This window comes from Numenius arquata, chromosome 1 (genome assembly GCF_964106895.1).
Source record: "Numenius arquata chromosome 1, bNumArq3.hap1.1, whole genome shotgun sequence".
Lineage (NCBI taxonomy): Eukaryota > Metazoa > Chordata > Aves > Charadriiformes > Scolopacidae > Numenius > Numenius arquata.
In genome coordinates, this window is record NC_133576.1 from 47,232,428 (window position 1) to 47,376,606 (window position 144,179).

At 38.1% G+C, this 144,179-nt stretch overlaps 1 protein-coding gene across 1 annotated transcript; it reads right to left on the reverse strand.

The window, feature by feature from the left end:
- Positions 1-3,988: 3,988 nt before the first annotated feature.
- Positions 3,989-107,506, reverse strand: USP9X (ubiquitin specific peptidase 9 X-linked). Its single transcript, XM_074152990.1, has 45 exons — positions 106,775-107,506; positions 81,121-81,374; positions 79,065-79,210; positions 78,682-78,761; positions 72,500-72,612; positions 71,522-71,740; positions 70,225-70,340; positions 69,723-69,974; positions 69,508-69,646; positions 67,085-67,237; positions 63,022-63,126; positions 61,340-61,546; positions 60,276-60,412; positions 55,687-55,820; positions 50,954-51,041; positions 48,995-49,337; positions 47,753-47,848; positions 45,944-46,155; positions 44,026-44,266; positions 43,675-43,824; positions 43,453-43,573; positions 42,855-42,985; positions 42,327-42,605; positions 41,548-41,673; positions 38,935-39,060; positions 35,437-35,603; positions 29,433-29,541; positions 28,696-28,842; positions 28,429-28,575; positions 27,434-27,641; positions 24,904-25,124; positions 24,322-24,512; positions 23,701-23,874; positions 21,434-21,575; positions 20,508-21,258; positions 19,873-19,996; positions 18,373-18,598; positions 17,143-17,272; positions 14,149-14,334; positions 12,209-12,429; positions 11,057-11,145; positions 8,481-8,637; positions 7,920-8,132; positions 7,386-7,481; positions 3,989-5,909 (listed from the first exon to the last, which is right to left on the reverse strand). The coding sequence occupies exons 2-45, from the start codon at positions 81,214-81,216 to the stop codon at positions 5,775-5,777; spliced, it is 7,644 nt and encodes a 2,547-aa protein (XP_074009091.1). The 5' UTR covers positions 81,217-81,374; positions 106,775-107,506; the 3' UTR covers positions 3,989-5,774.
- Between the last annotated feature and the right edge of the window lie 36,673 nt (positions 107,507-144,179).

The following is a 144,179-nucleotide window of genomic DNA, read 5'->3' on the forward strand; positions in this document are numbered from 1 at the left end:
TCACAGCAAGTGAAGGGATTTGATTTCAAGAAAATACAGAAATATTAAATAGAAAGTGATCCTGGCAATCCAGAGTGAGAAACTTGGCGAGAAAGAATGGTAAGAAATGATGAACAGAAATTTAGAAGTGATGGACAAGAACTGAGCAGCATTTCACTAAATAAAGCTACAAAAAAAAAAAAAAAAAAAAAAAAAGGCCAACACTTTAAAAAGCTGCATCCACGGAGGTATCGTTACAGAAAAGCAACATAACTGCTCGCTTAATGGCTCAGGTGAAACCACACTTGGAAAGCATTCATCCAGCTCCGGTCATTGTATGGAAACAGAAACAGCACATCAAGACAATGTGCATTAGGGAACTGGCTTATACGGGGAAAACAAACATTTATGGATTTTGCTCTGGTAAGGAGTAAAGGGGATGCAACGGCAAACGCATCAGGAAGCTGCACACTGTGGAGCTGGCAACGCTCAGGGCAACATCAACCAAGTTACTGGAATAGCAGTTATAAATTAAGAATAAAAATTAACATCATCAGATACTTTAAATAGTGTACAGAGAGAGAGAGGGAGGGAATGATCTTATTTTCCTGCACTGGATTTTTTTTATGGTTAGATTTTGGATGAATTAATAAAACCCATTTAATTTTTTTCCCTCCTGTTTTCATTATTCATTGTTAAAAACAGACATTTGCAAATTGTTTTGACCACTGAAGACTGACACTGTTGTTTCAGAATTGTGCTGATGTAATTAAGGCTCTATCAAATTCTCCTACAGAAACAGCCTGTAGGTCCGTTTTACTACCAAAAAGTGACTTTAAGGAATTCTAAAGCTAAAAAGTAGAGTTGGGTATTTAAAATCTGCTGCAAAGTTAGCCCTTATTTAGGAGAGCGTTTTTCTCCTTCAGAAACTGGTTCTCCTCTTCTTTTTCATTTCATTATCTGCAAACAAGCAAGGTAGCTGTCTTCTGTGCCACCTCCTGACTTAACTGCATTGATCCCTGCAACACATGACCAACTTCAACCCTTATGGTGCTGGAATCAACAGGACTCACACAAATGTCATTGAAACCCATGGATCCTCCCCAGCTTGCACTGGAAAAATCAGCTTACAGGATGAGGATCTCAGAATTTAATGCTGGAATCTATGCCAACACGCTTCTGCAAAGAGCCTACTTGTGAACAGACGCTACAGGGGCAGGGGGGAACACTTTGCTCTTGTAAAAAAAGGACAGAAGAATGGCTATTTGACATTCTGACACAGTCCAAGAAAAAATTTTATACCTTAGAAATAAAAGGACATTTAAAGTACAAACCTTAAGAAGCTACATAGTGTAAAAAGTGACAGTGCTCAGACTGGGTTAAAGCCCTTCTAGTGCAGTAGAGCTGTCTAGTCCGTAACGGAGGGCAAGTCCCAGCATAAATGAATGTATTAATACGACAATCCCCAAAGACCGATAAGAAGGAAGGTGTAACGAACACGCCGGAGCAGTATGGAAGGCATACACAGGGCGTGTTGCTTGTGCTGCTGCTGCACAGCCGTCTTTACTGCACTAGTGTAGACCCACTGTAGCTGCAAGCCAGAAAGAAAATGCACTGAGCTTTCAAGAGCTGTCTGCTGCCATCTTCCTCACGAGACCACTTGCAAGAGGAACAGAAATCGTGCAGAAGGACGTAGCTGGGTTTCTTTCACCTTGCTTTCTGTTTATTATAGTTCCACCGTGCAGCATGCAGTATTTACGAGACGGCTCCTACTTCTCTCCCTAAGAAGCCTCTTTTGCTTTGCTCTAGATAGAAAGGCAGGTGGAGACTTTATTCCCATGACCTCATGGCTGTGAGAAAAGTGGTCTCATGAACATGATGGAGAGCACAGGAAGTAAGAAGACAGGGAGCCAAAATTACTGTTGTCCCGATTACACTGCACTGGAGCAGGGACACAAACAGGAAACTCCCACACCTGTCTTAAGGAATGTGAGGTCAGCAGCCGCATCTCACCCTCCCCAAAATTAAGGTGTGTATCTTTGCTTTTGATGTGGATTTGCAAATGTGGACTAACAAGGTTTACCTAAGATATTTAAACGTTTAATTGGTTACTCTGCAAACTTCCTAACACGCCACTTCTTCCTCTAATTTATATTAGCTAGTCTTTAACTTACATTTGAAGTTAAATTCATTGCATTGAAAGCCTCACTGCAAAGCCTCGTAACTAAAACCCATGCCAACAAAAACATTGAGCCATTTTGCCTTGACATTACTTTATCAGCCTATTCATTTCTGGCAAAAGACTCGGAGGTAGACAAAATTTATTGAAACCAAAAATGAAGTAAATTGCTACAGCAGCCAATTTTTGCCCATTTAGCTTTGGCAGAATGGCTAATCTCGTTCTCTGCTGGAACTTAAGAAATATATAGGAAGTTTTGGAACCGTACGTGCTTTTTCATGATACATATGCTAAAACACACAAGCTAGGCACAACAAAGTGGCTGAGAAGGCATAATAGCAATTACCATACCACATTTTTCTCACATGGTCTAAAGTAAAGTTTCACTCAGAAAAAAAAAAAAAAAAAGAAATGTCATTGTGGAATTTCATTTCTTTCTGGCTCAATTTCAGCAAGATACACTAGATTTAAAAACAGAGAACTTAAATTTTCAGAGCTGGTAGTTCACAGGGAAATAATCTCAAAAATTCCAAGTCTAGCTGAGTCCTTTTCTGCTTGTGCATCACCACAAAATCAGGTTCTGCACGGCAAATTCAGCTTGGACTGAACCCGGTGCAATCTCATTGCTATCAAGGGGATAACACAGGTGTAGGTGACCAGCTTTGTGACCCAAACACTACATTTACTGATACACAAACAGTAGCCAAATTCCTTTAATATATGGCTGGTCTTTTAACACTAACAGTACCAAGTGTTAAAAGGTTATTTTAGTTACTAAACAACCACAATCCAAATGTACAAGAGGGAGAAATTCTGCTTAGTAAGGTTATGGATTTCCCCATAGGTCAAACTATACATTAACCACCGTATAACATCAACCTATGAATGTTCAGTTTCTATGTATATGATGTTCCATTGTCAGGAACATGAGTAATTGCTTTACTATTTACTGGCTCATTTTATGGAAGACCAGATATTCCCTAGTAACTGTTCTAAACAGAAAACAGGACTGAAAGCAGTGATGGGGGAATTAAATCTTTAGGCACTTTGAGGACTACTATTTTAAAGTGTGCCATCAACAATGAGGTACTGTGTATCGCCTGAAAATGACCACTGCCAAAACGCCGCGATGGTAACATGCGTATGAAACTTTTTGCTTGTACAATATATCTTAAGTACAATTCAAAATCGTTTTGCCCAGAGTGAAGAAAACATCGCACCTTTTACTGTAGCTATCCGTTTAAAAACAGCAGCTGCAACAAACAATACAGGCTACCCTGCTTCAAAGTCACAAAGATGCACAACATTCTCGATTTGCCACCTGAAAAACAAGTGCCGCTGCAGTCGCTCCCAGTTCAGGGCAGAGGTGTGTACGACTGAAGAGAGTCACAGGCTTAAAGTGTCACAGATCGGACATGTCTCTACAATCATTGCACTATTAAAAGCAAACACATTTGGCAAGGCTGAACTATGTTTTACCTACGTAGTAAAAAATACATAATCATCACCTCTGAGATAGCTTGTTCAACAATTACTGGTCCAAATAAACATGAACAAATTCAGCTTGAGTACTCAGGGTAGAATTTTTGAGTTAAAACCTCCAACAAGTGCTCCCAAACGTAAATGGCAACACTTTGTCCAAATTTACTAACTTCAGGTAAAACGGCATTACTAAAAAACTATGAAAAAATCTGAATTAACTTGAGCACTAGGGAAAACATGGAAGCATAGAAGTGATCATCGCTACACAGCGTATTCAAAAACCTTCCCTGTCCCTTCCTTGTTACACTAAATGCATAAGAATGCACTTGCGACTGAATTTTCCTTGTTCATTTCAAAACTACAGACCTTTAATTTGATAAGCAGCTTTGTTGCTATCAACTCATTTGTAAAAAACACCATCAAGCTTGTGCTCATTAAATATATATATGTATATATAAAAACATACAAAAAGTACAAGATAAATCACATTAAGAAACTTTTACAGTGTAATTGTCCTGATTATTTTATTCTTAAGGGCCAATTTTTTTTTTTGTGCACAGAATCTCAATGTGACTGTTGTTCCAGAATTCAGCATAGTGCCACTGCACAGAATTCACCTTTCTGTGCAGTCCAATAAAAAAAAAAACCAACCCCAAAAACAACACACACCACAGGACAAAACATTCTTCTTAAATCAAATTCTATTTGTGAATTCAGCAAAATAATTTCTATAAAATAAAACAGCAAAATATTTAAATAGTATAGGGTGGGCTGTATCTGTTTTGCAGGGGTATTTGGTTTTTAGACAGGTTCCAAAAAAATTACACACATTCAAGTTACCAATTTTCATTTAAATACAGTATTTACTGATGCGTTTCTTGAAGTCTTTAAACAAATGTTTATTCTGGAATAGAGATACCTCAGAATTGTATTTGACTAACCAGTAGTTTCTTTTATAATTAAACCCTGCTTTTAATGTTAAGATTTCCTGTATAATGGATAAAGAGCTAAGACAATTCTCGCTTTCAAGTAGAACTGTGAACGAGCAGAAAACCAGCAAGTTAACTTGGTGCAGTGGCACTCACAAGTACTGTGTGATTTTGTTGACTTCCACTTCACTGGGATGCAGTAGAAGGAAAGTGTTAGAAGTTTATCTAATAAGCTCTACCAAAGAAACAAAACAAGCACACCAAATACAGTCTATTATGCTCCAGGCATCCTGGCATAGCAAATTTTTGCATATTTGTTTTAAATCTTTTAAATTCCTATTACTGAAAACTAAGTGTTCTTTATCCCACCCAGAGACAGAACTGTCGAACATCAGATGTGAGGAACATATGTGAAACTGAAAACCACTTCTTTGTCACATTTTCCCTCCCCATTTTATAGTCTAGGTGTAAGAAGAAAAAGTTCTGAGCAATACAGTTGTCACATTGGGACAACTGCAGTCACGGTTTTTTTCCCCCCTCGTTGGCTACACTAACTTGGTGTGAAGCCATGCTAAATGTTACAGCATAACTATAGCTTCAAAGTGATTAACCTAATACCAGAATGAAAAAGGCAATGAAAAAAGATCTAGAAACAATGTTACATCACCAATTTTCCACATCAACCAAATAATTAAAAGGTTACCAGCCATTACGTTGCTCATAGTAAAATCGACTCCAGTGGCAAAGAATTAACATGAAACTATTTTTGTGGTTGACATGGATAGGCTTTTTCGTAAAGGAGTTGATCCGACTGCCATGAGGCAGGCAACACTGGTTGCAGAGCGCAGCAGATATATCAAGAAATTATTTTTTTGTTTTTGTAGATCTGTGAGTCTCATCAAGACAAAAAAAATGTTTCTTGCTCAAGAATTAACAGTCAAACATTAATATACTATATACACCTTTGCCATTTACACATTAGCATCAGGCCATTTATTACAAAACACTATACACTTTCCACTGCAGGCGGGTTATATATTGACAGCAATTTTCTGCAGATAAGACAGTGAATAGACTCTCCACTCCATGTTGATTAGGAATAGTTTTTCTAGTTTTAAATATTAGCCAGACACAGAGAAAGGTTGGACTGTAAGGCCTGGGTGCACAGTCTTGATGGAGCAAGTTAATTGATTATGTGCATTTCACTAATCTTTTGTCTGAGGCGGGGAAACTTCTTCACTGCCTTCATAATTTTCTTGTGCTCGTTGGCCAGTTCGCTGAGGGTTGTTCATATGATGTGCTGCCGGGCCTGTATATGGCTGTCCATGCACATGGTTATTCTGCAATAGAGCATAAACATTTTAAAGGGACATTAAACTTGTGGACCATTTTCTAAGCCGTCACTTGCTTTACCCCTTTACATTCAGACTACTGAAAAGTACTGTCAAGCTCACTGAACTTCTTGCATAGGAATATCTGTATGAACACACATCACGGTTTCGTCATTACCCTGAATCACATCTTTCACTTACCTTTTTAGTCTACACAGAAGGTAAACAAACTTTCAACTTGTAAAGATAAAAGGATTAGTTAAATAGTTATCTCAGCTTTTGAATAACAAACATTTACATGCAAAGCAAAAGCAGCAAGAAAGAAAAAAAGGGAGACGAAAAGAGGCTGCCTATGTGCTGCAGACATTAAGCTGTGCACATATTTTATCAATGGATTCAACCAGCTTGAATTTTTTTCCTGAAGAAACTGAAAAAAGCATACCTGTATTTATGCAGCATACTACAATTTTTAAGAGGGAAAACTTTAATGTTACAGAACTGAATGAAATCTAGACCAGTAGCTTTCTCCAGATGCTCTGTCCCAATCTAAAGAGTCATACACGCATCTGGCAAATGAAAACATCTCATATATCTACCATTTTTCAGAGTTTAACCAACTGTGGAAAAACTAGGAATATGAGGATTATGTGTGTTAGTGAGAAATGCCATCTCTTGCAAGAAAGTGAACACGTCACACGGGTAATGGTGAGGTTACGGTACGTGTCTGAACTCAGGAGCTCAGAAAGGAGTGGGAAAATCTGCATGACTTACCAACTGCTCTGCTGACAACACCAAGTAAGGAAAGCAAGATGGAGGGAAAATGGGTTTGGGCAGGAAAGGAAATTAAATTAGCAGATTTGGAATATATAAAATGAATTGGAACAAAAAATGGCAACTAAGTGGGGGATCTACTAATTTAGTCAATTCAATAAAAAACCTGGTTATGATTTCTTTCAGATCTGGCTTTCCACCGGAACATATTAACAAAGCAGCCATATAACATGAAAACAGATTTAGATTTTATATGTACATAGGATTTAGAAATCAGTGTTCAAATAGCACAAATAATATGTAACAAAGCCATTTGCATTTTTCTGAAAGCCTTCCAATTACCCAAACTGAAATTCAGGCCTTGAGGATGGATTTTGTATTTAAAAACACGAAAGCAACTCACAAGGTATTATCAATGTCAGCAAATACGACAGAATCAAATTCAGTATGCACTAGGCTGTGATGACATCTGCCCCCCTGTTCTTTTTATGGATGATTAATCCCTCATCTGCTAACAAAATTCTCACCTGAAACTCTTCAGAACTATCTGAAACTGTTCCTCACAAAATGGAGGTGTATCTTTACCTTTACTCCTCCAAGTCTGAAACTTGGCTGTAACATGCTTCTGACTAAACGCCTATAATTTAAGTTACCATAACTGCTAAAAAAGCTAACCTGGAGCTCTGAATAAATGGTTCAACTCTGTGCTTTTACCTGTTGATACTGGGAACCAGGTGAATGGGGATACAGTGGGGCATCTTCAGGTGGAGAAGACTCATGTTCATCTGGGGCATCAGGATCATCTGGTTCCTGAAGTTTGAAAAAGCATTTAATTTACTTTGGTAAAACATACTATAATTATTCTATCCAGAACCAATCCTACATGTAAACGATTGTTTCAGACACGCTTGGAGAAAAATTCCACCCCACCGTGTCACCCATAGCCTGTACTGTACCACATAAAAATTCCCACTATCAACATATTATTGGAAAAACAGACCCATTCATAATCTACTTTAAATGGTCAATTTCAATTCTATACTGTTAATTCTTTAAGTAACAGACACCTGTAGAAACAGTAATAAAGTGGAAAAATGCACAGCAGTATGTAACTGAAGCCAACAAAAACAGAAATCCGTATTTAGAAAATGCATTTCCTCTATAATGACCAGAGACTGTTGCTATGGTTAATTATTTATAGAAGCACTTTACTCAAATTTTTTACCAGAAGTCAAATTCATTCTTTACCTCCTCTGGGCAGAGTTCACAAGCTTTTGCAAGAGTCATTCTAGCACTGTGTGATCTCTCTAGGAAGTAGCCATTTGATGTTTCATTGCTTTGTATTGGTGGAGACCAATTATTATAGGTGTACTGGGGATTGCCAGTGTATGGTCTACGCTCAAGCTCGTCTCCAAGCCATTCTACTGCCCAGGTCCATTTTCTCTTCAAATCTCCATTGCTCTGCAGAAGGAAAATTAACAACTCAGAATTATTTTCTCTATTCTTCAAAATAGAAATATTTTTCACTTCCTTCAAATTTGAAATGAAGTCTGTATTTGCAGCTGCATCACAGAATCCTGAATGCAAGTTTAAACAAGTTGCTCTCAATCCATATATATTGACCTTCCGATATAAGAAGGTTCAAATGAGTTGTACTTGGAAGTTGTAATTTCATCAAGGCGATGAAAGCTGAATAATGGCGGGGTTTTTTTTTTCAGTCTTGGTGTTTTGTTTGGATTTTTTTTTTGCTCATCCCCCCGCCTCCCAAACCAGAAAAAAAGCAGCAAGAAACAGAATGAAAGGTATCACCTGAAGGATCTGGTAGGCTACAGGACAGTTGCTGAAGAGAGCTACCATGCACTTTATACACTGGTAAGCTCTTTTCTGATAATGATTCTTAGAGCGCTGAATGGTGTCAAATAATCCATCCCTGTCATCTGGGATTCCCTTAAGTGCATTGTGAATCCTACAAAAAAAACCCAAAAACAAACCAATGCAAAACTTCAGAGTTTTAGTATTGGAATTAAGGCTTCACTTACCATCACTTCCCTTTAAAACCAGAAAACTAACTTGACACGTGACATATGTTACTTATAATATGGCAATATTTAAACTCTGAATGATATATATATAAAACATGTAAGTAAGATTAATTCTAATCATAGCCATCAACTTTAACGGGGTAATTTTTATTACTTATTTTTAAAATCTACTGCATTTACAAAATCGACCTGTTAACCCAATACATCCTTACAGAATTGTAATGATTAAATCCTCAACAGAATAGTTACTTACATCATAGTACGCTTCTCAAGGATACACTCTCTTAGATACAGTTCCTCTGAAGAGGAATGAATGGTACATATTTGTGCCTGGGAATAAGGGATTTGGGCATTCCCTGGAACTAAGCCCACTTCTTGTGACTTCTGCTCTCAAGCAAGGGCTAGAGGAATTAATTACCACTCTGAAACTGTGCAAGAACTAAGAATTGAGAAATTTTTGGCTTTAAAAACAAGTCAGAGGTGGGCTTGGAACCTACGCTGATGTCTTGAAGAGCTACACTTGCTGTAGAAAAATGAATTGCCCTCTTCCCTCATAGCCCTGGCAACAGTCAGCAAATAGACTCCAGGCAGCTGGCAACCTAGAGTCCATCTGTAACATGATGATGTGCTTTACTTTAGCTGATTTAACTTAATGGTACTTGTAACATTATTATCCCAAACTTGGCACTTGGACTTGTCAAATCAAGAGAAATTTATGATAGCAGGTTTGATGCCAAAGAACAGCAGCAGCCATCTGATAGTACAAGAACACTAGGAGCACTGAAGGACGCACATTGCCTGAGATCAGGTGATTTTTTTTTTCTAAGAGTTAGAACATACTACCATTCACTATGGTCAGTTACGCTATTTGGTGGTTTGTTTGGGTTTTTGTGAAAGGGAAGACAAAGATCATTAAAACTCTGTAATTACCACAGCAAAACCAAGAACAGGACAGAGACCAATATTTCAAGCTACGGCCAGAAGTTTCAGCAAGAAATCAGAGGATGGTAACAGCTGGTCAATTAATACCCCTCTGCTGAAGCCTAACACAATTCCAATGATCACTGCTATTCCTGAGGCTGCAATATTGAATATGAAGTGATGTACATTTCTAAGTACAGTGAAAGCCATACTATAACGTTCAACCTCCTTTACATCCCATTATTTAACATACTTTAGTACATGTGAAGTAAAATAATGTATTTTTAGGGTAGAAACACAGATGAGGAAACATGGAAATCGTAAAGTATGCCCATCCTTCAGCGTTCTGTGGATTTAAAGACATCTTGTGGAAGTGTTTGCTTATTAGGAAGAAAACATAAACAAACTGCATTATATATGCATTACATATACATTTATGTGCAAGGCTGAAAACCCTAGGTATATTCTCGTTCCCTACCTAAGCTGAATTTTCTATGAAGAAAATGAAGAATTCCTCTCAACTCCAAAGTGTTTTGGAGTGTGATTAAGTCAGAATAGTATCTTCTAAAGTAAGGTCAACGAACTGATAAAATTCTAAGAGCACAGTCTACTTCTACAGGTTAAGTACTTGAGTTCACTCCAATACCCTTATTATATACTCGAAGTATTTTAAATGTCATATGAGACATGGTTGCAAGTTATTTAGTAAATCTGATACTACCCATATTCACTTGTTATGAAACAGTGACATTTTGAAATATTGACAGGTAGCTCGTTGATTACATTTATTTTGTGTTACCTCACCTACCGCTATTATATAAAACTTCTGAGGAGTTGACTATTCTCCCAAGTAGTCAGTATTTGCAATAATTACATTTTTTTAATCTCAAGTTTCAAAAGCCTTATTTTGTAGACATATGAAAATCAGTTTTGAAACTGGGTATTTCATACATTGAAGTTAAAATTCTATTGAAATGTGATCACACAGAGAATATTTATGTATGAAATATGCTTTTCTCCCAAGTTCACATTTTATCCATGTCTTAGTATCAACTACTATGACTGATGTGCTTGTTAGTAAGATCGGGCTATCAATTAAGACCCCCCAGAACGAGGTATTTCTAAGAATCAATCTAAGCACCTCACAGTAAATACCAATGAGTTTAGCCTAAACGGCACATTCTCTGGCATGTGAAGAATCCAAATAGCAAATTTCTCAATAATAAGGAAGGTCAAGGTGAAAAATTGTAGAATACTCTCAAAAAATTGATATAAAAGTGGAAAAAATGCTTTATTTCCATGTTTTGATTTATTATATATTTTAAACAAACCTCTTGAAATGATTAGCAACAGAACCACTGGGAAAACGAGCTGTATAAAACATAATCAACTTGAATTACAAAAAGAGAGGTAAATACAAACCTGTGAGTTTGCCAAGAGTCCTCAATTAATAGGATTTGCAGAAGCAGATCCAAATAAGGTCGAAGCTCGTATGTATATGAATACGCAACCTTAAAAAGTAAAAATGCAGAGAACATAAGAAAGCATTCCTTGAAGCATGCAGATTACGTGGTGCGATACAAGAACACAATTCATTTGAAGTGAAGTTTACTGTAATTTAAAGGGTATGTCAAGATACAATGCATACATTTTTTTAAAAAAAATGTTGATTGTGACAGGGGTTTTTGGGCCTTGTGGTTTTGTTGGGTTTTTTCAAATATAGTTGATTTTGTAAGGGACAAAATGTTTCCTCAGGAGTTTCTAACACAACTGATCTGAAGCCCCAAGCATGAAATGCTGAAGATGCTACCTTAAAAAAATACCTTTATAAAAGCAAAATTACAAAAATGATATTTTTCACTGATACTTCTACTTTTAGACAGTATGGTCAAAGGTTATCTTCAAAAGTTATCCTAAAATGTAAAAACAGATAGCTAGCAAAATATCAGTAAGTGATTTTTACAACGGTTCTTTCAAGTGTCAAACCAAAGGATGTCGAAAATTTAATGTTTACATGGAAAAAAAGATGGGTGAATATAAAGATGAGCTAACAGAAGTGAGAAATTTTATTTGGAGGGGAAAAGTGTGACTAACCTTAGAGAGATTACAAAGGAAAAACAAGATAGTCCCAAAGACTCTCAAGTATGTTCTGTAGACTTGTAAAAAAGAACCTTATGAATATACTCAAAATACATACGGGGGGGTGGGGTGGGGTTGGGAAATGATTCTAACTTTCCATGCAACGTAAGCTCTTTTGGATAACGACAGAAAAGCTGAAGGAAATGCTCTTGCAATACATAAAGACCACCTCAGTCTATTTATTTTCCATCCTTAACATAGTGTTCCTAACTTGTAAAAGGTCAATTGCTTTCCTAAACTCATAAAAGGACTTCTCATAGTACTCCAATATGATGTATAGACCTAAAAGTGGAAATACTGACAGAGGACGCCACCTTAAGAGGAAGTTTATCAAGCACCTGTTCAGTATTTAATACAACATTCCTATATATAAATATAGAATCTTGCATTACACAAATTTATACTCCCATTCTTCTCCTAGCTTTTTATTTTTACCTGCCAAAGAAGTTCACTGAGGACAGTGGAAGAGAACTGAGGATTCTCCCAACAGCAGAAACGAAGCAACTTGATGGTCTCTTCAGAGTTGCTGCAATCTTCAATAATTTTCTTCACATAACTAGTTCTCACAAACAAAATGTCTGCTACGTTCTGCTGAAGTGCCATTATAGGTTGAGATAAATTAGGATCACCGTAAGGGTTGGCAAGTGGGGGATTACCTAGAAGAAACAGTTATTACCAATGAAAAGGTACTGATGTACTTTCAGTGTAGACACAACAAAATATAAATTGGTGTAACTCATCAAGAAACAATAGATGGAGAAAAACCCCAACCCCTCCCTAACAGTTGATCTTCTCCTAACAAGTTGATTTTCTTTGAATACCACTACAGTATGAAGCAACTAAGTTTTCTGATTGTGAAGCTTGACGCTTGCTGCCTGAGAGAGCTGCTTCTCCCTCTCGGATAGGATTATGCAGCTGAATCAAAGCTGAACAGCTGGATTCACATTTATGTGCAAGAAAAGAAATTACTAAGAGTTTCCTCAATGAGATCCTCTTATCTCCTGAATTTATTTGCTTCACTGCTTGTGGAACACAGCCCAAGTCTATCATATTTTAGGACACAAGGTCTATTTACTTCACTGGGCAATAGGAAAGGGTTCAGAGTCCCATCTGAATCCCTAGAGTGTAGAGAAAAGTAATAGACTCTTGAAAGGGAAAAAAAAAGTATTTAGTAAGCTTCATTTTATGTAAGGAAAGACTGCTGATTTGCTCCTGATGTTTCTAAATTCAGCAGTGTCTTTAGTTATTGTTTGAAGATGTCCGTAAGTTCAACGGAGAACTTTTCCAGCTTAATATGCTGAAGCAAAAAATAACTTTACTCTGCAAACAGTCATCATAATTAGTAGTCAGAGTACTGTTCATAAAAAGTCTTTTTGTTTACTACAATATTACGAATACAGTGAATATACAATTATTTTTCATTGGTAGATTATCTTTTAAGTGTAAACCTCAAATAATGCTCTGGAAACAAAACCAAATCAAAATTGCAAAATGGTTCTGAAGCTTATTATAGCACAGTAAAATTTTCAGTTCATTAATCTTAGTACAGCACATTCTAGCCTATTGACTTTATAGCCTGACACATCAAGCTGTAATGAGTTTGCCATTAAATAGCTTCTCTACAGATTTCTAATTAGGTTTTCTAAAATATGCTTAATAGAATGTGTACATATACAGCCTATAAAGTCCACGTAGCCCAATATTCTGTCACCATTTCTCAAAAATAACTGCACTCTATTCAACTACTGGAGATATTAATGATTTATACTGCGGTCAACCAATTTCTAGCTGATTCTTTATCTTTTATAAATTGAAGAGCTGACTTCTGCTTGTCTTGACTGAGAACAAGCACCAAATAATTTTCAAGAGCTATCTACAAAAATACTAGTGCTCTCTATTGATAAGCAGTATTATTAACAATAGCAATATTAGCTATTTCATAGCCTGCTGTAGCATTTTTCTTGTATAGATTACTTTTGTATTGGTAACATGAAAATAATCTATTTATTGCCTACTCAGAATGAAAAGATCTTTATGCAACTCTTTGCAATGATCTTAAACTATTTTAAAATCATTACTATTTTGTAATCAACAAACTACTACATTACTACTCAGTTGTTTTCCTGTATCTTTAAGGAATAAGCCAAGAAGTATAAAATACAGACCAGATTTCTGTCTTGTGCTCTTTAGTATGTTGATATAGCAAATCAGTTTTGCTTACGACGAAGAGATTTCTATCTTTAAACAAAAGTTGTTAAACATCAAAGGCAAACATTTTTCCATCTAATTCAGTTTACACATATTAGCTAAATATGCACAAAAGACATTTACTGATATATCCAATTAATCTAAGGAAAACTTAAAATTCACTATACCATTGATAGAAGACTGCATCCGTGATGACACATTGCAGCAACGGATCAGCTGTGACACAACAGTGTATAGCTTCCCCAGTTCAGCATACTGGTATTTAATTGGAGGACCTGGACCTTCATCCAGAGCCACAAGCATGAAGGTTGCGGGAACATTTAGTTTCAGAAGCTGTGTCTTCTCTGCTACACCTTTACGGGGGTGGGAAGAAACAAAAAGACCTCTTGTTTCTGGCACTGACAATACTGTTTTTCTGTTTTTTGTTTTTAAATGAAAAATAACCACTGTTTACATGACTCGCAACTTCAACTGCTAGGTTTTATTACAACCATCATTTATGCTTTCTGTGGAAAAAAATAATCAAATCAGTAAAGATGCACAAAACAATTATGTTCAGCTGAAAAATCACATTGAGAGTTATAAATGACAACGATTTCTTAACAGTGCTCATTACACTTAAGTAACTAGCATCTCTGTTAATAGCAAAGCCTCAGAGAAGTCTTTTGGACAGAGAATTATCTTTTTACTGTGAGGCCCAGGATAGGACAAACATCCCCAGTATTTCATTATTTTTATATCACATCCTAGATACATCAACTACAAAATTAAGACATTTCCAACTGTGCCATACTATGCAGTAAGTGTAAATAAGAGTGACAAAATCAACTTAAGAAAAAAAAACAAAAAATGAAATGAGAAAGCCTCCAAAAGCAACCAAAAACTCCAAACATACAGGTAGCTTCATTGCAAGAATACCTTGCACACACTACATAAGTACTTACCAGTAAATTCGATATGTTCCTTATGATCTTGTATTCTGTTTCTCAATTTGGTTAAAAGTACTAATTTTTCATACATTTCCAAGATTTTTCTTATTCTGAAATACAACTGGATCTTACCTACCATCCTTCTGATAAGAAGAAATCCAGATAGCACCTTATTAGAGCTCTTCTATAGTAGCTTTTTGATTACATTAGTTTTGTAGTTAGAACCTTTGTAGAACCGATCTCTCGCTTGCTTTCACATGAACAATATATTACTTGACCTCTCAAAATGTCTGAAAACAATCTTTTTCAGAGAACTTGATGCGTTGCAGGTATGATGTATTTTGGCCTTTGCTGAATGAACACTCTGTGTCCATACAGAAGCCTTCAGTTAACAGTAGTAAGACAAGCACAACTGCTTAATATCTCTATGTTTATCTTTGCGGGGTAGATTGTGACAATGATCAGACCCAGAAATACAATTTAGTTATGCTTTCCTGTCTGGCTTCTGAGTACTTCCCTAGTGAGAGGCTTCAACTACACTTACTTTACATAAAAGGATGAAAATACCTTGTTATAAGAGTAAGAGGGAGAGAGTATTATTCCGTTATGGAAAAATATTGTATATTGTTTAGAACCTGCCACAGAGAAAGATGCTTTGTAACTTAGGGTACCACATGTGGAAGAGAAATGGGGTAGAAGACCCTCATAACTGGGTGAAGTAAGAATGTAGATCTCTGTGACAATTCACTAGATACAAACCTGTGACTACCCTCACCAACCTAACAGTGCAAAAGGAATCCTTTATTCATTTGACTTGCATTTTATTGCAACTCTTAATTGCTCTTCAACAGGGCAAATACATAAAGCAGCAGCAGATTAACCCACCTGAGAAACAGTCTATTCAATCAATCATTAATTGATTTTCAGCATGCTGATAATGCTAAGAGAAAGAGCAATTACAGCTGCTCATCTGGAAGTGAATAGGACCGATCTCAGTTTAACTGAAAAAATTATTTTTGTTTGGAATAAGTACTTCAGATACCATCAGTATTATTTTATTCTATTCTTTGTATACAGGCTAGTGACTTTCTATGCAAAGAACCCCTACATAATCCAGAATTTAATACACGTTTTTGTGTACTTCTAAATCTGTACTTATTTCTATTTTCACAATGCTGGATACAATTAAGATCCTGAAGAAAAATGGAAGATGCTCAAAGTGCCACAGCCAGTATTTCATGAAGGTCACCACAAAACTGGTAACCGTCTCACCTCAGTTATATTACAGCATGTATATAATGGGACTTAAGTGTAGCACCTGAAAATACAGGTAGTCCCACTAGTCTTGGATTCAAAGATGCTAAAAAAATAATAATAATTAATTTGCAATCATGCTCAATCTCTAATTTAATCTTTCATCAGAAAATTTAGAACACTAGTCTTTATGAAAACAATTACTGTCTCAAGTCTGGGAGAAGTTTACTTAAGCCTTCATATATTACAAAAACACTGGCTTTTCTCACCTCTTTATCTTGGAGGAACTACAATACCTGATAAATTTATAGTGGAATTTCCTGATTCTTGCATTCTTTTACCTCATCTGATGTCTATGGTGAAAGTATTCTGGCAAGCAATGATGTCTAAGAACATATACAGGCTGAGCTATTTCCTCAGCTTCCCAGAGTCTTTAAAGGGAAGACAGATACAGAGTCAGGGTTTTGCATTCATAGCTGAACTTCAACGCTGAACTAAAGAAATTAATACCGAAAGGGCACCGTTGGAACACATAGACAAAGCATGACCATCTGTACTGATGTTTCCATAAAGGAGAATCATGCATCTCTCTCTTTTTTTATCTTCCTCAACTTCTTCAGCCTCAAACCAGTTGACAACCCCATGTGCTTCTTGGGTCTCATGACCCCCCTTCCTGCAAAGGTGCCCTAAACAAAGTATCACCTCTCTTGCCATATTTTTACCCCACACACTCTCAGAATTGCACACTCTTATTGCTCCAAGGTTCTCGTGTTCGTCTTTCACGGATGGCAGAAAGTCTAAAGCCGTCAAACAGGAGGAACACAGAAGTTCTAGAGAGCATTTATATGGCATTTGATGATAACAATCTGCCTGAGGATGAGAAACTGGATTGTCCTGCCATGACCTGTGTAACTGGTTCATTAATAAAAAAGTTTATTACAGTGCTGTCAGTAAAAGCGTATGATGTAATTTGCTTACCTAGATTGGCATACATCACAAACAGATTGAAATACTGCTGCAAATGGCGCCCATGTTCAGATACTTCCCTTCTTAGAAGATTTAGTACCGCTCTCAGTAAGTGATCACTTAAACTTAAGTTATCATACGCCTATAAAAAAGAGTTTCAATATTAGTGGTTGAACCTATCAAAACCTTATGTAGGTTATACTTTCTACCATGGCAGAAAACAGAATTGGTTAAAAGGATTCATACAAGCTCCAAAATACTAGCAGCCGGTTAGCCATCTGTATCTCGCACAAAGACATACAGGGAATAAGACTCCCATCAATAAATACCATGTAATTCCAAGAAATTACACAAGTATAGAAGCTTTTAATTGATCTTTTTCTCCAACAGCAGCTAGGCTCAGAGAAGCACATTCAGTTCCACTATGATCTTCATAGACTAAGACAGACAACCAAATCACCTCTACAGGTGTATCTCAAATACCTCATGAAACAAAGCAAGCATATGTAGCTTTAACTTAATACAAATTCTTTTGCTGGATATAGTAATGAAAATATTCTGAGAAGGCAAGTGGAACAATACAAATATAGTGTCTTACTGAAGACGTTAAAAACATGACAAAGTTAGGGCTCAAAAAGGTTGAACTTTTAAAATTTAATCCAGTCCATACAAAAACATTGCTATGACAAGTATTACACTAAGATTTTGGCTTTTTGTTTGTTTTACCTGTACAAAACTGGGTAACTCACTGTCTACTCCCATACAAAATTACAATTTTTGTCAATCCAATGTTGCAGGATACAGGGGAAGAAAACTTAGGGAAATCCTACATGTCTTCATAGTTTTTGTTAGGGATTTTGTTGTTGGGTGTGGTTTTTTGTTTGGTTTTGTGTGTGGGTTTTTTTGTTTGATTGTTCCTGTTGTTTTTTAATTCTAAATGAAAAACAAGGGTTCACTCCCCTAACAACTACTTTTATTTTGCAGATTTCACACTTCCAACTCAATTTAAAATTCTCGCTACTTAGTCTTCATGGAGATGTACAAATTAGGGGAAACTGAGTATGTCTGACAGCAGCTCTCACACAACCTGGTTGCACTAACATGATATATGTAGTGCAAAATGGACCGTACAGCTTTCCTGTCAACACTGATGCATCTACTCCAGGATTTACTTTATATTAAATGCTTATAATGAAGAAGTAAGAATAAGTTTCAAAACTTTTTCAAGAGAAAATTAAATACCTGACTGGAAGGTCCAGGAGAGGCAAAAGGTGAAGGACATGGTCCGTCTTGCAATGAAAAATGTGCAATAAATACTATAAGTTTTGCAAACGCACCCCTCACTTCAGCACTAGGGCATTCCAAAAGATACTCAGAGAAGCGGTTTGAAACATTAAAAAGGACGTTGTGTGCAAACCAAAAGCGTACATTCTTGCTGTGACGAAGAAGGATGCATAATGCATCATACCTGAAACAGAAGATGACACAACTGAGAAATTAGGACCAAATGTAGCCATTAATGACTTTTGGCAGACTTATTCTTTTGCAGAATTTGAAGAAAATACATGTTAAAGGTGATCCCTTTAACAAAATTATTTTTTGCTCACAAAATGCTTACGAACAGATAAACTGTAGTTCCTATATGATATTATCTGTTACTAGCAATCACAAATTAAAAAGATACTTCAATTAAAAACCTAATACTTAACTGTAGCATTTTACTTCCATCAACCATAAGGACAACAGGATTACATCCCCTAGCTCCCTACTACTCAATAGCTACCTAAATTGGTAGCCATCATTCCCTCTGTATTGGAACTGGGGGAGAGGGCAAGCAGTGGAGAACATGTGGGGTAGATTTCATGAGCTGCTTGTAAGACAGGTAACCAAATACGTAACCTATCAGGATTTATATTCTCATTTACAGATCTAAAAAACCACAAAACCCCGAAGAGTAAAACATCTGTTTTGGAGAGGGTCTTGTGTGAGACTGTCCTCCTTCCTGCAGCAGTATTTGAACTCCTCCTGATCTCTTAAAATAACAGGAGTAACTCTGAAAGTTCCTATTAGAGAAAAACTTGAGGTACGTATTTGTCATGTATTTACACAACTTCTTAACTAGTAGCTGGTAAACTACTGGTCATTACGAATACTAGAATTTCTCTCTACATCTACCAGTAGTAACCCACGCTCCTCTCCCCAGCACAGAATAACCTAGCTTAGTCTAAAACGCTGTAGTGCTATGAATAATATTATACTACAGATCTGAGTTACAGGCCCCATAGCAATGTATAATCTCTAAAAGATTACATACATCTTTCAGAAAAAGAATACAAATATAAACTGCAAAAATGGGTTGAAAAGAACTTTGTTTAAAACTATTCAAACCATGAAGAAATCATTCTGAATTGAAGTCAGAATACATAACCTATTAGTTTTGTGCTAGTGATAAATTCTACTCCTTCATCCTTCTAAAAGACTGACAAAAGGTAGATTTAAGCTTTGTTTGAATATGAATTTTGAAGCTGTTCAGCTCAGCAGTTTATTTTAAGGCTCAGTTTCTTTCCAGTATTTTCTGTTCAAACTTTCCCCCCTTTTCATGTGCACTTTGACCACGTATTTGGGGAAGGATCATAAATGGGACAGACCACTAACACTTTTTATTGTCATATGTATATAACTGGGATCTTTTAACAACCATCAAATTTCCAAAACTGTAATTGTTCTTAAAAGACAAGATACCAATCACTAGCAGGGCCACGGACTATTTTCTTTGTATGAAATCCTGTGGTGAAGAGAAATCTAGCAGCAAGCTGAATACTAATCATAGTTATTTCTTCTGCTTCAGGCAACAGATGATCTTGTCCTAAAGAAAAATCAAAATACTCACATGTAGACAAAGTAAAAGCAATTTACTTTCAATACTTTAACTGATTCCAGATTACTATTTTGTCTGACATTGTGTTCCAATTTTAACAGGAAACTTGATCAAAACAGCCTCTAGCTTCTCCAATGTATACTTTGAAAATGTAAGCTTTAAGACAGTAACAAATACCTGGAGGCTAGCATGTCTGATTTTTAGAAATTTGGCATCTCACCTTTGAGAACTGTCTTCAGCAGAGCAGTCCACAAACTTTATCATTTTAACATGACTTAGTACATAAGCTGAATTATAGTTGGTAGTTTATCAAAGTATTTTTTGCTAAATATTCTGGCATGTTATCACCATCAACAAAAGATATTTAACTGCAGAAGTCCAGAAAGAGTATTCAAAGCAGAATGCAGAAATTTTCACTGGCTAGACAAATTCTTGACAACACAAATCAAAAGTCTTCTTGGAAGAAATTAATCCTTTATTATTGCACTAACATACTAACCTGGAGGAGGATTTAAGTAGACACTATTACAAGTAAGCAACTTCTTTATGAACTGGAAATATTCTAGGCTGTACTGCATACGATTATGCATGAACTGCACATTCTGCTTCCGTACACTTCGTTCAATGGCTGATGGCATTTTAATCTGGTGGGGTTTAGTGGTGATTGCGAGTTCTGAAATATATTTTATCAGTTCATTGTCTTTGTCTATTGTGTCCATACGTTCATAAAAAAGAATATAAGCATTCCACCACCTCTTCTGGCGTCTATAGGACATACGCTTCATCATATGATCAAATACTTCTCCCATGTATTCTCCACCAAAGCACTGGTTTTTCATTTCTTCATCATCATCCATTTTACACTCTGTCACATCTCCGTCATCAAATTTATACCACCGATTTTTCTCACCATCTCCACCATTCCTCTGGATAATATAAGAGTAATAATGTCCACCACTGGCCTGGCCACTGTGTACAAGTACACCAACAAGCCTGTATTTCGTGCTCCCAGAGTGTTCGTTTTCTGACTGTTCATTTTGTATTATCTGATTTTCAGGATTTACATCATCTCCTTCCAATTTAGCTACACCTGCCACCGTGTAAGGCTCCATGTCCAGCTCTCGTGGAAATTCAAAATAATCATTGAACTTGATTGCACATTCCCTTTCCCAGTCATAATCAAATCGTTTCAACTGGATTGCAAGAACTGGAGGCAACTTCTTAATCAACAAGCGTTTCACTGTATCAACCTAAAAAAAAGGGACATGAACAATTACCGGCTCTTAAGTATTCATTGATCTCTCTTACCAACAAAGTCAGTAATTAAAGGAAAACTTTTTTCCCCCTGAACATGAACTAAGACTGAACTTAGTACGGCTATAACACCAGAATTGTACACAAATTTAGTAGCTAAGGAATCATTACCTTTTTGTTGCATTTTTCACAATGATATGCATTTGCACCTTCCAATAAATCTCCTTTGACGTACTGTTCCAAAGAATCAAGAAGGTTTTGGTGATTTCTTATATCTACATTCAGAGTTGTGAAGGATTCCTCACATTCGTACCTACCAATGAACAGACAGATGTAAGAGAAAGGTAGAAACGTGTTCAACTTTCATGTTTTACGGGTGCTACACAGCACCCTCCTGCAAAAGTTTTACTCAGCATTTGATGACAGATTCTGGCAAAAGGAGTTAAGCAGTAAAAAAAGAACTGAACTCTTTTTATTGCAGTCTTTCTACAATTGTATTACAGTACCCACACATTGTATTTTTTTGCTTTGCACTAACTATATCTTTTTTTTATGAACATCATAGAAATTATTTATATGTCTCAAGTTCACTGGAAAGATCATGGAAGTTGAATCTTTTGGCATGTCTTGTTTTCAAAGCAGCTTAAGTAGCTTGAGAGACTCTTGGCTAACTTAAGCCAGAGGACAAGCACAGTTAGCAAAATAGAGTACTTTTGCATTGCTGAACTTTACTGTCAGGAATTAGACTGATAAGCACAAATACTGTATCGTACTTAGAGATCGCATATGTATGGCTGGCTTTGACTTACTGTGTTCTGATATGACCTTCAAACAAATTCCTAGCAATGAACCAGCAATGCTTGAGAGATAATCAGTTAAGATATCTTGGAAACAACGTATTTTTTTATTTCTTTTTTATTTTAAGAAGCAATGAATAAATTAAAGACAGTTGCATCTATTCCAACATAACCCCGCAGAGCTTGTTTCTCTGATATGCAATCAAGCATACAAAGGGTTTTATAACAATGAATAAGTTAATATTTAGAAACACTTCAACCGAAACAGTAATATTCATTCATCTATTAAATAACTTACAAATTTAGAAAAGCTGTTAATCTGTCACACCCCAATCCAACAGTTTAACTGTTTATCATCAGTATTCTCCTCCCTAAACTACAATTAGGGTAAGATTATTATTAAGAAGTACAATTATGCAAATCCAGTAGAGTTCCAAAAAGACGTAATACTTCAGGATAGCACATAATATCAGGAATGAATGGTAACTCATGTCGCTTCACATCTGTATCTTCCATTTAATTACCCATTGAATATAAAATAAAATGAGTGCTTTCATTTTATATTTTATTTGCAATATTTCAACTTACTTCTGGTCACACATTTTTACCCATGAAACTTAAGAAGTTCCACTTATACATTCTTCTAATTCACACATGCGCACCACTGAATTTGAAAGATTACCACAATAAAATCAGTTTGTACCAGTGTTTTTCCCTGTGTTTGGATTGCTAATTGAAGGATAACACTAAATGATCAACTTCCACAATAAAGAGAATTTGCAATGACAGTGTGTGGAGAGATCTGTATCACTTAAGAATCACACATAATCTGAAAGACGTAGTGAACAGTAAGATGTTAGTGATACAAAATTTAACATAATGATAAAAAAAGCCAACTGTTGAAAAAGGACAAGTTCATTGCTAGGCCATCTTGAATCTTGCACACAATTCTAATCATCCACATCAAAAGGGATATAGAAGAAAAAATCTAGAAAAGTACTTTATGATGGTTAGTTCTATTCTTTCACTACGCATTTGCAATTAATCACCATCATCAAGCTAGTGGGCTACAGACCTATAGTCTGATTTGGTATGGGTGTTTTTTTACATATCCTATAAGAAGCTGAATTTCAGTATTCACTTTTGAAGTTAATTGAAAATACACCAGAAATCTTAAGAAAAAGATAAACTCCTTAATTACAGCTTGCACAGTGAGTATGAATGGAGTTTTACTCACTGGAATGAAAAATTTGTACTTGGGTAAGCTCTACTACACACTATGGAAGACAGAAGACAGCAACAGGTCTTGGCCAAGTCTTACAATTTTATACATTGCATTTGGTCCCTAAGTTGCTTCCACTTTTAATACGAAGATGATGTATCTTTTCCTCCCCTGATCAATACACAATGTTTCATATACAATCTGCTAAGTAGAAGAAATAATGATGAAATATTTCAAGGCACTTGAAGACAAATTAATGTTAAGGTTGTAGAAAAAAACAAAGGTAGCAAGTTCTATTATCTTTAAAGAAAAGCAAAACGACAAGCATCACAAAACCCCCAATTTTGACTCTAGTCACTTTTATACAGATACGAACACAGGTTGTTCTTCAGTAAGAAAGGAGAACCTTGAACACTTACCGATGTGGGCATCCTTGACAAATCTTCTGATCAGCAAAGGACCCTCCTAAAACTTTACTTAACATTGCTGGATGGCCCAAAGCTTTTAAAGCTTCATCTAAACTGTCCACCAAGGAATTAAAAAATTCTAAAGCATCGTGTTGTTCACGTAGATTTACAGGTTCACCCCAAAGTCTGAAAACAAAAGCACATTTCTGTCAGATATTTTTTGGTTTGATCTCCAACAATTTCTTTTCTAAAAAAAAAAATCGAGCTATTAAATCACTCTTTCTTAGTGTGCAAAACTATTTGTTGGTTTGTGATATAGTACACCAACTGTTACTCTGTCCCTGACATTTACCTACTAGTAAATAAAAACAAGCTTTTGTATACAACTTCATACTTAATTAAAAGTCTCAATATCAAGGTTAAGAACTGATAGAATTCAAAATAACCATCTTGCTATAAATTTTGGTTTATTAACAGACACACAGAATGATACAGAGGTAGCATAACAGATACAATGCTGCACAAGTTCTGCTAATTTACACTTAACTTCACTATAATTTCTTCTCCTATGGTTAGTTTTGTTGCATTTCAGTGGTCCAGTGAACAGACATCAATACCACCTTTTCTACTTACCTAAATTGTTTCCAAAACCCTCTTGGTACATAGTACTGTAGCCTGGAAGCTGCTAAATGACCAAAAATTACTTGCAGATGCCTCAGAACTCCAATATTGTACTCCTTTCTATCTTCTGTTTTACTCAGTGCTGGTTTGTCTTCATACTGATGTGGATAACCAAACACATCATCTCGCGGGTCAACATTGCTCTGAAAAGCAGAAGAAAATTTGTGCAATTAACTTTTATATGTAACTGTCTCATAGCTAGTTGTATCCCTTGTTAAATTTAACAACCTAAGGCATTTCATATTCTTATCCGAAAAAACAAGCAATATCTTTGTACGCATTAACGGAGTTCCAATGGCAGAAGTGGTGCACAGTGCTTCCAAGTACAAATCCATGAGGAAGAAGTCTGCAAACATTGCTACTTGGATCTTTTGAACTGCCTCTCTGGCAGCAAGCCTATTCAAGTAAGAAATACTATGCTATTGTCCCCACTGCTAGCAGTGGAAAGCAAAGCGATGAGCAACTTAAATGTTAGAACCTTTTCATAAAAAGGAATTCTATGTAAAGATAAGCAAGTTCGACAATTAAATTTACCTCATTGTCCTGCTTTTCATCTCCTGACATGTCATCATCTACATCACTGCCTGTGCCTTCAATTGCAAGAATCCCATTCCTGATGGCTGGAATCATGTACAGCTGCTGAATGACAGAATTCATGTAACAAGTGGCACCAGCATTTTTCAGTCCTACAAATCCCTTTGGTGGTCGAGGTCCAACAGGTGGTAGATATTCCCATTCTGTAAGCGCTTCACAAGCTAGAAGAAAACAGTAGAATGTGATTAGGAAACTATTTTGTTATAAAATAATTAGACCATAAATGTAGAACAAAAGGCAGTTGCATAGAATTAGTTATCAGTGTCACACTGCAGTTTAATAAAACAAATGTTCCACCAGAAAAATGAATTGCTAAAATTAAAACAACTTCTATGAACAGTAGTTCTAGTCTGTAATCTTAACATTACATCATTTTCTTGTATTGCATAACTAAAAAGATGGCCAGACAAAAATTCAGTCTATTTATGTATCAAACAGAAGTCTTCCCTCAATATCAGCAGTTGAATGAATCTAGAGTATATAACCAATTTATAAACCTTTCACAAATTTACAGTCTTTTTAGAATTACAGCATTTCACTTATGCTTCATTTTTCCTTGCCAGGATGGGAAAAAGGTTTAGACAATGCTATCTATATGACTCGTGATAGCTTTCTTTCTCCTGAATCTTCTCCCCTGTCTTCAGAGTACATTTACGATCACAGGTTTCCTATGCTAACGTTGTTTTGTGGTTTTTAGCACAAAAAAAAATTGATGTAAAAGAAAGTAAGAGAGCATGCATGTTTACAAGCAGGTTTTACGTGGTATATGAAACACACAGCATGCACAGTTCACACATGTGTTGTCTCTTCTGTCTAATGTACTATAGAGATCTGGCATTCTATCATGCTTATCAAATAGCTGAGTAGAAGGAAAGGACATAAAATCCTTCTAATTGTAAGCTGATAAGAAATACACTACTTCCCAATAGAAAGGGAAAAAAAAAAAATGAAGCAGGGGGGCAAGGGGAAAACTATAAAGCTGCCCTTTTCATTTGTTCATTTGAGACGGAATCAAATAGGAAGAGATTGAAAAACTAACTCAAGTGACTCGTGATATCACCAACTGGGCAAGTAGCACTGTCATTTTGAGAGACAGTGGACAATTCCCACTATGAGATACTATTTCTAGTTGCTTATAATTTTGCTAAACTGTACAAGTTTAAACATTCTGTTAAATCACAGAATGGTCCCTTCCAACCCAAACCATTAAAGATCATTTAAGTCCAACTACCCCTGCCACAGGCAGGAACACCTCCCACTAGACCAGGTTGCTCAAAGCCCCATCCAACCTGGCCTTGAACACTTCCAGGGATGGGGCATCCACAGCTTCTCTGGGCAGCCTGTTCTGTGTCTCACCAGTCTTATAGCAAAGAATTTCTTCTTTGTGTTTAATTTAAATTTACCCTCTTTCAGTTTAAAATCATTGCCCCTTGTCCTATCACTACAAGGCCCTGGTAAAAAGTCCCTCTTCATGTTTCTTATAAGCTCCCTTTATGTACTGAAAGGCCATAAAAATGTCTCCCCAGAGCCTTCTCTTCTCCAGGCTGCACAAACCCAATTCTCTCAGCCTTTCTTCCAGTATCAGCTTGAGTTTGGTGTGTCGCCCGCCTTCCCCCCTTCCCTTTTCTTTCCCTGTTAACATTACAGTCAAAATGGTTTAGCTACCCCATTTAGGGCTGCTGAAAATATTCTCCTGTTTGTTAAGGAAGTCTTACATGCTTTTTATTGATAACAAAATCTGTGTTAAGTATGTGCCTTTGGCTATCCTTGTGAAAATTAGCCCAAGCTTCATTTGATTATTGGCTTTTGAAACACTAAGATTTGTAAGTTTTTTTATGTACAGCAATTTCTATTATCTTTCTCATTCTTTAAGTGCAGAGCTGTGCTGAGACAAGGCCAAAACTGAGAGAACAAACATTTGGGAAAGGACTATGACAAGCAGAGAATAAGTACAGAGCTAAAAAGGGGGACAGGTCAGTGGGCCTGTGTCTGTGTGCAGACAATAATGACAAATTAGGTGAGCAACAAAGAGACTGGCACTGAAACTAAGCTGAAGATACCTGATGAGGTTCTGGGATTGGTTAGGCAGAGCCTGAAACGATGAGACAAAAGTAGAAGATACAAACTGAATGAGGTTCCTGGGAGCTGGTGTAGACAAAGGGGAGTAGCCAGAGGTTGGGGTAGGAAGGGTCAGACTGTGTTAAGTGACTGGGGCCAGAACTTGGATGCAACCATGTAATGCAAGTCAGCACATTTACTGCATAAAGAAGAACAAATAAAGGCTACGCTAACAAACAACTAAATTTTTGACAGCCTGATTTTGCAACATTAAAAGCAGCCACAAACAAACCAAACTAAAAAACCCAGCATCTAGTTCAGTTGATAATATAAACAAAACCTAAATATAATACATATATTAAAAAGTAGAAAATAGATAATTAAAAATATTACATACTAGTGATTGCTGTACCTATGTAATACATTTCAGTCAAGGTGTCTACTATCTGTTTGAGATTTCGGACACATCCAACTGCTAGTGCAACTAGTAGCTCAAAGCCAGCATTAATAGTAGCTGGTGAACTACAGACAGGTATGGCCTGCTCAGCAGGCAATTCTCCATTTCTCATGTATTGTAGATAAACATTGGATGCCGGAAAGATGAAATCATCTATCAATTCCTGAAAAAAAAAAAAAACCAAAAGAAAATAAATCACCTGTTGCCATAGCAATACACACTATTTTAAAACAGAGTGTTATATAAATGATTGTCTGAGAACCAGAGGAATACTTAAAAAGAGGTAAAATTGAGACCAACACCATAATGAGCTTTTAAACATAGAACAGAATAACTCCATCCTAAAGTGGTTCCCTGCACACCAACCTCCCCACTGCAAGTTAAAAATAAATCTGCATTATTATTATTGGTTGCTAAAAATTTTCTTTTGCCAAACCAGTATTATCTACAAAGCTCTTTATCAATTAGTGGTGAAAAAACCCCAAGATTGCTGCTGTATAACATCAGATGCAAAGAAAACACATCTGATTAAAGAGATGCTCAGATGTCACACATTTGTTCAAACCTTCCATAAACATTAATAGCACTAATTAAAAACATGTGGAGAAAAGACAATACAGAGGTAATGAAAGAAAGCAGTCCTGTGCAGGACTACCCTGTATCTAGTTCACTATCCTTGGGTGATGTTTGCCAAATCTTGGAACAACAGCTCACTGGTCACAGCAACTTCATACACAGTGGTTTGGAAAAATGAGAATGTTAAGTACTCTTATGAATGAAACGTGTAATTTATTTAAAAAAATATTTTTAAAGAAAACAATTAACCCCAAGTAGAAGCTTTTGCCAAACAGTTCAATTGGGACCTTTTATGGTTATAGAGTACAAGATGCAAAGCCTTTTTTTACCTACTTATAGTAAAAAGAAAAAAAACTCAAAAAACTTGAACTTACTTTAATGAGATTAGCACCTCCTTTTTCACAACCAATATGGTATTTCCTCTCAGGTGTCTGGAATGCTAGCAACTCTTTTGTTACTCCAAGGTGACCCTCTAAGATAGTTTCTTCAACACCTGTTTCCCCTGTTCTTTTTACTTCATCCTGCCATTCAAGAGAAAGTTAGGATACCCTAAATAACATACATTTCCAAGCTTAAAAATGTACTTCACAGCAAAGCAGCAAAAAGCTGATTATAAGAAATAAATTGATCCTAGAACTTACCCTAATCCTCTTAAGCCAGTCGATTTCATTATTAAGAAGAACTTCAGCATTAGGTACATTAATATTACTGTTGTAAGCATAGTTAAGAAGATGTCTTAAGAGAGTGAAGTAGTCTCCAGAATGCTTAGCTCGCTCTCTTGCGGTACTCTATGTAAACCAAAAACAAATGACATATAATTCATACACACTTCTAACTATAGTGCAACACTAACATTTTCTCCCTAAAACTGGCAGTAAATACCGAAAAAAGTAAGTATAAGATTTTTCTTCATCTTTTAGAAGTTTACAATTGTGTTTAGCTGTTAATGAATGTCTTCTGGACTATTTAAGCAGCACTTTCTATACCAAAATGGGGAACAAACAGTGAAGTAATCAAATGTTCAAGAGAACCATGAGAATGCAAAATTGAAAAGCCCTGGCAGACCCACTAAAAGACGACAATAACTGTAGGTATCTAATCTGTTCATGATTTTTACTTCAAGGTAAATTTGATTCATTGAGGATCAAATGCATATATTAAAGCTTACTGTTCACGTTCTTATCAGAAAATGCAAAAAAGTCCCTCTCCCCTTCACGTATCTCAAATTGAAACTGACTGTGCTGCTTGCCTATAGGTCAAAAGGAAATATTTTAGTGACTGCTGTTAATAGAAATTTGCCTTTTCTTGCAGATATTTTGTCTTACTACTTTTTACAGAAATTCACATTCTACTGAAGCTTTTACGTCTAAAAACTTACCCCTAGAACAGTAAACAGCAGGGTAATGAAGAAAAGGAGAGGTCTCTGTCCCATGCAACACCTGGTAGCCATTAAAAAGAATTGCTCCTGTGCCATCTGACGAACAGTTCTGGAAATCATTTAAAAGAAACATTAAATACAATCTCCCTATCTAAACAGAACATTAAAAAAAAAAAAATTAAATTTGTGCTTATCGGCTTAATTCCATTTTCTAAAACTGCACATAATGTAATAAATGGGAATACTTTAATTATTCACTGCCCGTCATATTGTTTCTCCTTGTAGTGAAATTTTAGACACATGAATTACTATTACAACACCTGTTCCACAAATTAAATATTTAAAGGTAAAAGAGAAAGAAACTTATCTGCATCTAACCACTAAACTTTTGCAACTGCCGACAAACATTGGGTAATACAACAAGCAATTTGCAACCCTAAATACATTTCTCTGTTTTTTCTAATCAAGCACCAGTTCTGCCTGAAAGTCGAAACAGGAGTACCCTAGTAAAACTGCTCTTATTTATCACTCCAGCCGTTTGTTAAGCATCTATGAAGTGATAAAAATTTATCATTAGTAAGAAATGAGAAAAGATGACGCCCTGAAAATTCAAGTGCCTAGAATTAAAGGAAAGTTTTCATCTACGAACTTAATTTAACCACTGGAATAATGTGGGAATGGGTAAGCTTAAGGAAAAAAAAAATATACTTAAGGTAAACCCTATCTTTCAAGTTGTAAGATTAATTGTCTGAGCACGGTATCTTGTAAACAGTCAGAAACAACTCGGCTTCAGTGGGGAGAAAATACAAATGCATGCTGTGGTTTATGAAAGTATGTCAATGTATAAGAAACTGAATTTTACAGTGTCTTTTTGGTGTGGCTGTCATTGTTTTCTGCCCAAGACGTCACTTGGAAAGCACACTAAAGAATACTATCTCCTCCACAGTTCTTTCATGTGCAGTTAATTGTGCTTCAAATACGTGCAAGAATGACCATGAGGCCAGAGTAAAGATGCATCTAGCGCAGCACCTCGTCTCTGGTATACACCTAGGAAAGTGCACAAGAAGATGAAAGCATGCAGTGACACTTCTCCAGAACGTTGTCTCAGTTTCTAGCCATCTGTGGTTCAGAAAGACTACCAAAAGCTGTTTCATAGCTCTCACTGGACAAATTCATCAAAGAACCCCTCAAACTATTTCCAAACTGAAGGTTTACACTGCTTAAATCTTATGCTCAAGAAGTTCTTATACAAAGAAACACTGTTCTCTATTTATTCTCCCTTTTCTACTTGTGATTTTAAAGGTCTCTGTGGTATTCTCCTCCCACCATTTATCTCTTCTCCAATATGAAGTGCCCCAAGCTATTCAGCTGTTCCTCACATGGAAGTAATTTCAGAGCTTTGATCTCCCTTGTCACCCTTCTCTGATCTTTGCAAGCACTACTATATTGCTTTGAGTTGCAAAAGAGTGTGGGGTAGAGAGTGGGTCTGTTTTGTTCTTAATAATAACTGACATTTTATGGGATTGCTGCGCTGACATTTCCATAAAACTTCTCACAGAAATTTCTTTCAAGATGCAACCCTTCAATTGCTTGGGACACATCACAGAGGCACTCCTCAGGTTAATGCACTTAAAGGCAGAATGAAATAGATAAAGGTAGTATTTTCCTAAAGTGAGAAATGTGACCAAGGAAACACATAACCTCACACTGTTATGTCTCTGAGGAGTATGCAGTATTTGAAGACAAGTATTATATTTTCATGAGGCTGTAGCAACCTAAAAGCTCTTAAGGAACCATGGGAGGGATGCAGCTGCCTACACGCAGGCATCTACTGCCACGTTAGACACGATGACAACAGCGTAGAGCTGGCAGATAGGACACGAGTTGCATGATGAACTCACGCTCACCCAGTGAAACAGCTGGAGGCTAAATGCCTCCATTAAGGCAGGCAATCTGAATCCCATCTTATTGATAGCTCCAGGATACAGATATCTGTTTAGTTAACAGAAGTCAGACTCTTCAGTGGGTACAAGTGTTATTGCTTTACACAGGCACTAAGAATTTTTTATTTATTTGGGCCACATATGTATGAGCACCAAACACTTCACAGACATCAGTGGAATACTTCTGGGTTCCAGGATCATTTAGGACTAACTGCTAGCCTCTCTACTGTTGACTAAGCCAGACTTGTATTCAGGGGTCACCACTAGAAAATCAATTACCCTGGAGAGCAATAACTGCTCTAGTATATAGTATTAAAAATTTTGCATTCTGTTTCTCAATTTAGGGGTAGCATGGTTATGCTATGAGGAAACAGCAGAAGTTCCATACAATCTCAGCCTCTGAAAGAAACAAACAAAACCCAACAATCCATCCGATCTTTTCCAGAATGATCATATTTGTGAGATCTGAACTTGATCATCTTCCTTGTCTTTTATGGTGCACCAAAAACATTTTCTCACATGCATATTTTTGCTCACATTGTTCTCTGATTGAGGACAAGAGATTAGAGAACAATAGTTGAACATGGAAGGATAGTCAGAATTCTGTCTGGTATTTGCTAAACTATCTCTGAACTGCAAACCCTAAATTTGTTTCCACATTAATTCAGAAGAGGGAACTTTTTTATAGCTTATTTCAACTTCACTGTTTTAATTTTCAAAGCGGTCTTCCAATTCTACTCATCTTTATGCTATTCTAACCATCATGTAATAATGACTAGTTGTATTCTAAATGAGATTATCACATACATCAGAAATTTTACAGGCATATGAGAAAAGAGCTCAATGGTTAGCTTCTTGTACTGACAGTATGAACCATTTTTCCACATAATAAGTTCAGCTCATTTCACATTCTGGTAGAGAAAGAAAGCAGAGATAAGGAGCTGAGCAGCAGTTCACTTAAGAACCCTGAAAAATTTTATCCCCTCTGATAAAAAAACCCCAAACAAACCCCTTCCATTAATGCTACTCTCATTTTTAAAGGGCAAAAAGCTAACATACCTGGGAAATGAAGCCACTGCTGTTCAGATTTGGGCTGACATGCCAACAGAACATGTGGAAGGAGAAGCCCCAGCTCAGGGACACATCTAGTTTCTTCCAATATTTTAGGAAGAAAAGTACAACAGTCAACTATTCATTACGCTTATCAGTATGAATAGTTGGGATTCAAATTCAGCCAAAGCTCAAATCAGCAAGAAAAGTAACCATTGGAAGAAACTGGCAAAACCGTAACAGATATTCCCATCCATAAATCAAGACTGTAGGTTTAGCTAAAAAGACCTTCTACCTCCATCACAAACTGCGTTAGATAGAACCTGCACAACGAAATTCAGAGACTAAACTGGTCAAGGCTTATGGATTTAGAAGTTCCCAGTTTGAACCAATAGTTCACTTCCTTTGTGAAATACGACCAGAACAGAAAAATCCTCACAGATCTGCAGTTTTCAAAGACTGAAAGAGTGCAAACAAGTTCTCTTTGGTGTACATTTGTCATTAGCACTATTCTGTTTGTCAAAACAGAACATTGCTATCTTGCTAGTAACTATTTAAATATTTTATATGGTGCTGCAAATGCAAAACAGACTAATTAATTTTTTGTGGCCAATTAACAGATAAATGTACTCATTCTATGGGGTTTTTGTGGTGTTTTTTTTTTTTTTAAGTAAACATTAACACAGCTGTTCTTAAAGTTGCTGCAGCGAAAAAGGTGTTACGGGCACAGCATTTTTAGAGTGGGAAGGATCACAAAATAGATTCATAGTAACAAAAGAATATCCCAGTATTTTCTTCTTTCAGTTATTCTTAATGACAAAATCCTGGCCTATTAACCCAAACCAGTAGAAGTGATAGCAAGTAAGAAACCTTTAACCCTGACACCTGATAAATGGTGGCAGAGATAAAAACAAAAGAAGAGAGCTATCTAGCTGTGATGACAGCTTTCCAGCCCACATAAAGTGACAAGAATCTCAGTTTATGATATTCAAAGCTTAAAGAAAGGTTTTAAGACCATTTCATGAGAGACATGTCACCCCAGAAGCAGACCCAGAAGTTTTAATGCTGTAATACTGCCAATAAATAAGCAGAGAGATCACACAGATTTGGCCACTATATTAGATGATAACCTTTAAGTTCTCCCAAGATGATTACTTGTGCAAACACACTTCTTATTTACAAACTAAACCTGAGAACTGCTCACTGAACTTAATATGCAAAGAAATACTTCTGTCTGCAAAGTGTTGATACCAAACTCTGTGATATATAAACAATTGCTGGTGAACACTTGAGAAATGTCACTTAAATTTCAAGTACAATGCCAGAAAGTCAGATAAGTACAGTGAAATTTATTATAAAAAAATATCACCCATTACTTACAGTGGTACAATTAAGATCATGTAAAAAAGCCACAAATTTGATAAATCTTTGGACCCACATCAAAAAAAGCAAAGGATGGGGCAGCACTAACAGTTGCCCATGCTATTCAGCTGTACTGGTACTCCAAATTTGACATGTGGCCAACATACACTTACCGTCAAAATAGTAACTTGATATCAACTGTTGACAGTTTTAAAAATAAAATTTAGTGATTTCTTACTCATCAGCCTTGAAAGTTACCAAAAATAATGAAAGACAGCTTGTTTCATTTAATGTGTAAAATTACAACATACATTTGTCAGCATGTTTTATTAAACTTATCTAATTTAAGTGATAATAACAAGCTTCAGTCGACTTGAAAATTCAACATCTTTTATCACAGGTTGCGAACTTGCTTGTGGGATAAAGCTTGCGAATAAAGCTTGTGGGATTCTGACAGTAACACTTCATGTTTTCACCAACGTGTGCAAATAGTTCACTGTAAAGAGATACTCTGATGATACTATTGATCCTTTTTTATGGTTAATATTCCTGAACTTAAGACTTTTCAACCTGTTCTAGCTAGAAAAGTAAAAAACCCAAAACATGGTGCTGAAATTCTGACCCCAACCATCTCAGAGCACCGTAATCTGACTCCATTTAAAATGTACTAAAAGGCTCAGACAACTTGACTAATTTCTGATCTCTGTCATTTCCCAAAGAAACTTTGAAATATTCATAGAACAACAGTGGTGGTATCTTACAAAACTAGAATTAAATCTTTAGTAACAGTTCAAAGCTTTAATAGCAACATACAAAACCTTTCCGCCTGGATGGCTTCTAAAATACACACCCCAATACTTCACATCACAATTTCAGATGGGGCAAAAATCACAAGACACACATCATACAGATGCATGTACCATGCAGATGCTGTCTAAGGGGAACTGTAGGAACAGCTTGGACATCACAGAAGACCCCTGAACTCTATGACAAAACAGCAAGACAACTGAACCATATTGCTCTTGACAGCTCCTGCTGGTTTTCCCTGTCTATCTGTCCTACAACAGTGCTAAGGGTTCCACCAAGATGCTGCTACTGCCCCATATGACAGCTCCAATGCGACAGCTCTACGTACAACATGCGAGTCACGCAAAGAGTCACAAGTGCACCACTCCAATGCAAGAAAACCAGAGCATTAAATCTTACCTTCTTCTTCTCCTCAAACTGCTAGCACTGTATCTTGTCTTTACTTATCAGAAAAAGTACAGCTCTTCTATACCTAAGTCACTTAAATATTCTAATGTAGTGAGTATTCACATAATTTCTGAAAAACATCAAGTACCTATTATTTTGTTCTAAACAAGTTGTTCTAAAGCCATCAGTAGCACATTATCAGGCATCCATCTGGCTTGACAATATCCTTCTTATGAGTACAAAGAAGATGTAGCTGATATAGCTACCACTTTAGAATAGGTACCCAAATTACAGAATTATATTGCTAAACAATAAATTAAGAACACTGCAGAAAAATCACTTAAATAAGAAGTCACTGCTCTGCATTTAGGCTTTATATTAATTTTGAATTGTAAACTAACATATGTGATTAAAAAAAAAAAACCAAACAAAAACAAACCGCCACCAAAACTTACTTGCTGTGACAGTGCAATAGCAAATCAATGATAAATGTCTGCCATGCCTTTTCTTTACTGAGTGCATCCAGTGCCGTTGGAATCAAAGCAAAACACAGGGTCATCACCTCCAATGCTTCACAGCAAACTTGTTCATCTTCCAAGTCTGGTTCATTTCCTGCATTTGTCTGTGAAAATAAACAAGAAAGCACAACGTGGGCCTAGAAAAAAATACTGAGAAACCCAGCTGGCTCCAAGGTATACACACTAAATACAAACAGAGACCACAAATTTGTATACTAAGTGATTATCAGTGCCAAGTATTTTATGTACTCCACTCAGATGTGATTCAAACCACTACGCAGCATGACCTGAACTTCCAGTACTGTGATTCTCAAAGGAGGATTCCAAGCATGAACTCAAGGAGCCAGAACTTAAATAGGAAGCTTGTAGGCTAAAATTACATCAGTTAGTGCTGTTGAATTTCTTTGTTGGTTTGTATTTGGGTTTTGTTTGCTTGGTTTTTTATTTTTTAAATAAGATGTTTTTCTTCACTACTAAGAACCTGGAGTTTAAAGCTTTGGAAACAGTTACTATTTAAACACGGAAAGGCTGTAATGCTGTATAACTTGCTAAGAAGTCCAGTTTTACAAAGCTTTGATATTCACAACTAATTTAAGCAAAAGCTTCTTAATACTGCTAGAATTATTCAGTACTTCACTGTTTTTCAGAAATACAAAACAGCTCCAACAAATTTCAAACATAGTTGCTGTGGTGACTTTTGAAATATGAAAACATAGTATTTCTAATTGGTACATAGGTTATTCTTTTTGAATAAAGACTTGCATCAAGTGATTTGATTTTTGTGCATTTTCCCAAAATAAACACTTTGAGAAAAAAAAAGCAAGCCCTCTCCTCCATCTAAGCCAAAATTAATTAGCTTGAAGAAGTTCTGAAGAAACTGAATGTGAGCAGGTTTCAATCTTAATTCATCAGTAATCATGGCTGCAAGTTAGCAACATTAACCAGAGGCATAAAGTAAGTATTTGTTTTATATATGGAAAGGTTATCAAGCTTAAATAGGCAGAAAGAAGGGATGGCAATGCAGAAGGGACAACTAATCGTAAACAGCAGCAGAAGAGGACAAAGTATGTCTCAGTCTGGCAACAGACACCATTTTGTCTTTGCACAACAGATAAAAATCAGAGACAGTCACTACCACTACAGCACTAGGATGTGGTAATTCTGACACATCTCAAGATACGAAAGCAAAACCAGAATGCTTTCAACAAGTTCAGGACTGAACCTGCTCTGCATTGAAGCCCTGCTTAGCAATGAAAGTTCTTTCTGCATGGGTACAGGGGTCTAGTAGAAAGGCAACATGCATTTTATACTCAGAGAAGCACTTCCCTGTACTCAGGCACCAAGAGCTGACGGGTCTGTAAAGCAGCAGGTATTTCAGATGGGTATGGGCCTTCTCTGAGCTAATAAGGAAATGGTGGTTTGACGCCACTGAAAAATCGCAGTCTTCTCCAACCACTGAAGGACTCCTATACCAGAATTTTTTCAGGTAGGAGACAGAAGACACTCCATAAAAAAATATGCTCTCAAGATAATTTATCTTGATATTGAAGTTTAATTGAATTATCCAGTTAGGTTCAGAAGCTTCTTAAAGTGCTCAGAACATTCTTTCAGAAGTCATACTTGATTGGACTACTCTGAAGTGCCTCTTAAAAAAAACATTTACCGTGACTGCCTTTCAACTTTTTAGGAATCCTGACACGTCATTCCTAATTCCACAAAATCAGTCTGCTTTTGTTCTTAAACTAAGGTTTAATGATAAATGTCTGCCTCACAGACTTAGTAAAATGCTCTTATGACCTGTGAGTTAAAAGTCTAAGGTTTAGCGGTCCAACTTAGAAAACTGAAAGCATTTTCCATAAAATACTTTTTCCTCTAAGCCAGTGTTTGCCATTCACCAATACATTCAATCTTTATAAAACTACCACAGGAGTTACTTCCTCTCATGTATAACAAAACACAATTCTCTTAAATTAAGAGCATGTCTTTTCTTGCATGGTATTCCTCTGCTTCTGCAACATTTTCCTCTCTTTTAATGTTATTTTAATGAAATGTGCCTTATTTACCCTTGTTATTATTTCTGCAATTTCTTCCTCTTTTCAGTTTCCAGTTTTTCCCTTCAATTTTTAGTTCCCTCTTGCTTAGGATAAACCAAATGCAGCTACCATTTATTACAAACATCCATGTAAGTGTCAATAAAAATAAAACCCCACAAAAAAAAAAGAACTTTGAAGGATGATTGGTAATGCACAGCTTACGCGTCACCTATTTTAAAACTTCAATTGTTTGAAAATATTTTTACAGAACTGTGCAGTTTTCACCCCAAACATGTCAGAAAAGAATGTTTAGGTATATTTTCCTTTAGATCTATTTTCTCTAGTGCACTACTGCTCTACACACAACAAATATATAGATGTAAGAGCACATCTTCATGTGCCTGGACTGTCACGCTAACTAAATCACTTTTTACGTGCAATTTATATCACCCCCCCAAAAAAACCAACCAAGAAAACCCAAACTTAATTCATCAAGTTATTCTCACAGCAACAGAAGCAGATGCCATTATACCACTACATAAGCTAAATGCAATGGTGTTGCATTTTGCTGAAGTAAATATTCTTCCTCTAATCGATCATTTAAGCAGCAGCTAATACACCAAGAAAAAAAAACTTCCCTATATATTCCTTTCCCTTTTACTCTCAGGCAAGTATTGATTGATTTTATAAGGTGAATTTTATGACTTGATTTCGTCAGGCAAACAAGTGAGGATGTTGAGAGAAGCAATTTTTTTTTTTAAATCACTGTCAAACTACAGACCGCTATTTCCTGTAACTGCAAGCAACATTCGTTAAACACAAGGTGTGTGGTAACATACTAATATATAACCCCCAATTCCAAACTGCGTAAACCACATGTGAAACCATGAAGATGGTCTACATACATATCTACATAATAAAAGGAAAAAAGCCATATAGGATTAGCAATTATTTCATTTTAACAGTGCTTCAGTGCTAATTTCGGGTATCAGTTAGCTCTTGTTTCTCATTCTAGACCACACATATGCTTTAAATCCACTCCTGTAGAATAAACCTTTTAAATTTGAAGATGAGAAAAATTATCATTGCAAAGAAGTGCTTATTTCATATTTAGATAGGGCATCTAACTGGGCTGAAAACATATTACAGCAGCTTACAGAACCGGTGCATATTTGAACTGACATCAGATTCAAGTCATAATTAAATAGCTACTAAAAAAAGGAATTTGAAAGAGAAGATTAAACTGTTGTGTGACAACTGATATATACTAGACTCAGAAATACATTGTCACTAAGATAACTACCTACAAGCTCATCACACTGTAAAAGCGTGACCTGGTTTACACTGTCCCTTTTGTAAACAAAGGAACAGTTATATAGAGAAGTTGGTTAGGAATTCTTACCTTTTCATAGATTTTACTAATTTCCTCATTTGAGCTGAAAACCAGCTGAACTGACCCACAACCTGATGCCCAAACAATTTTTTGTACTGCCCTAATAACACAGATATCAGGGATGTATTTTGAAGCCTGAAAAAAGAGAAATAAAACTAAAGATTAAAATGCAGTTGCAAATAACATTACAATGGATTCTAAATTCTCACAAATGACTTTATAGAAAGTTCAAAAGTTAAAAATTTAAAATTTAACAAAGAATTTGTCCGTAGAGAAATAAAGATGTATCTTGAAAAGTATTCGTACTTCACTTACATAGTGTTTCAGTTTTTAATAGATAGTAGCATGTATTTTAGATATATTACAGAATCTTATATCACAATGTTACAAGTACCAGGAATTACAAGGAAGTGAACATTTTTGATAAATAAGCAGCAACTCTCCGATTCTGAGTAATATTTAGCAGAAACTATCAACTTCAATGCTAAAAAATTCATGTTGGGAATAAAAACCCAACAAAACCAAGCATGCATCTGGAAGGCAGCCAGCCTCTTAAGTAATGTAACAAGTTGAAGTTATTTTAGGGTTTGTCCCTCCGTGATATTTATCGTGCCAGCTGACAGCTAACAAACTAACACTTATCAAGTATGTGATTAATATATAAAGGGATTTTTCTTTATTCAAGTTATACAAGATTTAAAATTAATAAGAACAGAGATCACGTATCATATAAATGCAGACTTAGTTTTCGGTATTTTCGACATGGTCAGAGTTAACATACTACAACTGCCATTACTTATAGTTTGCATCAACTTGCGAAAAACCCAAAACCAACCCAAACCTATCTGGAGTCTATATTCAAAGTAGAACTGTCCAAAAAATGGGCAATCTTTAAAAGTAGATAGTAGACAGTTCTCACAAATTTCGAATTTCATTTTTCTAATGCTCAGATTTAATAGAAAAAAGCAGACTCTAAGAAGCTTCACTAATAAGCTACCTGCATCAGGAAACTTGAACTATGTGCATTCTCACTACTGATACGGACATTAACAGTAGTTACAAGAAAAAGAATAGGTACTTCACCTTTGCCACAAGCAAAGCAACAGCAAAAAGCATCACAAGAAAAACTGGTCACACAGAGAAAGAACATTTTCTTTTTAAATCTCACTGTAGTTTTAAAATGTTGAAGTACTAATTTTTTTTAAAAAGGTGAAATATTTCTTTCCATGCTGCAGTCTTCTGTCTGGCCTACGCAAACCTTGTCAGATTTCTTTTTTTAAAAATTGTGTGGTCAGTTGAAAAAGACTCTTTGACCATCAAAACATTACAAGAAAAAGTAAGTCTTTCAAAGGCAAACTACAATTCATATGAAATACAGATCTACAGTTTTCATAATTTCAGAAAATTATAGACAATAACAGCAATACTGTTCAGATTCTTGTAAAAGAGATTCATATTCTGTTTGCTTTGATATGCCTTGTGAAAGAAAAAGAATTTTTTTTTTACGAAGTCCTCCAAAAAGGACAAAGGCACAATTAAAAACCTTTCTTCATACCTCACCTCAAAAACCACTTCTTCTGTGGAAGGAAGTTAATTTAAATCAGAGTTCAAATGGCTGATATCACACATACAATCACCCATGGATGCAATACCGTCACTAATGGAAGGCAGATGGTTCAGTCTTGCCGTCTAGTACATTGTGCTTTCCTTAGATACTGCTCTTTCTTCAGAAGAAATAACGTACTTTTCAACTTTAAGATGGTAATACAAGACTACTTTTATTTAGCTAGGTCAGAACTGTTTTGGAGATAGCTTTGCAGAGATTTTGTACAGTACAGACAAACAATATTCACTGCTTAAACACTGGAAACTGAGGGATCCCAATTCACTGTGGAAGAGGAAGTTGCAGCACTTCTGATTTTAGCTTCTGCTGAATTCAGCAGAACTCAATAATATATTCACTAACATGACTCATAATTCCAAATCCAAACAGGGTTTGGTCATACCACATAGTACATACAGATAAGACTATTATATTTGCAAAGCACATTGTTTAACCCTACACCAAGCTCCACAATCCAATTTTTCACTCATATCTTTAGTGCATTTTCAGTATCTAAAGATACACAGGCAACAATTTGAGACTTTTATCTTTCAGCATTTAAAAATCATGCTCAATATTTAAAAACTCCCTCCCATTTTCTGTGTTTCTCTTCAACAAGAGAATGTCACTCAGAACCCAAAACATTAAGGACCATAAAAAGAAAAGTATCACAAAAACGTTTTCAAAATAACCCATTAACTTCTTTACATCTATTACATCAAGTTTTTGAAGTTCAGATTAAGTGTAACAATATTCACAATCCATTAAAGAGCTTGGACAGAACCTGCCTAGTTCACGTAAACCTCTTTATGCTATTAGACAATGAATTTCATAAGTGCATATGGAAACAATTCATTAAATACTTCCAATTCATTAACAGCTTATGAACCATATGAACATTACTTAAAATGTTTCATGACATTTTAGAAGGAAAATCCATGTCTTACAAAGCAATACATTTAAGGATTAAGAAAAAATACTACAGCAAAAAAAGGTATTACAGAAAGGAATTCACTAACCTCATCAGATATTTGCTGTGCAAGACGTATTGCTACATTTCTTAGCATGCATTCTGAAGTTGGATTAGGAATGTTTTGTAGGGCATTTTGTAGCACCACTGCCTGGTCATGTGTAGCCTGGTTTATCTGGAAGAAAGTATTTCTTATACTTATTTTCACATGGAAAAAAGAAAGCAAGAAGATATGAAAACACAAAGTTACTTGGAAAGGTTTGGCAGAAGTAGGCAAGATCTTGGAAGGAAAACTAATGACAAACTGAAAACACCTAGAAAAACAAATCCCCCCATTTTCAAATAGAGGCCATCACATCTGAAGACACTGTATGGTAGAGTGCACGATCATAGAGTACAGGTAGTTAAGAGGAGAGTGACAACATTAGTGCTATTGTTTTATGCTCTAATTATAAATAGGAAGTAAAAGAAATTCAGAGGCACATCCTTCAATAGACTCAACAGCTCAAAAGAATCAGAATTAGCATTTATGGAGTAGATGTACTTGAAAATAGAAAGTTACCTGTACTGACAACCATGCAAACCATTGAAAATCATATATAGAGCAGGTAGATCTCACTAACTTTTCTACATTCAGAAAGAAACAGGATTTGTTTAGTAAGTTGATCTCTTTCTTAGAATTAGTAGACAACATTATCTGAAAGTACTGAGAGTTCCTGACATGCAACTCACTCAAAGAGACTGTCAACAGAAAGTAGACAGATGTTGCTGCAGACAATATAAAAACTGGACTACACTGCTATTTGCATCACAGAAGATTTATATTACCGGTGAAATTGTACTTGTGCCTTCCACAACTGGTTGACAAGCTTCTGCCACAGCTCGAACATGGCCATATCCAATTGCTGTCAGCAATAATTTGGCTATTTTCAGAGCATTAAGGTAGGCACCCCTTCGAGTTTCCATATCTGCATTTGGCAGGAAGTTATTTCTAGTCAGCATGCTCAATACAAGGGGCAAACCACCACTTTTTAAGAAGTTATATTGGAAGTCACTGGCATCTTCTCCCAGAGGTGCACTGGCCGGCATTAACAAGGCATAAACTACCTGTAGAACAAAATACAGAGTTAACTGACAGAAATCCACTAGCATGAATATAGATGACTTAATATGAGGCTATGCTGGAATACTACTGTGACAGCATTCACCAAACACCAGTTTATTCCAGAAAAGCATTAAGTATTTTCAATTATCAATTTCAAACCAGAATTTCATCTTTTGCTTCCACAATGCTACAGAAATGACTGCCAAAGACAGAATTGAAGATTTTTAAAGAACAGGCAAAGCATTACAGACCTCTGTTAGATACAGCACTTGTGAGGCAGAAGGACCAAAGAATAGAGAATCAAGGGATGGACTAAGGCTGCTTTCCCCAAGCTTTGCATGATCTAAACAAATAGCTCTTAGTTTCTCAACTGTAGTGTTATCTGCAATAAAAAAAAAACAAAAACAACTTATAAACATTTTATAACACAACTATTCCAGAAAAAGCCAGTAGTATTTACAATTATAAATCTGAAGAATCAGAAAAGTTGCAAAAAGTGTAACTGACAGACAAGAACAGACTATGAAGTGTTCTGCAATGATTATTTCTGTCAGTACAAAAGTGATCTAGTAAAGTAGCGCTACAAAACCACTCCCAAATACAACACTTCTCCCTGTTTTCACTGCACTGCGGCACTGAACCCCAGTACCAACTGCAAACTATGCAACTTTATATGACAGACAAGAAATAACTACTTGGGAAATACATACAATCCTAATTAGTATAACAGTAATGAATTACAGTATCAATAAATCGCCAGAAAGGGGAAAATACTTAATTTTTACATAACAGGCGACAAAATATTATACAGGATATTACACCATAAAACACATTAAAATGAAGTTTTACCTGGTGGCATGAGCTTCATGAGAACACGTGCTCCATCTCTAAGAGGCGGCATATTTAGGCTACTGCCCAAGTCTGCAACTTGCCAAAGAAAAGAGATGTATCGAGGATGCAGTGACATGATCTTAAAATAAGCAAATAAAAAACCCCATTAAAATCATTAGTTAAAGCATAGGGAAAAAATATTTTTAAACTGTTAATTTCACAATCTTTGTATAAACTTACCACTCCAGGCAAACAGCTTTCAACTTCTGGATTTGGACCATCACTGTAATGATTGCCGTGGTTGCCCGGAGAACCAGTTGAAGAGTCTGAAGAACTATCTGGACTTGAGGGCATATTAGAATTGATCTGTGTAAGCTTAGCCGTAATTAGCTGAAAAACACAATCATAGTTTTAATACTGTGCAAACATGAAGATTCCTTACTAAATAAGCATTTGATATGGCATAATACAAGGAGGAGGAACGGAACTATTTTGCAAAAATAAGTGATCCCATGCATGGTTATTTTTCAAGCATTTACAAAAGGGAAGTGACATCTCAATTGACGTAAATCATCAACCTGCAACACGTACCGTCTTATCTTTGAGATTCAACTGCCCAATTAATTTTCTGTCATCTGCAGGGTCCACCAGCTCACCACCAATGAACAGTTCTACTTTCGTGTGTGCACTATTGGCTTTAATACGATTGAGAATACAACGCCGTACTTGGCCAATTGTGTCATTTGTATGAGACCAAATATCCAAATCTTCCACCTGTCGGCCTTGGTTTGGAAAACGGACTACCAGTGTGATATGTTTACCACGGAAAGCTCTGAAAATAAACAAACCAAAGTTATTTTTGCCCTCATTAAATAATTTATTTTTCCTGCTGTATTTCATGTTGCAGATATTTCAACATCAAATTTTTACATATTGTGATATACTCCAGCATATGATTATTTTGTGAAGGCACCAGCAATTATGCAAACATAACATACACAGGACCTTTCAAGAAGCCACACTCCGCACAAGTGCATTAAACATATGTTAGGTTAGAATCACTTAGAGAATTTTAAGTGTCTCTTACGATGTTTCAGATCTTTTCTCTTGCTTGTAATTTCCTCATCAAAATAAAGCTCAGACTCGCAACTGTTTTGCTCTGTTAGCAAAACAATTCAGTTTTAAACACACCAAGATCAGAAAAAAAACCATCAGTTGACCAAATCTTAATGCCTTCTGTCAAAAGCTGTTAAAAGTTTTATATTACATTTCTTATTTTAAAAATCAGTATGCTTTTAAGAAATTCAAAGAGGTCAAAAAAAGAAGAAACATTTTCACACCAGCAGTGATCACACCTTGCACAATGGCAGGGAACTCACTAGCAAAAATGTGCTCAGATAAGCCCAACAAACTAATCCCATGAAACAAAAGGAGGCAAAAGTTCCTCATAAAAGCTTACTAACAAGACCTGTGAAAAAGTTAGTCTAAACAATTAGCCCATATAAATAAAAAGGTGCACCTGCAATTGACAAGAGAACTTAATTAGGATTAATGAATCAATATATACAATAAAAATTCTGTAGGAGCATTGCAAATTACTGACGCATCACGAAGAAACAGCAGTCTCTTCAATTTTCTTGACAAAAAGGGCACTTAAAATACGGGAACAACAAACCCCCACCATGTCTAAAAATGTTAGCTGCATCATAAATCCATAGCAATCTCAGTGTATTCCTTACATATTTTGGAGACTTTCTTCCCACAGACAGCAGCTACTAGCACTGGAACATTTAAACAGTCTTGTGTTCTGCTTTCCTCTCGCAGGAAATAAAGTATTTTGTTTGTGAAAATATCTAAACAACATTGGATTCAAGTGTTTCCTTTTTCTTTGTACCAAAGAGAGTTAAAGAAGGAGCAGCTAGGACTTAAGCTAAGTTTTTACTCAAGGACAAGTATAAGAAGAGTGAAGGTACACAGAATAAATATACTTCAAAGTGTTGTCTTCTTCCCCTTTTTATGAGGAACTTCAACAGAACAAATCACTTAGAGGTAATCCTAAATTTAAGTCTTCCAAAGTAAGACTAGCATCTCTGTAAACAACTTTGGAAGATGAAGATATACATTTTTTGTATGACAGGACTATGAAAAACAAAGAAGGTTTGCCCATGCTATATTAAAGAATGGTATTGCTTTTAAATAATTATCTGAAAAAAAGAAAGACATCAAAAAACAATCTAGCTACAAGGTATGTTGCAGTAGTTATAGAACGGAACAAGTTTGTTCTCAGGTCTGCCATCCCTTTCACATACGCCTGTATTTACCTGATCTTTCAAATTTATTTTTTTTACTACAGATCAGAGTTTATTATAGATATGTATTAGCAGAAAAAATGAAATTTTGAAAATCTCTAAATACATTTCCTGAATAGAAACCCTTTAGAATCACAGAGATCTTAGCAGTATTTTAGTTAACAGAAATCAAAATCACAGTAGTGCATTTTCACACATACCTTGACATAGGCAGAATAGTTCTCTCTTCGTGGTAATCACTGTCACATTCATTTATGTACTCTCTTAAAACAGTCAACACTCTCACCATTCGTATTGCTTCTTGTCTTGCACAATTGATACTGTCTTTATCTCCATCCAGTACACATAATGTATCATAGGAGGCTTTCAGACGATCAAAACAGGACTGAATGAAGTCTTCATGAATCACTACCTAATTACATTAAAATATTGGTGCAATTACAAGAAATATTAAAACCCATCTTTTTGGCAGGAAAATCCAATGGTAGAAGCGAAAAAAAAATACAAAATTCCAACCAAAACCAGGAAAGTTACTCTATAGAGCTTTTTGATTCCATTTTAGAATAAACTCCCACTGATAAGTAGCTCTTATATAGTGCGCTTCAAAAATCTTGTATGTCATCTCTAGCTGTAACTGTACAGTGCAAACTTGCACTTAAATAGAAAAAGTGAAAGTTCGTACAAAGAACATTAAATTGGACTCTCTTATTCATTTCCTCAGACTATATTAAAGAATCTCTAGCTGATCATCTAGTACAGGTTAACTTTACACTAAGAGTGAACACAGAACATTGACAGACCACCAGAACAACTGTCAGTCCCTCCCTCCCCTCCCAGTTACACAACCCAGTTCCAGATAATTTTCCTGCATAAACTCAGGAATGGGTTTTGATCTAGATTCAGTATAGCAGCAGCTGCAGCAAATCTCTTCCTTCTAACATCTTGCTCCTGACCTAGACTGGCATATAACCTATAGTATCACTGTAAGAAGTCTGCAGTGCCTCCAGGTACCAGTCTGCAATAAAAACATTAACAGTCATAGATATGGCAGTAAACCACAGCCCAGCAGCTACTTTCCCTAGAGGCAGCTCGGAAGCAGAGGGGTTCCCAGCACACTGGAACAAAATACTTGTGTGCATGTTAAGTAAATCCAACACCTCATGGAAGTGTCAGATCTAACTATGTGCAGATGGACAGATCCATGCATGCTTAGTAAGCCCAGACCTATAGCAAGAAAGAAGCATACAGCCCATCTGTCACTACAGTAAGATATAGCTTGAGTGGCTGTAAATGCACCACCTAGAGCAGCTGTGCTGTATCTAGCAGACTGGCAGCTCTGAAGACTATAAAAGTGGTTTTGAGGACAAGTATGAAAAATGGAGTTTTGAGAAATACAAATGGTAAGCTACCAACTGGAGACCATCTGGAGGACAATATTCCCCCCCAATTTTGTGAAATCCCAACAGTTCTCTTCCCCTGACCTTTCAGAAATTCATTATCTCTTCTCCCTGTATACTGAAACACAGCTCCCAGCAAATATTAACGTAGGGAGAAAATACCTGATTTGCTAGAGCTCAACTTGACCATTATACGGAAACTCAGTGACCCTTTGTAAGGGACATGACATAAAAAAAGATTAGATTAGCTTATGACAACACTCAACAGACCCATCCAGTGAACATACTAGTACAGTAAGTACCACAACTGAAAGTTCAACAAAAGGCTTACCTAAGTATATGATATAAACTGTTTTCTGAGTAGAAAGAGCAAATACAGACCAATTTAATATAAAAAAATTTATCAGAGTTCCATCTGTAAATATCAGAAAAACCTCTTAATTCTCCATCTGACCACAACCTCATGGCTGGACTTGGGAGTATACTCTCCAAAATGTGAAAACTATTCTCTGTTTTTGAAGCTTTCAAGTATAAAAATATGACCACATTTAATTTTATCACTGTTTTTCTATCATATTATATTCCAGTTTTCTTGTTGCTTGTTTTTTTTACCTGATTAACTTGTAACCTTGGGCCAAGATTAGTATAGATCTCTTTAAGAAGATCTATTGCTCTGTTTGCGATGTCATCATTTCCCTGAATCACAACCTAGCATAATTAAGAAAAAAAGCATTAGAACATCTTAAAACTTTCTGGCATAAAATGCAAAACCAAAACAACTAAATAAGTATCCTGACACAATAGTATGTCTAACTATTTTATGAGGTGAAAGTGACTAACATGCTTAGTTACAAAATACAACTTACACTGAAGTTCAAGAGTCAAAATCAAGAATTAACCAGTTCAAAGGAGTTCAGAGTTAGCAAAAAAACCCTGATACTTTATGAACAGAATGGAAGTAGTGTTTATATATTCACCCTCACATTACATTTCCACTTCCACTAATTTCAGAGAGTAAGACAACTATTTTTTCAGATGCTTAAACAATCTACGTCACCAAAGATTTAAAAACAGAATTTTGAAGTATTTAGGTGGTCTGAGTGGGTGGAAGGGGGACAGGCAAATGAGTTCTTTTTCTAACCTGATAATTTGTATTTTAATTACTAGCCACCAGGTCTGAAAGCAGCCTTTACAGACTACCCCTGTAGTAAACTGAAGCTTCATGAGTTCTGTCATGCTGCCAAAGGGCAGGGCAGATCCAAGTAAGTCGATTCCCACAACTAAAACATGTTAGTATTATGTGGGCACTTTGTACATAAACTCTGTGTGAAAACTTATTTGTATAAAAACCGTGATCTGCTTTGATTTTAACTATCATCACCAGGATTACAATACCTAACCCTTCAACAAGCCATAACCAAAATTACTGAAGACTGCTGCTTTATATATGGCATGTTTTACAGAACACAGCCACAATAATCATGCCACAGTGTGCTACTGTGAGCTCTTGAAAACTAGAAATAGTCTGAAAAATGTTTTTCGAATTGCACAAAACAAAGTTTTTTGTGTGTGTGTGTGTGTGTGTGTGTGTGTGTGTGTGAGAGAGAGAGAGAGAGACAGAGAGAAACCTACAGATAATTCACCTGGAACGACCCTCTCTTCTTCAACAGCATAGACAATTTCTTTATCTCACACAAACAAAAATATACTTGATGTTTCAAGTAACAAATAGCATTTAGTTTGGAAGAAGAAGCTTTTTGTTATTTCAGTCTATAACTAATAAATTACACATTCCTAAAAATATAAAAAGAGACTAAGACTTAACCTTTCAGATATTTCCTCCAACTAACTTACCCTCCAAAGGTAGTCTAATCCTATTAATTCCAGATCATCCATCATATAGGCTCGTCTCTTTGCTACTAGCTTTCCTTCTCGACAGTTCACAGCTTTGAAGAAACGTTCAAAACATTTCATTCCATTTTCTGTTAATAGGGAAGGATCCAGCTGAAGCACATTATTTTCAAAGAAGTCCTTATTAATGTCAGGGTCTAAGTCTGGTTCATCCCCCATTAGTTTGGAATACCATTTAAAACAGGCTTCACGATCACAAAGATAAACCGCATTTTCAGCTAAACACTTCCATATTTGCTTCGCCTGAGGGGCACAGAGCCACAGCTGACCATCCTTCAACAAAAATCTTGAGCAAAACAAAGAGACAATTAACAGCACTGTCCAGTAGACATCTAGAGTTACAATTCAGTAAAAAGTACAGGCAAAAAGGTGAATATACATATTTTACATGTATATAAGCATAAGTACAATCCTGAAAATTATCAGTCCACTCATAATTAGCCCCATGATTTCTTATTAACTTTGAATGGATCCAGATGTTATAGTCCAAACAAAAAAGGATTAAAATTCAGCAAAAAATGTTTTCCACAAAAACACCAAGCATTGTTTACATATTATATAGAAACAAATGCACATTTCCTAATGCAGTTTAACTAAATTTAAACTATTTAGTTTAAAAGTCAGGTAACAACGTAAGAGACTAAATTATTTCTGCAATCATTCACTATGTTTTAGCAAAATCACAAAATAAGGTATCAATTCTATGGAACAGAGTCAGAAGCAAGTCAACGTACTGGAAACTTTTCCTTTAAATAAGCCTTTCATTTTTGTTAAATTATTATTAAACAATTATTAAGAACTTAGATTCTGAGAGTTAACATTAAGAACGTTTCAGAAGAACAAAGGATAATCAAAGTTCTTCAGAATCATTTTTCTGATTCAAAAATCTTTGTAAAAGAAATCAGGGACTAAGTTATGGCATTGCTTTTCAGAAATTTCTACATTTGCTATGTATTTTCAGAAATATTCCACATTTGACAGCCACGGGACTTCATTTACAGTTCCTTTACATTAAAACTAGTGAACTCTAAGGAATTTACAATTTTTAACATGCAGGAATGCTACATTAAGCTTGCTATTCAATATGCTATTGTATAATTTCATTGAACAGTTGTTTAACACCAGTTTAATTAAAAAAAATTCTCACTAAAATTTTAAAAAGCAAAAAGAAAAAGCTGCAGTTAGAAAACAAGTAAAAAAAATACTTCAGAACAGTTTTACAGTTCATGTACTTATCTAAAAAAGGTTAAAACCAACTAAGAAAAAGCCAAGAGAGACAGAGCCTAAAAAAGCATTAACATACTGCAGCTCTGTAATGAGCAGAGATCCTTGGTTTTCTTATTTTACTCAAACAGCAGCTGATCAAAAGTCATCCAAATAATTTTTTTATTCCAACCTCTTCCTAAGGCTCAGCTGCTGACAACCTCACATCAGTGTCTGACACAAGTATATGTTGGTTTATGATCATGGGTTTAAGTCTGGGGTACAACAAGTAAGGACACATGGGCATATCCCTACATGGAGTATTTTAAATTATCAGCTAAGTCACCCCAATATGCATGTAACTGCATCAACATGCACATTCTATTCAATTCAGTAGGGTTCTGCACACAGACAGAAAAAGCCCATAGAAACCTTAGTACAGAATCAGAGCCTTGGATTGCAAAGTTACCAATAAATTTTATTTGAATATTCCAATACTAGCATAGAAGCCCTCTGGGGAAAACAAAAAACCAAACCAAACCAAAGGCATTCAGTGTATTTTTGCATTTGAGTTTTGAAATAAGTTAACACAGCAACTTAAAACTAGATAAAAGAAAGTGATACCGAGGTAGTTATTTTTCTTTGAAGTATTTAAAGCATTCTTACAGAAGTTAAACAAATGATCAAGTTAAAACTAACCGTAAGAAGTTAAGTCGCTCCTGTACTTCCTGCACATGACTGTATCTGCTTCCTGGTCTTACAGTTTGAGGATCATATTCACCATGCTCTGCAAATATAAAAAGTTTTATTAGACAATACATTCAGAAAAGACATGCTGACTCTCAGAGACAGGACACGTTTGAAGATTTGTTGGTCTGAACATAATTAAAACCACTCAAAGAACAACAAATTTTCAGTACGGTGTGCAAAAATAATTTTCAGCAGCTGCTACCAGTTAGTATTTCATCCTAAATTAAAATGGGTATAGGAAAATATTACTGTTGTCTGTAATCAAATCAACAAACACTTATGCATAGATATATGTGCTCATAATTCAGTATAATGAAAGTATTACAGAAGAATTAAGAACCTGCACTCGACTTAAATAAATTTTTCCTTGTTTCAAGTAGACAGTTTGAAGTCAAAAGTCAGTTAACCAAGCATATAATTCAGATTATTCAGTGTTTTTTCTGAGGTTGCTTCGGTTTTGTTACAGAGCATCTTTTCCAAAATGTCAGTTTTCCATTTTTACAGTTTTTACCCTCCAGAGGAAATCACAACTTCCGTTCTTTAACACCTTTGTAAGTAGCTACATATGTAACATCACTTAGAGGAGGGAAGCATACGACAACTTTATTTACTGCAAGTTTCCAAGTACAAAAAACAAATGCCTATAATACTGACAAGCTTGGACAGAAGTTAAGTAATTTAAAACTAAGGCAAAAAGTCAAACTTTTATCCGCATTTTATCAAATAATATAATATTTTGTTTATTAACAAACAGCTGTTTGCTTCATGGGAACATGGTTTTGGTGTGGTTTTCTTTGGTTTTATTTGTTTTTTAAATTAAAGAGATATAATATAGATCTGTACTTGCATTACCTTGATCCGTATTAGTGATATTTCATCATGACACGCGTTCATTATGACAGCTCCATTATAAACTAATTAAGGCTATATTTCTTATTTGTAAAGGTACACAGATTGCATTTAACTAAGTTGACCCAGCCGCAGGAGACTGTATCATGACAGCATCCAGACTCATGGTAAAATACATTTTCAGAACTGAAAATCAGTATCTCCTTTTATATCAAGGAGGAGAGAAAAATCCCAGTCGAACAGTCTAACAGCTGAAGTGAATCAACAGTGTTTCAAAATTAGGAGAAAAATAATTGTCATAAATACTACTATCTATGTCCAAGCGCAAAAGGTACATTAGCTTAAAAATTAAGTAAAAGGGAAAAACAGAAGACTAGTACTTAGCTGGTATCTACAAAACTGGGGAAATTATGTTCACCAGAAATCCTTCAAAAATTTAAATTATAATCCTAATGAAGTGAGCATAAACGGGCAATTATCAAAAGATGACATGAAAAAAAATTCTGAAGAAATAATATAAAAGTAGCAGAACAAAAATTATTTATGTATTAGAAGTGGAAAACCTGAAAAATATGCTGTGGGTCTAGCAGAATAAGTAATTACAGTAGATAAGTATATTGCAGAGAAATTAAAACTAATTACTCTGAGTGTTGGGTGTTTTGGGTGGGTTTTTTTGTTTTATTTTGTTGGGGGGAGGTGGTGGTGGCGGCGATGTTTGTTTTCACTACGGGGACTATCTGGGCTTTTTTCTTTTTCCTGAACAGATAATAATTCAGACACACAAGTGTCAACAGTGGCAACGACAGGAGAATTAAAGTATTAAAGGCCAGTCAGTTGCCCAAAAGCAATTATGTATCTACTTCAGAATTCTGAAAAACTCCAAACTACAAAAAAAATTCAGTTTCTCTACACATTCTCCATCTCAGCTTCTTTCTACATTTGCCCGATTTATTTTCTACACTCTGCATCCCACAGCATCCTTAAAAGTTCTGTGTACATACAGGAGCAGAAGAATGAACAGAGAAATTATAGATTGAAAAATGACTCGTTGCAAATTTAAGGATAACTAATGATAAATGGAACAGTTTCTACAAATTTCTACATTTCATTAACACTTCGGATTTTTTTATTGCTTCAGAAAAACAGAAGATAACTGGCTAACAATCTTTTAATAATTTTAAAAGGTCTTTGATAAATAGTCAAAAAGATGAAACTGCAACCTCCATCTTCAGGACTATATAATGCAACAGCAGTTGTCTCATGGAAGACTTTGCAGAGCTGGAGGAAAGGGTGAGTTCAGTAGAAGGGAAAAATCACAGATCATGGAAAAAATTCTGAAACATAGATTAGGCTTCTCTTTAACCGTAAGAAGGCAATAACCTTTTATAAAGGTGGTATGATAGGAAAGAATATGCATTAGTGAATAACAGGATAATGGGAACACTGTTCTCTATCACAGAGCACAAATATGGAAGCCTTCCAGGAAAATAAAAATATGGCAATTTCAAAACTAATACAAGAAAATAACCACAAATTACACAGTAATTGTGGTGTTAACTGCCAAAAAGATCTGCGGGCAATTGGATATATTTTTCCTATAGCATTTGTTTGACCTCTGCTGTTTGGATGTTTGCCTTGAATTTTCTCTCTGTCTCATTCACTGTCTTCAGCTCTGCTTAATTCTACAGCTGTCCAGTTCTTTCTTTCTGTTCTCATAGTCTTCTTTCATTTATTCCCTTCCCTCCCTTCCCCTGCCATCTTTTCTCCTCCTCCAGGAAGGCATGGAAAGCAAACTTCACAGTGCTCTCTCTCTGGTTTGCTCTATTTAGTAAATAAAACTCAAACTGAAAGAGAAGTTGCAGAGGAACTGTGTATTACAGTCTTAGTACAGTATCTGGAAAAATAGGAGATACTTTCTGGACATCCTTAATCAGGTAATACAGCATCTGATTAAAAAAATCCACACTATTGTTCATCTGTTCATCAACGAGTGGAAGTTCTGCAGCAGCTTCGTCTCAAGAAAGCACAATTTAATTGCTTCGTAATTAGATTCAATCTAAACTCTTTGCACACTTGTAATTACTATTGTGCTGAAGATGCTTATATTACTGCTTTACCGAGTCATTACAGTTGGGGAGGGGCAGGGCAACGGGATGTGTTTTTTGGCAAAAGAAAAGAATCACACAAGATACTAGCTTAAGTTTTCAGCCAGTCATCAACAATTTTATAGGTAAACAATATTGTCAAAAATGACCTTTGACTTCAGAGTCTAAAAATAATTGAAATTAATGAATAATAGTTAATACATTAATATTATGTGTAGCCTATTTTTGGACAAAGATAACACAGCATCAGAATATAGCTGTTGATTACGTTTCCTTCATAACCCTGAGGCCAAACCCCAGATTTCATAGCTGGCTGAAGTCCAAGAGAAGGAGAGAATCATAGAATCATAGACTCTAGGCTATCCATATAATTAAGATGCAAAGTTTGCTGCATTTTTGCATTTTGCATCACTTCAGCAAAGTTCAAGAACACTCCAACAGCTTACAGAAGTTACATGAAATAATACTTGTTCTATTTCACCTTCCCAGAGAAGATCAAGCCTAAGACAGTATGGCTTGAGAACAGAACAAAGCATTTAGTGTTATTTTAACGTTAATTAGTGCAACATTATCATTAATTAGGGAACTTAAATTAGGGTAAAGCCCCTCATGTATTCCTGAATAGAGAAATGTAACTGCAGTATGCAGATTTAGCTTAAATGTCATTCTTATTGACCTATGCCTGGCTGAAGCTATCATCTTCATATAGCACCACTATTCAAACTACTCTTCAAGGACGTATTTTGGATATCTTTAATCAAGTATGCCAAAATTAAATTAATTCCAAAATTAAAGGTGTCTAGGCAACTCACCTAAGCACTGGAAGACACACACATGCTTTACAACGTGCAAACATCCTGTCCTCTCTGAACAATCTACACTGAATTCCTACATAACATATTGTCATTTCTGTCATGTAACTAAATGGCTGGTAAGATGTTATGATGCCAATGTAGAACAGTCCCTAGTTCCAGTCAGTAACGTAGATGTGGTGGGATGTAAATCTTCTCTCACTTCTGTTAGCTTAATGCTATATCTAAAGTACTGTGGTCCAGCGTAACAAGGAATTTCCTGGTCCATCATTCTCCTTCACTTCCCTACTTCTACCTCAGTAGCTAGAAAGCTAGTCCAGAATAAGAGTGTAGACTCATCAGCAAAGGGTTGAGTTTAGCCTGAAATATATAAATACTAACATGATGTGCTGCCAAAGTGTTGCTGATAAATGCAGCAAGAAAGCAAACTAAACAGAAATGGACTTGGATGGTATTAAGAAACAGTATCCCTGTGGTCTAAAGTCCTTCTCCCTGACAAATTCCAAACACTGGCTTCAAATAGAGGTGATGAAAAAACTCCTCAAAGGAGCCTACAAAAAATCAAAACTAGAAGTGGGACAAATTCCAAGATTATTATTATTAGGACTTTCCACAAAAATAGCCACGCTAGCCTAAGTAGGACAAGGTAATGTTTATCAATCCACTGACAAACAAGAGCTGCCACTTCCCCATATTCTGCTGTAAAACACACCACATTTTCAATCATGAAACAAAATGTTTAGATTTTAAGTTTTTCTTGCCCAATCAGACACCACAAAGGCTATCAACCCCACAGATGCTCAAAAATTAAACAAATAAACTTAATAGTTATTTCATTGTGAGAATTTGCTTTTAACTCCATTTTCAACTGGAGTTTTCACACATTTTATGAGCTGATTTTTATTATAAAACTTACCTTTAGCATACTGCCTCATGCTTTCCATGTAGGCAGAGAGATTTTCTGCAACCAATGTAACTAGGGCATGATTGTGCTGAAGTTGATTGATTAAGTCATGTCGGTAAAACACATGAGGACTTCGCTGAGTTTGACTGAAATGAAAATACAAGTGTTATAAGAAAAGTGGAGAAGTCTTGCACCGAACAGTTCAGAAATCCATATATCCATATTTAGATTACAGAAGTGCAGAGAAAACACAGAGCTTAGGTTCAAAACCCACATGCCACGAACATCATCAAATCCTAGAACTTAAGAGACTAAATCCACCTCTTCAGAATAGTGTCAAAATACCTCAACTTCTGTATATCAGAGCACTGATCTTATTTGCATAAACAATTCAAACTTGCGCTGCTCTTCCATGGTAAATAGTGGGGAAAAAAGGGGAGGATGGGGTGGGTGGAGAAAAAAAGAGGTGCTCCCTGTTGTATTGCCACTCTGCTGATCCCATAGCCTACCCTGAAGAAATATAAATGTGATTTCAAAATTGTTCTCCTTTCATTCAACACTTAAGCAGACCCAGGAATTAGCTGTATGGATTACAGGCAGAAACTCTAATCTTTCCTAGGAAAGGGGTCTGCATACTAGATGACCTACAGCACTCTACAGTACTGCCACATCTTTAGAGAACAGCAGGGAAGGCAAGAAATCCCAGTTCCAGCATCAGCTGATAATGATCCAGCAGCTGATAACCACATTTCACTGTACATGTAACAACAACAGATAAATTGATTCACTGGGCCAAAGATCACTGTCAATTTGGGTTTATAAGACAGAAGCCATCAACACCCTTCCAATAATTTTGTTATCTGCAACCAACAGAATTTGGCCTGCTAAGCACAGAGGTTTTCAGAAGATTAGATTTCATCATTTGCAGAACTTTCCAAAACAGCTTGAAAGGGGCACTTAAGACACCAATCATGTTTTAAAAACAGACCCAGACATTTGTCAGAGAGAAAACAAAACGGATGGAAGCATGAAGGAAGAAAACATACAGGACTTTATATACCCAGAAAGAACATCTTGTTTTCAACTTTGAGAAACTTTCCAATTACACATCATTCCATCTCCGTCAACCCTCCTTGCTCAGCATAATCGGCAGCAAAACCAGCAAAAGACTGGATGTCTCTATTTTAGGGGCTACCCAAGATGTTACCTCTAGAGAGATAACAATAAATAAGAACACTGACTACTTGGGAAATACCTATGATGAAACAACTAAAGGACTACCAGAAGCAGGACAGGGTATTTTGCTGAATCAAGCTATTGCTGTGTATATTTATATACTCATAATACTATGCATTTGTATCAATCTTAGCAAGTACAACAAAAGGAAAGCTTTATCAGCAGAAGACTAAATAAATCTTCTGTGCTAGACATTTTTTACTTTTCTCCTTCCTCAACCACATGCACAAACATTAAACTTGGACACAAGGGATTCATCATGGTTAGCAACGGCTTCTAGAAGTTGAATAATTATAAGAACCAGAGTTATGAGCTATGAGTTGTTACACAGTATTTGTGAGCAGCACGTAAGATGTTATTTTGGTCATCTGCTAGGATGGAGTCAAAGGCAAGATCATTCTCTTTAAGCACAGAAAAAAAGCTGATCTGAGAAGACTTTCTGGCATGCTTTCTAGAATCAAAGCAAACTTCACATGCAACTATAAAATTATTCCTTAAGCATCTGAGGTTAGGCTAACGATGATGTTGCCATTGGGACACATTCCTTTAGTAATGACTTCACATTTTCATGCTTCTCAGTTAACAGCAAAACTCATCTTTTCACTGTGTTTCTATTAAATGTAGCACTTTGAAATTAGTGCCAAAGTACTTTGGAAATACTAAAAAGAACATTGAATAGTCAGAATGCATGCTTATATGCTAGGAAAATATTGGTGAAGTGACAAAGGCAAAATTCTGAACAACTTAATTGAAATGGATTTTTAAAAAAATTATTGCCCAACATAATACTACATACGTAGTTCAGCTTTTAAAGTTGAGAGTTCTTGTACTAGATGAATAAATGCTATGTACCATTAAAAGAAGACATTACAGGTCCAAATAGCAGTGACCAGTCCCAGCAAATTCTACTGTTTAGGCTACGTTGCCTTAAAGCACTAACAAAACCCCTGAACTTTTACAGAAGGTCCTCTCAATGTTCAGTTAATTCTTCTGGGTAAGTAATTTAGGATACCAATCTTATACTGCTTGAGTAGATACAGGTCAATCTTAAGTGCTTGAAATTGGTCTACAGGAGGCTCTACTTCCATCAGCCAACACAGAGAAAATTAAGATTATTAATTATATGTACACTAAAGGTCAGTATGTTGAATAATGAAGTTGACTAGTACTTAACAAGTACTTGTACTCACAAGAATCCTTGCACCTAAATAAGAATTATTTTCTTATGCTTAAGCTTAACCTCCCGAAACATGTAGCATTTCTGTGTGGTCAGGTCTTGCTGTGTCAAAGCAACTGTATAACCAATTTGTCACTTTGCTCAACTGCATGAATACCTAGCAACAATTAAATCCTCCTCCTCCAAAGAATTCCTATAATGCCAATGGCATAAGATAATTTATACTTATTTTTGCCAAGAATCAGCAGCCTTAGTCGTTCTGGACCAAAACTTTAATTGCCAAATGCCAATCAACTGAACTACCCCAAAAGACTAGGATACCGATTACAGGATTAACATTGCACAAAGAAAGCTCTGTGAAATGTTTTTGAGGCAGTCATTACAAACATTTGTTTTGATCTATTTTCAATCCAAATTCTAGAAGGATGCTAGAGATTAAAATTTCAAGTCAGATAAGGTAAGCTAATAGGAACAAGTAATTAGATGTATGCATTGCAATTTCCAAACTATCAATTTTAAGAGCTATCAGAAAACTCAGAGGACTGGAAACTCACTGATTATTTCAAAGCGATGTTGTCACTCACTAGGTTTCCCAGTCACCTGGGCACTAACACTACCTGACTAAAAAAACGTCTTCAACAGTATCTTGCTAACAAAAGCTTCTCCACAGGAAGAGGTCCTTATAAATCCCTTGATTAAAACCTTTAATTCAAAGTTTTCTTTCCTGCCATCTGCGTTTTCAAATTCTGCATAAAAATGAGGTGTTATCACATACTGCAATCCAGACTTCCCTAAAAATCTGAGGAATAGAAGAGACGGTCTGACAAAAATTAAAAAAAAAAAAAAGGACATTCAAGAGATTGAACTGTATATACACCATACAAGGAACCTAAATTTCCAGAATGAAAAGAAATTAGGTTCCTCCCAAGATTAACTCAGAGCAGAAACCTAATCAGTGCCTTGAATGGGCTCTGCCTCAATAATTACTTAAAGCAGAATCTCTTTGCTAAGGCGTGTGCTAAAAAGCATCCAACTTGAACAAGTACCACAAATAACCAGGTAGCTACATTTGCCTAGATCTTGGAGCATGTAAAAGGTTAATGAGGACAAGACACAGGAAACTGACTTGTCTGCTAACAAGCAGGTAACATTGTAACCTTGTCAGAAAAACCCCATTCAATCATTAATGTGGAACTGAAAAGGACTAAGATGTCGGGAAAACTGAGAAAGAATTTGCAAACTAAAGGAATGAAGAAAAATCCACAACGCAGGAATGCCATATTATCACAGCTCCTTAAAATGGTATCAGTAAGAAGATAGCGTTGTGTAAACTGAAAGCTTATTTTCTTCAACTTTCCCTGCCTTGATCCTTCTTGTAAGTAGACTGTAATAGCAACACTGATTTGAATATTTACCTGCTTACAAGAACTAAAACAAAGCAATTATGCAAAACCAACATTTTTCTGGAGTTTGTAAAAATTCTGATGTGGATACCAAAAAATGCTAGGGGCACAGAATCTCAGATATTTCTGTAGTGAGAAGACATTTAAAATAATTAAAACAAGCATGTATATTAACAACTCCCAACAGACAATGGCTTTTCCATTCTTTTTTTCTTTCTTTTAAAAACAAATAAACACATCCCCCCACAACCCCAAAAAACCCCTACAATAAACAAACCCAACACATTTCTTAGCTCTTTCATTCAGGAGAGAGAATCAGTATTTTTCCCAGACAAAAAAGTCACCTTTAATTTCAAGTAAACAAACCACATGGCCTGTATAAAATTATCGTCAAAGAATAGGGATGGGTGAGCATGTCTGTGTGTGCATGTGCCTACATATATGCACACAAAATATATTTATCCTTTTTAAGCTAATTCCATTGTTAGGCAGGGATGTCCATGGATAACAGAAAAACAAACCCAGATCTTCCACAAGTCAGACTACTACTCTAAAAATTAATAAAAGCATGTTTGAGGAAATAAGTAATGCTCTCTTACTGAACCTAGGTGTCTGAATTTTTAGAGGCTGTTTGTACACATTAAAACAACCCCAATAACATCTTCAAATACAGGTTATGATTTCACCTGAGCTTTCCTTGCCTCTTGTAAAAAAATTTAGTATTTGCCTCATTACAACGCATTCAACTTTTAACAGACAAAATTTTACTTGCATTTCATTCCTACCTCAAGTTTTGTGGTGCTTCACCAAACAAACTGCAAATTTCTCTAATTTGTTTCAGTGCGGGAATGACCCATTTGTCATTTGTGCGAAGCTCTTCTATAAAACGATCTATCCACTGGATCTTCTGTGTATCTCGATCCTTAAAGAACAAGCATTTATAATCAAAATCAAGAATACTGCAGAAACTACCATCATTCCCTTATTTTGTTTCCAAGATAGAACATACAAAGCCACACAAATACTAGATCAACTGAGTCCTGAAGCATACAAGAAAAGAATCTGAGCAGCACTACACGTTGGCAGAAGCTATCAGTGTCTTACAAACTCTCTGCCTTCAAGCACTCAAGCATTCAGTACCTGTTTAAGAAAACCTGTAGCTACATAGGCTCATCAGTGTTTAAATAATTTGCTCTTTCCCTTCTTTCATTTATTTCTACTCACTGGTACTCAGACTCAACTGCTATAAAGCATCAAGAAACATTGAGAAACTGTTTCTTAATAACTAAGAAACAAAACCTGCCACTATCTGTCACGACAGATAATAGATTAATTTCAAACTACGATGAATTACTATTCTGGCAGACTTCCAAAGAAGTTTGGGTGGGGAACAACAGCATGTAGTAGTTTTCACTGTCCTTTGCTAGGTCTTTTCTAATATTATAGAAGATACATAAGGACTTCCTGGGAAAAAAACCCCACCCAAACAAATTAGCATAATTGTGTTCAATAAAAAGCAAAGACAGGAGGAGGGCTGATTTTTCTTTCTTCTGATTTACTTCGGTAGGGTTCTTTTCCAATTCCTCCAATGTCGTCATTCCAGTATGTCACCAATAGGAACAAGACAGGCAAACTGATGCGTTTCACTCTCTCCAATTAAAGCACAAAATGTGTTGTTATTTAAAATATGTCCCGTAACATTTTAAAAATACCTGGATGTTGGTACAAACATACAAATCTATGATAAGGAACGTTTATGTTAAATTACCAAAATCCTTGAGCTTTTTATGAGGGATGGAAGGAAACTGTCAGTGATTGAATTCATAATAGAAGATACCAGATTACTCACCTGTGAACAGCTGTAATCTAAGATTTTAATATGGGCACTAAGAGCCTGGTCCATGATATCAACTGGTACATCATCACTATGAGCCAAATTCCACAAAAGGTTCAGCACTTTGTGTGCCATCACACCATCCTTGTCATCCTCTGCAAGACGACGAATTAACTCCAGTAGTTTCTCACGCTGTTTCTTGCTTGCATTTGTCCAACTTGCCTAAGAAAAGATTTTATTTCATATGAAAACCAGTCTTTTAACAAATGCACTGATAACAAATGCTGCAACAATAGTGGTGCAACTATATAAAAAAATTTCACATTAACTTCTTTCCTTAAAAATAAATAGCACATTAGATCAATGTCAGACACAAAAGAACAGCTCCTGTAGTGTTTACAACTAAAGTGTATTCACCTTGACACTTAAAAAAAATAAATCTTTATTTAGAGATCACAGATATGCTTATAAAAGTTAACATTACCATTGACAAGTACACCAACAGTCAAAATAGAGTGGACTCAGCTGTTTCTTGCAAATGCTTTCTCAAAACTCCTGTGCTTACACTTAAGACTTCTTAAGTAACTTATAATCACTAAATGAGTAAAATTTTAATATCGCTGGTGCCTCTGACCAAAACAAACATGCTCTGCATTAAGTTTAACTTTTTTCTGATTAAGTTTCCAATATAACGTTACTTCATATACATCTCTCAAGGTCAGACATGACTAGCAAGAGTTTACACATATTCCTGAGTATTTAGTTCAGTATGTAGATTACAGAACATTAGGCCCATATTTATCAAACTAGGAGACCTCCACTAGTTGGAGCACAAATTGCGTGTAAGCCAAAATGCTACTGTAACGCATTTGTCTAAAACCAGAAAACTGAGTCTACAAAGCTGGCTTGCATTTTCTAGTACAGTAGATCACCTCCTACAGGAAAAGCAGCCCGATAGCACCACTAGTGGAAGCTACAAATGTTAACGTCAGCATACATCAAAAGTCAGTGAATAACAAACTTTCAGAAACAAGTTGTTTTGCGATTTCAATTGTATCATTCTATGTTTATAAACATTTATCGTTATCTTCCTGAGGCTGTTTCATTCTATATCTATGTTAACCAGTGAAAAAGTTATTACATGATAAAGTTGGGGGAGCAGGGAATGGAAGTCCTTCATCTCCTCTACTTAAAGATCAAGAGTAGCAATGCCCAATAAACTTGAAGAAAACTACTCTGATGCTAGGAGAAAAACATTATTTACTAAACCACCAACACTTAATAATTTGGAACAAATGCAAAAAGGTATTTAAGATAAATAACTTCTTTTATCTGAAAAATTGCAGATTCCCAGGATTCCTAAATGTCCCTAATACTACAGGCCTCAACAGATGACACGTTTTGTCTATCCAAAAGCATTTAAATTGGAAAACAGAACTGTCGATGAAACTGGCATAACTAATCTTTAGACAGGAAGGAAATCGAAAATGTCACAATGAATGCTCATTAACAAATAGCACAATCTAGTATTTCTAATATTAAATATTACAGACTGTTGCTATATGCATTAAAAAGTTTTCTAACACAAGGAAACTGCCTTATCAAAAATAAGTAGAAAGTAGATGCCGGAAGAGTCACAAATCTGTACCCAGCTTCACAACCTATTTTCTGAATACAGTCAAAACATGCACAGTTACCTTAAAACAATCAAACAGGTGATCAAGCTGTTCAGGAGAGAAATCCCAAGCCAATTTTGCAAGAAGATCATGTACATTTTTTACAATGGCTTCATGTTTTCCTGCCTGTTAAGAAGACAAAAAGAATCCACCAACATTTGTAGCAATCCATATAAAGTCAAGCAGCAAGACATCCTACATAATTTTTACAAGGAGACTGTTCAAGGTGGCCAGCAAGAAAAGCTGATGCTGTGGGAACAGCATGGCAAACTGAATAAATAATTCACTGGGAAGTCACAATATTTAGATATTCCTCGTATGTGGAAGTATGGAAGCGTGCTCTCTGTGTGTGTAGGCAAGTATTTATTTAGAATATAAATACTGCAGTATCACAATATTTATTTTTTTTAATAAAATAATGCTGGGACAGTAGACGATAAAGTCTAAACGGGTATTTTAACTTACAATCAGTATTTTAATGTAGTTTTGGGGTTTTGTGCTTTAGGTTTGTTTGTTTGTTTTTTTAAAGAAAGGACTCAAAATCTACCTCCTTAATGCATTTCATTGAGGTGTTTTAAGCTGTAAAACAATTTTTAGTCTTTCCACATAGTTTCTCAGGCTGAAGTACTTCCTTTGTGCCTGTGGATTCATGGACAACTAAAGCTTTCTATTACAAACAACTTGTTGGCAGACAACATTTTAAAGTCCAGCAGCTTATAAAATGACGAACTCTAACAATCAAACAAGTAATGGCAAGATGTTGAGTTATATACTAGACACTGTTTCAAATAAGAGTTTGGTGTGTTACCACAATTTTGACATTTAAGGTGGAAGACGATAAGAAAAAAAAAAAAAAGACAGCTCAATTTTAACTCTGGGCAAGAAGAAAATTTCCTTCCTACAGGCCCAGGCTGGAAAACGAATCACATACTTTAAATCTGCACTCACAACTAACAATTTTGGACTATGTGAATCAATAGCTGATTCACTGTAGAAAAATTTCCTCTAAGCGTAGAATAAAAAATGAGAAACAAATACTTAAGAAAACAAACTCTTATGTAATTAATCTTGTACAGCATTAAAAATGCATACATGAGAAGTTTTGAAACTCATTTCCTTCTAAAAGCTTGCATCAGTGGTTCACTAAAAACAAAAAAAGAGACTAACAGCTTGTTTCATGCTGTGCCGTAAATTCTTTAGTATGCCATAAATTCTTCTTTAAAAAAAGGTGAATTTAAGTAGTAACTCTAGTTTTCATGTTGTGGGTCAGAAAGAGGGAATTACTAAACCACTTATTCCACTTGATTTTGCAAAACATCATGTAACTTTTTTTCCTCTGACCAGACTATTTCCTGGATAGAAAGAAAAACTGAGAGCATACAGGGCAGAAAGAGCCCTGATAATAAATAAATAACAAAATAATTAAAAAAATAAAAAAAGTATGCATAGCTTCTGGGGAGGCAGGGCAAGACTAAGAATAAGGCATATAACAATCTTGTCTTGGCAGGCTTTTAAGAGACACAGAGAAGCCCTTAAGAACAGAAAAGGCTAGGGAAGCAGTACAGGACAGTAGGAGGAGGTAAGGAACCTGGTGTGTGAGCTGCCAGCTTGCCGTACTGAAACAGGGAAGTGTCTAGTGTCAAGTTTTAGTTAAATGCTCCAGAATGTAAGGAAGGAGACTCCAATACTAGCCTCTGCAATCTTCTTTCTTGTGCAGCTGTATCTTATCCTGCAACTCAACAGGCTGCAACTTAATGCTTGCCTTTAGGGACTTCCAACATTATTCCTTAAATCAAATATACTTCTATTTTGTGAGCACTAGCTTTGTAAGACATGAAAACACCTCAAAAAAAACTTGAAACTCATGTTGCCTTCTAACAGCAAAAGCAGTATGATTTTATTACTTTTCATAAACTATTTTTATTCTAGTTGTATACAGAGATTCTCAGGGTACATCTAAACCATCAACTGTAAGTTTGTGCGCTCTCACCCTCTAAACCCAGGCAGCAACATAACGGCTCCAGCCTGAAAGCAAAACCATACCATTGCTGCACTGAGTCAGAGCTAAAATAGCCTGCCTGTTATATAAAGCTACACAGTAAATCAACGCCTCGCTACTGAATTTCATGCTCCAGCTGCTCTTAGAAGCAGTCATTTAATAAGAACTTTTAAAAACTACTGAACACAGGGAGTAGTGAAGTTGGTAAAAATAATTCTGTATTAGCAGATTTTGGTATTCATACCTATCAGTCTATTTTAATTCCACAGCCAAAGCCACAGTGAAATGGTCTACCTGAATAATACTTACTGAATGCAACTTTCACACAGAAGAAAATACAGGGCAAAACTGCAGCAAGTGCACTGTGGCAATTACCTAGTTGAAAGCCAGGTATTTGAGAGCATGGGAGATTTATTCCTTTTTTTTTTTTTTTTTCCTGCAACTGTTGGGGTAGACTATACCTATCTTTTAAGGGTCGCACCACTTATTCACACTTTTCTGGAAGGGTAAAAAGTTTGGCTTAAACTAGCTTATCCATGTCTCATTTCCAGGCACTATGAGTAATACAATTGATTGGAAGACTGTTTTCCAAATTTCAGATTTTTTTTTTTCTTCCTTATAAAAAGGTGAGGCTCTAATATAGCCAATACAAGCCTACTAACAGCAAACTAACTTCTCAACATCTTTTTTCCCCACAGACATCTTACAAAGACACTCTGGTAAGGTCTACAGACCACAAGCTGAAAACTAACAGTATGATTCCAGACCTTAATTCAGGGAATCTGTGTATTACTTTTGTTACATGATGTAACTTTCTAACAGGACTTGGGGCTAACAAAAAAATACTGACTTTCTTGAGTTTCAGCCTGTGCAGTTATTATCATGCTGGAATTGAAGTCTTGAGATTATGAAGTTAGTTGAAACACCAGAGTTCTCAAGTCAATCCTTCACTATATCACCTGTAGTCCCAAATCAAACTTAAATCCCAAATCCACTTAAGCCAAACTGTTACAGTTTCAGAAGAACATGAACACATGTTAACTAGGGATGTAATACTACCCAATTCCTGACTTAGCCTTTGTCCTGGTATAAACCCAGCTGGCAACTAAGCACCCCCCAGCCACTTGCTCACTCCCAACCCCACAATGAGGTCAGGGATAGAATCAGAAGAGTAGAAGCGAGAAAACTCATGCGTTGACATAGAAGAGTTTAACAGGTAAATCCTTTTCTTTACCTACATAGCCCCATATAAGCTACTATGAAGAAATTTAACTCTATCCCTGCCAACACCAGTACAGCCCTCTATCTTGGAAATTGGATTTAGCCTTCCCACACTTGACAGACTGGCCTAAAGGCCTACTTGTACAATTAAGTCAGAGTTTCACTACCAATTACTTATGAACAAGGATACATAGTGTCATGCTTGTTTCTATCCTAAAATGACCTTTTATTTTCTATCTACCCAATAATTAATAATGATTTTGTCTATTCAGCTGCCCTTTATGTGTGCTAAACTCAAGTAGCCCACAGCTAGGAAGCCCAGCTTCACTGATCATTTAAGTAAATAAGCCAATATTGCAAAACTTATAATTTTTCCAAAACACTCATCACAACATAAAAGAAAGAATTTGTTGTTAAACAACTTCTAGGATAGTCATTATGATAGATCTTATTAATAGCACTCTGTCCAGGACAAATTTGTACAACTGTGGTGAACTCTGAGATTAGCAATAATACTTTTAAATGCATTAAGAATATGTAAGTCATAATGTATCATGTTCTCTCATAATCTAGACTTTGCTCAACACTGAGGGTTCCTTATTATTAAAAAGGGATAATCTTTCCACCATGATCTGAACTGTTCCTTTAGACTTTATGTACATAGGTAGTTGACCCCTTCTACTGAAGACATTTGAGAAGACAATTTTGAGATCCAGGACCCCAAAAAAGAACACCATTTGACTTCAAAATTTTCTTTACTTTTGCCTAACCAAGGATAAGAAACACAAGTCATCGTCTTCCCAATACATGACACACAGTAAGATCCCCCCTGCATAGTAGCAGACAAGCAGTTGAACTCTTTACCTGTGCAGCCCAAATGTTGTCAAGATCCTGCAAAGTGAGGGCTTTCTCTTTGATGACAAAACGAAGAATTTTCTCTAACTTCTCTACATATTGAGGTTGATGAAGACTATCTCTCAACACAATTGACAAAATATTATTCTGCTGGATCCATTCCTGAATATAAAAAGAAAGTAGTGCCATCTCAAATTAATTGAGATTAATTGTCACATTTAAGCTAAAAAGAAAAACCTCAACCTGTTACAGATTAATGACTTTACAGACAATACTCTAATTGGGAGAAGTGAGAAAGACATAGCACAAGAGGAAGTTATTTATCTCTTAACTTTCATTTCTTGTTAAAAAAAAGAAATTGGCATTTTAAATAATCCAATATGCTGGTCACTGTGATATCTTAAGGGGAAATATTTTTTCGGGCATATTAAAATCATGAACTCCGAGCATAAAAATGTTCCAACAACTTCAAACATAAAAAGCCAACAGGAAGAACAGTTAACTCTTCCAACTAAAGGAACACAATTTTTCTCTCCCAATTCAAAATCATTAAATGTTAAAACCATATTGTTTAAGACACCTCCGGCTTTACTGATATGCCTACAGCATATCACATAAAAACGGCATAAGCAAGGACTGAAATACAAAAAGGTTTGATTATTTAAGTACTGCCACTTACAGAGTTTTTTTTTTTAAATGTTTCTAATTGAATTAGAGGCAAATATTCAAGCCTTATTTAAGTAGATGCAGTTTTTTTCAGTGGTGTCATTGATACAGTCAGATTAGGGTCGTGTATTTTTTGTTCTGACTGAAGCAAAGCAGTGTGTGCTTTGAGCACTGAAAAAAAACCCAAACGTACACAGCATCATACCTTCAACAGTGTCCTTGATTACAGACTTAACAATAGTCAAGCTAGTCTCATGAAATACTTAAATCTACAGGTATTCATGAGAAACAGAGGTCATCTGAGAAGCACGACTATAGGGATATGTAAAAAAAAAGATGCCCATTTCCTCCTATTGCTAATAGGAAGTCAAATTGCGGTCATTCTTTTTTTTTGTCAGCAGTCCTTTTGCAGATTATAAATGTCACAACAGGTAGCCAGTCACAAAGATGGAGTAGAAATTTAGGAAAAAGTGCAAAAATCATTTAACACAATTAAATTTCACAAAGATGAAGAGAAAACCGTCCTTACTTTAACTTTAAAATGCTCATTTTAATAGTTCCCCGCATATACACTCAAGCATGAAACAGTAGTCAAAGTATGTAAATATTAAATAAACAAATAAAATAAAAATGTGATATCTAGAACTTTCTGTACCAAAGAATCTAGCTTCTGAAATGTGAAAAGAGCAGCAATCACTTAGAGCAGGCAGTGTGCACTTGCAGCCCAGAAGGCCAATCACATCCTGGGCTGCATCAAAAGAAGCGTTGCCAGCAGATCCAGAGAGGTGATTCTGCCACTTTACTCTGCTCTGGTGAGACCTCAGCTGGAGTACTGTGTGCAGGTCTGGAGCCCTCAATATAGAAAGGACATGGACCTGATAGAGAGGGTCCAGAGGAGGGCCACTAAAATGATCAGGGGGTTGGAGCACCTCTGCTATGAGGACAGGCTGAGGGAGCTGGGGTTGTTCAGCCTGGAGGAGGCTGAGGGGAGACCTAATAGCAGCCTTCCAGTACCTGAGGGGGGCCTACAGGAAGGCTGGGGAGAATGTGTTTACAAAGGCCTGCAGTGACAGGACGAGGGGCAATGGCTTTAAGTTGGAGAAGGGGAGATTTAGATCGGATATTAGGAAAAAGTTCTTTACTATGAGGGTGGTGGAACACTGGAACAGGTTGCACAGGGAGGTGGTTAAGGCCCCTTCCCTTGAGATATTCAAGGTGAAGCTCGACGAGGCCCTGGGCAACCTCGTCTAGTTGGGGGTGTCCCTGCTGACTGCCGGGAGGTCAGACTAGATGACCTTTGGAGGTCCCTTCCGGCCTGGACCAATCTATGAAACTCTAATGAGAAAAAGTTACTTGGAGCACAAAACCCAGACTAGATTCTTATTTAAACGAACATTCAATTTTTAGGTACAGTGGTACTAAAGTTCATTTAAATAAGGATGTAGTCTGGTGGGGTTTTTTGGGGCCTTTTTTTTTTTTTTAAACCACTATATAAACCCCGTACTATTAATGGATCCATTTTTAAAGCATGTTTTCAGCAGCACTGAAAATAATTCTCACACAAATGAAACAAATACAGCAATTTTTCACAGTAAGACTACTATTGAAATGACTTATTACCATGATGTGATACCTACTGTTTATGACACTAGATACGGAAATTAACAGCGTGTGCAGGATCTGTAATATATAGCTACTTCTACAAATAAAGTAATAAGGAGGAAAAAAAATCTATTCAATGAATTCTGGTTAAGAGAAGAACTTACTGCCATTCTTTCAGCTGTAAGCCATTCTTCCTCTTCAGGATTACCATGCCGATGAGTATAATACGACACACTGGATATTACTTTGTTAACTTCATTTAGTGCATTCATTTTACCATTGAAAGAAGAAATTTGTAACAACCTGTAAGAGAAATTAAATGTAAGAAGAGTGAAAAAAATATCAGAAGCAGCATTTGATATTAGGAGTAGCATCTTACCTAAGTATCATTTTTAACCTAAATATTTCTAAGTTTTTTACAGTTTCTTCTTGTCCTGGAACTCTTGAAGCTAAGTTCTTTAGAGATTTGATTATCATGGACAGGGCATCATTTTTGGCTTCATTCTTTGCTTCTTTTTTCAGTTCATCATCTGTTAAATTTTCTAAAAACTGTGGAACCATTTCTATAATTGGAAGGAAATATTTCTTCACTGTATGTAATGTTAGAAATTCGTAACATTGTCCAAATGGCCTAAAAAGAAAGAAAAAAGAGATCAGTGTCATAATCAGTAGTTGTATGATATTAACATAGCAAGGAGCAATTCATTCAAGAAACTCAAGTCTATTTACAAGCACATGAAATGTTAAGGGTAAACACAATTAGTTGAAAGAGATGGAGTGAGGGGAAGTGCTTCAAGAAAAGACTAAGCTTTGCACTAACATCGTATTTTACTTACTCCAACTTTTTAAAATATGTAAATTATTATTTTTTAAAAACTTACTTGATGAGAGCTGCAATTATCTGAACATTCAATGCTGAGCCGCTCATGAAACGATCATGCAAGATCTGAAATCCATTTAATGTGCCAAACTTGTTGATAAGATCTACTAGCCAACCCTGCAATACAATAGACATTTTTTTACATTTACAGATTATCATCTATAAATACTTTCAAGTAGCTGTCAGTAACAAAACTTGCTTTAAAAAAGTCCTTACACAAACTGCTACAAAGTAATAGAATTGGCAGTGAACTTGCCTATATAGTTTATTCACTTTTAAGGAAATGCTTAGAAATAGGCAACACAACCTTTCCTGTTATCATGTCAAAAAACAGGTGCTGTACATTAGTTATTCAAAGAATTTTATCAAATATATAGGAATAAAAAATACTATACTTCAGGTTAATCTTTGGCTTCTAAGTTAATACAAAAAGCATGATGATTCCTGGTATTTTTTTCTAGCCTTGGGTGCAATAATGCTGTAGATAAAAGCAGTAAGAATGTAAAATAACATTCTTCTAAACACAGTTAGCAATGCAAGGAAGCCCAAGGACACAGAGTTATTTATCTTTGGTTCTTACATATCCATAGCTAGCAGTTCTACTAAAAAGAAAAAAAAAAGGCAACAAAAATATAATTTGGTTAGCTCCTAAGTTGTACTCCAAATAGCACTAGTATAATTCTGAAAAATTCAAGACCCAAGAACTACAGCAGATTACTAATCTGTGCTGTCAGTTAAAAAAAAAAAAAACAACAAAAAACCCACCCAAAACCCCACCAACAAAAAGCCACCATCCAAAAAACCCCACCAAACCCCGCAAAAAACAAACCAAAACAACAAAAAAAACCCCAAAACCACACTGACACTGGCATCCCATGTCCAATTAAAAACATTTCTCCCATCACTGGGAACTACAAGAAAAGGGAGAGAAAATTCCTACTCTATCACATAATCTCCTCCTCAAAATAAGTCACCTTCAAATTCATGCTGAGTGAGAAGGTAAGCCCGTCAACTGGCAAATACAATCAAGCCAATGAGAACAGTAAATGGCATTCCAATAGAGTTGTGCCACCTTACCACAGAAACACAACACATTTTGATCATGGACCAGACTGAAAGAGTTGGAAGGGGAAATTTAACCTATCGTGGCTTCATATACAAGTCAAAAGCAGCAGAACATCTTAGCGATATAGAGAATGAAAGGGTTTGGGGTTTTTTTTCCCCTCTAAAAACACTTCTCTACGCATTTAAGTAACACTGCCTAAAATTAAAAATACAGCGTGAAAATGCTCTCCTACCTTTGGTGATCGTGGGTCAGGAGGACGGGCATAAAGTTCATCTTCAGCGAGCTGGACTCCTGCAGGAACGGTTTCTGAAGGACGAGTACCATTGTATAGATGGAATTTGCAGTGAGGATTTAAGGCCATGGCAAGAAGTTCAAGAAGGGGAAACCAATCTTGGGACAGCTTGGCCACACAGAGTTCCACTAGTCGATGAGTGTTGTTAATAATACATCTCTATTAAAAAAAAAACAACCACCAAGAATATGGCAGGTGACTTAGATGAATATGAACTATAACCTCTGAACCATTTGCACCTAGCATGCTGAGTTACATAAGAATTTAACAACGTTTTATTTTAATTTGTACTTCAATAAAGGCTTTAAACTTTAAATTGTTTTCAGCTAAAAATTAAATTTAGGAAAAAGACACAAATATATTTGGTTCTTCGAGACATCCACTTATCACCACCCAACTATTAACTTTTCCTTCTTTCACTCATTTATCTCACAGACTTTAATTTGCTTATGAAGATCTTCACAGTTTCTAATTTGGCATGTGACTAGATGTCCAACAGGTAGTTTTCATATTCAAACAGCTGCTATAAACATTCAGAAGTTAGCAGGCTGCTGAAAGCTTTTAGTAAAAGAGCACATTTTCATGTCCTAGCATGCACATAAAAATAAGCAGGTCTCTAGACATCCGGCCAAAGCCAACCTGCCTAACAAGAGCTGCACTACTGAACATACAAAGTTCAGTTCCTCCCCATATCACCTCTCATGTTTTATTTCCTTCCAAAAACACCAGCGGCAATAAGATGAAACAATGATAGAAGGATGACTTTTTTCCCCTTCCAAGAGCCATGTGTACAAGAGTTCTCCCAGTTCTCTGCTGAGTTTCAAAAATGAGATTCAGCCTCCTCATAGTCACAAAAAGGCAGTCTCCTTTCTCATTTAAATTTCTATGCTTTTCAGAAACACAACTTTAAAAACTCACATGAATCTCAAACTTCCATCCGCTCACTGCCTCATCCGTAAGGATTTTTGTGAAAGATATTGTTAACCCATCTCGAAAAAATCGCTGGCATGCTTCACTTTTGACATCAAGGCCTATTTTAAAACAGAAAAGAAAAAAAAAAATGGACTATTAGATATGCAGTTTCATTGATTGTAACATGAACTTCTAAATATTGAAAGTAGCGATTTGGACTTCTAATCTTTGGTTTGGTGTTCAAAGTTTCAGAATTATTTTAAAAAGAGAAGCCTTGGATGAAGACAAACTTACAAGCTTGAGCACACAAAAACCTGATAGATTAATGTTCTTGTAAAAGCCACCTCAAAAATTTCACTCCTTTAGATAATTTAAATTATTTTTAAAACATGTGATAGGATGAGTTTTTTTCCCACGCTTGTAACACTCAAAGATACAGTAGCAAAAATAACAATAAGAACAATCTTCAGCTTCCATTCTTCTGGTATACATGCGTTTATGCTCTCGTCTTATTTGGTTGCTATCAGTAAAACTCAGTGAGTGAAGAGAAGAAAGGGTGAGACCTGCCCAGCTCCCCAGGGACAATCAACCTGCAAAAATAAACATGAATCCTTCTGTCTCACACTTACCCGAAGTACAGTTTCTTGCAACTCTGCTGCCAGGACCCAACATACCTAGACCCCAAAGATGCCATAAACCTTTGCAGCCGCCGTATGTTAATTTTAAAATTAAAGAATGGTAGTCCATACTTTTAACTATTTTAAAACTCTGCAGTTAGTTATAACCCAGTATTTCAAGAAATCTGTAATTCCCCTTCAAAAATTCAGTTCGAAAACCTAAATAGTGCTAAAACTCAACAGAAAAATTAAACATGTATCAGTACACACTGGAAACAATGAAAGCCATTGGGCACATTATAAAAAGAAAACTGTGACCTGCCTACACTGTTTCTTTACAGAACAAGTTTAATTTTCAATCAGGGAATCTTGGCATTCAACAAGTCTACAGCGTCCAGATCCACAAAAATTACCGCCATCACCCCCCAACCTCCCACACACAATTTCCTTAATGAGACATCTTGGCAGTAACTTCCACTGGTTTGGGAAGGAGTGATTTGGTTATCAAATTCAAGTTCCTCGTAGCCACTAACAACTGTACAACAGAGGTTCCTTTCAGAAGTGTTCATAGAACATCTGCCCTGCTTTTTAGTAAATACCACAAAGGCTTTCCAAACCCCTGTAACAGGGCTCGCTATCCTATACTCTTATGGTACGTGCAGCTCTCAAGTAACTCGAGTAAAGCAGGAATCTTCGGAGAGCTCCCATCACTTCCTTGAAAACTACTCCAGTGTTCCCTCTTTTTATCATTACCAGAGGTACATGATGTACCAGAGGTACGTGGCCAAATATAAAAGAAATCCACATTATCTTCCGATGTAACTTGCAGTCTGGATAGCTGACATCCTTACACTATACACTAAGTGCTAAGACCGATAACAAAAAGCTGTAAGCCACAGGAATGACAACATGACAAGAGAAGAGAGATGAAGACGCTGCCTAAACCCCAGGCATTTGCAGTAAACAAAGGACTTTGTTAAATTAACTTCTCAAGGAGGTAAAGGTGGCAACTTCACAATTTATACAAAACACAGGACAGCGAAGGGAACCAACATGGTCGACTTGACCTATGAGAAACCTTCCTTTCTGAACCCAAACGTAACAATGAACTTAATTCTTGAATACAAAGCAGGCACTCAATGATTTTAACGCTTCTTGGAGTACCAGTATACTGCACTGAAATATCTCTTAAACTTTCTTTGGACCATATTCCTCCACAGTGGTTGGCCAGCTTCAGTCAGCAAGACATTTCAAACCAAGTTCAGGAATACCAAAACAGAATATGTTTCAAAATACACTGTCCTTTCTGTACTTCACTGAACTTGGAAGATGTAGACCCTTAGAAAATACTTGTATGACTCCTGGATCTACAATCACCTTCTGCCTTTTCCCACAATGCTGCACACTGCTGAAACAACAAATGACACTTATGGAAGGAACCAAGGCTAGGTGTCTACAAGGAGCAGAGTATTATCAAAAGCAGAGTACAGGAGTCCTAGGAGAAAGGAGGTTAGGAGAGGAAGCAAGAGTTATCCAAAGACAGCGAGAAGAGAAACATTAATTACACTAGACACCTGGCAACTACTGCTTGAATCAGATTCCATACCACTAACTCTTAGATAACGTTTTTCTCCCTGTTGTCCAAATTCTGAGGGCAGAGAAAGATAAGGAAGAATACAAGAGATAAGTAAGTGCATGCAGCCCTGACCTAAGTATTTAGAGAAAAGTTAGAGAAATGGATTATGCAGTGAGAAAAAGTATATATGAAAAGAAAAGGTGATGTGCAACACACAATATATGGTAGCTGCAATTAGAGAATTAGAGGAAGAACAGAAGGCCATTTGATTTCTGTACGTGTGCTCAAAGGTGGTCAATTTGCCAGATAAACCACACAGAGTGTATTACTCCTGCCACAAGAGCAGAAACACTCTGGGTCCACAAAACTTCTCAGTCCAGGTGCAACTGTAGATTAACAAACTCTGATGCATCTGAAGGGTAATCAACAGTATAGGGTTGGACCACCAAAGCCCCAAGGAAAATCACCCAGTTCCTCTTCTCCAGGACATTGGATTACACAACTTTGTAGCTGCAACCGCAGAGCTGGTTGTGTGGTGCTGTGCCGGTGAAGCCCCCCCCAGACCTGGAGCCTCAGGAATTGCAGCACAGAAACCTTTCAGCAGTTTGGTAAGGGCTAGCTCAAACCGTGCAGAACTGACAGTGACCTGAAGCTAATGAGCTCTAGGGAAACCCACACTTGCCCATGGGCACAGTGGCTACGCATGGCACTCACAGATTCTGGCAGACTTTCAATAACTCTTAATCATCAGAGTATGAGAATCCTTCTACACCAAGACACTGAACTGTAGTTCATTTCATTGAATTGGTTCTAGCCCAAACACCTGGCTAAAAAACCTTGGAACGTGACAACACAAATTTGGTGTCCTTGCTTTAGATAGATGGCTAAAAATAACCATTTGAAGAAAACAAACAAGTTATGGCTTCAGTAAGGAACTCAAGAGCAGTCCCACAGAAATGCGGATGGATCATCCAGAGAGAGATGGTCTTTAGAGAGGACGCTGGAAACAACACCCATAATTGGGCTGCCTAGATTTTGGATGCACGTGTGCTCATGCAGGCTTTTTTTTTTGTTAGGCTCTAGGGCCTGCCTCTACTCTTTCACATTGTGTAAGCCTTCGTAATTCGTGAAAAACAAAGATTTAGGATCAAGGTTGAAGGTTTAAGTTATGCAGTGAAATCTCTTCAGTTTAAATAAGCTACAAATTCTAGAAGTTGCCTTGCATCTTGCTTGTGTGTGTCACATTGAAAAGTTCTGGCAGCATGTTAAAAATTTAATGTAAACATTAAGACTGATAAAATTCACAACAAAAGTGGAACAGTGCAGAGTTGTTATGGGGATTTTAAAAGAAAGAGTGGAGAATATTATAGCCTATTAAAAAATAAAAACAAACTTTTTTTTTTTACACTTTTAAATTTATAGCATCCAACTCACTGTGACATTTATTTCTGGAGGAAATCTCATTATTCAAAACACTTCATAAGTATTCCAGAATTATTGTGAAGATAAAACATCAGTCTTGGTATTAAATACTATTTTTCAAATAGGTTTTATTCTATTAGCAACTAACTCCAGACTATCATTTGATAGTCTCATGCCTTACTTAATGAAGAACAATACATTGATCCCTACAGATAAGAAGATAATCTTCCATAAATAAATGCATCTGCCAGGAATAATGCAAGTCACAGTCTAGACAGGATTCATACTACTCTGTCAAATTTGCTCCTTGAACTTGAAGGTGGTAATGATGACATCTAATTCCTATGGGTACTTTCAATTCAGGTCAGTTATGTCCCTTTCAATTTCAGTTCCTGGAAAGATTTAAAGAGTACACAAATATCACCTCTATTTTATAGACAGGGTCACAAAGACAGTAGTTATCCCAAACTCGCTCCAGAATGCCAATGCTGATGGCCACTGGCAAAGTTATGAATAAAAGCTACTTAAGAACCCTAACCACTAGCAAATGATGCTTGGTAAAAAAATTTTGTGGGCTCTTTTTAGGTTTTGTTGCTTCACAATCAGAACGAGTTACAGACTGCAATACAGAATTTATGTAATTTTTCCATTTCTCTTTTCAGTTCTTCCCTTTTGAAACAGAACTCAGATTAAGAAAAGTGCCCAAAGACAAGTAGCAAGGTGTCCAATTTTAGATCTTACTGAGATAACGGAACACATTTTTGATCTATTAAAAACGTACATTACAATCATTTATATTCTCCCTATATACACAGCTCTGAAACAGTGTCCGCCAAGTTTTGAACTAGCCGGTGTCAGTTACACCAAGCGAGCACCCTATCACATTCCCTGAGCACTGACAGTTATTTAAAAAAGAACCACCTGAGCCATCATGTAACTTCAAGTAGTGAGAAAAAAAAAAATCTAGGATGTAACTGTAAAGATAACACAGTTAACAAACAACTACTTTAACAGCTTTCCTTGCTTTCTCCTTCTTCAATAATCCTTGTGTACATACACACATAGGAATTCATCTTGAGTGCAAGAGTAAGAATAATTAAATAGCAATGCAGAAGCCCTTTCCCGAATTGGACATCAACAACTTAATGAAAATCAAAGTCCATAAAGCATATGAACAGATTTCCACTGTTTTTCATGACTTCAAGAGGAAAAAGAGAAGACATTTTGTTTAGGAACTTTCTACTAAGTCTGATGCTTTGGAGAAGTACAGTGATGTTAGGAGTAGCCAAAAATCTCATTCTGCTCTTATTACTTCATTGCATTGACAGTTTTTTGGTTTTCTTTTTTTAAAAAAGATGACTTAACAGCTGGCAGTACATACATCTCCTCTCTCACAAATCACAAGCAGAGAAATTTCTTTTTATTGCACTGTTCCCACAGCCCAGACACAAAGATGACTGCATTTTCTTTCCATAAGTTGGCATTTCCTTTGCTCCTGAACAGATGCGATCACTTGAAAATTGTATACTCACCTTAAGACTCCTGCCAAACCCAGCTACATGCAAAGGCGGCAATTCCAAGCGCAACTACGGCTGATAAATCAGTGTTGGCAACAACATGTCATTATCCTATTTTGGATCACAAGGATACACCCTAACTTTTGTTTCTCCAGAGACTGCTCTAAAGCATAAAAGACTTACAGAAAACAATCGAGATAACCCAGAACATCATGACCACAATAAGCTTTTCATTCTTAAAACTGCCTAAGAATAACCTTTATTAACATGAAGTTGTTCTGGTGCAGCTATGCAAAAGTAAGGAACAGACAATTTATACGTCACTGCATTTAAAACACAGCTACCGGGTAAGCGTAGATCTCCTAGAAAAATATTCTGATCTGGCTTCTGGTATTACTCAAATACTGGGGCAACAAATACTGACTGAAACAGGAGACCAAAACAACTTTCCGGGAGAACAGAACTTTCCAGAACACATGACAAAATTGTCAATCTGACTAGCGCAATTTAGCAAACACATACACGGTCCTGATACTGAACCCTCCTACTTCCAAGCAAGTCAGACACAGCAAGCAATAAGGTACAATTATTAGTCTAAGTCATGCCGTTCAAAATTCTAACTTTTATATTCTCAAAAGTATGTGTGTGCCAAATTTGAACAAAATTTCATGGCAAGACGTTTGGAAAGCTAGATTAGTAACCTATTTTTAAAAAACAGAATTCTTTGAATTTTAGTATCTGTTATAAAGACCAAACCCCCTAGGTCTGATATCAAAGTGAATGTAAAAAACAGGTAGAACAGGAATGACAAGATTTTTATTGTTGTGAGCTTATTCAACTTCTCTACTCATCTAAGGCACCTAATTTCTAACAGCATTGATGGCTTTTTAAAATTTCTGATCTACAAAGGTTCTGCATACCACTCTGACACAATCTTCAGGACCAGGGTTGTAACAGAAGGAATTAAGAATTTTTAAGCCTCTACCAAGGATTCAAAAGAACAAGAAAAGACTTTACACACTGGCCCAATACTGATTAATTGTCTTTTCAGCTTACCTTTTTTACTTAGGTCAATAGCAGCTTCTAGAAGAACTTCTAATTCCCCTTTCGGCAATACAGGAACAACCCATCGAGGCCTATATTCAAAAACAAAACAAACCCCTCTGTATTTCAATTGTACTTCTTAAAAATCAAGAGTCCTTGCCTCTTTGTAATGCTTTTAATATAGGGTAAGAATACACCTTTTTAAAGGCCCTAATGAGCTCTCCACTTAAAAAACCACAACCTTCTGATTTGAGCCTCTTTCTCTTTACAATGCTAACCCAATGAAAAAAAACATATTTCAAGAAATCCAGTGAAACAAAGATGCAAAATCCTGATTCTGCTATCAAGATATTCACACAAATAATCTATACTCTCTGAAAAAGGTGTGAAAATACCTGTTGATCATGTCATCCAACTTTGCCAGGTCTGTATGTGGAAATGCAGGCTCCTCATCTTCAAGCTGGGGTGGAGCATCTCGTTGGCCCTGCTCATCAGGCGGGGTAGCTGGGGAGTTCTCATTGGAAGAATCAGGTGAAGAAGTCTAAAATTGGTACAGAAAATACTTTAAATAGTGCCTGCACTTGCATGCCACTTATTTTGACATTTTTGCTTCACATTGTGTTTCAAAGAATCACTTGAAGTAAGTATCTGTCATCATAAAATATAATAAAATCATTTGATTTCAGATTTATTAACAAAAACTAGAGCATAAAATGCGCTATATGCTTTCTATCCTGACAGTTTAAAAATTAAGCTATTTTCCTAGTGAGGAAAGTGGGGTTTTTTTGTAAGACTACTACTATCAGCAGACCACCTACCCAGAAGGTGAAAATAAAGACTATAGGGATGCTCCGGTTTTTACAAATCTTCTGCAGAAAAGCTGAGTATTTTAGGTAGAAAGACAAACTTCAGCAACAGCATGGAAGAAAACTATCATAAAAAATATTTTCCAAAAATGTTTGCTAAAAATGAGTAACGCTACTACAGCTGGCTACTAACCAACCTCCAAGAACATGATTAGTAAAGCCCATTTTGATGGGCCACACAAAAAACAATACATTTTGTAGATGCACGCTTAGTTGTATACAGAAATAGTATGAACTGACAATAATAAAGATTCCAATCAGAACAGCAAGATTTAGGAGGACAAGGGAGGACCAAAACCTCAAGAACATTTTTCACATGTTGTACTGCGTCTGGTTGGCGTGGAGTCAATTTTCTTCACAGCGCCCTGTGTGGTGCTGGGTTTTGGATGTGTGACCAAAACAGTATTGATAACACACCAATGTTTTGGCTGTTGCTGAATAGTGCTTGCACAGACTCAAGGCCTTGCACTTCCCACTTCATCCCCCAGCAGTAAGTAGGCTGGGCTGGGCAACAGACTGGGAAGGAGTACAGCTGGGACAGCTGACCTGAACTGACCAAGGAGATACCCCGTACCATATAGTGTCATGCTCAGCAATAAACATGGAGGGGGGCAGGGGGTCTTCTCTCTAAGGTAGCTGTTGCTTGGGGACTAGCTGGGCATCCATCAGCTGGTGGTGAGTGACTGCGTTTGCACCACATTTCCCCCCCTACTGCTTCCCTCATTAAACTGCCTTTATCTCAACCCATACAATTACTCACTTTTCCCTTCCAATTCTTTCCCCGATTCCACTGAAGCAGTGGGAGTGAGGAATGGGGTGGAGGCTTACCTGGCAGCCAGGGTCAGCCCACTACACATGTTCCAAAGAACAATTCATTCTCAGAAAGTAACAGTCATTAAACCGTATCATATTAAACAAATAATATCTTCATATCGAATTAAATGACAAAGTGTGGCTTTTCTCTTGAATGGGTTTGGCTGCACTGTTTAAAAGTATCTTTTCTGGTATTTTTTCCCCCCAACAAAGAAGATTCATCACGTTATGATGTAGTATTTGAAAGGTTTTGCTTGTCTTTTGAAAGCAGGGTAGCCTGGTCCAACAAAAACATGCTAAGTTGTTCAGGAAGTCTAGTACAATGAACGGAGACCTAGATGAAGCTGGTCTTGAAGAGCTGGTATCTGCTTGTAAGCTGTTTTATCCAAAAAGTACTTTTGCAGAACTGAGCATAAATTGAACTCACAGAGAGCAGCTTTACCAATCTGTGGCAGGTAAGTCTACAATGTGGTTCTGAGGAAGCTTCTGATATAATTCCAGGAAGGCTTCTTATCCAAAAGAAATATGCTTGAAAGAACTATGCCACTGCCTGAAAAGGGAGCAACTTTTGCAATGCAGTGCTCCCTAACAGTATCTACTTTGCCAATAGCACTGCCTTCATCCCTCACAGTATCTTTTCATACTTCCAGACGCACACAAAAAATATACCTAATTTAACTAGACATCGCTAGGAATATACAAACTCAAATAATTCAGAAAGACTATTTCTGAGGAACTTTATTTTTAGACAACTCGATTGTTAATACCATACCTGATTCTGCTGGAGGGGAGGCTGGGACTGTCCATCAGGAGCCTGGCCCTGGCTATCATTCCCTCCTACCGGAGAGCCACGAGTCGTGGCTGTCATACTCGACACAGGGCAGATCTTTGCAATTTTGTCTGCTTATGTAGTTGTTGTGAGAGAAGAAATTATAGTCCGCTTAGTAAAGTTGAAGTACCAGCATATGCTCGCCTTAAAAAGCTCCAACTCAAGAACATGCCATCTTGCAGAGACCATTGCATAACCTGGAAAAAAATAAAAAGGACAATATGCTATATTGATACACGCCTATAAAAGTAATTCGTACCTGGAAAAGAATACTACAAACCCAAATACACTGCTATAAACAAACTTTTCTATTAGACTTAGTATTTCTTTTCCTTGAGTACAGCTGACATCAGAAAAAGGAAACATTTGAAATACTTAACATTATTTTAATGTTCTAAGTAAAAATTACACTGTTAATTACCTCTATACCACTGAGAAACTGACACGCATACAGAATGCAGCTGTTTACTCTGATTCCATTGTACTCGAAATGCCACAGAAGATTTTCAATTTGAATTCAAGGTGCTGATCAAGAGCTATGTAGAAATGACCTGGTTAAGAGCATAAACAGCTAAATTTGTCATCTTTTCCAACACTCTTCTCCTGACACTGTTCAACTGCGGATGTCTGAGATACCCACCAAGTATTCTAGTGGATTATACAAAGAAAATCGTGATAGCGGATTTATTTGTCGATCTTGTAATCATGATATACCAGCAGTTCAATAATCACTATGTATTTCAGCTTCATTGTGTACTGTTTAAATACAGAAATAAAAAGCTGTATAAGTTATACCAGCAATTCCACTCGCTATCACAGGGCACTGCGTAACCACAGAAAAAACCCCATAATTTTCCAGAGCAACTCAGACTTCCAAGCAGTACATAAACCAACAACGGTCCTCAGAAAATCTCAAAAGCCAAGTAGGGTAGTAGAAGAAATTGTATGAGGTTTCAGCAAGATTTATTTCACAGTACTAAGTTCCTGATTCAATCAGCAAAAGCTTTGAGTTCACAAGTTAGAGTGATATTTCTGCTGTAACACTATGCATATTTGTAACTAGTTTATTATGATGTTTCATCTCAATTTTATTTTCAATGCTGTTATCTTTCTCCAAGACACTTGAAAATCCTTTCCTAAATTGTGCAAATTTGCAAGCCCAGTTATGTAAACAATAAAAATTTTGACTGAATACGCTTTTTCTCCCCTCCCCAGTCTCCAGTATTAGCACCACTAACAAATTTAGAGATCTCTAGAGATAATATTGAGACTAAAATAATGTTCACTTTTGAACAAAACTGTATTCTTTGAACACAGTCAATTGTAATCCATCCCTACCCTTCAGAATTCATATTCATATGGCTTAGTAAAACTGCTAAGTCCAGAAAACAGGCATCACCAACTCAAATTTACTTTAGGAAGAAAGTGATTTTTTAATTGCAGTTTTTAAAACTAACTTATCTTAACTGGTGTTCTATTTTAAATGCCTTTCTCTGCCTATTTATTTTCTGTTGATGTTTATAAAGAACACTAGGTAGAAAGTATTATCATGACTAAGATTCCTGCCATATATATATATAAAAAATATATAAATGCATATATACACATATGGTATATATACAGTATATATACTGCAGTTCAATGCAGTTCAATTCCCCTGCACTACTTGATTCAGGCTTCTAGGTACCTGCATAAACGAGTGAAATCAAACTTCTGCCACCGCAATAAACCTTCCTTAATCACCACCATTCTTCCTTAACAGGTCTGGTCCATAATCCGGCCTCACAAAAAAACTCTGCTGGTACAAGGAGTGAGGCAGCAAAGTAGTAGGAAAAGGGTGAAACAGCTCCTTTCAGCAGCAATCCTGGTCTAGGTTGGCTTAAACTGCAGAAAGAAGTGACCACTGACAGCTGAGGTTTCACAGTAACTTACATCAAGTGCAAGCTGCTTCAATCTCATCTCTTCCTTATTCTAATGCTTTTGGCTGAACTATCATGAACTGAGCCAGTTCAGAGCACTAAAGGAAACAATAACAAAAAGAAACTCCAAACTTACAAAGACTGTGATTATTTTTCAGTTTCTTTAATTATCTGAACTCGTGTTCTGCAAGGCTAGAGAGTATTCATCCTAAGGCCAGCCAGGACAAAACTGCAGCTCTCCTGTTAGACTTACACTAGTGTGGATTTACCCTCAGATTTTGCCTCAGTGCATAGTTGAAGGGTCTTGGCAAAACATTCTTGTAAATTCCTTTCTGCTCAAGGCGAGTGACATAATTTAACTAGGATATATAAGAAAACTATTACGGAAATAACCAACTTAATCAAAATCTTGTAAATTCAGAGTAAAACAAAATCTGTGTAACAAAAATATACAGAATTTTGTAGACACTAGTAAATACAGAACATTTATGTAAAGGACTAACCTATCTTTTTATTCCTCTTACTTAGTGACTGTTTGCTTGAGATTCTAATCATGATACTCCATATATATTACTTAAATTACATTCCAAGAAAAGTGTATTTCAGGGCCTCCAGAGAAATTCACTTGGCTTAGACATGTGTGTAAGACAAGGCCAACTTCATGAGTTCATCACTTCTCCGCCTCCTAGCTGTGTGATGTCCTCAGAGATACAAAGGCAACTTCAAGTTATGCTGCAGCTAACTAAAACCACTACATTTCCGATAAATGGTCCGATTGCTTTTTGTAGTATCTGCATATTCTAAATTACAAGGATATCCTTGTTCGGGCATTTTCCTTCTAATTACGGAGAGTATATAAACACATTTTTGTAAGCACAAATTATCATCCAATTTATGATTCTTAAACAGTACTAGAAGAGTAATTTACCAGTCCTGTTTTCAGCCACTGATTTAACCATTTATGTTTCAGAGAAAACATCAAACTGCATGCCCACAGAGAACAGACTACTGCTTTAATCTCTCTAGAACTGATTAACCATGAAATTTCAAATTCCCATCATTTCTTTAATTCAGACTATTCAATTTATTAGAGTTAAAACTCAGCAAGGCACAATTTGGCTCACCTCAAGAATAGTCTTTACACCTATTTAAATTAATTTTATTATTTATAAACAAATGTAAACTGATGCTGCAACACCTTGGTTTTGAGTATGCAGACACATGAACACAATTCAAACTGCCTGTATCCAGCTGAATTCTAATGGAGACTATAGTAATTTTTATGTATGTCTCATTTCTACAGCACTTGATTTTGGATTCAGCATACTAAGCCCTATTAAAAAAAAATATCTCTACCTAAAACTTTGAATGGATGTTGTGATACAGTGTCAACATGGAGACAGACACCTATTAAATGACAAACTAACTACTCCATTGTTAATCAAGTGATGTATGAGGCTATGAAGACTGAGTCAAATGAATCCCACTGACATTTGCTTTTGATTGCCAACTGAGCAAATTCCAATTTGCCATGCTTTGTCCATTTCCTTATATCAACCTGACCCACCACTAAATTATAGATAAAAGTCAGCTTTTGCTTCACCTGACTCCTTGTCATTTTAGTAACACCAGGAAAAGACCACTGTAGGTTTTTTTGACTCTGCACGCTCCCCATTTAGAAGACTTCAGCCACTGCAAGAAGCACTCCCGCAGAGCACCAGCAGACTGCACAGAGGTCGCTGGACAGGACACTGCACTCTGGGAGAGCCCTCTGCTCCCAGGCTCAAGCACTCAGTGCAGCTGAACATCTGAGCCTCACCTCGGCTTCCACAGCCAACAACCTCACGCCTGTGTAGCACGATAGGTTAATTTTGTTTGAGGAAGAAAAGGAATCAAATACCTTTTCAAAAGTCAGGAAAAAAAACATTAGACATAGGTTTCTGGATGAGTGCTAGACAAGAAGCAACTGTATTTATATGTACGTATTGCTCTGCCACACGATAACACGTAACAGCAAATACAAAGGATGGCATTTAAGCATATAATGATCAAGGAACATACATAATTTTGTAATACAGTTGACTTCTAGAACGTCTTTCACCCAAGTTTCTCAAAGTCACCTCCTCAAAAGTAACTGAAATACCCCAATACATACAGTCTTTCTCCGAAATTAGCTACTTTTAATATAGTCTCAGAAAAAAGCAAATACAAGGTGACAGATGACAACAGCAAACCTCAAAATACAATTTATTATTCATGTGCATTACCTAAGCCCTATTTAGGCACCCAGACCTATTTTTCCTTTATTTAAAGTTTTCTGGTAATATACAAGTGAGAATACGTGCCATAAAATCTACTCTGCAGCGTGGTAACAATATATGCCAGGATACTGGTCTACTCAATATGTAGTAACAGGGCTTTCTAAAAATCATACAACTATGCTAAGAAAAAATACAATTCTTTTTTCTCTAGCATTATTCATAGAATGGCATTCCTATCTTAACAGGATTCATGGAAGACGTGCTTTTTCATCAGAACTGCTGTACTGCAAAAAAGCTTAACTGCAGCAATACAAATTTTAGGTTGAAAGGTATCACAGATTTGTTTCATATAGGATTCCGGGAACTGCCTTCTTAAAATCCTAATAAATACTGACTCATCACAAGGGCTGTGATGTGATTCTAGTCTAAAAATTCTAGACTTAGGAATCTAACCTTCTATCCTATTCCTTTACTTCAATCAAAACGCCTTCTCATCTAGAAACACCTCCCCCAAAACTGTAACACTGACCTAATTCAGTAGTTACAATCTACACACACCCACACACATTTATAATTTTCTTTCTTCTCTGTGCCTTGTGTCTTTCAGGAAGGAAGAAATTATTTATATAATCAGAATAGAAAACTGGTGGTCCCAGCAATTTGCTCATTAACACTGACATGCACTAAAATTGAAACATAATCAATGATTAATGAAAAACTTGTCATTAAGCTGCTATTCAGTAGAGCAAGAAGTGTCTAACTTGCAATGTTTAAAAAATACCTGATAAGCAGCAGAGAAAAGGCTATTTCAAACAGTATGTATTACAAAGACAACTAATTTACAGTCCTTCTCCTAGTAAAGAAGTGAGTGTAGTGTCAACTGCAGCAGACTCCAACACACTATTTCAAAGCAATAAATTTGTAAGTCATACAGTAAAAGACAGATTTTGAGTAACTATAATTGCTATGAACTAAAACTATTCTCATTGAAAAACAGGTTAGTTCAAGTAACCTTTTTCATTGATCTTTTCACATTATACATCTGACATTAAGACACTTGACAGCGTAGTTTCTGGAACACTGGGAACATCCACACAAACATACAATTCTATTTGCTCTCAATATCATATGACAAAATAAAGAGAGATGTCCCAAAACATACTTCAGTTGTTTCAGGTTTGGTTGGTGGGGTTTTTTTTAACTTCAAAGCTTAGTTTTGAGACTAAGTTTAGCTAAGCTGTATCTACTTAACGGTATGTGACTTCATTTCATACAAGATGCCCCTACACCTACCATTCACATGAATTTAAGCAAGCAATAAAAGCACAAAAAGTGAACTTCCAAAAGAAAGCATCACTGTTTATTGTCAGGTCAAGGGCAAAGCAGAGGGACCACAACTCTCAATCCCATAAATATGGTCTCAAAGGAGCCATCTAAATGCATTCAAATCTTCGACTACCAGCTACGCAGCATTCTATGCTGAAGAGACTGCAGAGTAATGCTGCAGAAAATGCTAGTTTTAAACAGTGATGTTTCCTCCACCACAAGCAACAAACAAGAAAATTATCTGTATTACAGACTTCCTATTGTTTCCAGCCCGCATTTTAGAGCGCTGGGGAACTTATGCAGAGGTCTGGTTGAAAATTTAAAGTCATGAGGACATTCAAAGATTGAAGCCTTAATTCAAATGAGATTTGGCGAAAACAAAGTTCAACAACCTCAAAGAAAGGAAAATGCCATATTTACACTGTGTATTAAGAGAACTAAAATATTCATACACGTGGCATAATTCAAGAACAGGGACAGAGAATTCAGTATTTCTTCCATTACTATTAAAAAAACCACAACAAACTAAACCCAAACAACTAGACATAGAAGGCTTAATGATACAAAGAGCAACTCTTTTTTTAAATATAGCTCTGTTACAGCAAAACCACAGAGATTACTTCATCTTTTGAAAAAAAAAAAAATTCCAAACAGAAAACTGGACAATGGTACTGGTTTCTCATGTAACTGGACTTAAGACATACTGATGAAGAGCAGAATCTGACTACAATTAACTGTTTCTGGTGTAACACATAGCCTAAGTTTATGGCTCTCAGATTCCCTTTTCAGGCGATTAGAAGTAAAGTCACTCCTCAGGCTTCCCTGGCTAAATCTGACCCCCTCCCATCAAAAGTTTTTCAGTCTCAAGAGAAAATTCTCACTCAAATGCCAAGCTTGGAGCTCAAAAAATTCTAACCAAAGCAAACTATATTCAAGCTAAGGCTGCGAACCCTGTATTTGGCCCTGCGCATCAATGTAACAAAGGTGACATATTCAAAAGGTAGTAACTTCTTGTTTCTACATGGGATAACTTCCCAAAAGACTTCAAAAAACCCAAGGAAATCCTTTATACCACTCAAAAGACCATCTTACTTCAAGGCAATAATTAATGAAGGTCAGGTCCTGAAAGGGAACTGGACAGCAGCAACAAGTGTTTTTCTCTGGAAGACATTCACTTATCAATAATCCTTGATGCATTTAACGGTTAGATAGTGTTCTACTGGTTACTTAAGGTAGCTGATGCTTCTTCCCAGATAATGTAGCAAGAGGTCAGGTCTTCAGATCATACACTTAGTTCTGGCTACCACACAGAAAAGTCAGTTTCAGTTCCTGTATTGAAGGAGAAGTCTTGTTCACATGACAGTAAATAGAGAAGAAAGCCAAAGATATAGCACCAAGAAGAAAAGCAATCAGTGCCTTACATATAAAAAAACCAGCAGATGTTAAGACAATTAACCATGCCCCCTTCACTGAGCTGTGGCCCTGCTTTTCTGTAGGCATATGTTTCGGGGTGCTGTCATGGACAGAGCGCTGGGCAAGACGGGGCCTCTTGCCCAGTACGACTATTCCTTCGCTCTCAGGAGCTTTCAGTGGGAGTTACACTAGTTCCACTGGTATGGAACTGTATCTTCAATGATATTCAATATACCTGAATGACAGAAGGATGAGGGACATAAAATTTATAGCCCCCACAATTCTATTATTTAAATCCTTCTTTTAAACATTTCCAAGAGATTAAGAAACTACATTCAAGGTGCTGACAAGTAGCTAGATAATGTTGGGGTTTTTTTATGCTGGGAGATGAGGATTTTGGTCATGACAGTAAAACAAACCAAACTTTCAAAGAACTGAATAAAGGGATTTCAAAAAGCACCGGTAAATATATGCACTATAACCTAAGAAAAGCAAACTTAGTAAGTCACTTCTATCTGGAAAACAATCTATTTTAAAAATTGTTTAAATGTTTTGAACTATGACTTCCACTTACTATGCAGCCCTTTTCTTGAATTCACAATGAACATGCAAAGAAGTGGGCAAGACCTCCTTTTGTCTTGCATTAAAAGAATGAGCTACAACAGGAAAAAAACCTCAAAACTAAAAAAAAAAAGAATTAAAAAAAAATCAGATCTAAGAACTTTAGTATGTAAATTTGTTTCAGATTCAATCTCATGCTGCTAAGCAACACAACACTATACTTTTTTTCCCCACTTATGCTACAGTTTATTTATGCAGGAGGCTGCCCTTCTGCAACCCCCAAAAATTGTTTTCTTGGCAATTTAGCCAATGAGAGTTTCACAGGCCAGCAGTACAAATCACAGTTTAATGCTTACATTTAAATAATGTTCTAGATTAAAAGGAATACACACCTTTGCAGTTGATACTCTATCATCGATGCAGTAATTCTTATTACATCATGTTTACTTACGCTACTGCAAGAAAATAGTATGTCTGAAGTTTGTCTGAACAGACGATTAAATGCTCTTGGTTCCTTATTTCAGATTATTAAATCTGTAGTTTGGTCATGGTCATATCAAATACTTCAACCTGTTCATCCAATTCTGTAATGGATATAACAGTTATACCTCTCCAAGCTATATAGCTAAGTTCACTGTCCAGAACACTTTAAGAACATTGTTTGTTCCTAAAAGCATTAGTCCAAATGCTAATAAATGCAAGATGTTACACTATTAAGACTTTAAAAAAAAATTAATATTTCATTTTAAAAAGGGATAATTAACTTTTAATGTTAATTCATATTCAACTTGTCTGCTCTGTCTTTCTGCTACAAAAAGCATTATTATTGGATGCTCAAAAGTCAACGGGTAAATCAAAGTACATTCTCAGCATTACACATAGCAAAAAATAGGTTTAGTTTCACTTAAGTAATGAAAGCTTTTCTCAGCAAGATACAAATTTTTACAGCAAAGCATTAGGGAAGAGAGGAAATTTCAAAATTTCTGAGCATTAAGGTATCAATGACTTCCTTCTAGTTGCTGAAGCACACTATAAAAGCAGAATGAAAAGCTTTGGGAATGTAGAGAATGGGATGCACTACAAAGCCTGAAAGAGACAACAGTGCAGACACCTAAGGTCACACAGTAGTACTCATCTCCATGTTTTCTCTGCATCAGGACACACACAATACAGCCTACAATTCTTGCCAATTAATATTCTTCGTACGAGCACACAGATGTAAACTATACTTCTGTACCAGCACTGAAAGTTTTCTTTCTTATTAGTTATAACAACATCTAGCAGTGGTTCAGAAAACAACAGGACAGTAAAAGCAACAGGTTCAGTTTCCTAGTGGAATGAGTCTTTAAAGCTGTTTCAGAAGAACATACAGGTTTGTATGCATACTAATTGCATACTAATGCAGGTAGAAAACAACACCTCATTTTTCTTGCACTTAAAACAAAATTTAATTCTGCATGAACATACCACAACATACTAATAAAACAGAATTATGCAACCCAAAATAATTTTTTCTTCATGCCATTTGTTTAATACGTGGTCTCCAAATTTATTCTTTTTTAAATTATCTTAATTATCCTTATTTTTTAGCTAATATGTATTTCCTAGTGCACACACGTGATTATCATTTATAATTAATACATTTAAAACATCCACTATATAAATCATTAAATAAATTATAAACATCTCAGCCTCTTCTGCTATGATATTATGCTATTTCTGCTCTGAATCTAAACCCAAAAGATGCATCAATGTCATAACAAAAAACTCAGTTTCCAATACTTATAATGTAATATATTAAAACAACTTATACTAAATATTTTAAAATCAGAAAACCCAGATAAGCTACACTAAATGGAGTTCTAAATATGATCAAGAATCCAGAGAAATCTACAGACATAACTTCTACTAGATCTTGAAAAACAGGATATAGTCCAAAATAGCACAGAAAGGAAGGGGGTGGGGGTAGGGAGTAGGGGGAATGGAGAGAAATCAAGCTACCATCTCTGGACATAAACCCATTTAGTGAAACTCAGTCACTAATGCAACTTCCTACAGTGTAGTAAATAAGATCAATTTAATACTTCATCATAAATGTGAAAGATGTTAGACACTACCTGCATTTCTGTACTGCATGCTCATGTGGTTATATTTACAGTAAATAAAACAGGGTTGGTTTTTTTTTTTTAAATAATAATATCCACTGGCTGAAAACAGATTTAACAACACAATTTTAACAAACAGGGACAACATTCCTAGCCAAACCCTTCATGTGTCTATTCTCAATCCCATACTATTCAATATTACCAGTAACACAGACAAAACTATAAAATTAGTAATAAATTCTGCACATGGCATACAAACTAATAGGGTGATAAACAATGAGAACATGTCACAGAGTAATCTGGATCTTCTGATAAGTTTGGCACAGTAAAACAGGCACTAACCTAGCCAAGGATCAGGTCACTCACCTGGAAAAAAGGACATAATGAAAACTTCATATATATTGGGAAACATGAGTAGAAGCATGATTATTCTAGAAAAGCAAGTGCACGTGAACACCATAATTGTATGTTTGTAGCAACAATAAATCTCAGGACTGATGTCTTTTTAACAGAAGCATATAATTTCGGTTGCAGAACTGATAAGGAACTTCTGAATTACAGCCTTTTACATGTAGAAAAGAAAAAAAGTAGCAACAAAGATACCCTCCACACCAATTAGCTGCCCTAGCAAGATGAGAGTGCAATACGCTGAATGAAATATGTGAACCCATTAGAAGAGACTGGCCACAGAACAGAACACGAGAAACGATCCATTTCCAAGGCAGCCTAGGTGTTCTGGAGTTTCCAAGTGATATTTACCTTACTCCCCTGCAGCAAGGGAATAAACATGTCCTTTTAAGACTGCTATTTCTACTCTCTTCAACTTTTGGACCTATCAAAGGAGAAAAAGAACTGAGAAGCCAGCAGGTAAGTACTACACAAACTGTATTTCTAACTGACATTTTCTTCTCAAAAAAGCAATCATTGCCAATCAAGCACATAAACAAAATCAAAAAAAGCAGTGAGGACCTGCCTTTTCCCTACAACTTTTGAGAAAAGCTACACAATTTTCTACATATGACATAGTATTTCCTTTTCAGTTCTGAAACCCAAAGTTATAAATATAGTAAGATATTATTTCATGCTAAGAGCTTTTAAGCTGTAGACTTCAAGAACAGAACCAATGTATCTAAAATGTGTGTTTTGAAAATCTTTGGCTAGTCACACAAGAAAACATTTCTTGGCTGTTTGAAATAGCACAGAGAGCTAAGAAGACCAGCTGATATCACTACCAACTATATATAACTACACTTTCAATTAAAAATAAGGTCCATACACAGAAACCATCTTTAAACATAACTTTTAAAGTGTAAATAATAAAGAGTAATAGATTCAGTAATACTGCTTTTCATATTAAGCAAGAAGGGAGGATGCTGAATGCATCCTCCCAGAACACTGGGAAGTAGAAGTAGCGAGTAACACTGAAGGAGTATTTACATCCGATGCAATTCTCCCACTGAAAGGGGTTAGAAATTGTATCTTCCAACATAGGAGGAACTAAGTACTGTGACATTGTTACAAGTTTTGCGTTGGAAATTAAAACCAACAGCAGATATAACATATAGAGAAAATACAGAACTAAATGGGGAGGAAGGCCTAGGTTTAATAGGTTTGAAACAAAATCAGTCCTAGCATAGCGTAAAAAAATTACTACCAGCTATGCACAGGAAAGAATACCAGTAAGTCTTCAGCATTAAAAAAACAAACCCCAAAAAAAAGCACTTCAGCAAGTGCTTAAGTCTTTTAAGAGCTCTTTTAAGAGTTAAAAGGAGTTAAATCATGCCAGAGAAACAGCAGCAAACACCATCTTTACCAAAGTCTGGGTTTTTTTGGAAGCAAGAACTCAGCAAATTCACACAACCCAAGTATACTAGCTTCTACACAAGGTAATGTTAAACAAATCAAATCTGCTTTTGTTAATGTAACCTTTTACACAACTCAGCTAACAAAAGAAAATGGTCTATTATATTTATGTTTTTGCATTCAGGAGCACCCATTTTTAAAGTACTGGAGCAAATTAAAACAAGGCCAAAAATTTTGTTTGTAAAAAGCTGCCAGTCTCGCTTTTGTTTCATTTTGAGAGATGAAGGTCATCAATACTACACTTCCCAGTAGCTTAATCCTACTTGATTTTGTTTGTGTTTGGACATTACATCATTTCACACCAAAGAATGTGTAGGTTTTTTTAAATTTTGTTCAGATTTGCCATAAGTCATCTGCAATATTCACATTCAGGCTGACAAAAATAAACAGATGCTGATGCATCTATAGAGTTCTCCAAGCTGCAAACTCCAGTTTCTTAGCCACTTCAGAAGCTCCTTCAATTCCATCTTTAGGAAGAGATAATCCTTTCTTCTTTCATGATCAAATCCTTGGACTTTTAACTACATAAAAGCTTTGGGGTTCACATCTGATACTGTGAGGGCAGCAGTGAAACCACTGATACATATCCAGAACTTCAGTTCTGCAACTTATGCAGGAAGTTTTTATTGTTATTTTAGGTTGCATTAGATGCTATTATTTCTCTCTAAACCAGGTCCGACGGTTAACCAGAGAAGCAGATGAGTTTTGCAAATTCTAAAAAGCACCCACAAAATATCTCACTTCTTTTGGGGAGTCAGGTTTAAACCCTTAATGATTGCTAAGAACCTTTATCCTCTAGCTCTGCTGACCTTTGAAACTTCCTTAGAAGTTGTGTTTTTCTTTTGCTGCAGGGCTCTCAAAGAAATCTTGGAATTTTTTTAGCACAATTTTGTAGGCAGGATTGATGAAGCTATGAAGTACCCACCTCCTCCTCCAACAAACAGAATAGAATATTTAAGAATAGAATATTTTTCAGTTGGAAGGGACCTACAATGATCATCTAGTCCAACTGCCTAACGATTACAGATAACATTAACTGAAGACAAAAATCTAAAGACTTAATGAAAAAAATTTAGATCCCTTTGATCTGCTATACTAGAGCAATTTAATACTATACACAACTTCAATTCTTCCTGGGGAACACAGCAAAAAAGGAAGTAACACTTCAATATTCCACCCTTCGAACATCCTGCTGAACCGTACAAATGTTCAAATCATCATTTTTCATGTTCAGTGGCATCCCTAGCCTTGGTTTCCCACAGAGATACATAAAAACATCGTGGCTTCTGTTATTTCTGATGAGGTTCATACATTATACCAGGCTACTGGTAGGTGCTGAATGGTTTTTGCTACCTTCATTCTTTCTCAAGTATTTGAAGGGAAGCATAATGGCATCCTTCCAGGTTCATTCCACTCGTGGCTTTAAAACATGAAATTATTTATCGTATACCACACTTAAAGCTTTACAAAACTCAGCAGTATAAATACTTGAAATGTTGTCTAAAGCCATTCAGCCAATGAATTATGCCTATTACTACAACGTTATTCCTACGTTTTACTTGCATGCTATTCTTTGTTAACTCCTGCCTGGACACAGCACCTGATGTACCACCACAGCGTGCAGTACCCAATACCACTACCACAATCATACTATAAGGCTTCTCTTTGAAAATTGAAGTTTAAAGTTGGCCTGCAAAAATCAGGCTAGCCCCTTCTGACTCCCTTCACGTTTTCTACAAATTTAAAGGTTTCTCTAAACTATATTAAACATTACACTGAAGAAAATTATTCAAAATCTATACTCCTACTATCCTGTGACATTATCAACACATAATAGAAATTTTCCGTCAAAGTATAAAATTAACACAACTTACTGCTTGGTTAACTGCAAATAATTAAAGCACGGTACAATGTCTAAGCCAGATATTAAATTGGAAGTATTTTAGATTCTTGAATCATGACAAAATTAACTTTGTGAAATACCTAGATATTTGGAAATGCTTTAAATTCAAATACTGCAAGTATTCCCATTAATATACTAGCCTTAATTTCACTTTTTTTTTTTTTTAAACTCTGCTTTTCATGTAACGTCCCATCAGAAAGCACAAAACTAAGCATGGGAACTCAGACACTACCATCATCACCGTCAAGCATAATTTAAAGTCTCTCAAATACAGAAGCAGTATCAGCATTAAAATTCATGTTTCAATAAGCTTCTTCATAATGGCTTAACAAACTTAGCCAAACTTCCAACTAGTTTTCAATGTACCAACTGCCTAACTCAGCCTGGAGATTTCGGTACAGTTCCATGCTAGCTATCTGCAAGGAAACTTTTTGCCATCTCCTGTTGCCTTACAACCATTTCAGTCTGAAGATACTTGCTCTGAAAAATCTAGCTTGCACAAGCTCACTAGAGCTGTTATACGCTGATAGCTAATTTTTAAGATTGTCTGCCTTAAACATGCTCCATTCCAACTAAACTCGTACAAGCCATCTACTTCAGCAGACTGAATGCTCAAGAAGCCACTGAAAATGATCTACCTGCTCCAGAGAACTCGTATAACAACTTCCCTTGTAAATCCTGGTCTCTCTGCAGGTAAGTAAGAAGCAGCAACTGTAACAGCAGTTTTGTCTTCTGTCTTAACGCTCCTTCTGCCAACAGAAGGCTGTAGTTTGATATAAATGCAAAAATGTAAATAAAGAGGAAGTTGGATAGGAACAAGTAAGGAAGCTCCTAGAAAGTATGTTAAGAACCAAACAGGGTTGGAAACAGGAGAGCTATTTCCACTGTACCCATTTTCCCACAGAACGAAAAAGTCACTCCACTGTCCCAGACACTTCATATTCCTTTATCTAGAAAGCTTATCAAAAGGCATGTCATAACCTTCCTTATTGAGAAATGCAGAAGATAACGATCAACTACCACCACATCCTAGGGATGGGTTTAAAAACGCTGTTGCAGCTATGTCTGAAAACCAAAACACCATTCAAAAAAACCAAAAACCCACCACACAAAAAACCCCAACCAAAACACACATTAGTAGTAATCTCCCTGCACTGAAAATGGTTAACTTCTAAATCCCATAAAGGCCCTTGCTAAAGAGCATCTCCCTTCTGTACACAAAACAGACTATAAAGATATCAGTTTCCAACAGACCAAGAGAGACAAGAGGAATGTTGTAACTGCTCTTTTTAGGGACAATACTTAAACTAGCACAAAGCGTCAGTGACAGAACTTTAAGGTAATTTTGCCACAGCAGTGCGTACGTGGATCTTTTGTGCTTCCACCATGGGAATCTCAGTGAGAACCAGCAACCTTATTCCCCAGTAAGAGTATTATATCCTGGTAAATTTTACGACAGAAGTTTCATTGTATTTCTGCATGTGGACAAGCCTTAGCTGAAGGTACAGCTTCAGTGTGTTTGAAACCAGGTAAGTCTCCACTGTCACAAGAAGAGAAGGAGGACGATCTTGCTCGCTTGCTTTCATCCTAACCACCTTCTCACCACTAGTATTAGCCCTTGCGTCACCACATAGTCAGCCAGATCGAGAAGCCAATCTAGCTGAAAGGTAACTGGGGGAAAGGAATGAAAATCATTTTAGCTGTCAGCTGCTTCACATGCCATAGGAACACTAACAATGGCATGAGAAACAGCCAGAATATATAACCATGGATAGAACCAACTCTTTTAGAATCAGTGCAAATCTACCATGAAATACATCCTGAAAGAGTAGAAAAAAGGAAGGAAATGGAACATGGATAATTATAGTCAGCACGTATTTAGCTGATAGCAACCAAGGTTCACATACGTTAGAGCAGAGATGAGTCTTGACAACACAGAAGTGTCACAAAAGACTAATATTTTTCTCAAGCATAATGGGTATCACAGGAAAATGCACACAGAGAAAGCTGTTTAGTGTATGATAAATGCCAGGAATGTCAGTTCATGAACAGCACAAGGTCAGTCATGAAAGAAATATTAAGTAGCCGGAGCAAATAAGGCTAAGTGCAAGAAGTCTAAGAAGGTGAAGGCAAAAAACTGTCTTTGCCCTGGATATTATGATAAAGGCAGTAGAATACTTAACAGATCACAGTGAGTCAGGAAAATTAATTTAGCAATAACATTTTGAATAATCTGACCACAAGTACATAAATCAGTGACAAAGCTACAGCAGGTAATGCAGATGATGTGAAACACAGAAGCTGGCAACAATTTTACTTCTGCTGAAAAAAAAAGAAAAGGCCAGAGTTACGAAACTGTAAACAAGACTGCACGATTCAAATATTATCTGGAAATTCAGGTCAAAAAACCTGGAATTTGAGATGACAGAGTATGAGTAACTGAGTACAACGGCTGTATCCATCGTGACAGCTAATGTCTTACTACATTTTAGCAAAAGAAATTTTCATATAACAAAATTTTGTGTCTGTGTGAGAGGCACACACAGACAGAACATGCTCTCTAAATTTGTCAAAGGTTCAATCTGTCATTTTTCTCCTACGTAATTTGGGATTTTCAGAGTAATCTGGATTCTACTGTAATTTCATTTCCATCAAACTACCTCCCCTGAGTAGACAGTAATCAATTGAGGCACTAGGAAGAAAAATTGCCCATATCTTATTTGTTGCAGAAGTTAAATGAAACAGAATCGCAGAAGTCAAAGGGAAATCGCTAGGTTATAAGGCAGCTATACAGAACTCCCGAGAAGTTAACTGTCTCTGTCTTGTTCACATACATTCCTGGAGAAATCACAGATTTTTCAGATTAACCTCTTCATCCTCCTCTCATTTTTCTGGGTACCGAGATAAAGGCAAAACTGAGGAAGAGCGAGGGAGCACAACAGCAACTTAAGCCAACATAAGTTGTTTTTGTAACACCTGAACATCAAATAAAAATCCACTGAAAACTTATGACAGGAGGTAATTTTGAAGTTTATAGCCTCTGTGCCTCAGTTCTTGATCAATAAAGCAAAAGACAACACAAGCCGTTTAATTTACAGAGTGATGTGAGAAATAATATGTTAATGTTTGGGAAATGTATAGGCTGAGAATGAAAAGCACCTATCAGGTTTATTAACAAAATAACTACTCACTATGGAATTTACACTAATGTATTTACAGAATTAATTCCAAAGATAAAATACTGAATGACAATTCAATTCCATCCACCTTCCAAACTGAATGAGTCAAGGATCCAATGGGAGGAAGAGTTCATAATTAGGTGTGGGGAAAAAACCCACTGGTTTAATGGCAAGTTTAATTCTCATATTTGCCCATTTTCCACTTTTATGTAAACTTAGAGGAATCTTCTTAAATTACCCATGGCTCAAGTGCAAGTATTCCCCATAAGTGGTAAAATGCTTAAATAGATCATGACTTGTACATTTTTCCAAGGTTCTCCTCATCATTTGTTTTTCACTGCACACAATTTTTAAGTAACTCCACTGAGCCATCTGATAATTCAACTGAAAAATGAATGATGGAAGCATTTTAAAAATCAAGTTTTTAGTTCTACTGTGGAATCCACTCTGAAATACTACAAATCTTAAGTCCTGATGAATAATACCTACTCTAGCTGGCAAAAAAGAGTAATACTCATATCCAAATTCCATTTATGTTTCAGCTCAGGGGGGGAAGGGGGGTTTAAACTCTTCACTTGCACTTATCAAGCATCTGAACAAAAATAAGGTACCTCAAACATCAACCTCATATTTATAAGTTCAGTAAAGCAAAGAAAAAAGCCAACTGATTATACGTACCCTGTGACAAGTTGTCATCTGTAAAGAAGACACTTTCTTCCCAGCAAGTAAGTCTCTCCAAAGTATATACCCAACCTCACCAATTTTTGTGAAACAAAACATCAGTTACCTGGAAGCATTAGCTATGCAGAAGTGCGAGAGAAGGGAGAAAAAAAAAAAAAAAAAAAAGTCCAAAGGAAGATACCCACTAAAACAACTGTGCACTCTGAATTGGTAAGTAACATTTCCAAAGAAAAATCGGAGGAAAAAACACAGAATGAATTAAACAGAATATCCAGGCCATAAAAGAAGAAAGGTAAATGCACAGACACTAATTTTATCAGATCAATAAAATATCACCACAGCGTTCCTTTAAAGCAGACTAATAATACCACGCCAAGCAGGCAAGTAGGAGCAAACTGCAGAAATTTAAACACAAAATTCCTCATTTCTTATTAAGAGAAAACATCTTAAAAATCATGAGGAAGTATCCTAAGAGAAAATAAACATTTCCAGAGCTTGTGAAAGAAGCAAAGTTTTTATACCTACTGTACCAGTCTACAGAAATGTACCCCAAAAATGATGTCTTCATAATGCCTATAGATCAAAAAACCATTGCAGCTAAACTGTTTAAATATCAACATGGTTGCTAAGGCTCCCTCCTCCCCCCATTTCAGGCACAGAATTTCTAAGAAAAGAACTTTACACTAGAGAAGCTGATTATGTTAAAAAGATATGGAATAAAGAATTCTAGTGGACAACTCATTTAGAAGTTAAAATGACATACAATGATAAACTCACATTGAAAGCAAAATTTTGCTGTTAGAAAAATCGAAGGTAGAACTAAAGGGTTAGTCTTCATTGTAAGTGTGAGCTACTACTATTTATCATATTTGCAGGCCCATGAAGAACCACAGTGGCTCATCAATACTGAAAACCCCTCAAACTGTATTTTAGGTATAGTATAGTGTAAGCACACGCTTAAAAGCATGAAGCAGCTCTCACAGAAGAAATTTTGATTCTCTGCTCTCAACTGCTAGTTACTTGCTGCTGGTCTAGATAATGTCTAAAACTTCTACAATATCTCAATCTTCCTATGTGATATTCGCACTCAAATAAATATAAGGCATATAAACAAACAGCACATCAAGTATTGAGTACAACTTCAATTTCAGAAAAAGTCTTCTGGTCTTCTGAAGTACTAAGGATCAGTCAACACAGTGCATTTCAATCTCCAAATCAACTCCTATTTTGGCTACTACTTGCCAGCAACAAAACTAAACTAATGGTCATGTTGGTAATTGACTATCCTCATCCAGCTGCCTCCAGGCACCACATCCAGAAGTTGCTACTGGTTCTAAATATTCATTCCATTATCAGGGAAGTGATATGAAGAAAAAGGAAAATTTGTGACAGGATGCATTACCAAACTCTCCTTCATCTGGTCAAAAATCTTAGGAGGGTGCTGGTAAGTGAAAAACTTCAGTCACATACCTGCTACCCAGAGGCTGATACTGATCAAATGGAGGTTTTTTTGCATGGCTGAAGACACATTAGCTTCCAGCAAGGTTTCATCACCACTATACTAACCTTGCTGCATCCATTGCGGCTGATGAAAATGAAAATTTTAATTTCACTTCAAAGCTTTTCTTTTCATGAAAAAAAAATAAAATAAATCTCTTTTCCCAATCCTAAAACACGGAAGGAAAGGGAAAGGAACTAATGGCTTCTCAAATGCCATAAGGGGAATCCATGTTTCAAGTTACATATTCATAGACACGTTACAAACTGTCAACCACAGCAATCTGGCTACAAGAATAAGAAGAGTAAGAATTTTCAGGCAATCTGGAGGTTATCTTCCTGTCTAATTACCAGAACTATCATGAAGAAACTCTGACACAGCAAGAGAGCTATAAAGCACTTAAGAAATCTGACACTACTACCTCACCTAGGGAAAAACGTCAGTACATCATCTTAAAAAACAGCCCACTGCATGTCTATGTACACACACACACAAATAGAAGCAGCAAGGAAAAGCACTTGGGATTTTAAGGTCCTACTGTGATTAATAAAGCACTGTCTGGAAGACAGGTCAAGGCATATGGAGGCCTGTGCAAAACTGGAGCCTGAAACTGTAGAACAAGTCACTGGAATTTTCACCTTCAAGCTCCAGAGAGTTTGTCACAATTTATAAAAAAAAATAATATGGAAATCCTCACAGTTAAAGGATTCAGGAAAATGAATTAAAAGGAAATGTCAGAAATCACCGAACAATTGACATTTTATTTCTAAACTAGAAATATACAAACTCTAATATAACATACAGTTTAAACTACAGTTTAAGCTTTTAGTTTCTCAAAGTTTTGGTCTTTCACCAACATATCCACCTAACAATTAAGCTAAGCAGATCCACCTTCCTTATTTAACTTTCAAATTCATGGACATGTTCTGTTGAAACTGAATACACTGAAGTACTCAATTACTAAGACAGTAGAAAAATTAAACACCAAAAGATGCAATGCTCATTTACTGAGGTGCCAGGATATTTTGACAACAATGTTCATTCTCATCTTATATAGAAAAGTAGGAGAAACTTACTTCCCCTCACTGTCAATTTTCAATTCTGGACAAGAAAACTGAAGTTCCATCCAAAGCCAGTATAGGTCTATCACCACTATCCCATACCACGGAGCTGGCAAGGACACTCCCCTCCAACCCAAAAAGCCTGTCTGGTAACCGAGGGATCCTACCTGGCACATATCACTACTGTTTTTTCTTTACTGAACACATTCCTAAACAACCTCCTTTTTCTTCTTTCACCATTTCAGAACATTATAGCTAATACCACCCAAATGCAAAACACCATCTTTTCCTCTTCCCACACATAGTCCCACTGAAGCTACGTAAAAGATCAAGCAGCAATTAAGTGACGTAAGAACTGAAGCCTATGGAATTTATGATGTACATTTTTGTGTCATTCTATGTTGCCATTTAGCTGTTACCAAAAAAAAAAAAAGCATTCCTTGTCTTAAACAAATGCTCATCTAGGGACAACTTTCTAGCACTTGGGTTTTGGGTATTTTACATGAAAGTTTAATGAAAAGTTAGCCCTGAAATTCTGTCAATGTACTTAAAAATTTGGGAAAAAAAAAGATTTCTTCTGTGGGAGTTCTCCATTCCCAGATGTATTTCTTTAAGGAATGACGCAACGTGGAATTCCCCTCCTATGAGTGAATTCATGGCTAAATGTTAACTACCAAACAGTGTGATTTGCTCAGATGTCCATGCAAAGATCTACATGCAAGAAAATCACATTTTTTTGGTTGGCAGTTACACATGTAAGGAAAACTAAATCACAGAACACGGTTACATACTGCGTTTGTAAGCAGATCAAGGATGCTACAAATAAAAAGTTTTCCATTATAACATTCCTGATAGCTATCCATTACTTCTAAAGCAATCTTCATTTTAACTTCATGAAAAACGTTGAAAATACTTGCATTCAAAACATTACTAAATTTTTAATCTGCATACCATGGATCGCTTTTGGAGGTGTACTAACAAAAAGAAGTTAACCAAAAGCAAGTAATCACTCCCACAGTTAATACTAATCCTTTAAGAAAACCATGCATCAGTAACATTTCCTTTAGAAAGCAAGCCTGTGAACATACATGTATCAAGACAGTTTTTATTCCCAGCATTTTAATTTTTACTTGAAAACACATCAACAGCTGGCAACAAAAAAGCTGTGATATCAAGCAGATTGAATTCAACTCTCAAACGAGTAACTAATGGCTTCTTATGAAATGAAGCAAGTATCAGAAAATTCACAACAGAAAATACAAAAGGAACTGGCTGTGCTGTTAAGCTCCCTTAAGAAAAAAAAAAAAGTAGTAAAAACATTTTACACTAAGTCACAACCAGCTACTTTAAGACCTTACTTTTCTCCTCTCCTTTATTGCAAAAAAAACTATTAACAGCTCTCCTGTAACCTTACCACCACTCAATATTTTAAATTATTTTACTAAACCAGATCTACAGAAAGTGCTCAAAGCACACAATGGGCTCAAGAGGACACTAACGTCTCGGAAATGCAATAGTTGGCATTTTGAGGGTGCAAAGTCATGACAGAAAGGCTTTCTGCCACAATCTATCTATTCAAGACTCTAAACAAGAAGATCTAAGTCAAAACGTGGTTTTGTCTCAAAGTGCAGAGGGAACCTCGGTTGACCATATTCCTACATCATGCTACAGCCTTAAGCATAACACAGACAGACAATAAAACATAACTGATTTAAAAAGGTATCTCAACTCATTACAAAATTGGAATTCATTGTAACAGTGGAAGAACTTTGAGATGTTCCTACGTTAACAAAAGAACAAAACCTATGTTAATATATGAAAAATGTCACTGTATTTTTCTAACACATGAATCCAAAGTAGATCAAACTTCCCAGGCAGAAAAATTAGTGTCTCACTGCAGGCAAGCATATGCTTATGAAAGATCTTCTTTCCATCCCTTGCCTCTGCTGTGGGAAGACTTGTTTCTTTTAACTACCATTCTGCAAGACAAAGGTTTACTAAACTGCTCTTCCTAAACATAACCAACTGCTTGGTGAGACTGCTAAGCAACTGACATTCATCACCACTGGATATTACAGAATAACCTCTTAAGAAAACTTCTTAAGAAAAAATGGAGCAAAAGAGAGACTGTGGTGAAAAGTGCTACACTGATGGTAAAGGGCAGGTACAACAGTATAGCTTGATTTTTAGTTCTTTTTTCATTAGGTTTGTGTCAGGGGACAGAATGCATAACAAAGCTCACTTATACAAAAAGAAAAAAAAAAGGTTGTGTATTTATATACCACAGACATTGTGGATGATATAAGACAAGTCTACAGCAACAGCACACAGCACTACTAGCTTTGCAAAAGGCAAGGTACTGCAACAAAAGGTAGACTATATCAAGCTGCGTTCCCAAAACACACCCTCAAGTACAGCTTTAAATTTTGAACTCTGATTTTAAACATGGGTGATATGGATAACAAAACTGGATGCAGCTACACAGAGTTTCGAGGAGACATATCCATGTTTTAAGAAAAATTTAAGATACCTGAACAAGAGAAACCATGTTCACATGCTCAAATTAATACTAATGCTAACCCCCAGGAAACAATTTTCTATAGGACACAAAAGCCTTTACATGTGCAGCTTTTCAAGTGAACAGAAAACCCAGGAAAGTTTCTTGTATCTTCAGACAACCACTTCACACTGGTCTCTGCAAGTGCTGGACTGGTTTGATTAAACAATGTTTGTGATTACAAGAAAAAGAATTGAAGTAAGTGTAATAGTTTTTGGGATCTTGCAGGGGTGGGGTGTTTCACTTGTTTAAAATAATATAAAAATTATGTTTTAAGTAAAAAACAGTAAGGGACAGCTATGATTCATTTAATTCACAAATGAGGCCATTCTGCTGAGGATGTTTTCAAAATATACCTACAGCTTTTAGATCTCTTAGGATTTAAAAAACAGTATTTCTGCAAAAATAAATAACATACATACACAAACTCAGGAGTACTGCCTAACACAAAAGTGCTTGCCACTCAAATACCTGAAATGAACAGGACAGAAATATTTCCCATGGAACTTAATATAATACACACACGACAGAAACATAACTTTAAAGCCATTTAAAAGTAGTTTGTTCAACTAACAAATAACTGAATTCCTACCTATTTTTACCAGAAGTTGTATTCATATTGGAAAATCCTAAACTAATTACAATTTTAAATGGAATTTGTCTTGGAACAAAGGTATTACAGGTACCTTTACTTTCTTAAAAGTCTAACATTGTTGACTAGACACTAATCCACTGTTTTTGTTTATCCTGAATCTCACTTGTAAGGATTCCAGAATATTAATAAAATGCATAAACCTAAAAGTGTGCATTTAGAACAGAGAGTAGTTGCACTGGTCTATTTCTGAGTACAAATGTACCACAAAGTGGGAAATAAAGTGTTTATGTAAGGGCCATGGTGCTCCACAGATACAGAAAGAGTAAACAGTTTTGCTACCACTATCCTTATTGATTACCACCTCCAGATGTAGTCTTCCTGTCAATTCAATGGGCAGAAGTACCACCACAAGGGCAAATTCCAGCAGCCTGGAAAGACTAAAACAGAGGCTACCCAAAAGAAATACCATCTAGAAAACCTACAGGAAAGAAAAGTACAAAAAATATTGGAGAGGGAAGAAAAAGTTACTATGATACAATCTCACGTTTACTTTTAGCTAGATTCCCCCCCAAAAAAAAACCCCAACCATGCTGATACTTGAGTTTCTTCCACTGCAGCTTTATGATGATGTTTATGTTTTTCATTCAAAGCTATCATTAATCATCACCACTGATCAGGGTATTGCAACAGAATAATCAATATGCATATTTTATATGCTTCCCCAAAATTCTTGGTATTAGCTACTGCACTTCGTTGGTTCAAAGAATAAACATTACTTCAACTTGAAGAATCAAAAGCATTATTTAAAAAAAAAACAACAAAACCAAGCAACAAACAAAAAAACCCAACACCCTCATACATGGCTTAGGTTTTGCTGAAATAAACATGTTCCTTGATCAGGAACACTTATGGTGGGGAGTCCTGCCAATTTCCCAAAGTAAAACCTTCAAAGATGAAGAATAAAGTTAGCTGCCTACAGATTTCAGTCACCTCTAAATCCTTCTTACTAAAGAGACCATTTCAATTCCATAATCAATAAAGGTCAACCCTCCAAACACCCATCAATAATCCCTTCCTAAACATAACAATTTTAATATCCATTTGTCAGGTATTTGAGAAGCCTGCTGAAAAACACAGGTTACCTAGTTTGTCTGTCATAACAAGAGTTGCCACCAGTATACTTAGCACTGCATATTAATATCTAAATTCAACAACTTTTTAAAAATACAGGCCCCAGTTCTGCAATTAGGTCAGCAAAAGTGGGCCTTGTGCTAGCTTTGAGCCTGTGACTACACAGGGTCTTTGCGCTTATACAGATGTCCAGTGATATGAATACAACTGCAGAACTGTGAATATAAATCAAGTTGTACAGACAACATGAAGACAGCTGAGACAGACACAACATGTCTACAGTAAGCCTGGGAGTTCCTCGAACATTTAATTAGAACAATTCTTCTCCGAAATATTTTTTTTTTCCTATATGGTTGTGTGTTATTGTACATCTTCAAAATACTTTACTGGACTTCTGAGGGAACAACCTGAAAATGAAATATGGCATCTTAAAAACCACCTCAACAGTTTTGGATGCTTCTATGAGAACAAAATCACTTAAGAACAACAAAAAAAAAATATTTTCAAATCTCTATATACAAACAATGCTGCACAAAGTGGGACAGCACAGTTAACAGAATGATTACCAACACACAAAAAAACCCACCCAACTAGCAAAATCCTCGGTTTTCTTGAGGACAATAACAAGAGAATAACCGTGGCCCAAGCTGCATGCAACTACCCCTGCTGCACACCTTGCACAAGGGGAGAGGGTTTATACCGCCTAAAATAAATCGCAACAGACAAGCCCTAAGACATAACTTCGAGGAGAAGCAGCCGGGTGAACGAGAGGAAGAAGATGCAAAAAGCCACGAACGCTTTTTGTGCGTCGAAATAGGGCTGCTGGAAGCCGAAGACTAGAGGAGTGGCCTAGGTGTTAACAATGTTTACAGCAGGCGTGAACGAGCTGGTGCTTTTCATTGAGACTGTAGGAAAAGCGCCTCGGCAGGGCCTGATTTCCAGGCGTCGCCCGGGCCTACACGGCTCCAATCACTCCACCTCAGTAATGGCGTTCGGTGCGAAGGGAAGCGAGAACCAGGGGAGGCAAAGCTGGGTGCAGCGCTGCGGGGAGCCACCGGGCCCTCCTCGCCCGGCGGTACCGGGGGCGGGACGACACACGGCCCGGCGGGAGGGGCGGCCCGGCGGCTAGCAGAGCCCCCCGAGAGGTGCGGGGCGGGGAGCGCTTCCACCCCCCGGCAGCCGGGGAGAGGATGAGGAGCCGTCAGCCATTTTCCCTTGCCCTCCAAAACACCAGCGATGCAGGGCCACACGCCGGGGGCTGCGAGGGAGGCGCTGCCGCCACCCGCCGCCCGTTATCCCCACACCTCCCACACCCTCCCCCCCGCCGCCCCCGCCGGGCCCGGCTCGCCCCCTCCTCCCCGCCGCACCCCGCGGTCCCGCACCCCGGCCCGGGTAGCCCCATCCCCGGGGAAGGCCTCCCTCCGCTCGGCACGGCACGGCGGCGGCCAGCTGCGGCACAAACAGCTTGCTCGCCTCGCCGCTTCCCGGCCTCGGCCTCCAGCCCTGGTCCCGGCCCCGCCCGGGCACGGCGCTCCGCCACTCACCCCCGCACGGCTTCCCCTTGTCCCGCGGCTGCTGCTGCGACGGCCCGGTGCCCTCCTGGGTGCTGCCGAAGGAGCGCGGCCGAGGACTGCCTCATCCCAGGCAGCCAGCAGGGCAGACTCTCATGCCAGGCCCCGCGATCCCGGGCGTGCAGCCGGCTGACTGAGGGGGCGGCTCCGCTTTCCTGGTCTCACACACACACACCCCCCCCCCCACCCCGGGCGGGCGCCGTGTACTGCGACGGGAAAAAGGAGGGCGAAGCTGCCGCCGCTGCCCGCGCTTCAGATCCCGGCCCTTGGCCGCTCCTCTCTCTCCGGCGCCGGCGGCACCGCCGGGGCGTTTTTCCTGCGTCACCAGCTCCTGCCCGGCGGCCCTGGGGCTTCAGCTCCGGCTGGGGCTTGGCCGGGGCCTGCGCGCTCCGCTCCGCCCCGTCCGGGGACCGGGCGCACACGGGGGAGGGGGCGCACACGCAACCCCGGCGCTTCTTGCCGGGGCCCGGAGCTGAGCTGAGCTAGGCTGGGCGGCAGCGGGCGGGCGGGGGCAGGCAGGAAGGTGGTAGCGGTGGGGCCGGCCGGGGCGGCGGGAGCTCTGCGCTGACGGCTCCGTGCGTGCGGGGGGAGGGGAAGGCAAAGGCGGGGGAGGAGGGAGGCAGGGAGCCAGGCGAGACGCGGCGGCGGCGCACCTCCGTCTGGCGGGGCCCTGGGCAAGATGGCGGTCCCAGCCCGGCCCGCACCGCAGGCCCCGACCGAGCGCAGCAGCGGCGGCGGCTCCGCCACCCGAACGGCGAGACGCGCTACCCGCCCCCCTCCCCCTCGTGTGTGTCGTCCCCCCCCCGGGGCTGTCACTCAACGCGGCGGCGGGGACCAGGCCGCGGCCTGCCTGCCCCCACCCCTGTGTGTGCGGCCGGGGAGCGCGCGCGCGCACGAGGAAGGCGGCGGGGGGGGGAGGGGGCAAGGGAGGGAGAGACGGCGCGCGCACGCGCGTCGGCGGCCGTTTCACGTCGGTTGGGCTCGAGCGGGTTCCATTGTGACCCGCCGGGCGAACCGCGCGGAGGGCCCGGATAATGACGTCAGCTCGGCTGCAGCCGTCTGAACCCGGCCCGGCCCTCCCCTCCGCCGCCGCCGCTGGCTCGCTGGGCCCCGTCGGGGCTGCCCCGCCGGCGTGTCTCCTCGAGCCTGGCGGCGGCGGGGACGACCTCTGAGCGGCGACCGCTCTACCCGCGGGTCGCCGGACGGGAGGAGGGCGGACAAAGCAGCGGCGTTAGCGCTTACGGTGTGCCGAGGTGGCGCGGCTTGTGCGTTCAGCGCCCGGAGCCGGCGACACCCCGGGCTGCACGCAGGGGGAGAGGCGGGGCGGTCTGGTGGGTGTGCGGCGGCTGCGGCCTTCGCAGCGGTCAGCTGGGCTCCGGCCGGGCCTTGCCTCGGGCCCTCGCCAGGCCTCGGGCCCGCCGTCTGGCAGCGGGCTTTGAGCAGGGCCCGCGGAGCTGACATGGGTGCACGCAGGGGTGACTTCATTCCTGACTGCAACGCTGCCGCCCTCGGAACAGATACCTTGTTGGGGGGCACCAGCGCTTTAAAAAGCCAAAGAGATCCTTTCTTGCTCTTGTTTCTTCCTTTTGGTACGTTTGCATTTATGTGACTGCTTTACAGAGTGTGAAGTCAGTCGAATCCCAGTCTATGTAGGTGCTTTACGTAGCAATCAGGGAGACTTTAGGCCTGATTTAAAACCTGGAAAAAATGGGAAAGTGTGTCTTGTGGAAGGACAGAAATTTGGCAGACATGGAGAACTTGGTCTCAGAGAGTACTTGAAATGGTGCTTAATTTTCTGTTGTGTTTGTATTCCAAGGTCAAAGTCCCTTTTTAACGACATCGTTCAAGAATTTCAGAGCAGGAAGTGAAAAATACAGTATCCAGCTGAAAACACAGGAGGAATTTAGGTCGCATGGGTTGGAATTTGCTCAAGAGGCTAGGGCTAACAGCCTTAACTCTTGTGCAAAATGTTTATCTTTTGGACCACGCAGTGACAAAGACTAAAATACCAGTTGCTCATTGCAGGAGCTGTGGGTGGGTGTTTTTCTGTAAAAAGCTAGAGCTCAAAACCAAGTGGTGATATCTACTGTTATTTCCTATTTTAACAAAGTTAGAGTTAATCATTTTTTTGCTAATCACTAGGTTGTATTATTTAGGAAGGAAATCTGAAGTATGTCTCTGTGTTAACCACTCTGTAAACAAAACAAAGGATGGCAGGTGCTTCATCACTGTACAAATGGAATAGTGTGTTTACCAAAAGAATAGTTTTACATGAATTTTCTTCACCAACAATAAAACCAAGCCATAACTGTGGTGAAAATCTGTGTAAGTGTAAAGCTGTTCATGTTTGGGTTAGAAATAGGTGTAATCATATAAACAGACCTTTTTATCTCAGTGATTTTCATGCCCATGAGCATGTTATTGTGGCATCTTTTTTCCTTTTTTATTTTGTCCCTTATCAATTACTTTGGGCTTTTCCTCCTATTTTCATTTTATCCAGTTTGTTCTCCTGGCAAAGCATTTAAAATTACTGCACTTGTAATGCATTTAACTTCCCTTCTCTGCCGCAGGGTTCTCACTCGAGCTCTTCACTGTTCATGGTGACTTACAGAGGCACAACAGCATTTCAAACAATTGTGTATTTTTTGACACTTCTTATCCTTAAACTGCTATGTTTATTGATGGTCATTTCTTTTTATTGTTAAGTAGACCCCTGGTTTAATGATGGGCCAAATACTGTGTTCCTTGTAACTAGCTTTTTTGGCAGATCCAAACAGTGACACATCAGTGGATTTTTATAATGTGGGCAATTGTCCACCAAGAAATTGACTGTCAGTTCACATAAAAGTCAACACAAAAAAAAAAAATGAACAATTCTTGTGGAAACAATACTGGTACAACTTGTAGTAAGTATTCCCTCTTGTGAAGAAGGGTTCCTTCAGCCAAGAGGAAGAGTAGAAGCTCTGATTAATTTAATTGAAACCTTAGGTTTGGAAGAAACCAAGAACCAATTCCTCTTGAGCTTTCTAGTGGTATTTTTCTGATTTTTAGATTCTACTTTATGTACAGTTTATGTACTTTATGTACAGTTTGCAGAAGCGTAATGAAATATAAGAGGAATTTTGCACTTGTATGGGAAAAAATGCGTCATATTTATTCTCTTACTTTTGTATTTGACGACCTTCCTGTTCTAAAAGTATATTCTGAAGTGCTTTGACAGACCAGGAGTTGCTTGTAGCCATGCTAATCAAAGGTCACGATAGGCTGAAGTAGACAGCTATTTATGGCACCAAATAAAAGAAGATATTGGGACGGCAATGGCACTTTGTGGTTACTGAGCAAGCAAACTGCACACCAGACTTCTGACTGAGGAATTCTTCCTCTTCTCCCAAACAAAAATCTACGCCCGTCTCTCTTTGCTCGGGCTTCCAGAGTTCTCTGGGGGCATTGCTGTGGTTCATCTTGTACAATGCCTTTGGAAAAGATTGTTGCTTTTTTTTCCCCTCCCTCCCCAGTACTACAAATAATTGCTACCAGTTTATCTTTGTGCAGCAACTATGGAAAGAAAAGCATACGAGTGAGATAAATCGCTGGTTAAAGAGTATCTGTGGTATGAAGACAGAACTTGGTAGGCACTTGCAAAACTCACTAATTGTTCTAAAACAAGTGGCCCTGCGGAGAACCGTGACAGAATAATTTATTCCCCAGTAGTCCTCCTGGTTAATTCCCCTCTGTACACAAACATTGGTATGATTAAAAATACTTTTGCAACAGTTTTAATTCGGTGTGAAAACGTGGGGAATGGAAGCGTTTCCCTGCAGGCTTCCCAGCTCACGCACTGCAGTCCACCCATCAAACAAAAAGTGAAACCAGTCACAAACCAGCTGGTTATGTTGCTCATTGACTAGCCCAAAAGAAATGAAAAACAAAACATTTTTGGTGAGGGATTGGTACAGAAGTTAGAAAATCTCTGTGTTAATAGATGCATTTGTGCCCAGCTCTTAAACTGTGGTTGACGCCGCACCGCTCCATAGACGGAAATGAAATTTATAACATTGCCGCTGCAGTAATGCTATGGATCTCAGCAACTGCGTAGTGTGAAAGTAATAACAGAAGAGAGAAAGCAGAATTTTACCACAGACCCATGAAATACCATTTTTTTCCTTCCGGTTGAGCCCCTCAGAGGCGGCATTACGTAGTATTGATCAACTCTCAGGAAACAGAATAGGCAGCGTAGCGGATAAGGAAAGTTTCTTTCAAAAAGAAAATAAAATAACAGCTTGAGAATCAAACAAGCTACTGCCTGGACATCAAAATTTGTTGTGAGGGATCACATCAAGGATCAATCTTGCAACATTTTCAATGTTTTTGGGCCCATTCCAGTAAATCACTTAAGCACAAGTAGTGCTTTTGCTTTCTGTAATTTTTTGTTGACTTATTTAAGCCTGCGCGTGACTGCCAGTAAGGAAAAGAGTACTTTTTGCACTCGCCCAAGTCTTTGGTTTATGCAGCGTATATTTTGGATAGTATTTTGGCAATATTGGTTGTATGGGTATGTGGGTGTTATGTCATTTTGTGCAACATCGGGTGGTAGGATGTCATTCCTTTCAAAAAAGAACTGTTTTTCACAATTTTAATTTCTGATGTAAAGTGTAACTGTATCATAGTGGTCACAGAACATTATAGAGATGATTAAATGATATTTCATACGGAGAATAATAATGACCCCCAAATACAACACATGCACGCTGGACAGTGTCTGATACTCTCACGCTCGCACTCAGTGCACTTGTTGCCATGTACTGTTGGTTGGGTAAGGCATGACGAAAACGCAAGGCAGTTCCAGAGATGTGCAGAGATGTTTCCCATGGGAAACAGGTTTCTTCAGGGCACCCCAGGGACCAGCTTTTTCCTGGGGGCCGGGAGCACTGTGGGCTCCCCAGGGTGTCCGAGCAGGCCCTGGCAGCCTCAATCCATCCCACCACTCCAGCTGGGCGCAGCTGGTGCCACTGGGGCAGCCCCAGCCCTGGGCACCGGGCACATCCCTACTTGGCTGGGCTGGAATGGGGTCCTGGGCAGGGGTGCGGGGAGGGCCCCAGGGGTGCTGCTGAGGGGCCCTGTTAGTGCCCTGATACTTCTATATTTTCTAGCTGAGATGGCAGGTGATTAGTATATCTGATGGGAAAATGCCCAGTGAGAACTTTGCCCTCTGTATCCCTTTTAAATTGATAAGCAAAATCCAATAAAGTTATTGCAATAACAAATAATTAAGATGAGTTTAAAGTGTTTAGCATATAATTACTATATCTAGACACCATATATTTAGGCTTTTCTATTTGGAACAAAGCCAGAATCCAAATGCAGCAAATTTAATTAAATTTAAAAATTTAGCTATTATGTATGTATTCCAAAACTCAGATGTAATCTCTACCTTACATACCTGAGTTTAATAAAGTCAGGGGATGGGGGTGGGATGTCACACTGAGGTATCAGACAGCACTTACTGCGCATATAAATTAACATTCAAAATTAAGGAAAAAATTCCCATAGAAGTAATGTATCAAGAAGTTGCAAACACCATTCGGGAGTGATGCTATACCTCTTTTCTGTTACTAATAAAGGTAGAGTATGGGCATTTCATTTTAGTTTCTCTTGAGACGGCTGCTTTAGTTACCATTTCGCACATCAACACAAGACTTCTTTTCATAGTCGTAATTTTCCGTCTTTCCACTTTTGATTTCTGGTTGTATGAGATGTTGGAGTGAGTGAGACTCATAGAAGCAGGTAAACTCAATTTATGCTCCATACTTACAGGTACAAAAGAACGCATGCTTAGATAGAAATCATAGAAATTTGGTAAGAAGATTTTGTAGGGATCTGTGGTCTCTTACATTGCAGAAAGAATGGTTTCTGATTAGGAACCATTCTTATGATAAGAAAAATACGGTGTGGCATATTCCTGTTATTCCTTTAGTTGTTCAAATAAGGGTTAAATGAACAGCATACAAAAAAATCTCTGTATGTCTACCAAATGCTTAGAAGATACCACAGAGATCGGTTGTGAAAACTCCTATTTACAGGCCCAAAAGTGTGTCTCGTCCATCTTTTGGAGAGGAAACAATTCAGAATACTTTATTTTTCCTGTCTAGTTGGTTCCTAGCCGAACTGTCCTTGGATAAACCATGTGGCGTCCATGTGAAAAGCATCCATCTCATAGGCTTTGGACAGAGTTCAACAAATTGATTTGACAACCATATGGTCCTCTTCATCCACATGAACCTTGAAGAAGTCTGACTTCCTTCCAGCCTTAGCAGTAGAGCGAGGGAAGAAGGGAACTGTTCTTAAAACTTGTCAATGGTATTCTTCAGTGTGCGAGATGAGAACATCCAAAAAACTGCAAGAAATTTTGTAGATTTACAAACTACTGCCATTTTCTCAGTTTTGCTGAATGCATCTCTGCAGGCAGAGCGTTTGTCATTGCACCAGTATAAACCTGAAGGGGAGTGTTGTTCACAAAATTATATCCGTTCCATATTATGCGATGGTCATTTTCACGTCCATAGGGTTTCTAAACACAAGAGTTGCTATGTGCGCAGTAGAACTAAAGGTGCTTGTTTTCCTATGGCTGAGCATCTTGTTCCCTTCCAAACCCGATATTCCCCCCAACCTTGAATTACATCCCTCACGTGCTAAAGTGGTTTATGTTAAATATGCTGGACTAGTCAGGAGCTTAATTAGCTAATAGCAAGCAGGAGGTATAATAACTAAATTGTACTTGCCTTCCCAACAGTGGGCACTTCTTTGGCGTTTCTTCCTCCTCTTGCTAACAGTTTTCCTAAAATTTGTAGGAATTACTGTCTCTTTGGAAGCCCTTATCCCTCGTTCAAAGTTTATTGAAATTGGCTGAAAGGCTCAAGGGGAACTAATAGGCAGAGGGACAGCTAGACAACAGGATCATGTGAAACCAGTATCATTAAGAAACCATTAAAAGTTTCAAAACAGAATAGTCTGATAGAAGAAAGGCTACTATGCAGTTTTGAAATGGAAAAAAAAAAAAGCAGAGATGTGAACAGAGAGAAAGAAACAACAGAAAAAGATTATTTAAGAGTAACCCACAAAATGTGAAACAAATGCAACATGATTTGAACCAAAACACAGATCCATTTCAGATCATGTATCAGTAGTTTTATCCAAGATTTATAAAAGAGCTTGTCAGAAAAGCTTAAATCTAAAAATATGTACAGGAAGGAAGTTTGTAATTTTGTAAAATCAGTTTTCTTTTTCTTTCTTGGGATTGAGAGTTGGGGTTTTTTTTCAGTCTAAAGAGGGATTTAACAGTGCAGCATGCAGAGTAGAAGGATTTTGGAACCTTTAGTTATGTGTTTGTCACTCCAATCTTCTTTTTTTGCCAGAACTTTTTCTCAGCTATTTCTATTTTATTGCCAGTTACCTGCAAAAATAGTTCCCGTTGTCAAAAAACTTCTCTAAAAAAATAATTATTTGTCTTTTCATGAAACAGTATAGTAAGCAAATGTCACTTTACATTGCTGATTTGTAAAGACTGAATTTTGGCAACTGCAATTGTATTGCTATTCCATTATCTCACTGTGACAGGTCACTTCAGAACATACTCCGGATTGACTTTATGCCATGTTGTATTTTATGTAGCCCTATAGCCTTTCTGAAAGATTACATACATGTACAATATGTTTGATAAATATGAAGTAACTCATACTAGGACTTTTGTAGTAGTAGTGTTATTTTAGCTGGGAGGTTAGTAGTAGTAATAACGTTTGAGCAATAGCACTGTCTTTGTAGCCAGAATGGTATAAGGCAATAAGCAAGCCAGAACTTGTTAGGAGGTAGTATCTTTTATTAGATCTGAAAACAAGCTTGTATGCATCAAAGCTCATCGGTTTTTACTAGGCATATCTGTTGGTCTACTGAAACAATATATAAGTAGATCCTTTATCATCCAGAGGCATCTGCTTTTTCTCAGCACACTAATTCTTTTCCATTTTTTTTTTTCATCCTATTATTTTCGGAGGGTACATATAATTCAAGATCTAAATTTTTTAGATCTAGAATTTAGTGTTCAAGGCCAGGCTGGATGGGGCTTTGAGCAACCTGCTCTAGTGGAGGTGTCCCTGCCCATGGCAGGGGGGTTGGAACTCAATGATCTTTAAGGTCACTTCCAACTCTGACCGTTCTATGATTCTATGATTCTAAATATATTGAAATAACATCAAGGGACAAAAGCTAAAGTTTGTGCTGTAAACAAAAGTTTATTTCTGTGTTTTGCGTTTTTTGAATATTATGCAAAACACACTTTAGAAGTCCGACTGACTTGTCACTACTTCTATCTTTCACGCTGCTCTCAGTTACAAATTGAGAACAAATGGACAGATCTGATACCAACAAGTTACTTTTCTTTTTGAAATCTTAACTACTAGAATTCTGTGGTTGTTCTGCTTTTAAACTTATTATGGGTTATTTCCTAAGTTAAAAAGAGAGTCAAATTTCAGATCATAATGTCCCTTTGTTTATCTTTCCTTGTGTTTGTACTTTTATATGCATATGTAGTAATACATCTTTAGGTGTACTTCTATATTTTAAAATCTTTAACAGAAAATACAAAACAAAACAAAAATGAACAAAATAATGTATTTTAACTTCCCAGAGACAAAAGTAGTTACTCCTTTATTTTCTGAAATCACAGATAAAAATCTTAAATCATCCATGTTTTGTGGTGGTTCTTTTTTCTATTCTCTGAATAAGACTTTTGGTAGATGAACCAAAATGCCAGCAGTTCTTAAGGATTTTTGTTTGTGACTATACATCATTGGAAAAGGCTAATTCCTTACTCTTCTCAGGTGGATAGTCCAACTGAAGTCCATGGATTAATGCCATTAGTAGTATTCATTTCACTGAGCAATAGCAGACTTTGAAGTTTTCCTTGAACCTTAATTCAATTAATGTTACAAGTATCAAAAACATATGGCTGAAAGGCTGCGGCCCATTGCAGTTTAGCAACAGATCTAGTCCCTACTTAGCGGGCTAAATCCATCATAAGTCTGTCTCTATTTCAAAGGAGAACGAGGCTCCTGACATGTTAAACAATGGTCGTTTCAGCTGGATACATCTCATCAGGTTGTAACCACCTATGAATGGGGCATCTTGTGCGATGTGGCTGCCTGGCGTCCCTGGGCAGTCCATGGGGAAAGGCTGACACTCCCCGAGCACAATTCGCCCCACTCCACCATTGCCCTCCGGAGCTGTTTTCCTTTGTCCCAAAGCTGTGGAGACAGAATCATAGATTCATAGAATAGCAGGTTGGAAGGGACCTCAAGGATCATCTGTTCCAACCTTTCTTGGCAAAATGAAAGTGCAAATGGCGACGTAACTTTCAGCTTGCAAGCATTAGGTGATATGAAATTTGGGTTCTCAACAAAGGGGGTGTCTGCCCAGAAGCAAGTTTTGCAGCTGCAAGAAAGCTGAGCAAGGAGCCCACTGACAAGCGAGTGCCTGTGGTCAGGGCCAGGAGGAACCCTGCAACTCACGTTTCCCTTAGTCAGCATGCAGACTGCAAGGGTATTACAAACTTCCCAGGCCAGAGGAAGAGAAATGTGCTGCTCAGAGCATCTGAAGTATTCAGAGAGCAGATATAATAAGTAATTCATGTAGTGGGGTTGATGACAACCACTTATCTGTTTTACCAGACATAGATGAGGTGCCCCGGCAGCTAATGGGAGAGAAAGATAGGGTGAGAAAAGAGATGTGATAATGGGAGTCTGAGCAGAAACAATTATTTCCAGAGAACGGTTTCTTTAACTTATCCTAAACAATGGGATACACTGTCCAAATATTACCTACATAGTACTTGAGAACTCTCATTCTAATAGCAAACAGCTGTTTGATTCAACAGCGTTTATGCCCTTTCCTTAGCGTTCATGGACATTTGTATGATTCGAATTTTGGTCAGCTGTTCAGGAAATGGCTGATCTTCCAAGTGGGTATCTGTCCTGCACATGAAGATACTCACTGTTTGACTTCAGTCAAGCATTATTGCTTGTTTCCCTCCTTCAAAGGCTTAATTCATTGTATCAGGGAGTAGAAATTACAAGACGACCATTGTTCCATGTGCAGATTGAAAATTTTGGGTCCAAATTGTTCTTGGGAGCCACACATAATTTTACTCTCTGAAAAATTGTTTTTAAATTGTAAAACAGACTCAGAATGTAGGGGTCATTGCGCTGGACACATTTTTCAGGTGTAGCATCTTGGAGTTGCCTTAAGGATGCTGAATTTAGATGCTGATGGTGCTTGCAAGAACTAGTACATGAAAGACTGGCTCAGTCTCATACATGTGAAGAATTCATCAAGATCATACTTGGGTTTTTTTTTCCAGTTTCTACATGCGGCTGATACTTTCTTGTTCACCTACTTTTAATCATGAGCAAAGGTCATCCTTGAAAGCCGTATAGATGCCCTCAATAGCAAAATTTATTATTGAGTATTTTAAGTCATTAGTACTTCTTACTATCTGGGATAAGTACCTGATTCATTCAAACCCATTTGCAAAAGAGTTTTCTCAAACTTTGTTTCTTAATTTTCTGGAAGGAATATTGTTTCATAGCTCTATAATCTCCTAGTCAAAGACCAAAAAGGGAGGTCACAAATTGAGGATTACTATTGTAACTCTATTTAATTTAACTTGGAGCACATTTACAGACTTCATATTGTCTTCATATTGTACAGAGAAATAGCAACAGAAGCAGAGAAACAACAGGAGAAGTGTTGTTGCCTTTCTCATCTTTCTTTCTGTGTTCATGAAAGACCATCTACATTTCTGACTGATAATATTCACTCTCATACTGACTGGATACAAAAAATATAAAGGAAGAATAAGTTGCCTGTTTTCAATGAATATTGCTAGGATTCTCTCATCCCACATTTCAGTTTGGTACAGCAAAACACAATGTGCTGAATTTTGAACGTGCTAGAGAGCTCTTTTATTCTTGCTAAATCCCTTATTTCTTTATCTGATTAAAGAAAAATACAAGCTAAAAGTTTTAGCTTGTATAAAAGATTAAGCTTAATAAATATTACAACTGCCTATCTAACCGTTTCCCACATAGCTGTAGTACATCAGCACATTTTCCTCTCTTCTGGCACATATCTCTTAAGGAAGTTTCTCCCACTAAAACCTACTGTAGACTAAAGGGGCAAGAAATAACTTACGTTGAGTGCTTTACTCAGCTTCTGTGAACGTAAAATTTTAAAACCAGCTGGCTTGTAAATGAGAAAAAAAAAAAGTACTATTCCTGCCTAAGTAAGCACTACACATGCACTTAGGAAACGACTGTATATTAGAATGGAAATATTATTTAAAACAAATACCAACAAAAGTGTATAATCAGCCTTGCAGCTTGTCACAATGCACTCATTGCTTGATCAGCTCACCCAAGGTGTGCAAAATTTCTAAGACAGTAAGCAAGTTCTCCTCCCTGATTCTCACCACACTAATTAGCTTTGACTTGCTATTCCTTCCATGGGTACAGAGAATTTTCTGTGACTGCATAGATATCCCTAGCACTGCAAGATGAAATAATCTGTAAATTCTGTTATTTTGTACAGTAAAAACGGCTGATGTATTTAGCATAGGAAATTTATAGTTAATAGATCTATCCCATGATAATCAAAATCAGTGTCAATTTTATTAGAAGTATTAAATAAATATATAAAAGTGTATAATGCAATGGTATAACCACACAACTGTTCACATGCAAGTAAATGAGAAAAGAAAATTCGCAGCCTGAAGTCCCTCCCAGTCACGCGTGTATGTAATATATTGTTAAATGTTTACATGCTGTGCATGCTTAATTATAAACTAAGAGAGAATTATAAAGTCTAGTGTGGCTTTTCTAGCACCTTAACAATGCATAGATATATTGATTATGGAATATCAGATAAAGATGATAGAATATTTTGCTGCAGCTATGAGGCTTGTAGGAAGAGGAAGTATTTTTTAACATGCCACCTGCCATAGTTGAAGAATTCAGACAAGCTTTCAGGCATATGAAACCATTCTTCAGGACTGAAATAAAAGCAACAGATTTCAAAGATCTGGGGGTTGGACTGGATGATCTTTAAAGGTTCTTTCCAACCCAACCAATTCCACGATTCTATGAGTCTGTAAGACAAATACGAATTGAAAATTGACAAATACGAATTGAGCCTCAGGGCTCAGTGTTAGGACCATTTCTGTTTAATGTCTTTATTGATGATCTTGACAGGGACATAGGGTGTATCATCAGCAAGTTCGCAGATGACACCAAGCTAAGCAGGAGCGTTGATTCCCAGGAGGATAGGGAAGCTCTACAGAGAGACCTAGATAGATTGGAGCGTTGGGCCAAAATCAGTGGCATGAGTTTCAACAAGGGCAAGTGCCAGGTTCTGCACTTGGGCCACAACAACCCCAAGCAGCGCTACAGGCTTGGGGAAGTGTGGCTGGAAAGCTGCCTGGAAGAAAGAGACCTGGGGGTTCTAATTGACAAGCGGCTGAATATGAGCCAGCAGTGTGCCCAGGTGGCCAAGAAGGCCAACGGCATCCTGGCTTGTATTAGAAATAGCGTGACCAGCAGAAGTAGGGAGGTGATTGTGCCCCTGTACTCAGCACTGGTGAGGCCACACCTCAAGTATTGTGTCCAGTTTTGGGCACCTCAATACAAGAGAGATATTGAGGTGCTGGAGCGAGTGCAGAGGAGGGCAACGAAGCTGGTGAAGGGCCTGGAAAACGAATCATATGAAGAGCGGTTGAAGGAGCTGGGACTGTTTAGTCTGAGGAAGAGAAGGCTGAGGGGAGACCTCATCACTCTCTACAACTACTTGAAAGGACACTGTAGAGAGGTTGGTGCTGGTCTCTTCGCACAGGTAATTAATGACAGAACAAGAGGGAATGGCCTCAAGCTCCAGCAGGGTAGGTTTAGACTGAACATTAGGAAAGAATTTTTCACAGAAAGAGTGGTCGGGCATTGGAATAGGCTGCCCAGGGAGGTGGTTGGGTCACCATCCCTGGATGTGTTTAAGAGACGTTTAGATGTGGTGTTGGGGGATATGATATAGGGGAGAACTTTGTAGTGTAGGGTAGATGGTTGAACTCGATGATCCCAAGGGTCTCTTCCAACCTGGATGATTCTATGATTCTATGATTCTATGAAAATGATTGCTCAGAGTTTAGCTGGTTATGTACCAATTAGATTATTGCTTAAAAATAAAGGTGATTGGTACCTGTGAAGTATGAGACATACTGCAGGAGAGGGGAAAATGCATAAGAGATGGAGAATTTTCAGGCTTGCTACCTCCTGGGGGAAAAAGGAGAGACTCATATTTTATAACCTGTGGAACAGGGAGAGGTTAACAGTGGAGAAGAGAATTTATAAAATGTCAGAAATATATCTATTTTAAGCCTCTGGCTTCTGGGATAGCGCAGAGTTATTAAATAAGCCCATAGCGCCCAAGCTCATCTTCAGGAGGTTTCTTCTGAAGGATTAGGGTGAAATCTCCCCTTTGCGAGAAACATTCACCCACTGGCAAGTAAGCGTTTCTTCCTCTATAGGTATTTTGTGTGAATTCTTCCTTGGGCAAAATGGTTATTTAGTTTCCTTTGCTTGCTGTCATGCGCTGGATGAAGTATATTATATTCCCAGACAGTCAGGGATAGGATCCAGGATTATTCTGCTGTAGTTGGTATTTCCTCTGCAGTTGTGATGGACAAGAGTTTCTGGGTTTTATATTTTTTGGTGAGAGGCAGTCTGGATGTGATTGGTATACTTTAGAGGAGTTTGCTTCTGATCACATGCTTGGTGGTACTGGAGAATGGTTTGAAAGCTAGGATGGACAGCTCTGTGGAGATTTCTGGCCAAGAAAATCTTCTCAGGTATGGGTTATAAGGTCTTAATGATTTTCTGCATTAAAGATGACAAGGCAGAATGGTATGCAACAGTCAGAACTGTATCACCAAAGGGAACTCCCCACATAGCGCTTGAGTATGTCTTCAAAATAATGCTTATTACTTTAAATAGCTATTTCTGCATAAGGATGAAAGAAAAACAAAGGGCTTGATTAAAAAAAAAAAACTAAACAACTGAATTCCACCAGCTGCACTCCTGCTGTATTTTTACCAGTGATGAAACACATGATGAGAAACAGTATCTAACATTTAAAAAGTGCGCATTTCTAATAAGAAATGAGATGATGCAGGAGAAAAGGTTATAATAAATGACAAATGCAAAGGGTAAATATTGCTAATGGAATGAGCAAAGAGGGGGGCTTTGTATCCTGGAGAATTCACTTCAAAAAACATAAAATGAAATGCATGAGGTTTTGTCTTTTTATTAATGAAAGCATTAATGTGATGAACTTGCAGATGACAAAATTACCTCACTTAAAACATAAAAGCTCAAAACATATGTGCTAGGAAGGAACTGAATAACAAACAAGCAAACAAAAAAGAAGTAATTTGTTCTAAAATCTCCTTGACTCTCACTGTCTCACTAACACAGAAAAAGCTAAAAGAAAGAACAGCATGAATTATTAAGATTATCATTAAGGTATTGTTTTATTTTGTGAGAAAGGGCACTTCAAGACAGTTGCGGGGGGGGGGTGGTGTCTTGTATTTTTCTTGTTTAGGACATCAGGGTGACAAAGTTAATTTCCACCTTTTTTGGTTTATTTTATTTGACTTTTCTAAGGAACTCAGATACGTGCAATTGCTGTGTTAGTGGCCAGCTCCCTCAGATGTGTTTGAAACCCACTGCCCAAAGAAGTCAGTAAGGTATCTTGTTCCCGCAGATGTCACAACTGGGTGGAAGAGAGTGACCAGCTCAGCTCTTGCTGGGAGAGGGGAGCAGGTTGTCACGCCTGTCCCAGATGATGGCTGGTGATGGCTCGCACCCAGGCCCACTGCAGGTCTCCTCTTGCTCAGCCAGCAGCCAGGGAAGGTGGCAGTTTTTTGGGGTGAAACACTGGGATGTTGGTGGTGGGGAGAGCTGAGTGTGTGATGGTGAGGACCATGAGCCTGACCTGGGTTTGTGTTACCCAGTCACACAGCTCTCCAGGTGCTCCTGGGCTCTGCTTCCCCGGCTGCCCTGTGGGGTACATATCTTAGTCCTCTCTGGAGCTCTCTTTTTGGGGTGAAGCAACTAGCTCCCTCCAAGACAAAACCTCTGTGGGCTCAGGGGTAGCTTGTTTCAGGAGCAGGTCATTACCAGCAGCAGGAGTGAGATCCTGCAGTCCTGTGTAACCCTCCAACAGTACCCAAGCAGGCCTTACCCAGGGTGCACAGCATGTACTTTTGGTGTAATTTCACAAAAGTATTGTTCTGGGTGTTCATGGCAACCCTCTTATTATCTGAGCACCATATGGTAGGGAGGTGGCCGTGCTGGAGAGGGCTGTCCCTCAGGGCAGGCACATGGCACCAGCAGGCCAGCTGCCCAGCAGGCAGTCCCAGGGGGGGTCCCTTTAGGAGAGGACGTGCAGACCTGAGGATGACCTGCCTGGGGTTATCCCAGTGGGAGGGAAGATCTAAAGACGAAGGACAAAACCCCACAGGAAATCAAATTACATTAATGTAATTTGTTATCGTACAAAATTGCACACTAAACCACGATGACAACTCTCATTGCCTCTACACGCTGGGGTAGGACTAGCAATCTGTGATTATCCTGATTTGAACGTGGATGTACATTGGAAAGATCTAAGAAGTTGTCTTAACAGACAGGATCTGGCTTGGAAAGGGGATTAGTATTGCGCTATGAAAATATAAACATGTTTAATATTTTATGCCACATTAGGAGTGCCTTCCAGCTTAAACAATAATTTAAATGGTCCTCAACAAATGTAAAACAAACAGATCGTGAAAATCAAAATCAAACAACAATTAAAATAAGAAAAATCACATGCTGGATTCATTATTTGCTTCTAGGATGGCTGCTATATACAAGTTATGTATAGAGCTGCATAACTTAAAGGCCAGTTTAAATTGGCCAGTGTAATATTGGGAAAAGCAGCAAAATAAAGAAAAATATTAGAAAATAAAGGGTTCGCTTCTATCCTCTGTGTTGACAATGAGGATGCCTTGTCAAGAGCATTGACTAAGATTTTAAAAATTAAGTTTCTGAGAGTCTAACCGCTAAAACCATTCACTCCCCAAAGCCTGTGGGAAGATTATTCAGCCATGAGTAGACTATGTCACTGGTACAGTCATAATTCCGTATCTTATCTGTGAGGAGCCAGCTCGACTAATGAGCACTTGCAGAAACTGGAATGTGGTACGGAGATGCCAGAGTGACTCTGGGGTTTGCAGCAGTGCTGGCACTGGGTTTTCCTGTCCATGGTGTCTCTCTGGCCCGGGTTGTCCCAGATAATGGAGAGCTGATGGCATAAGGAGTGTATCATGTGGATAATGTTGGTGATATTTCTTCTTTTATTCACATAACCTGAATAGCATATTAATAGATGACAAGCAGTCAGTGATTCCTAAACTGTTGTTCACCTAATGTGATACAAAAGAATGATAAAAATAGCATGATGGTGTTGCTTTACTGGCGCTCATTTATGGTAGTAAACTTTGTCCAGCGTGCATAAACCAGGGTGGACAATTTCATGTATTTCTTACATTAAACTTTGTCCACTGCACATAAATTAGAGTGGACATTTTCAGGGTTATGTTTCTTACCTCCCAATTCTTAGAATTGACGTCTTTTAAAGTAAAATATTAAGACACTGTGATTATAAAGACATGTCTTATTTAGTGGTTCTACTGAATCGTTGCAGTAAATATTGATTTAGGTGACTAAGTCTGAAATAAAATTAGGCACTGAGAAACATACTCTGACTACAAAACCGAAATCAGACATGTTTGAAAGGGACATTTAAATGTTTGATAGTGCTTGTATTAAGGATTTTAAATGGTTGTTTTCTGCATCTTTACTACTTTTTTTTATTCTATGGGGAGGCTGGATCATTTGGAAATCTTTGTAGGAAGCTTGGCACTGCAATGATGACTAAGGTAAGCTACTGGCTCTTCAGGAGTTCCTTTCTACTCTTCTGGTCTGCCATGGCCTGCAGGTGTGACTTCTCCTTGAGCACAATCTTGTGGAAGAAGGTTTGGGTTTGCATTAGCATCATGTTGCCCATGTCCAGAACACACCTGAGAATATCCTCTGCACAAAAACGGGAAAAAATTGTTACAAACTTAGTTCTAGAGGGCTTATTTTTCATCCACTGATGCATAAAATCAGTGAATATTTTAAATTTTCATAGGTGAGCACTTAGACACATTATTTGGCTTTGTTGAATTATTTTATTATTTTATTATTTATTGTTGTTTTATATTCTGTCTTACGAGCAATACAAATATGCATTTTTTTTGCTTATGAAAAAAGTATTTTCTTCAAGAATAAAAGTCCTTAGCATATGTTAGAAAAGGGGTGACAAGTTAGGATAAGACCCAACAGTTCTTGGTTTCTGTATGTAGTGAAATAGCTCTTAACAAGTATCTTTGCTTTTAGCCCACTTTTGTCTGCTTACAAAGAAATTTACTTGTCAAGAATTCTAGGTACCTGCTCTTCAAGTGGAAAGAATAGCTGGCCTCCAGTCTCCCACAGGGAGAGCTGAGAATTAAAAAGATCTTTTAGAGAACCTAAGAATGGCTTTAGCTCCTTCAGCAGCAGAACAAGGATCCACAATAAAAGTGCAAACACACATGCTACAACTCACAGTGAAAAGTTGCCATGATACCATAGTATTTGCAATCTAAAAATCAGCTTTTCCAGGCAGCCTCCTGCACTTTATAAATGCTTTTGATATATAAATAATTTCTGGCATAACTCTTTATAATTCTTGACAAATATTTTTAGTTTCTAATCTCCTGTTACAAATGTGAATTAAATGTGTGTGCTGGAAGCTCTCTTTTCAGTACATAGCGTACAGCAGTATGGGCAGAGGCTGTCTCAAATGAGCTACAAAATGGTTAGCAATGAACATTACATGCCGTAGGCAGGTTTGTACCTGGCTGCCTCGACTCTGTCAACTTCCTTGTGTGCTCGGGTACTGTTGGTGATGGGGACCTTTATAAATGCACATGAGAACAACTACTGCCAGTGCCAAATTCCTCAGCATGAACAGTAACAACTTCTGAGCTTCTTTATTGCCCAGAAGAAATAATAGCTACTTGGTTTGTACTGTAAGGCAGTTTCAGCCACTGGATGTAAGTTCAAGTCAGAGAACTGTAAATCAAACTTTCCAACCCTGAGTGCTGGGAAAGCCAGTACCCCAACACCACTCATCTTTCCAAGGAGACCTCATCACCCAATTATTCCTGCAGGGTCTCCCCCTCCTCCAGTCCTGTTGGCCTCTTTTGGCACTTGCCCTTTTCTTCTCTGACCTTCAATGACACAATTACGTGTCCCACGCCACTCATCATAACTTTCTCCCCCCTGCCCCATCCCTTGCACCCCTCTGCCTCCAATACATGTGGTTCACTGGGGTGAATTCCTTTTCTCTCTTTGGTTTTCCTTTCTTCACTCCAGCTGCCCTGGACCTTTAGTTTCTCTGGCCCCTCTTCCTGAGGGTCAGACTTTGCTGAAAAGGTCTGCCCATTTGAAAGGACAAGGAATAATAGCTGTTCTGATTCCTGCCTTGTAGCATGCTTTGAGAATGCTATATTCTTAGGACCGAGGCATTTAAAATATACATATTGTATATAATCAGGAGTATGTCTAACCTCATTACATGCTCATACCTTGTTTTCTGTCCTGTCAGTTTGAACTGGGCAAAATTTCCACTTATCCACATTGCATCATCCCATATGTTCTCTGCCTGGTCTAGCTGCAGTCTCTCCCTGGGTACGTGCAGATGCAGCTAGAAGTTGTGGGAGCACAACCCAGTTTCCTGCTGTCCACCCCAGGGAGAAGAAAGGCAAAGCTCCGACCGGAGCCACTGCGCAGAGGATTCAGTGAATTCCCAGCCTCGCGCCTTCCCGCTCCTCCCCTGTTCCAGGGACTCTCCAACTGTCTTCTGTGTTTACTTCTTCCTTCCCTGTGGCATCTTCTTGCAGTCTCTGTTCCTCTTTTGCATGCCAGAGAGCATGTCAGCGGCAGCCTTCTTGTTTTCCCTTCTGTTACACTGAGCATGCCTAGGCCCCTGCACAGCTCTTGTCCTGCTGAGGCAATGAAAGACGGTGCATTCATTGCTTCCCCTCCTTCACGCCATCCTTAACAACAAAAACAACAACAACGACGAAATCCTTTCCATCCCAGTCTTGTTCCTCTGTGCAGTTTTCAGCTTATTTTCAGTAGGCCTGTGTTTGTCATTTGTGAGATTGGCTGCGCAAAAACTGTAGGTGTGCGTTTAGTAAAAAGACAGCGGTAAACATTACTGCACTCAGCACCATGATTTTTTTTAAAATGTAAAGTAAAGTTGGATGTTCGTATCACAGGTTTTATGGTGGTACCTAGCAAGGCTTTAATTTCAAGGTTAGGGTCCTAGATCCTTTTCCAGGAGATACACTAAAGACAAATACCTGTGAAAAATCTGAAAGGAAAAGAACAGACATCTCAGACCGGTGTGCAGTCCCACTGAAATACTCAACCAGGATTTTTCAAAGCCAGATGAAAGTATGACAAATTGGTCAGGGGGAAGGGTCAGTTAGTTGCAGGGGAAAAACCACGAAGTTTGCCCTCCCCGCTACCTTTATGGACTGGCTGACATTCCTGCTGCATGACAAATGTGTGGGCATCATCTTCCCAAGCTGGGAGGAGAAACAGCAAGAATGTTGGAGAAATGAGATGAAGCTGGGAGTATGATGGATGGGTTTAGGGAATAACACCCCCCTTTATGGAAGGATCTGGGCTACTGATAGATATCCATTAAGTAAGTGGTGGTGAGGTAACCAAAGATAACTACACTAGGTGGGAAACCTGTCGGGCGTGCTGAGACGAGGCAGGACAGCAAGACACAGGATGCAGTCTCCATAAAAAAACTTGTATGAGACATTTTTTGTCTATAAAGGCTCACATGACCTTTTACAATCCTTTAACATAGACATTTCTGAATCGTCACTGATCAAGACTCCATGCTCTTGTTTTTGTCCTCTGTCTTTTCTGGGTTGTCTGTGATGCTTTGGTGTTACAGAAGGAAAGCAGCCCAGTTTATGGCTTCCACCTTGCAGTATTTCTGTTCAACATGTTTCATCTGCTCGCAGCGCTGACTGCTAGTCCTGTCAATAGCCAGCAATGCCAAAAATGGCATAGCAATGGTGAACAACTGTGGTGGTGTGGCAAAAAACAAGGTTCCTGGAGTCTTTCTTCCATGCACTCTTGAGAATCTCTGGCTGATCTTCTGACTGGCTACCTGCACGTCAGGGGACTTCCTTAGCTTGACAGAGCACAAGTGAGCTGTGGAGAACAGCTACCAGGGTTAAAGCACACATACGGTAAAATAAAGTATCCTAGCTCCCAAGAAGTAGAGGCTAAGAAGGAGTGTACAGGAGACATGGAGAGCTGTCCCAAAGAAGGTTCAGCTGCATTTGAGTCTTCCTACTTGGGCTGTGCTACTTTCACAATACATAATGAATAAGTGGGAAGTCAGGTTACAGTGGATATCATTAAAGCAAGGCTTGCATGTTCTGCCTGTGTTCATCTCTAAACAAGGGAGGGCAGCAGCTTTTTTTGATAGCAGAGGTCAACTGTCTCACACAGCTGTGTCTCACCCCTCCTCCCACTCCTGTGGGAGGATGCAGCTGTGCACATCCGGAGGAAGCTGGGAAAGGAGAGAGGTTGATCATTAGGCTCTCTAGATCCCTTATTTCCAGGCCCTCAAGAATCTGCCCTGCCAGTCCCTCCTGGGCAGCCTTTCTCCAAGATGTCATAGGAAAGCTTTAGGTATGGATGGCAAACAGCTATGGTCATGCATGCAAACACACCAGGTAATGCCTACGCTGCAAGCTGAGGTATAGGATCCTTCGGGTTGCAAATCCAAGGGTTCAAGATGTTCAAGGGTTTGGAAATGTCAGAATCATGGTTGCCCTTGGCAATGCAAGGAAAAGCATAATCAATTTTGTGTATCTTTCCTGAGAGGCTCAGTTGTTTGTGGCAAGTCCAGTGTCTAACGTTCCTTGTGGCCCCGAGCAAGTCCATCATACACATCAAAGACTTATAAGTCTGTCAAATCTGTGAATGGGCTTTCTTATAGAAAGCAAAAGATATTTTTCTAAAGTCCACAGCTGCTGATTCCTGATTACCTTCAGAAATGTTTAAGCAACAAAAATATAAAGAGGGAAATGGTTAATATTAGCTAGACTGCTTGTGTTCCAGTCTTTTGAAATGGCTGAGCTGTTTGTGGGTTTTTTGTTTGCTTGAGGGTTGGGTTTGCTTTTTTTCCTTGAAAACAGACTTATACTTTTAATCTGATGTAAAAACTGGAAAATGTTTACCCAAGTCATAGGCAACTGAAAGTTAAGTTATAATGGACAATTTTAGGCAATCATAATAGAAGTGTTCATAATACTTGGCATATATCTACAAAAATATTTATTTGCATTGTAAGCTAAATGAATCAAAGTGCCTATTGGACAAAAGCCTGTAAACATGCAAGTAGCCCATGAGATCTGCAGCAAGCTAGATCAGTGGAACAACAGAAGGTTTTCTTAAATTTATTGGCAATTGGTCCTGAAATAAGAAGCTACCATTAATATATTTTAACAGTTTACACACTACGACAGAAAAATAAACAAAGCTTTGCATGGCTATGTGCTCGATTTCCTTGTTTACCACAAGGCTGTATCTTGAACAGTCACATTTCAGCTCTATTTTTAGGCAACATTTATGGAGAGGAACCACAATACCCAGAGCTCCTGTGAGCTGTGCTTTTCCCAGGGAGACCTCAGGGAGCAGCTGATGGCTTGTCTGCTCTTCCAAAGAGGGTAGCTCCGAGCCCCCTCTTTCCTGCAACATCCTTCTGAGAAAGGTTAAGGAGGACGTTTCTTCCTTACACCCCTTGGGATGTGGCAGGGGCATCCTCATGGGTGAGCAGGGCTGCCAGCCCTGACTCCATGCCACACAACCCTATAAACAAGCCACCAAGAACTGCTGGATGAGGCGAAAATTGCATTTTGCAAAATAAGCCCAAAGTTTAATCATTCTTGAGGTAATGTATATAAGAAGGAAATGAAACTCGTGTCTAGAAGAGTGAAGTATTTGCTTATTGTCTGAGGAACTAAATATTGTGAAAAGGAAAACAGGGTCTATAAAGTGTTGTATAATTTTGTTGTGCAGCTCAGAGGATAAACTTGCCTTTTACTAACTATAGATGTAGTGATAGAAACCACCCCTTGGTGCAAGACTTGAAACTGAATTTAAAATGAAAGAGTTGATGTGATTATACCATAAAATTCAGTCATACTGAAAATGAAAGCAAAACCCATGAAGGATTCACATGAATCCTTCGAGTGACATTAACCTCATGAAAAATCCACTTCGCTATTGTCTGCAAGCATTTCACGAGCAGGAGGATTTAGCGCTGTGGAAGCACACAGTTTATTTAAACTTCCCCTCCAGCAGCTGTGGATGGGTTTGAAACTTCCCTGTGTCCCCTCAGGGGCTCCCAGGTGAAGGTGATGGGTTTGGTTCAGCACCTCAAGGTATGTGCGCTCTCACGGCCCTGTTAAGAGAGGTAATCTGACTGCCAGGACTTTTATATGGCATAGCTAACACAAATCAATTTAACAAATGCTGCTTTTCCCTTTCCCACTAAATATGTTCCTGGGTGCCTGTGGCAGCACAAAGAGGTCAGGCGAGCAGCTGTTGCCATCATAATTTCCTATTTTCAATCCCACTTCACCAAACTGCATTTTTCTCTCCTCTTGGAAAGATCAATGTCTGATCTCTCCTCAAAATTACTAAGTAAATAAAACATTGGGTGGTGTCCCTGTGGATATTTAGGAGTGTAAAAGGTGGCAAAGTAAGTTTGTTGGAGCTGCTCTAGACTGAGAACAATCACTCCCACGGTACCCATCTTTGTGCTGCCTAAAGGGCCTCTCTCTGAAGGCAACAAATATTCTACCATATAAATTTGGACAGATGACTCCCACCCTTTAGCTTTTATTCCATTTGCCCCTTCAAAGATAGGCAAAAGATGACGATGATTATTATATTATTATTTACTATTAAGATTATATTATTATTTTAATGTTACATACAACATGATACTGTTGTACCTACATACAACTGATACAATATATCATACTGATATGATATAATATAATGATATAATTATAAAATATAATTTAGTGTCATTATTATCAACATCTGAAAATGGAGCTGGAATAATTTCTAGTATGCTCATCAGCAGAGAACCCATGTTTAAATGCTGAGTCTTTATAATGAAGATAAATTGCACTTAGATACATTCATAGATGCTTCAGCTTGGTAAAGGCTATTTGTTTGCTTTTCTGTTTGAAATACTAACATGTTTCTCTTTGTACTTCTTACCTGTACACTGAATAAATGTAATATGGATGTCCATGAAATCTCAGGAATTACATAATAGTCAAAATTCAATGAGTGAAGAGTTGCATTTGTTGAATTATTTTTGCATTGTGGTTAATCACTTAATGTGAATTCCTGGTCATCCTGAAATCATTGGCAGCTTTTTAGTGGCCTCAATGGGGCTTGGACATCAGTGCAGATACATCCTAGATAGATGAAGCAAAGCACCCCACAGTAGAATAAAACAGTTACTTTGCTACTAGAAAAATGCTGTCGACTACAATTAAACTTGGTATGCTGTATGTAGAGGTAATTTCTGCAAGAATATGGGCAGCTCCTAGCTATTTTTATACCTATTTGGTTATAACAACGTCTTATAACTGGTATAGAGTCACAGCCACAGTTTCCCCTTCTTGGTGGTGGTGTAGTTCAAAATCTCTCTGGTTTTGCACCTGGCAAGCCAAAGGCATATACATTCTAGTCTTGCCCCAAAAGAAGATTGTCCCAATTTATCTCAATTTTTTCTAAATTGAAGCAGTTAAATTGATACGTGTGTGTGTGCAGCTGATGGTGTTCATCTACACTTCTCTTTCAATTAATCTCTCTGGCAGATGCAGCACATCCTGCCTACCAAATAGTCCTCGTGTGGGCTTGGGAGAAGTTCAAAGGCTTTAACTAGAAAAGGACAGGGTGGCAAACAAGACAAAGCAGAACTGAAACTAAAGTCCCAGTGTGTTTTGCTTATTGCTCAGATCTCCTTTGCAGTACAACGTCTCACTGTGCCCCAAATAGGAGGCTTGCCAACATGGACTATTTGAAGCCTATTTGAGAGACCACAATTTCTAATGCTGTTTAAATACATTGCCTTTTCTAGAGCTGCAATGCAGAAATAATTAACACCAAATTCTAGCAAAAACTTGTCTTTATAGGACTTGAGCTTAATAACCACCTTTAAACTTCTGCTGACGGTCATTTTTCCTTTCTCCTTAGGATTCAACTTGACCAACATTTAAGCAGACAGATGCTGGCACTCCTATCTCACTAAGTGGTTCTGCTCACCCCCGGTGTCTTGTCCCTGTCCCTGGGCTCCCTTTTTCTTCATGCTATTGTAAATATTTGTGCAGTTGCTCAAGGAACTGATCTAGCTGGGAAAAAACAAGAGAGAAAAAAGGTTTCTTTCAACCGTATCAGTCTCCTGATGCTACTTTGCCATGTGAATATAGAACCAACTTTGCTGACAGAAGGGAGGAGGTAGCATGGCTGAGTGCGATGGTTGGAGGCAAGGAGAGAACAGGATAATATATTTCAGTGGCTGCGATGGCTTGGAGTTTGTCAAACAGTACACCCTTCAGTTCAACCTTTTATTTCAAGTGATGCCTCCTCCTAAGGAATTCTTCACAATCACTGTCATGTTGACTAAGTGCATCTTGTGGCGTCTCACCCTGGGAGCTGAGCATGTCTGGGGCTGACTCTCACTGCCTGGGATGCCACGTAGGGGTCCTGGCCACTGGGGTTCAACCCACAGTTAGTGCCAAATACTCAGCGACAACAAATGGGCAGAAAGACTTCGCTGTGGCCTATCTGACAGACAGGAGTAAACCAAAAGCTTACTTGTGCTTACATGTTCCTGTAATTAAACAACTAGCACACTGAAGTCTTAATCCAATTGAAAGTTCTTTGATTACAGCATTTAAAAATGTGCCTTCGTTACGAACTCAGTAGGCCCACTTAATTTGTAATTATAAACATTAATAAGTGGTACAGGAAAATCACGGCAGCCTGCAGGATTTGGGGATCTTAACTGCTCCTGAGAAGGATACGGATGTTGGATGTTGCTCAGGAGTGGAGTTGATCAGAAGCTGCTACCAGGCAACCTAGGATCTGAGGGGAACCTCCTGGGATGAGGGGCAGTATCTACCTCATCTTGTCTCCTTCCAGAGGGAGAAGAGACTTGTGAGGGCCTCCCCACCACCATTTGCTCTGAGCACAGACAGAGCAGCCCCATGGGAAGCAGAGCGCAGTCATGTGCTCTTTTCCTCAGGGCTGCCAGAGAACCAAGTGTTGGCAAATTACTTCCACAGCAAATTTGGTTAAAAGTCTTTCAGGCTGGCTTTATCACATGCATAGATAGAAGAGAAATTGTGCCATCTCATTTCACAAAAAGAGGCCCCATCCCTGGCTTTGTGTTGGTGCTTTTTGGATCAAGGCACAGAAGTCGTGATGCTCATGAAAATGACCGTGACAACAGAAGCCTCTCTGACTCAGCATGGACTTTGTTCCCATACCTGCCTTTTTGCTGAAGCTTTATTTGAGGTCCTTGGGACAGGACTTAGGCTTGATTCAACTAAGCTCTGGCTCTTCCATGTAGTTTTCTCACCAGCTACTTTGCTGGTATATTATTGGTTCCAGATACCAAAGTAACAGGACAGGAAAAGGGACCGCAGCCTGGCGACCATTTCAAATTACACAAAATAATCAAACAAATGTCCCTTTATAATGCCAAGAATGAAAAAGTGGTGATAAAGCAACAGTTACTTGAAAAGGTTATGGATTAATCGTAAATTAGCATTAAGGGCACTCAGAAAACCACAACCCATTTTGGTATCAGAAAGGTCTAGTGATCACTGCTGTTTCATGGCTCACCTGCTAGCTCTACTAAATTGCCATTTTGAAGGCAGGTGGAATTTGAGATGAAGGCCTAGGCAGGGTTCGTAGGCATCCATCTCCTGTCAGTGCAAGCTCTGAAGTAGAAAAGGCAGCAGATGAGCATGTAATAGTCTCAGGATTTTGCACTCTACCTGTTATTTCTGTCTTAGAGAAGAAGGCTTCCCATGCCCGGTGGGAGCACATCTAGCACATTAAAGGGCAGCACTGGCCTCCTTCAGAGGAAATGCTCTCATTTTTTAGGAGGCTGGGAAGCAGAAGTTCCAGGTAAGCGATAAAGTTGCTGTAGTTGAACATGTTACTTCCCATCACCAGAGGTAAGGTAACTTGTTCTGAGCATGCTTCAACTGAAAGCTATTGTGCCCTGATAGAAAACGTCTCCCTGAAGGTTCATCCAGGGCAGTCCCTGCCTTTTCCCATCCTTCTGGCCCCATCTGTGTCTTCCTGCCCTCCCCATCAGCGCTCCTTTGACACTGATGTGAGCCAGACCAGGGAGCCAAAATGGCAGAAAGCAGTTCCCTTCTGTTGAAGGGTGAGTTTTAACTGACTCCCAGCAGCGCTGGAAGAGCCCCAGTGTCAGTGAGGAGGAGGAGGAGGAAGGGCGGGAACGGGAGCTGGGTACAGCAGAGGGGGAGCGGGACTGCCTGCCTTTTCAGCTGCACCGAGCTGTTAGACAGGCTTCGCTGTAAGTGTCAAACCACACCTTGAGTTTCACCATGCCACCGCTGAGCCTGGCTGTGTGAGTGTGTGGGATGGGTAACCAACAGCTCCCCGGCGGGCAGTAACATGGCCGTCTGCCATTGCTCTCTTTTATCGTCATACTGTTAATGCAATTGCCTTCTCATTCAAGGCCAGCTTTACCTGCAGCCTTCAAGGAAGCGTTCCCATTAAGGGGGTGGGTCCCATTAGCTGCAGGGGTAGACCTCTGTGTGGCGGCCAGCCTGCAGCTGGGCTCTTGTCAAATGCAGAGTCAGGGATGCTAAACTAGAATTACAGAAGTATAAAGCACACGCTAAGCAGGCATGCCTGTGGAGCGGTGTTACTGAAGAGGCTGAGGTAGAAGGACATTTTGGGAGAAGACTGGTTTCTTCTAACTTTAGACCCCTACAGGGTAGACAGCTACGCTGATGTAGCTGGCAGGGCTCCCTTTGGAGTCAACTGGAGAGAAGCAAGCCCTTTTAGGACGCAGTCCATCCCACCCTGAATCAGATACATACATGTAAAGGTGATTCCTACTTCTCTGAAATGTTAAAGGGGCTAAATTCTCCACAGGCAGTTATTTTTAAATGAGAGAGTTGTGCCCTGCGAGGGCCTGTTTCTTTCCAGCTGGTACTGCAGAGAGCCTTCCGTGGCTTGCTGGAGTGCACGCTTGGCCAGAGGAATCCCACCATTTCTCTCCCAGGACCTGAAGGATGAGGAAACGTGAGCAACATATTTCTCCATGTTTGCAGAATCATAAACACATTCTCATCTCAAAGCAATAACTAAAAATTGCATCAGAGTCAGAGGGAAAGGTAGTGATGAAAGAAGGAACTGCATTCCATTCTCCGAAGGACAAAGAACAAAAAGCTTTTGAAAGAAGAAGAAAATTGCCACAAATTCAGCTTTGTTCTGGAACTGACGCAGATATTTCTATGCAGTGTGATGCTGACCACACAGCTGCTTCTCTGCAGCTAAGCCTTGACACCTGTAATGAAGTTTGTTTTGGTTTGTTTTGCCATTAACATTCTCAGATGTATTTTTTATTTAGAAAAGTGTTATTTGTCTCCCTTTAAAGCCAAAGGTAGACACTACTCGATTTTTATTCTGAACATTAATCTACATTTAGGGCTGTGTAAACCCTCAAGGCAGTAATTGTTCAGAAATAGCACTGTGCTGTTCAGTGGAAGCCCAGGCCTCTGTTACAGTGTTTTGCCAGCTATGAGAAACTGCCAACACACCTATGTCTCCTGGGGGTATAAAGAGGCAAAGTATTCCTTGCTGCCAGAAGAAACCCCCTGAGCAGACACAGTTACACTAGCAGCATAGCCCCTTCCATTGATAGCACTCATTTCCTCCAAGGGGAACGAGTGAGCAGTGAGAAACGAAGGTTTGTCGATTTATCAGTATCTGCGGTAGGGATGTTTTGTCAATAGAGTGCACAGGTTAGGCTTTTGTTCAGCTGCCGTACCAGAAGTGGTACCTATTGTGCTTGACCTTGATATCTGTACGTTTTATTTCTTCCAGCAAAGGTTTTGTCTGCTGATTTCAACTCACTCATTCTGGAGCTGTTGGTGATGGGCTACTTAGCATATTAATGGCAAAAAACACTCTTCACAGAGTTTTTGAAACAGTCACACTTCATCACAGATTGCTAAACTTCCCTTGCAGTATTTTATGAAATAGTATGCAGTATATTCATATGACATTTATTCTTAATAAGTCTGAGATGCTTATGTAAGTGTAAAATACATGTTTAAGAACAAGTTCTTCTCCCTCCTTATATTTGGGCTTCATCTGCTGTTTTATTTAAATGAGGGGCACAACTGGCCATGGCATAATATTTATCTGGTTTCAGAAAAAAACGTGCAGTCCTGTAACACTTTTGAAAGGAGGTAGGCAAACACTCTGAGAGCTTCTTTCTCCTTGAGAAGAGCGTGTATCCCCCTGCCTCTACTTCTGCTTGGGACAAGAAAACATGCGAAACAATGCTGTCATTTAAGCCAGGCTGCAAAATTTGATCCTCCAAGGGTTAAATAGTGTCATTGCATAGTTTCACTTCCTCTCTGTCAGAGACAGAACAACACTGTATGAAATAATTTGTTTATATTCCTTTCCTATTCCAGACAGACTTACAGAGCACATTAATATGACTACTGCGTCAAACACTTGCATTCCTTTAACACAGGGCAATTGAAAATTAGTTTTTTGAGAGGGTTTTTTTTTTGACCTCTTCTCTAAATGGAACTGATCCTCAGAAAATTTTGCATTAGATAAGTAATTGGCCTGGGTATAAGCCTTTGCCTTCTAGAAGCATTTTCAAGCGTTTGGAGTGATAAACTCTGCCTCTAGAGACCAGGAATCCAGCAGATCGCTGTGATTCTGTCTGTGGCAGATGTGATAGATGCATAAGTTTGGATATGCATTTCAGGTGAGTAAATTTAGGCTACTATTAAACAATCACTTTGGATAATGTAAAGGAAAATGCTTTTAAAGAAGTTGTTTTATGGAGTATATGCCTGTTGGATCATAGATAAATGACTGCTAGAAGAAGAGCTCATTGACCACTCTCAGCAGCCGTGGTTGTGACCATGCTATAGACACATTCGGTCTGAAGCACCTGCATGGGGACAGGATGGGAACAAGAGGGGAAATTGGGGATGAAAAAGGCTAATTCCAGACTGTGCTGCAAGATGCTCAGCATTCATGCTCAACCTGTTCTCTCTACTTGGTCACACAGGAAATAGTGACAAGATTGGTGACAAACTACAAGAACTTTTTTGAAGTTACTTTAAGGAATGGAAGCAAGGCAGAAGAGTCATGGGAAAGGTACAGGAAGAGAAAAGAGATGCTGGAGGAAAGGGAGCAGAAAGAAGAATTTCTTCTACTAGACTAACCTTCCTCTTCCCTGTAGTCTTCTTTGGGCAGCCTAGTCTTGCTCTAGGGAGAGCTGTACAAGCTGCAATTTGAGGCAGGTCCTTTGCCTGACCCTTTTGTACCTTGCTACCTTATTTCCTCTAGCTGAAATAAGCAAGAAACATGCCTGCAAAGGACTATATATGTATTTAAATGGTGCAGATGATGATCCTGTGGAGAGAATGGCCTCTCTTCTTGACTCCACTACTATGTTTCTCTTCCACAGTGGGTTATTTCCCTTTTCTGTTTCATTGCTCATCCTCTCCCACAGTGTAACACGTCTTGCCTCTGCCTGCCTTGAAATAAAGTCCGGCATCTCCCCAGCCCAAGATGTCAGGCTGCCACCCAGGTTTTGCAAGTGGCAATTTAAAAAGAAGGAGGGCAATTCGTTGTGTGGCAGGACTGGAAAAGGCTCCTCGGCTAGAAAAGAGGCGTTGCAGTGAAAATTTCGTTAAGTGGATAAATACTTGAATGTTCTTACTTTCAGGGAAACCATTGGTAGTTTTTGTGGGTTGTTTACGGAAGATTTATTATGTATGTGTATTCAAATAAAGGCCATGATATTTGTTTAGCAGCAGGAGAGCATTATGCTCTCTTGCATCCATCCCTAGAGTGACAATGCTCTCTTGCATCCATCCCTAGGATCTGGCCAAAGCAACCTTTCCATGCACTGTGTGAAAAGAAGGCCCGTTCTCTTAAAAAAGGGCCCCCAACTCAAAACTTTCTTCTGTAGCTTCTACTAATACTGTTACTTACCTTCATGCTCATTTTCTTAAGCAATTGTGCTACAATCTACCTTTCATGTGCATGATCTCAGCCTCTACGTGGTGCAGAGTTTACAGCCAGGTAGAAATGGAAACAACATCACGTGGCATTAGCTCGGTTCCTCCACCCAAGGAACATGCCTCCATTTCAGGCCATGCTCAATAGGCACAGAATAAAACTAATGAAGGAAAGAAAAGTTTGCTTAATGCTAAATGGGAAGTAAATAATAAAGTCCACACTGCATGATGACTCAATGGATGAGAGAAGACCTGAGAGCTTATAGAGAGCCTGTGGAGGAAAAAATGGAGACATGAAAGACTGATGATTGATGCTTAGTATTTGAACGACACACAAACAAATCCTAGTTAAGTCTCTCTTGTAGGTGAATCACTGCCACTGGTATTAAAATGTCAAAAGATACTAATGTTCAAAATGATTGCTGAGATGGCAGTTCTTTTCTAAATCCCTGTTTTCAGTTGCTCCATATCTTACCTTTGGAAGTGAAATTTCTGCATTAGTCTTTACTTGGAAATGAAAAATTGGGGACTTTCAAAACTCAATTTTAAACAATGCTGCCCAGCATAAAATAGAGTCTGTTGTTCTTCTGAAAAATGTCTGGCTGGCTGACATTTTCTAGCAAAGCTGCTGGCTTTATAATTTTCAGTCTTATGATTTTGACAGGTTGGGGAAAAATGTGAAAGGAGAAATACTACATAGATATTAGAGCTTAGGAAAAATTGCTCTGTATTTGGCACAAGTTAAATTTCATTTTTCACATTCAGAAAAAAAGGAATTACTGGAGACACAGATACTCTGAAAAAGAGGTTTGAAGCCATTCTTTCAGTTGCACATAATTATCCGGTTTTATTAAGGGGGTCATTTGGAAGCCTCGTGCAGCTCCTGTGTAGGGATGATAATACAAGACATATTCTGAGTGAGCACCACAAAGCCCAAAGCCCACCTAACCCACCAGCTGGTTACCTGCGGTTGGGTTTGTAGCGCTAGAGCCAGAGGGAAAGCAAACACTTGGGGTGTCATGGAGACAGGACCGCAGCCTGAACAGAATTAATTACAGGTGTGGTGGTGATCAGGGCTTCAGAGAACATGCTCACCATGGCGTGGATAAAATGGCTCCAAATGGAATTTTAATAAATAAGGATTTTTAAGCTGCATGAGTGTTTGGATGGCAGAGAGGAAGCGCTCTGTTTTTGTGCCCCTACAGTGGAAATGGCTGCTCATGAATGATGACTCCATCAAGTGACATTTTTGCCTGGAAATTAAGTTGTAGGTCAGCAGCTGAACTGTTATTAACAGAAAAGCAGAACTTCTGTAACAGAGCAGGTATCCTGCTTCTGGAGCAGGGGTTTTCTATCTGTGACCTGCAGGCTCGCTGAGCCCTGTAAAGTGAGGATGAGCAATTGGAGCCTGCTCTGCTGAAGCTGATTAAAACATTTCCAATTAACTGCTCAATAGTAATGGGGGGCCTGCTAGAGACTGTAAAGGCTAACAGCAGTCCGCTTTTTTAAAGTCTTTAGGAATCACTGCTCTCACAGCAGAGGTGCGTCTTTTAATTATGTTTTAAATGAATCCCCTTTATAAACGGTTAAGGACATGCCGTTAGGCAGCCGACCAGTTCCCCACCTAGGCAGTAACCTCTCGCTGGCACAGATTCATTTCGTTTCAGCAAAGTACTTAAGTACATGCTTAACTTTAACCACCTGAACTGTCCCACTGGAGCCACGGAGATGAGTCATGAACTAAAGTTAGGCCCTGCTTGCATATCTTGCTGACTGTGGGCTTCTGCAGCATCTACTGCCAGATGTTTAGGAGAGGAAATGAAAGAAACACTGTACTGGACAGTTAAGGGAATAATTTACTAACAGAGGAAACTTTGGATTGCTTCCAAATATCTGAAAAGTGATCTAACGTGACTGTAGATATTTTGGTAGTCCAGACATACGTTTAAACCATTTTTAGTCCAACTCAGGTCTTGATCTTGTATGTTTATTCCCCTGGTTTCTTCTTTAGTGCTCCAGTCTGTCTACGTTGGGCTTTATCAACTTTGGGGTTTTATCCTAATTTATGTATGCATTAATATTCTTCATGCACTTACCATTAAATACAAAATTTCTGGGTAAGAACGTATGATAGAAGAAAGAAAAATGTTAAGCTCAGTGGATGTAACCCTGCATTGTAGAAAGGCTAGAGTAAAAGATGGTGGGGTTTCCAGTATACCTTTTCTTTTGCAATCCATACCTTGGTTTTCTTTTCTTTTTTCCTTCCCAGCATACTCATCTTTCATTTGGATTGTCTTCCGAAAGCTCCTTAAGGGAACATAGCACAATCTCTGCACAAATAGCGTAGTGTTGGGATAGTGTTAACAGGAGGCTTCAGCCTGAAAATCTCACAACAATTTTCTATGCCATAAGCGGCATTCATTACAATAAGGCCTTTCATTCAGATTATACAACCCCGCACAATGCCCCACACTGGTCAGCTAATACAGAGCCCAGTTTTAAACGCAACCCTTCCCACAAATCAACACACAGGCAGGATACCTCCGACGTATTCTCTATAGGAAGAACAAGACAATTGTCACTTGCTAGGACATCGTGCGTTTTGTAGAAGCGCTGTTTGTTTGTCTAGCTCTGGGTTATGTGGAGTTTTACAGAAAAGTATTGCAGACTTGTGGCAGGCTGACACAATCTCAGAGAGAAGCGAAAGATTTATTAGGGGAATCTCCTTCTCCTTGAACATAGCTTTGTCTGAGAGCGGGCACTTCATTTCTTCCTGGTGCCACCTCCAAGGGCTTTAATCCCCCAAGTGACAGAAGTAGAATAAAACTCGCCATGTCCTATCTTTGTCACCAGTGTGCTGGTGTCTTAGCCCGGCGCCTCCGGAAACCACCCGGGACTGTTCATACACAGATAACCACCTCAGATCTTAGCTGAGTTACTTCCACTGGGCCAAATTGTCTAAGCTGCTGTTCCATTTGCTGCAGAGAGTTTAATCACTGACTGGGTCTAATGCTTACTCTAAACCTCTTACTCTAAAGGCAGGTTGCTCCAGCACAGACCTGAGACAGGCTAGAAGAGGACTGTGTAGAAAGCCTTGTCTTGCTAATGAATGGCCAGGGAATTTTCTGTACAGGAATGGAGGCCTGTAAGACAGCCCTTTCTGCAAGCAGCAGCTTAATTTTGAAAAGCACTGGAGAAATAGTATACAGGAGGCCACACTCAAAATATAACTGACTGCTTTAAATTCCTTCTGTATGAGTTCTGCCTTTCCTTAACGTCTATGGGAACTCTGCCAGGAATTGCCCTTGTGCTACGGTTTCTCCCTTTATGTTAGTGTCCAGCAAAGCCTGATCCCCACATTAACTCAGAAGGTGGCACGACACTGATTTCCAGTCTGAAACAGCAAACAAAGGTATTGTGAATATGTACCTTACCCTTGACCCTACTTTCATCCTATATTATAGCTACTTTTAGTTATGTCTTACCCCATATGACAGACCTCTCTTCCTTGCTAACACTAGAAGGGAAACAAAGGCTTGTTGTTTCTCTGAAGTACTAGAGTTACTCTTAATTTCCATCCAGAAAAGCCCTTCCCACCATTTATTCTGTCCAGAGAAAGGTCATAGATAGCAGTGGTTGAGACATTGGCTGATATATCAGAAAGCTCCTGCACTGCTGTTCAAGCAGAGGAACCAGGAAGGGAAAAAATAGCTGCAGTTCTTTGGTCCAGCTAGGTAGCCCTAATTGCCCAGAAAATCCTTTCTTTTTTTTTAATTGTTACTTGGCTTGCAGTCTACTTACATGCCTGTACGATATGCACAGCCACCATCAGTGTTGCTCTGTACTGAGTCTAGAATACAGAACAGAAATTAAATACTCAGCTGGGCAATGGCATTCAAAAAGGTCATATGCTGTTTTTCTCTGGTGGAGAAGGAGGGTTTCTGTGATAAGTAGTTCCTCTCGTTTGTGGCTTTTGAGCAGGATTTGAACAAGGAGCCATCCCTCCGGGGAATTCTCACATTGCTCTGGGCAGCTGCTGTCAGGGCCAGCAGCTCTTGCACAACGGCTTCTCACTCTGGGCAAGTGGGGTGGCCACCGTTGGTACCAAGATATCAGCCTGCTCAGAGCTTTTCAGTCTGGACTCATGGCTCAGGTGGGTCAATAACACTAAGAACTTTATTAAAAAGTAGAGCTAGACTCACCAATATACACCAATATAACATTGTTTCAGGGCACAGGACCTTTCAGAATGTATTAGCTTGCATTGGGACTGCCTTAGCTTCCAGTCCTCCGAAGAGCCTACAACATGTGCAGAGCCACCATCGGTGTTGCTTTTACTGGATCAGCAGCCTCTCACCCTGCTGTGAATGAGGCAGAAGGGAAAGGGAAAGGACACACCATCCCCTTGGCTCCTTGTGCAACTCTTGGCACTCAGGGCTGGCTCTGTGGGTCTCCCCTGAGAGGGCTCCTGTCCATTAGGGTTTGCTGTGTATTGCAGCAGGAGACTTCTTACTCTGACCTCTCTCACTGCTTGGTAAGGTGCAAGAATACCTTGATAGAGAAAAGCTGCATCTTTCTAAATAATGTTACAGCTCCTGTTCTGGATTGCATCCTAAACCTTGCTGAGGGATGGGGCCAGGGTAGCTGCTGCCCCTGTACCAGATGCTGATGCCAGCTGGGTCCTTGGCACTGAGGTCTTAAGGCACTTTCCCCTCTCTGAGAGGTCCTATGCCCAGGGAGTAGGTGGTATCATTTAAGAGATACCTCCCCTTTTGCTCAACTCCGCTGATGTGAAAAAACAGCTTTGTCCTGCCAGGGAGTTTAACTAGCATTTGCCTACTGTGGTTTGACCAACAAACTGAAATGTTTCAAGTGGCCCCTCACCTGTAAGGAGGACTGGAAGAGTTTGGGGCAGGCAGCTCCTTCAGTCCTGCTCGGCAAGTGCAGTACACGTCTTTTAAAAAGCAAAAAGTGATTCTGGATTTGGATGGCAAATACTTGCCTTGCTGGTGGGCTTAACCGCAATAGCTTCCTAACTCCAGTTTCTGTGCTGTAGGCATTGGATATATGACTTTGCTACCCTTTTCAGGCTCGCCCTGTTTGGTTTTGGTTTTGTTTTGTTTTGTTGTTTTTTTTTTAATATTACCATGTACATTTATGGATGAATTTTCATATATATTTCTGAGAAGAAAATTTGTTTTTATAAATGCATGGATGCGTATAACAAATTAAACTGGTATATTAAAAATAACAACATCAAAAGAGCTCTTATCTAAGTAAAGAGACTACACCACAAAATGGCTTTATTGAAAACGTGTCTTGTAATGCTCATTTCATTCTTGTAAACAATGCGTCTTTTTAAATGTGGACTGCAAAAGCTACACACAATACTTTGGTTCAGGAATCTGCTGGCTGATTTTCTGAATCACTGTTTTTAATATAGGGATTGTGGGCGTCTAAAAAGAGTTCTATATATAATTCTAAAAAGCCATCTCATTCAGTTGCTGCAACTTACTTTATCAGTTTCTCCTGATTCATTTTTTTCTGAATGCTGAGCAGTTTAAGAGCACAGACTGAGCAAAAATGCTCTATATAGATCATTATAGTTTGCAGCTCTGTGACTTCCCAAGAGGTTATTATATCCCAAGCAGTGAGAAACAACTCTCACCGAGTAAGAAATTATTCCATTGTGCAGTATTATTCAAGCAATTAGAAATCATACTGTGTACAAAATACCAGATCTCTAGGTAGCAATTTCCGGTGTTGTATCATGCCTACTTAAGTGTGTAGCTACAGCAAAAGAAGTACTATGTTAACAATACAACCATTTTTAAACCAATACACTAATAGATTCAGAAAAACAACAATATACTGCAATTGCAATGCACCTTTCCATTGGCTTTAGACATCTCAATTCCTCATTCCAGAATCTTCTGGATTCTTAATTTCCCTGCCATTTGTAAACTCTCCCTCTGGTCAAGGAGAGTGAAGTATATTTATTTGAAACCCACCACAGCAATATTTAATAGCATGGAGAATAAGTCCCTGGGAAGCAAGAGGTAACGTGCACTTTCCTTCCACAGCTCTCCTGACTCTAAATGCTCCAAAATGTCCGAAACCTGGTCTTGCATTTTTCTTGGCCAGTGCAATGGACTGCCATAAAATTAAGCAGAGCATTTCTAAATATTTCCTTCTGAAGACCTGCAGTCAGCCTTTTTCTTTAGAATATTAGGTTGTATCAGCATATTAACTTGAAGCATTGTGTTAAACTCAGCTTTGCAAATTATATCGACAGGGGTTAAGAGGGCCAAAGCTTAACAATTACCCACCTCTTAGGGTGGATCTCATTTATAGGCAGAAGCAGAAATAGACTAATTTCTTTTTAAAGTCAGTTAGGAGACTTCTATTGGTATTGGCTTCGTTCAGTAAGCTCCCAGGTACTTCAGAGTGATATTAATGAAAGAAAGTCTCATGACATGCCAGTGAGGTATGGAGGTGCAAATACCTACCTAAAATTCACATGGTCAGGGCCAGATACGACTACAGAAAGAAGACTGCCCATCTTGAATGATTCTGGGATGCGGCTGCTCAACTAGAAAACGTTTTCTTTGAAGAAGTGGGAAATCCATGATGCATGCTGGTCCAGAGTTTGAAAACTACACTCAGCTGTGTGGAAGCAGGCACATCCATGCTCTAAACCGTTTTAAGGCCCAGAGAGCAGCATGGCATTACACTGGTGTTTCGTGAGGGTATGACTTTTGTACTCAT

Excerpts from the sequence above, each read along its gene's own strand:
- USP9X (XM_074152990.1), bottom strand. The coding sequence starts at position 81,216 with ATGACAGCCACGACTCGTGGCTCTCCGGTAGGAGGGAATGATAGCCAG. Across the intron at positions 42,606-42,854 it reads AAGTGCTGTATCTAACAGAG|GTAGTTTATGCCTTGTTAAT; the intron begins GTCTGTAATGCT and ends TTTGTTCTACAG. Across the intron at positions 24,513-24,903 it reads ATGAAAAGCAGGACAATGAG|AGCAATGTTGACCCGCGAGA; the intron begins GTAAATTTAATT and ends TCTGCTTTTCAG.